This window comes from Salarias fasciatus, chromosome 8 (genome assembly GCF_902148845.1).
Source record: "Salarias fasciatus chromosome 8, fSalaFa1.1, whole genome shotgun sequence".
Taxonomy (NCBI): domain Eukaryota; kingdom Metazoa; phylum Chordata; class Actinopteri; order Blenniiformes; family Blenniidae; genus Salarias; species Salarias fasciatus.
Genome location: NC_043752.1, coordinates 19893085 through 20034751, shown reverse-complemented (window position 1 = coordinate 20034751; position 141667 = coordinate 19893085). Strand labels below are relative to the sequence as shown.

The 141667-nt window shown below is 48.9% G+C and overlaps 7 protein-coding genes and 2 pseudogenes across 9 annotated transcripts; 4 read left to right on the top strand and 5 right to left on the bottom strand.

The window, feature by feature from the left end:
- Positions 1 to 11559: 11559 nt before the first annotated feature.
- LOC115393545 (transmembrane protein 26-like) lies at positions 11560 to 13537 on the bottom strand. Its single transcript, XM_030098582.1, is given in 7 exon segments — positions 11560 to 11789; positions 11792 to 11866; positions 12130 to 12209; positions 12382 to 12581; positions 13014 to 13091; positions 13164 to 13260; positions 13350 to 13537. Coding segments are annotated over 7 exon segments (891 nt in total). The 3' UTR covers positions 11560 to 11616.
- A 12698-nt stretch (positions 13538 to 26235) lies between these two features.
- LOC115392900 (adhesion G protein-coupled receptor A1-like) lies at positions 26236 to 30369 on the top strand (annotated as a pseudogene).
- A 7902-nt stretch (positions 30370 to 38271) lies between these two features.
- Positions 38272 to 39329, bottom strand: LOC115393314 (zinc finger protein 518A-like). The gene is given in 2 exon segments (XM_030098242.1): positions 38272 to 39043; positions 39045 to 39329. Coding segments are annotated over 2 exon segments (693 nt in total). The 5' UTR covers positions 39186 to 39329; the 3' UTR covers positions 38272 to 38491.
- A 1464-nt stretch (positions 39330 to 40793) lies between these two features.
- Positions 40794 to 42458, bottom strand: LOC115392899 (zinc finger protein 518A-like; annotated as a pseudogene).
- A 48621-nt stretch (positions 42459 to 91079) lies between these two features.
- Positions 91080 to 93048, bottom strand: LOC115392898 (calcium-binding mitochondrial carrier protein SCaMC-1-like). Its single transcript, XM_030097567.1, has 6 exons — positions 92929 to 93048; positions 92566 to 92718; positions 92289 to 92396; positions 91821 to 91988; positions 91575 to 91725; positions 91080 to 91267 (listed from the first exon to the last, which is right to left on the bottom strand). The coding sequence occupies exons 1-6, from the start codon at positions 93046 to 93048 to the stop codon at positions 91080 to 91082; spliced, it is 888 nt and encodes a 295-aa protein (XP_029953427.1).
- Positions 93049 to 97823: 4775 nt separating this feature from the next.
- On the top strand, positions 97824 to 112204 carry LOC115393422 (transmembrane protein 94-like). The gene is made up of 32 exons (XM_030098406.1): positions 97824 to 97937; positions 98956 to 99142; positions 102229 to 102348; positions 103571 to 103698; positions 103790 to 103926; positions 104058 to 104263; positions 104380 to 104531; positions 104622 to 104724; positions 104814 to 104900; positions 104986 to 105102; positions 105194 to 105250; positions 105342 to 105446; positions 105546 to 105719; positions 105805 to 106026; positions 106152 to 106464; positions 106554 to 106727; positions 106807 to 106909; positions 106989 to 107197; positions 107278 to 107459; positions 107548 to 107680; positions 107750 to 107865; positions 107946 to 108045; positions 108134 to 108242; positions 108359 to 108575; positions 108656 to 108733; positions 108827 to 108912; positions 108996 to 109077; positions 109193 to 109356; positions 109456 to 109550; positions 109685 to 109778; positions 109860 to 110030; positions 110106 to 112204. The coding sequence occupies exons 2-32, from the start codon at positions 99119 to 99121 to the stop codon at positions 110176 to 110178; spliced, it is 4131 nt and encodes a 1376-aa protein (XP_029954266.1). The 5' UTR covers positions 97824 to 97937; positions 98956 to 99118; the 3' UTR covers positions 110179 to 112204.
- Positions 112205 to 113521: 1317 nt separating this feature from the next.
- LOC115393200 (tudor and KH domain-containing protein-like) lies at positions 113522 to 118864 on the top strand. Of its 2 annotated transcripts, XM_030098061.1 has the most exons (15): positions 113564 to 113599; positions 114469 to 114615; positions 115367 to 115524; positions 115599 to 115690; positions 115764 to 115965; positions 116048 to 116187; positions 116280 to 116607; positions 116777 to 116943; positions 117027 to 117202; positions 117386 to 117450; positions 117534 to 117685; positions 117766 to 117876; positions 117970 to 118024; positions 118287 to 118356; positions 118424 to 118864. In XM_030098061.1, the coding sequence occupies exons 2-14, from the start codon at positions 114551 to 114553 to the stop codon at positions 118340 to 118342; spliced, it is 1767 nt and encodes a 588-aa protein (XP_029953921.1). In that variant the 5' UTR covers positions 113564 to 113599; positions 114469 to 114550; the 3' UTR covers positions 118343 to 118356; positions 118424 to 118864. The 2 variants fall into 2 exon arrangements, with proteins under 2 accessions (XP_029953922.1, XP_029953921.1); XM_030098062.1 differs by lacking the exon at positions 114469 to 114615 and having other exon boundaries at positions 113522 to 113599.
- A 427-nt stretch (positions 118865 to 119291) lies between these two features.
- Positions 119292 to 127313, top strand: LOC115393480 (MBT domain-containing protein 1-like). 2 transcript variants are annotated; one of them, XM_030098483.1, is made up of 15 exons: positions 119292 to 119502; positions 121082 to 121286; positions 121397 to 121530; positions 121604 to 121718; positions 121795 to 121877; positions 121954 to 122071; positions 122179 to 122313; positions 122420 to 122508; positions 122593 to 122827; positions 122904 to 122959; positions 123033 to 123137; positions 123221 to 123368; positions 123466 to 123783; positions 123866 to 123933; positions 124052 to 127313. In XM_030098483.1, the coding sequence occupies exons 1-15, from the start codon at positions 119482 to 119484 to the stop codon at positions 124061 to 124063; spliced, it is 1842 nt and encodes a 613-aa protein (XP_029954343.1). In that variant the 5' UTR covers positions 119292 to 119481; the 3' UTR covers positions 124064 to 127313. The 2 variants fall into 2 exon arrangements, with proteins under 2 accessions (XP_029954343.1, XP_029954342.1); XM_030098482.1 differs by having other exon boundaries at positions 119293 to 119502; positions 123862 to 123933.
- A 999-nt stretch (positions 127314 to 128312) lies between these two features.
- LOC115393699 (nucleoside diphosphate kinase A2-like) lies at positions 128313 to 131464 on the bottom strand. The gene is made up of 5 exons (XM_030098808.1): positions 131342 to 131464; positions 129325 to 129457; positions 128811 to 128912; positions 128615 to 128727; positions 128313 to 128543 (listed from the first exon to the last, which is right to left on the bottom strand). The coding sequence occupies exons 2-5, from the start codon at positions 129451 to 129453 to the stop codon at positions 128429 to 128431; spliced, it is 459 nt and encodes a 152-aa protein (XP_029954668.1). The 5' UTR covers positions 129454 to 129457; positions 131342 to 131464; the 3' UTR covers positions 128313 to 128428.
- Between the last annotated feature and the right edge of the window lie 10203 nt (positions 131465 to 141667).

The window sequence follows — 141667 nt, the reverse complement described above, 5'->3', positions numbered from 1 at the left end:
CAAACGCGACACGATTAGCTGAACATGGCGGGAAAAAATGTCACTTTCAGACTTCCATTCAGAGCTGGGCTCAGATCAAACTTCAGCCATCTTTAATACTAAACGGACCCATTTTACACCAAATTAAATTCATCTGGAGCCAAAACCTCAGTTCAGTCCTTGACCTGAAGAAAAGTCAGCTGATCCTCAGAGAAACGAGCCAATCAGAAGATTTCATCACTGTTTTAGCCTTGTTAGCAATTTTAGCTTAACCGCTCTCTCTGTTATAGCTGTCTAGTTTATTCCATCCATCTTTGACAGACTGTTTATTTTTGTAGCTTTTTTTATGTTGATAATTTTGTTGTTGTTGCTGTTTTTGATGTTTTGGCTTTTTAGATTTTTTTGTGATTTCACTAACTTTCTTTGTAACTTTCTTCCACGACATGTAGCGCTCATCTCCAGCTGGTTTACTGGTGTTTTCACCATCGGCCCCAAACAGATGTTAACAATAAGCAATGAAGAAAAAAAAATTAAGAAAGTAGAAGAGTAAAAGTACAAAAGAGACAAAAATTAGAACCAAACCCAATAATGTAGAAGGTCAGTTAAACTCCGGTCATGTTGTCCTGCTGTCAGTCACTCAGGAATCTCCTGGAATCGACTTCTTGAACATATTTTGAGAAGCAGGGCTGAATTCAGTGAGACTCTTTCTAATTGTCTGTCACTTGATTGGTTTCAGGCTGTCTTTGCCAGAAGTGGAGTTTCAGATTAACGGTTTCAGCAGAAGAGTTAGAAAAGCTGTGAAGGTTTACTGAGAGGAGGAACGAGTCGGACAGCACCGCCAGAACAGAAACCAGCCTGAGAAGAGGCTGAAACTGAAGACTGGACTGCCAAGAGGTGGATGGAAGCAGGAACGAAAGCGGTCCATGCTGCTCTTCCTCCCCAGCGTCTGCTGCCGGTTTGCAGGGATGAGAAGTGATCCAGGAAGTATAGAGTCACTCTCTGCTTCAGTCACATCTGAAGAGTTTGTGTGTGTGTGTGTGGTGTGTGTGTGTGTGTGTGTGTGGTGTGTGTGTGTGTGTGTGTGTGTGTGTGTGTGTACCTGGGTCATGGTGCTCAGCAGGTCTTCAGCATGGCTCGTGGGCTGGATCCTGGTCTCAGGTCTCAGGTCTGGGTGAAGATGCTCCAGGTTTCACTGGTGTGTTCCTCACACACACACACACACGCACACGCATCCACACACACACACACACACACACACCCCCACGCTGACAGCTCCCTGTCTCTTTGTGTAATCCCCCCGTTGTTTTGCTCTCCGTTCAGCTGACAGCAGAGGAGCCGCGCTGCTGTTATTCCTCCTCACTCCGGTGCTGGTTGTAATCTGGGCTCACACAGCTCACGCCTCCTCCTTCCTGCTCCCCCCGCGGCTCCCCCCCGCTCCTCCCCCGCTCCTCCTCCTGCTCCTCCCTCACTGTACGGCATTAGTGGGGGAGGCAGGGGATCAGAGGATGCACCATGTGACCTGGAGCTGTAGTCGGATTCCCCGGATTCAGCTGTCAGACTCATTCCTGCACAGGGAGCGGGACAGCTCCATTCACACAGTCACACATTCATCATATGTTCACACTCACATTCACACAGTCACACATCCATAGTTCACACATTCATCCATTCACACAGTCACACATTCATCCTTCAGTAGTCATGAATCCATCCAACCGTCACACATGCACACATTCATACAATTTCCATCCATTCACACATTCATCCATCTTTTCAAACATTCATCTACTGATACAGTCATTCATGCATTCATCCACCGGTTCACACATTCATCCTTTCAAACATTCATCCATTTAAACTTTCATCCATTCATCTTAACATGGATCCATAGAAACATTCATCCATCCAAATGTTCACATGCTCATACATTCATCTGTCCTTGTCCATTTAAAATTGTTCATATGTTGATACTTTCATACGTTTATCCATTCATCTCTTATTGTTGTCATTGTGGATGATAGTCATGAACCGGAGCAGAGGTCAGAGGTCATTCAGGGTTTCATGATCTGAGTTACTTTGTTCAGATCTCAGTAGTTTCACTCAGAGCTTCACCCCGTTAGGCCTGTGAGCCACAACAAGAGAAAGACAGCATCAATGGAGGCCCGAGTCCATGAGTCACCATGGCAACGGGGAAGCAGAGGGAGGGGCTTTCACCCCACTGGAGTCTAACGCTCTCAAACACCTGAAAGTCTGATCACCATCTGATAAGTGTTGACTTCTCTGCTCCGTAACGCCGGACCTTCATCCAGGGATCGTTACAGAAACGATCCATTCACATGTTAGAGAAAAAAGTCTCCGCCTCTCTCTGTTGAACAGGTTAGTTAGTCCTTCTCTAGGTTTCCTTAGGTTGGTTAGGTGTTATGGTGTGTTTCCACCACACGCGACGCAGATTTTTCGTGCGATGAGATTACATACAAAGTCAATGTAATGACGCGATTGTCACTCAATCTTGAGCGGCGGACGGCGAGCAGTGACGCGGCGGGCGGCCGGCAGCGAGCGTTTCCAGTGAAAACTCCACGCGCCCGTCGACTTGCACTGCCAGTCGGCCCCGCCTGCCGCTCGCCACCCGAAGCCAATGCCAAGGCGAGCGGCGAGCGGCTTGGGGAGAGCGGCGTGCGCGATCTCATTTGTCCACTGCTTCTGATGGAAACACAGCGTCAGCCTGAAGCAGCGCTGGAGCCGGTGTCGTCCAGGCGCAGCTCCTGCAGTGCTGTGACGTTCAGTGAACGAACGGCTCTGTTAAGTGAACGTCGAGACCCGGTTCTCAGCTGTCTGAGAGCCGTTCCTTGTGCAAATTGTCCACACTTCCTTCACGTGTCTCCTGAGTGTCTCCTGAGTGTCCTGAGTCCAGCTGTCTCCGCTGCCTTCATGTGAACCACCGAGTTTCAGTTTTCTGCAGCAGCTCCAGTCACCTGAATGCAGCAGCTCGCTAGAGGAGGAGTGTCCAGAACCCGGAGAGGAGCCGGTGTTTGGAAGAACTGGTTTCCTTATTAATTGGCGACTGGGTTTCTTTCACGTCCCTTATTGCTGATAGATGCTAAAAACCAAACAAAAAGCCGTTCAGACCTTTAATGAGTCTGATTTCAACATCTGCTGCTACTAGCAGCAGCAGCAGGAAGTGCTACAGGAAGTCAGTCACCAGGTAACAAGGACACCAGTTCATTTGAAACACCGTATTGACGGCTTTATCAGAGGTTTAAGCAATGGAACACACACACACACACACACACACACACACACACACACACACACACACACACACACACACACACACACACACACACAGACGGACAGACAGGTGCACACAGGACTGTGGGACAAACCGAAGAGTCCTGTCCTCTGCTGCTGAGCAGGAGACGGTGATGAGGAGGCTGTGATGTTTCTGCAGGATGTTCTGTGTTGCATATTTGTACCAGCGTGACGCGTCGCACAAATGAATTCACACACCAGCAATAAAACTCTTGCGTCTAGCGCTGCGCGGTGTCATTTGTCGCGCGAATGCAGTCGTGTTAATCGCGTCCTGTGGAAACACACCGTTAGGCTCCTGGGGCTCTGGGCCCGGCTCTGGGCATCCGGTGCCCAGTGAAGTCGGCACCTACCGTTCTTATCTCGGTGCCCTGTGACCCTCCAGCATCTTGATCTACTGGAAAATCTATTTTAATTCCTCGTTTTCGTTCTGACGAACATAAATAATGTGAGTTTCTGAGATCTGATCGTCGCGTCTTTCAGGGACTGTTGATCTTCCAACTTCTACTGACTGACTTTTCACTTTCATGAGTCAAAATAAAAATGCATTTCATTTACATCCGTATTTCACAACACCCAAGGTCACCTCACAATAAATTAAAAAGTCAAACACACACACACACACACACACGTCCACAAAGTCATTCTATCCTGAGGAATGAGGAAAAGGACATCCTGTGGTGTTTCCCCTCAACTGTATAGCTGGAAACTCCCACCCCGCAAACAACAGGAACCACACACACCACACACACACACACACCACACACACACACACACACACACACCACACACACACACACACAGGTTTGTATTTCTATTCTTGTGAGGACACTCATTGACATAATGCATTTACTAGCCCCTAACCCTGACCCTTACCCTGACCCTGACCCAGACCACCACACAGCCGAACCCTAAAGAAATGTTTTTGACCTTTTACTGTTTTCAGTAACAACAACATGGTCAAAAAAACACGGTTTCCCTCATTAGGACCAGGAAAGGTCCCCACGAGGCACATCCTGCAGGTTTTCCTATCCTTGTGGGGACATTTGGTCCACACAAGGATAGAAAAACATGCGCACACACACACACACACACACACACACACACACACACACACACGTCAGGGTTTGTTTAAAGCTCTCTGCCGCCTCCTGGTGCTTAACTCTGGTAGAGCTCATCAGTAGGTTCCTTCTTGATGACGTCATTTAGAACTTCACTGCAGAGTTGCAACAATGTATCAGTTTTATGATGTCATCGCCTAATTTGACCTAGATATGCAAATGAGCACCTATGCAAATTAGATGATGATGTCATTTAGAACTTTCCTGACTGAGGAGCAACAATGTATCAGTTTTAATGCAACATTGTTTTTTTTTTTACAAAACAGAATAAAGTGCATTATATTCATATAATTATTAAGAATTTAATGTAAATATCAGCATGATTTAACATTAAACGCTTTCATTTAAATCACTGTGACTTGTTAATATGTATAACACAACTCAGCTTTCAGTTCAACTCAGTTTTATTACCTCCGCCAAGGAGGTTATGTAATCACGTCAGTTTGTTGGTTGGTTGGTTTGTTAGCAACATCACGGAAAAAGTAATGGACGGATTGCAATGAAACTTTGTGGAAAGGGGGGTCTTGGGCTAACTTAGAATCCATTAAATTTTGGTAATGATCCGGATCACTGTCTGGATCCAGGAATTTTTTAAAGGATTCTTTATCATTGAGAGTTAGGGCAGTCTTTGACAAGTTGGGCATAACTCAACAATAAATGACAAGGGGGCTAAGCAAAAAATTACAGTGTAAGTTCTTCAGTGACTCTAAGAGATATCAGCGGCTGATCCAGATCAGGAAGTATTCCGGATACCAGATCCAGAACAGACAAAAACAGGGGGATTCCGGAGTGTCGGTCACTGTGAGGAAACACACTGAGATATGAACATGAGGCACACAGCTTTCTCCCAGACATTGTTTGCGTTGGGGAGAAATACAATGTTTTTTTATTATATATGGTGTTCTTATTGTTGTTGGGGACTGATTTGAGCTGTGGTGGAGGTCTGCGCTCTCTGAGTGCCACATTCTAGTTTAATATAGTGTCAAATAAAACTGTCATTTCCAGAGATTTTTACAGAGAAAACCCATTTTGAACAAGGAAAAGAGACTAAGGGAAGGAAAGAGGAAACTCCGTCTTTAAAAAGGAAGGATCCTTCCTGGACAGGTTAGATGAGTCCTGGAGTCAGACCAGATGAGCTTCTGTTCCATTCTGTTCTCTCTGGTTCCACTGAGGAGTTTCTTCACCTCAGTAGTTCTTCTTGGTCAGTCTGCTGCCTGCCTGCAGGGGCAGCAGAGCTGTGCAGGAAACGTTTCATCTTCCTTCCTGAAGCTGAGCTCTCAGGAACCCAGACTGAGTCAGGAGGGTTCAGACTCACTGCTCAGCCTCAGGAGGGCTGCCGCGAGCCCATGAGCAGCGAGACGTGTTGGTTCAGGAGCGCTGAGTCAGCGTTCCTTCTCAAAGCACTCACAGATACAGGAGAGGTGGAACCCAGGAGCGAAACGCTAAATTTGGACTCCTTTCATCTCCTGATCTTCCGGCGGCTGAGGCTCTTTGAATCCTGCAGAACCGCTGAAGTGTCTGAATGTTCTGCTTGGTGACAGATTCAAACAACAATCAAACTAAAGCTTTCAAAAAAAATTAACATGAATATCTTTAAACAGCCTGAGTTGATAACAGAGCTGTTAAATCACCCTTAATCCTCTTGAGGAACGAATTACTGAGTTATTTCCTCAAAAGGTTGTGGTATTGATTTGTTACTACTTGTGATAGTTACTGGACTTCTTCAGTGAAGTTTGCTGTTATTGTAGTGTTAGCGTTAGCGTTAGCATTAGCTGAGCTGTTAGCGCTGCATGTGTCAGCGTAAATGTGGCCTTGCTTTAGTTACCAGGAAGCAAGAACAAATGGAGAGGAAGAAAGGAAACTAGCAGGTCAGGACTCACACTTCTGAAGATGCCTTGCTCATTAACTGTCCTCTGAGGACATGTTCTCTGCAGTTCTGGGGCCCTCATGTGGTCCAGGATGAGTCACATGTCCTCTCTGCACCCTGGGAGCCTCGCACTCCTCCAAACCTGAGTCGTCACTGTAAAAGCCCCGTGAATAAACCATGAGATGATTGTTATTAGTGCAGATCCAGAAGGAGAGGCGGAGGATAGAAAACTCCCCTCAGAGCGGGACGGGCTGCAAACAGGCCTGAAAGCACCGCAGGCGTCCAGCCCAGTTCTTTATTTATGCTACGGTTCACTCTGGACCGTCACTTATTCCATCTGAGCGGCACACTGGAAGCCACTGCTGTCAGCCTGCCGCCATCTTCCACAGGAGACAAACCAGCGTCTGTCCATGTTCAGCACCGTTTTAGAGTGCAAACATATAGAAGCCTGCATTATTCATCCCAATACAAATCCCATCCGAAGCTGCTTCTTCCCACCTTCCATTATTCATCTCTTCTGACTGTGAGGACGCTGCGTGGCTGAGGCAATGTCCATCGCATTGGAACTCCATCTTACCCAAATTAAAGGTCCCACATTACGTAAAAATGGATTTCTGATGGTTTTCTAACAGTAATCTGTGTCTCTAGAGCCTGAATGAGTCTCCAGGAGGGAAGAAAGTCTCTCATCTCCTTCACTTTTTAGCCAATGTGAGCTCAAACAGGAGATTCAGAGAGGCAGCTGCAGCCTGTGGCCTGGAAATCAAGGTAAAAAAAAAAAGACTCCAGAATTACTCTCATTGTGTGCATGTACTGCTTGTTTATTAATTGTTTAATGTGTGTGAGCTCCTGTGTGTGTGTGCAGGCGCCTTGAGAGTCTATCTGTCTTCACTTCCTGTCTTGTGGTGGTGAGTTTTGCAGTTTAGACCCATCTGACTGTTTTTTCATGTTCAGCACCAAGGACAGCGGTTAAAGTGATGATTATTTAATGCTGTGAAAGTGGTTTTATTTTGGTCTGATCTGGTCATGTGGTCAATTACTGTCGGACTCCTGATGAGGAAAAATAAAATTTGAATTTGTTAGAATCTCGTAATGTTTTATCGGAGTGGAGCTTATGGCAGCCAATCAGCAGTCTAATGAGAGGTGATGAGATGCACAGCAGGAAAGAAATGGCATCGGTGTTTCACATTTAGTGGTCTCCCTGTGAAAAAGTGACCGATTTCCTGATCAAGGATCAAAGATATTTATTATTAGGGCTTGAGCACTAAAAGTGCCAGGACCCTTCTGTATGAGAGGGAGTCATGAGGGTCCGAGCACCAAGGGTGTGTAAAGACTGGAGTGGAATTGCTCAGAACTTTGCACAGTTTGCCTGACGTTGCATCAGAGACCAGCGGTGGTGGACAAAGTGCTCAGCTCCATTACTGGAGTGAAAGTACTGATACTCGTTTCCCAATATCACTCCAATACTAGTCAAAGTTGTTGGGTCAATGTTTTACTTAAAGCTCAGGTTGGCGATTTGAATGAGATACTTTTTTTAAATACTGGTTAAAATGATCTTTATGACCCGATGGGAAGCAATTCATAGCGTGTTTTTAAAGTAGTTTGGAAAATATCCGCTATCTACAGCAGGAGTAAAAGGGAAAAAACAGCAACCAATCGTCTTGACGGGACACCTTTCTTTAAACCAATCAAATCCCTTCGCCGTTGGACCTGCCCCCTGCGCGTACATGTACGCGTGCACTGACCCTGGTTCAGTGCGCGCGTAGAAGGACGGAGCATCGTTGCAGAATGGCGGAGACGAATGTTTGGGGGTTCACTCACTGTTCAGTGCGCCATACCTTGGCGTTGTGCAAATAAAGAAAAACGAAGAAAGGAAGCGCTGAGGACAGGTTACGCCAGGAACGGACTGGACGCGGAAGTGCCGCACGCGCCGCGAACATCTCCGCGTCTCCGCTCCCAACGGGAGCTCCTCCAATAGGGTGGGAGCTGGGCGGAGCTAGCTAGGCGGAGTCTTTTCCAACATCGCCAACCTTAGCTTTAAAGGAATACTCCGAAGATTTTGGACCCACATCCTGTCCCGATCATTTACAAAGTGAGATAAGCTCATAAATACCTTTTTGTGTCCGTCCGTCTAGCTGCTGGATCCCAGCTGTTAGCATCGTAGTTAGCTTAGCTCAACTGCTGGAGGTGAAGAGGAGACAGAGCCGGACTGATGACAGTGGACAAAATCCTCCTTCCAGTGGTCCAGGGGACGGCGTATTAGCACGTGAAGTCAATCCGAATGGTTATGAAACATTTTAAAAGACGTGTTTTCTTTTCAATCCATTAAAATAACGCTTTGATACACAGACCTGAGCATGCGCAGTGCTCTGGAAGGATATACCGGAGCACAGCCGAAATATCCTTCCGCGGAGCACTATGCTTGTGCAAAAGGTATTTATGAGCTTATCTCACTTTGTAAATGATAGGGAAAGGGCGTGGGTGCAAAATCTTCGGAGTATTCTTTTAAGCTAAATTACTGGAGTAGCTGCTTTTGGAAACACTTCAGTAATAAAAGTAAATTTCACAGCTTCTGCTGTCAATGGCAGCAGTTTGTACCACTATCAGGCATGAGGCCGATCAGTCACTGAGCGGAAGAAAAGGAACTTATTTAATCACTCAGTATTTTCGCTACTTGGAAAGCTTCTCTCTTACTTGTCAAGCACTGTAATTAACTTGGTGTGTTTGTTGTCTAAGGTTAACATTAGACACACAGGAGTGGCTCCAGTACAGCAAAGCAGAATAAAAAATATAATTTCACTGACTTTAGCGCAGTAAACAAAGCAAACATTTGAAATGATACAAATCATTATAAATTTCAAAGAACTCAAACATGGCCTTGGGATATGGTCATGGGTGAATCATGGGTGATGTTGTCTTCAATCAGTCTCTGTGTCTGCTGTTGGCATTCTTACTGCTCCCAGCTCTCTCAGGTCTGCTCTGCCTACCTGGCACAGGTACGGCAACTCCACAGGGACAAATCACACAGGGTCACATTTCAGAAGAGAAAATATTTAGTATGAATCTACAGATCCTTGAAATATAATAATAATAATAATGATGATAATGATACATTTTATTTCAAAGCGCCTTTCAAGGAACTCAAGGACACTTTACAAGATTAAAACAACAAAGATAAGAACAATAATAACAATAAATAAAGTAAAATCATAAGTAGCAGCACAGCAGAAGATGACGGTAGGAGATGTGAATAATAGGTAAGAGTGGAAATATGTACTTAAGTAAATGTACTTTGTCACTGCCCACCCCTGGAGACCAGGCATGCTAACACCGGGCCAGGGGTCTGCAGAACTTGTCCATGCTCGGATCGGCTCTAACTTTCCCACGGCGTCAGTGACGTGTTCGGGTGGCTGACAGTCTCAGCCGGAGTCCTGTCAGCAGCCAGGACCTGTTCAAGGCCGCCTGCAGCTTTCGTTTCTTATTGATTTTATATTTATAAAAGTCAAGTGCAACAGTTATTGGACGGGCTGCACAACGTCGCCTCTGAACGTTCTATTTTCTACCCCCTTTCTACCCGGTCGGTCACGGCGGCGGCGCCGTCTGAGCGTATCGCCACGCCGAAGGAGCGTTTCTCCCGTGCTAGCTCGAAAGCCTCTGGCCAGAGAGAATCAGTTCCTCACCAGCAGTGAACGGTTTCTTTGCCTCAGCAGTGCGGTTCGCCACCAGGCGTGGCGCTCTCAGCATGACGTGGGGACCTTCAGAAGACCTTCTGTCTGAATGCTCCACAGCGTTGTCTTTTAATGCAGCGAGCTGGTTCTTCTTCGTCCCCTCACTGGAGAGCCGTCTGGGTGAGCGAGAATCCCCGGATGAATCCATATTTCAAACTGGACTCTTGTGTCGTCTGTTATAAACAGATTTCTTTTTCTTAGGACTAGTAGAGTCTCCTCACTGGGCCTTTCTCCTTTCTTCGGAAACTTTCCAAATTTTTCACTCATTTTTCAAGCTTTATGGTTTAATTTAAACATGAATGAATGACGAGACCCAGGAAACCGTTCTGATTGAGGGACTCAAAGGCTGATGTACCACAGATAATCTGTCATTTATCAAAACGAACCAGAGTTCAGACTGAGAATGATTAAAACAGGAAGTTATTGGTTCTTTCTGTGACCCCGGGGCCAGCGCCAGACCGGGGCCCGGGGGGCTCAGGCTACAGCTCACCACACATCTGCTCCTGTGAACGTCACAGGAAAACAAGTGTCAGTCTGGACGGACAGTCGGAGCAACAGGACAGAAACGGTCGCCGCGGAGCGTCAACATGAACTCACCTCGGCTGGAAGCGACGCTGTCTGTCCGGCCGCCGGGTCCCGGGCTGACAGCCGGGAGTGAAGGGGGCAGAGGGGAGGAGGCTCCAGACACGTCGTGCAGACTCATCCTGACGGACTGGAGGGGGTCAGGCAGGAGGTCCAGCTGGGGGGGGGGTCAGGCCGGGGTTGTGCAGTTTGGTGTCCGAGCTGTTCAGAAGAGCTGGAGAGGAAGAGCAGCCTGGCAGAGGGGCGGGGTTTCTCCTGACGCTGCAGGGTGGTTCAGAGCGCTGCTGACGGCGTCCTCAGCTGACCCCACGGCGCCTGTGAGGCGTTTGACGGTCACCGGATGGAGTCCTGAGAAAGGTCTTGGAAGATCGACGTGGGCTTGCCCTGACCTTCCACCCGTCTTTCTCGCCTCCCGGGGTTTGGGCTTCAGGACCCGCAGCAGAACGTGACGTACCATGGCGTCACAGGCTGCTTCTGTAGGCGCCCTTGATTTCACCTCTCGTTCTCCTTCACCAGCAAGAACTCAGGTTCTAAAACGATTCATGTCTTTCATGTGTCTTACTGTGGCTCTGTCCTCCGGACATCCTGTCGTCCAGCAGCCTCCAGATCCACGACCTTCTCCTGTGGTCGGTTTCTGCTGCACGGCCATCTTCTTGATTCGCTCCACTGCATTTGTTCATTTCTCAGAACGTTTTCATCTTTTTGTCCTTTTATTCTTTTCCAGTAGGAAACTATTGATACGTTTCCCTGGTAGCCATGGAAACGGGAGGCCCAGCTGGTATGCTGGTTGGTGCTTTTGGCAATATGTTCAGGCAAAGTAAACACAAAGGTGAAAATAGTCCTGTCCCCTAGGGGGCGATGTGACAGGAAGTAGATCAGAACCATGAGGTTAAAGTTAGGCTGTAAAAACCAGCTGAATCCCGCTGAAGTGAACTGATGTTTATTCAGAAACGCTGTTCTTCATACAAACGTTCACAAGCAAGCTGAAGTTCGCACAAAGCAAACTCTAAACGTGATTCACCGTCGCAACAGAACCTCAGGATTTCTTTTCACAGCAGACGACGAGCAGCCGGTAGACGTTCAGGATCACGACCAGGAAGTTCTTAATGGCGAAGAAGATGAGCATCTGGTGAACCACGTCGAAGTAGATCATGACGATGAGGCGGACCGCCAGGAAGGGCCCGTCCTGGATGAAGAGCGCCCCGTCGTGCTCCAGATGTCCGTCCTGAGGTGGGAGAGGAGGGAGGGGGCGGCGTCCGAGACGTCCTCAGAGGATGAACCCATCACTGGAGACAGAGGAGACACCGACCGGCCCAGTGGGGACAGACCGTCAGTGTGTGTCTCATTAGCCTGATGTGTCTGTGCATTAAACCCTCTCCGTCCGTGTGCAGTTGCCAGATTGTCTTCAGCTGTGTTTTTCTCTTTCCGTCTGGATTTCTGGACTTTGCGTTTGTTTGACCTCGCCTCTCACCCTCCCTCTCGGACACCTTTGTCGAGTCAATGACTTTCTGTCTGCTGCAGTTCTGTGGTTGTAGAAACAGTTTCGTACCTGAGATGTGCAGCGGAAACTGCAGCATGCTCCACGTCCAGACAGCCAGAATAATGTAGACCATGGCTGGACTGCTGTCCCTGTCTCACACACACACACACACACACACCACACACACACACACACACACACACACACACACACACACACACACACACACACACACACACACGTGTGTTTGATCGTATGTCCAACGTGTTCAGAGTGACGCGTCCCTGATTGGTGTCCTCCTGCCGCTCCCGTCTCGCTCACTTGATGTCAGCCAGCGTTTCGGAGGTGAACTCCAGGATGTCGGCCGCCGTCCCCACGAAGACGAGCAGCAGCTGTGACAGCTGGTTCCTGGTCAGCTCGCCGGCGGCCGGCAGCAGCCACTTCCCCAGGACGAGCAGGATGAGCAGGATCTGGTGGAGGGCCAGGATCCAGTCGTCTGCACACAGCGTGGTCAGAGGAACCTGAAGGAACCACAGGACGCAGTTTGGCCTGCGCAGGAACAGCCTGAACGTAAACTGACTCACATGTTGAACATTTAGGTAATAAACTGTAAACCTGATGAGGTACTTCACTCAGACTGTCGAGAGCACTAACCCTCACCCAGAGCGTGTGACGGAGTGAGCCCATGCGGCTGTAATTTCTCCTCCATGCGGAAAGCGTGGAGCGGAGGCCACTTCCGGAGCAGGTTTTATGGTGTAAATCAGACACTTTGTGTTTGCGCTGTTTTTCCTGAGGGCGGCGGTTTCATTAAAAGCGGCCGCTGTGTGAAGGAGTAGTAGGGTAATAGCGGGGAAAACACCCACGGGCCTCACAACGGCCTCTTTGAGGCCGGCTCAGCGGCGGAGACGCTCTGTCTAGACGTGTGAGGACATGGAAAAGACACGGAGACCCACCTTGAACCCTTCGCTGCCGCTGGAGTTGTTCCACAGCCTGAACAGAGCCCGGATCTTGGTAGAGTCCAGTTTATCGCACTGGAGAGACGAGGACAGAGCAGAGTGAGACGGGAGGGACGGCCTCGGCGGCGGAGCAGAACCCTGCCGTACCCTGGAGTCCACGGACTGATGTCCCCGGTGGTGGAGCTCCAGGATCCAGATGGACGGGATGATGCTGATGAGGAAGAGGAAGATGGCCGGAGAGAACCTGAGGAGAAAGAGGAGTTAGTCCAAAAGCCGTCTCCTTCTTCTTCTTCTGTGGTGGCTGCAGTGTCCCAGGACGTGGTCGGGTCGTACCATTTGTAGTCGTTCCCCCTCCTCCTCCTCAGGGTGAGGATCATCTCCGCCACCAGCGGCAGGTAGAGGCCGGTCAGCAGCCAGTAGAGCCCGTCCTGCTTCACCCACACCACCCGCCACACCGCCGCCAGGGACGCCAGGACGAAGAGCGAGCGGGTCGCCACGGCACACACAAACCTCAGGAACATGCCGGAGGACAGCCGGAGGACAGCCGGAGGACAGCCGGGCGCCGGGACAGGCTGGAGGACTGCGCTGTGCAGAGGGTGGAGACAGCAGCTGGAACACACCTCCAACCAGCCAACCGCCCGTCCCATGAACACAGCTCCCCTCAGGACAGTCCTGCACAAAAACACAGCATGGACAGGAGTTACTGCAATTAGAGGAGGAGGGAGGGGGGGGGGGGGGGAGGAGGGGGGGAGGAGGGGGGGGGGGGGGGGGGGGGGGGGGGAGGGGGGCTGGTTCAAAGAGTGTCCCTCATTCATAAAGAGTATTTCTGTTCTACTCTAAAAGCAGGAAGATTACTGTTGGTTAAAGCACATGTTCATTTCACAGAAGACTGTACTGCATCAGTTTTAGAAACTCTTCATCCTGAAATAGTTCACATCTTTCAGATTCAGAAAAAAAAACCTTTGCAGAACTGAATGTTTACACAACACAGTAAACAATACACACCACAAACAGAAAAGCAGACATATAGATGTCTGGAAAACTCTTCCTCATAATGACAATAAAAGTAAATCTAATCTTTTCTTATCAAAGTAGAAATAAGCATTTCTGTTCTGATACATAGGTATAAATGAGTAGAGTCAGACATAAACTAAGTAGACTCCCTGGTTTCTATCTTGGCCGCCATCTTGGATGAGGATCAGCTTCAGTACCTTCAGTCTGGTAAAGAAGAAGGTCTCACTGGATGCACATGAAGACTTTCTGACTTGCCAGCACGTGTTCCTGCGGTTTGGGTTGTGGCAGTACCGACGCCCCTGCAGGACAACACCGGGAGCTTCATTCATGATTTAAATCATTTCTACTTTTGAACTGTTTCTTTAATTTTCATCAGCTGTCTGATGACCGACTGTCCTCAGGCGGCTCTTCTGATTGATCGTGTTTAGGGAGCGCTGAAGCGGACCTCTGGCTTCAGGAGCCTTCAGACCCTCATGGAGACGGCCGTCCTGCTGGAGGCTTCCACCGGCTTCCACCATCAACATCCTGCTGGGGTCTTCAGAGAGCTGGACTGGAATGGGGCTGAGAGCAGCAGAGGAGCAAAGCGTTTATCAGAAAAGACCGTGGGAGTGTTTGTTTGTCTGTCTCAGAGAGACAGAATCTCCTGGGCTGGAGTGTTGAGTCACCGGCCGGGACAGTGTGAGCATGAATAATATACTGGAGCCACCAAATCTCTTCACTCGTCCGACTTTCACAAAGCCTTTATCAGATCGGCCAAATGCAAAGCGTCGCTCAGGGAGGAGAGAGAGAGAGAGAGAGAGAGAGAGGGAGAGAGAGAGGACGTCTGAACAGGTCTGCTCAGATGTCAGAGCCGCTGCTGTTCCAACACAGAGCCCTGTGGAACGCCACTGCAGCCTCAGACTCTCGAGGATCGGACCTCCCACTGCACCAGAGCCCGTCAGTCGGCTTCATGTCCGGGTCCAAGATAAGAGTTATTAACGTAACTGAACTGAACGTCACACTCAGCGTGTTTTCAGTCCGGCTCTTTTGAACTTGCCGGGTTTTTGTTGAGCACTGTGATTTCCTGTTTCATTCTGTTTCTCTGATGTTTTCCTGACTGGACTGAAGCCTGACTTGATACAGCTAAAATAAAGAGGATGCTCAGCAGAGAACACGGTCCTGTCCAAACTCTGACCTGTGCTGCTGTCACCATGTTGGAACTGTGACCGACCCTCAGCTGCAGCCCAGGAGGCCCTGGAGCTCATGGGTTCAGTCAGAACGGAGGTTTGGGAGGGTTTCCGTCACCGTCTCCGATGTTTAATGTGTTCTGAGAAGCCGTGAAGCTTGAACTGCAGACCTGCAGCGGGTCTCTGCCAGCATGTCCATGTGGGCTCAGCATGGTGCAGGGATCCGCTGGCAGCAGACCTTCGCCTGAGATCAGGCCTGGAAAGACAAGAACACACAGGCAGGACGGATGCACGAGCGCCTCCTGTCGCCTGAGACGAGACTACAGCCAGCTAAAAATAGGAATACGCACATAACAGAAGTGGCGGCTGGCCAACAGGGGGCACTGTTGTATCAGTGAACAGCTTCATGTGGACAAGAAACTTCACGTTTCTTCTTTTCTTCTCCATCATATCTGTTTTTCCTCGGGGCTCCGCAGAAACTAACAATACATCACGTTTTAAAGTATTTACTTACAACCTTCATTTAATGAGCATGTGTGAATTATTCACCCGCTTATTTTCAATAATGTAAAAAAAAACACACATTACTGCTGAAATGTAGAGATCCAGTGTAGTGAAGGAGAAACATGCCTCGTGTCTTTTACTGGAGATGACATGCTGAGTGATGAGTGTCAGCATTTCACTGAGCGCAAGAAACTCCTGTGAAACAATGTGGCCATCCATCACATCATCCATCATCCATCCATCCATCCATCATCCATCCATCCATCATCCATCATCCATCCATCATCCATCATCCATCCATCCATCCATCCATCCATTATCATCCATCCATCATCCATCATCCATCCATCATCCATCCATCCATCCATCATCCATCCATTATCCATCCATCATCCATCATTCCTCCATCCATCCATCCATCCATCCATCCATCCATCCATCCATCATCCATCCATCCACCAATCCATCATCCATCATCCATCATCCATCCATCATCCATCATCCATCCATCCATCATCCATCCATTAACCATCCATCATCCATCCATCTATCCATCCATCCATCATCCATCCATCATCCATCCATCATCCATCCATCTGTTATCCATCCATCTAGCCATTAATTCATCCATCCATCCATCCATCCATCCATCCATTAACCATCAATCCATCCATGAACCATCATCAATCCATCCATCCATCCATCCATCCATTAACCATCCATCAATCCATCCATCCATCCATCATTAATCTGTTATCCATCCATCCATTAGCCATCCATCCATCCATTAACCATACATCAATCCTTCCATCCATCCATCCATCAATCATCTGTTATCCATCCACCATCCCATCCATCATCCATCCATAACCATCCATCATCCATCCATCACCATCATCCATCATCCATCAACCCATCCATCATCCATCCACCCATCAATCCATCCATCCATCCATCCATCCATCAATCATCTGTTATCATCCATCCATCCATCCATCCATCATCCATCCATCCATCCATCATCCATCCATTAACCATCCATCATCCATCCATCCATCCATCATCCATCCATCCATTCATCCATCATCCATCCATCATCCATCCATCCATCCATCATCCATCCATCCATTCATCCATACATTATCCATCCATCATCCATTATCCATCCATCATCCATCCATCATCCATCCATCATCCATCCATCCATCCATCATCCATCCATCATCCATTATCCCATCCATCCATCCATCCATCCATCCATCCATCATCCATCCATCCACCCATCCATCATCCATCCATTGTCCATCCATCCATCCATCATCCATCATCATCCATCCATCATCCATCCATTAACCATCCATCATCCATCATCCATCCATCCATCATCCATCCATCATCCATCCATCTGTTATCATCCATCATCCATCCATCTGTTATCCATCCATCTAGCCATTAATTCATCCATCCATCCATTAACCATCCATCCATCCATTAACCATCCATCCATCCATCCATCCATCCATTAACCATCAATCCATCCATGAACCATCCATCAATCCATCCATCCATCATCCATCCATTAACCATCCATCAATCCATCATCCATCCATCCATCATTAATCTGTTATCCATCCATCCATTAGCCATCCATCCATCCATTAACCATACATCAATCCTTCCATCCATCCATCCATCCATCAATCATCTGTTATCCATCCATCCATCCATCCATCCATCCATCATCCATCCATTAACCATCCACATCCATCCATCATCCATCCATCCCCATCATCCATCATCCATCCATCCATCATCCACCCATCAATCCATCCATCCATCCATCCATCCATCAATCATCTGTTATCCATCCATCCATCCATCCATCATCCATCCATTAACCATCCATCATCATCCATCCATCATCATCCATCCATCATCCATCATCCATCCATCCATCATCCACCCATCAATCCATCCATCCATCCATCCATCCATCAATCATCTGTTATCCATCCATCCATCCATCCATCCATCCATCCATCAATCATCTGTTATCATCCATCCATCCATCCATCCATCCTTCCATCCATCATCCATCCATTAACCATCCATCATCCATCCATCCATCATCCATCCATCCATCATCCATTCATCCATCATCCATCCATCATCCATCCATCATCACCCATCCATCCATCATCCATCCATCATCCATCCATCCATCCAGCACCCTCTCCTAGTGAGGTTCTCTCAGTATTTCAAAGGTTGAATCAAACTTCCATGTTTGATTTAATTCCTGTCAAAATAAATTTTCAAGTTTTTTTTCACTTAGGAAAAATGTCTGAGTTTCTTCTTCTCCTGTCATTGTAACGGTTGCCATGGTTACCACAACCCGCAGCTGTTTGATTACCAGCTGACGCCCCCTCCCCCCTCCCCCGGGCCCCGCCCCCTCAGCTGACGTCACGCCGCGCGGCTCGTCTCCCCGTGCGGACGGACTGAGCGGAGTAGTGAGCGCGCGGAGCCGGACCGAGGAGCAGCGGAGCCCGCAGAGAGCAGCCAGGTACCTCCCCCGCGTCCCGCTGCATGCTGCCCGCCCCCCAGTCCCGCTGCCCCCCGCCGACATGTTTACCTCACTTGCCTCCTGACAGACACGTTTCCAGCACGTTGACGCTTGTTTTCAGCGGAACAGCGTTTGTTGTCAAGCTGCCGTTCATCATTAAATCTACATGTTAGACCTCCAGGCTCCGCCCACACGCACGTGTCAATCACAAGTGGGAAACTGTAAATGCCAGATGAGTGTTCAGCGTGTGATTTCTCCTCTGCTCCTCCATCCTTCCTCCTCCTCCTCCTCCTCCTCCTCTCAGCCATGCAGATGGATCAGGCAGCAGGAGTCGACGGCTGCTCAGCGCTGCTCGGAGGTGGTCTGAGTTGGAGGACCAGAGTCAGCTTCCGGGTGGATGACCTGCTGTGATCGCTCCACCTCCCTGCTCTGCACCTGGAGACCTCAAGACCAGAACATCTGGAGACCCGGTCACCTGAAAACCAGGGGATCTGAAGACCAGGAGACCCAGGGACCTGAGGACCTGAAGATCGAGACACGTTGAGATCTGGAGACCAGGAGACCTGAAGGCCTTGGGATCTGGAGATCTGTAGAGCTGATCTGAGACCGCAGAAGCGATCATCTCTGTACATGGACCCCAAGGGTTCAGGGTAGCAGTGGGGCAGCAGGGCCTCCAGGAGACGCCAGAGGACACCAGAGCAGCGCACTCAGGATCACACACTGAAGCTCATGGTAAGGTTCTGCTGGTTCTGCTGGTTCTGCTGGTTCTGCTGGTTCTCTGCTCAGTTCTGGGAGGATGGAGATCAGGGCTCCAAACCAAAACCAAGGATTTTCACAGTCCGGACAGATTTCAGAATTCTAGAGAAAAAAACAAGTGTCCAAAATTCACAGATTTAAGTGGTTATTTTAAGAAAAGAGATGATCCTGAGATTAAGGGTTCCAGATTATAAGACAGAGGCGTCGCCTGTCCAGCCTCGGTCCTGAACTGCTCCGGACTGGAACATGGTTCCATTCAGGGGTCACGTCAGTGCGCCTTACTCTGACGGTCCTGCTGGTATTTCCTCATCTGGCAGCAGGCGTTCTCCTCCTTTCCTGGTGTTTTTGATGCATCGTGGCAGGACTTCTGAGCCATCTGGGGGTCTTTATGTACCTTTAAACTGAAATGATGACGATGGGGAAGCCGGTGGATCTTAGTGCAGGTCTGTATGATGTGTTCCTTCCCACAAGTAAAACGTCTACAGTTTATTGAGGCTCAGCTGGTTTTATTGAGGTTCAGCTGGTTTTTTTTTAGGTTCAGCTGGTCTCATGTTGTGTTCAAGCTGAAAACGGTGACTCAGATCAGTCGACCCTGGAGGCAGCAGCCTCCTGGTTCCAGGTTCTGATGGTTACAGTGGATTTATTACTGTGGCTCAAACAAACTCTGTCGTTCAACCAGTGTGAACCCGAATGTGACCCAACTCTGGATTTAAATACACTTTTCTCAGTGTGCTGTGCAGTTTTATTTCCAACAGCTGTAACTGGTGAAGAGTTCCATCAGTGCTGCTGCTCTAAGTTTAGACCAACATCGCTGTTTAAAGGATGAACAGCAGTGAGACTACTAACCTTTAGCTGCTTGCACGTACCGAGTATCACTGATCACAGGACTGATTAAATGCCAAAATGTTTAATTCATGATCCATACGAACACAAAAGAGGTGTGAGCTCGACACACCCTCCAGTCTGCAGTGTGCAGAACGACCTACACACTAGATGGGGCGGCGCTCGCTGCTGATGAGCGAATCAGCCACACCGTAATCATGTGTAGCATGTAGCGTCAGTGGAGGGTGAGCCTGACACGCTTTAGCATGTAGCATGTAGCACGTAGCATGTAGCATGTAGCACGTAGCACGTAGCATGTAGCACGTAGCATGTAGCATGTAGCATGCAGCACAGCTCTGAGTTACATGCTGCTGTTGATCTGCTGCTGGTTAAACTGCTGGTTACAGTACTGGTTAAGGTGCTAGTTAAGTTGCTGGTTAAGCTGCTGGTTACAGTACTGGTTAAGGTGGTAGTTAAGTTGCTGGTTAAGCTGCTGGTTACAGTACTGGTTAAGGTGCTAGTTAAGTCGCTGGTTAAGGTGCTAGTTAGATTTATGGTTAAATTTGTGGTTAAGCTGCTGCTTTAGGTGCTAGTTAAGGTTCTGATTGAGGTGCTAGTTAAGTTTCTGGTTAAGGTGCTTTTTAGTTTGTGGTTAAGTTGCTGGTTAAGTTTCTGGTTAAAGTGCTGGTTAAGTTTTGGTTAAGTTCCTGGTCTTGTACCAACTCTCTTTCTCCTCCTGATATTCTTCAGAGTTGACAGTCTGTCAGACTTGAGTGATTCTCATGAATTTACAGACTCTCCAGCTCCTGGACGTCGCTCTGTGGACCGCGTGGCTGACAGACGGCGCCGTGTAATACTCACCTGGTTGTGTCGGCCATCTTTTCCCAGGTTGCAGTGCTCTGTGCAGTGCTGGACTGGAGCCTGGTCCTGGTTTGGGTTGGTCCCTGGTATTGACCAGTCTAAATGTTGGTTCTCAGTCCTCCATGGAGATCCCGTCAGTTCAGTCTCCCTGATCGGGGAGACATCTCTAAGCACATGCTGAGATCAAAATGGAGCTTTGTTTGAATGAAACACGACTCTTTGAAATCTGCACCGCTCCCAGAGGATCTTCCTGGCAGTGGAGTCATGGATTATTGAAGTTTTTCCAGACTTGGAGACAGAAGCTGAAGAAGGCTCTCAGTCAGGAGCTGTTGCTCATGTCGCTCTGGCCTGGTCGACACCTCACCTCAACTCTGACTCTGAGCCGATGGATTTTCAGATTATTGGGCGAATTGCAGATAAACAGCTCTGGATTTATTAAGGACACTTTCAGGAATTTCTGTCCAGGATTATATTAATCAGAGCAAAACACTGATGGAGGCTTCTTTCTCCAACGTCCAGCTTCCTGATCAGAACTTCCCTTTAAAGCCATTCAGCACCCAGACAGGAAGTGACGGCCAGAAGAACCCATGCTGAACGCGCTGAAGTCTTCTGTCTTCTCTTTAAAATGTCCTTTTCCTTCATTAAAGAGTGTCAAACAGCAGCGTAGCAATCCGGGTACAGTTGACACTGTCGGGCTCGGAGGAAACAGATTTCAGATCAGGACTCAGTCTGTCTTCGTCCTGATCACTGACAGCCCTGACTTTCCTCCAGGACCCTGACAGCCTTCAGACGCCGCAGAGATCAGGGAGTCTGATCCTGAGGAGGTCTCTCTGAGGGGACGTCTCTCTGAGGGGACGTCTCTCTGATCTTGAGCGTGTCAAGCACAGATTCTTTCCACTGTTCTCAGATCAGAGACTTCCTTAAAAAAGACACATCACTGCTATTCCAACCTGCTTGTCTTGTCCACTGAAAAGAGCGAAAGAAGGTACGATATGAAAACGTTAGAAACACACACTTCCTGGTTACAGATGCTAAACGTGGTTGCCCGAGCAACCAGCACTTCCTCCCCCCAACACTTCCGATGAGATGAAAACACGAATGACCACAGTTCTACTTTAACAGCAGCTGGTTTTCAGCTGTTCTTTCATTTCATTCATTCAAAAACTGAAGCATAGTTTTTAAACTACAGATGGATGACGCCCCTGCTGGTGATAGCAGAGCTAATGTCTGCAGAGAAGGTTGTTCCCCCCATTCGGTCCTGGACTGGCCGGACCCAGAAACGTCCTGGTCTCAGTAGAACTCACTGGAGGGACTTCAGACCGGCTGGCATTCAGGACTCAGGCTGATCTGAGGAAACAGTCTGTGAACCCAGCGTTGTTGGACAGATGACTCATCTGCGAACCGTCGAAAGACGGAATAATCCGGAGCTTTAGCTGATGCACGCGATCAAACGGTGTGTTTGGTGAAGCGGCGCGGCCGGCCGTCGGGGACCGGAGTGTGATCTGCGACTCGCCTCTGTTGTTTTTTTGTTTTGTTTTTGTTTTTTCATTTCGTGGGATCTGCAAAGGATTTAATCAGTCATGCTCTGTCTAATAGATGGGCTGTTCAGCCGAGCGCGAGGAGAGCATGCTGTCCCGGAAGAGAGAGACGAGAGGAGGAAGACATGACAATGTCTCTAAAATACACAGCCGTGGAACACAAAGGGGAAGCGAGCTGACGCTGTCGTGGAGAAGGAGCCAAGTTAGCTCTTGATTTTTGCCTCCACAGGAATCTTCAGCTTGAATTATGCACATGCGAGGAGGAGGAGGAGGAGGAGGAGGAAGGCCTCGCTGCGATGTGAAGGCACGTTTTGCCTCTTCACACAGAGGGAGCGCCGGACCTGTCCGGGACGGGCTCGTCACTTCCCCAACATGAGTCACGTTCTGCCAGCCTCCTCCTCGGCTCGGCCCCCACGGCTCACTCATCCTCGCCCTCGTCCCTGCCGGCACGCTCACGCCTGTTTACCGACGCTTCCCCGTCCAAGCCGATCACCACGACGGCCACGTCTTCTATCTGGCTTCCAACGCCAGGCTTTCATTTATTCCCACGCCTCTGGTCATCGCGGCTCGGCGGCTCGCTGCCCGCCGCCGCGCTCACGAGAAATTAAAGGTCAAATGGAGCCGCCAGCAGCGCTAATAAGGATGGAGGTAAACAGTGAGCGCGGTGCCGCGAGGGCGAGCTGCATCTTCCCCCCGAGGACAGACCCAGACTCAGAACCAGCCTGTTCTCAGCAGAACCCACTGCAGGGACCGTTAGACCGATGCTTGGGGGAAATACTCTTTGAATCCAAAGCTGTTGGCAGGATGACGCCTCTATGAAACTGCTGAAGCTCTGTATATGATGGGACCTTTATTCTCAGCATTCTGCCTGAAAACCCATGGATTGACTATTTAGTCTTTTCTTTTCTCATTGAAATTGACCAAATGTGTGACGTTATTGGCCATTATTACGTTATAGGTTGAAACAACCACACATTTTGCTGATAATGTAATAAGTCCTGAAGGTGCGGTCTGCTGTGGTAAGAAGCTCCGCCTCTTCAGCAGCAGACCCGTCAGGTTCAGTAACCTGATCAGTGCTGTTGAGTGAATTTCCATCCAAAGAGGAGAAACGCTTCAAACGATCGAGGCTGTTGATCATTTTTTAAAAAACATCCATCGTCTTGTCATGCCGATCTGAAACACTGCGAGAGCAGAGGGCGAACCCCGACGCCGGCCTGACGTCAGCGGCTGTGTGCGAATCTGGCCGAGCGGGTAGTGAACACTGTGGCTCAGAGAGCAGAGGCATTCTGGGATGGATTCTCAGGCGGTGGTGCCAGGCGCTGTCAGGGCGGAGTCGGTGTCCCTCCTCCAGGCGCCGGTGTAGAAACACCGATCGGCTCACATGTGGCCGTGGAACGCAAAGTCTTGTGCTTAATGCTTATGCTGTGGAAGAATAATAAATAAGAAGAATAATAAAGAAGAAAAGCCACAAATACATTACGGTCCAAACCCAGAGGGGCTCAGTCCCTAAAACAACCTCAGAAGCCTGAAGATGTCCAAACCAGCGGCCTGCCGTCACCTGCTGCGTCAAAGGAACTTTAAGGACTCTTCTTTGAGCGAAGCTCAGTTTAAACATCCTGAGAGGAGAAGTTCTTTCAAGTTAGCACATTAAGACGTGACAATCCTCATCCCGTCATCCTCATCCTCATCCCCAGTCTGCTCTTCCCTGATCTGAGACAGTGCAACACGCAGCTCCATCTTCTTCCTCCGACTGACTCATGTTGAGTCAGCAGCAGACTGTAAAGACGCTGCTTCGTCGTCGGAGCTCCGGCTGATTTAAATGCAGAGTTCTCTGCTGAAATCCTGGAGTTCTGAAGGCCGAAGATCCAAATCTACATGTAGCATGTGGAGGTGACGGGAGGTGGAGCAGGTGGAGCTGGGCGGTGGTTGCAGCTGTTCCAGAGATATGAGGAGTGTGACGAGACGGGACAGGGCTCGGATCAGCAAAGTCCGGCTGAGGCCACGTTTACACACAGCTGGGTGTTTAAAACACGTTTCTTTTACACGAAGCGGCATTAAACCTGGTTCAGCTGCTCTGAGCAGCCTGGCCTGTAGGGGGAGAATCCTCTGTCAGCTGCTCCTGCAGTGTGTGTTGTTCTCCACCAGGGGGAGCGCTGTAGCAGACGCCTCGCTGTAGAGAGGAAGTGCGCTCAGGACAGACTAAAGCGAGCTCCAGAGTCACACTGCGTGTGTTTACATCAGACTTTTAAATTCAAATGAAGGTTAATTCTGCTCTAAAATGGCCATACAAACACCTGAAAGCTTTATTTAGAATTAAGTTTTATTTTGAATAATCTGGCGCTAGTTTATTGTCCTTTGGGAGTGAAACCATATGTAAATTAGGCAACTTAATTCCGGTCGTTCTGTGATGCAGTATGCCAAGATGGCGGCTGGCGGCAAGAGTTTGACTCATCAGGAGACGATTTATTTAATGGGAGCCTCAGAAGAAATGGATATAATGAAAAGAGCATAACAGTGCAAAGCTGTAGCATCAAAGCTAACCGAGAAAGAAAGAGAGAAAATCGCTGTCAAACGGAACTCTTCAACCCCCAGAGTTAAAGAGGATTTAATCCTTCATTTTTCACGTGTAAACACCAAGATCATGACTATACTTCTGAATGATTTAATTCAGAATAAATTAATTCTGAGTTAAGAACACCATGTGACCGTGGCTAGTGGACGTAGAGTTTTGAGGTCGCTGTTGTTGTTACGCCTCGGGAGAGGCTTGACCGGAGAGGTCCAGATGAAGCTCTGAGCTGGGAGAAAGCCGCCGGTCGAACTTGTGCTGGGAGAGAGTCCTGCTGTGGCCCGGCGTTTGGTTTGACTTCATATTTCAGGAGCTGCTGGTTCCATGTTGTACATGTTTAATGAAACGCAGCCGGTTATTTTAGGAGCTGATGTCACGGAGCACTCAGGAAATCCAGCCAGGAGGAAGACAATGAGCTCCTCTGCTTCAGGAGCTGCTGTTCACTCTTCACCACGGTGGTCACATGTAGAACACATGAGAAAGTCCAGCGTTCTGCCAAAACTCACTCTTCAGTCTGGACATTTGTTTTGCTAAAGATACAGTAGATGAAACTGTTGAGTGGATCTAAATGGATGTGAAGGAAGCCATGATGGGGACGATGGACGAGATCTCCGTTCTCCTCCAGCGGCTCATTCGGTCATCCTTCAGCTCTGCGTTGCTGTGAGACTCTGTTACAGTTCATTAACGCTCTCCGGATGAACATCGACGCAGGCTGGAGTCACTGCAGGGCTTTGGAAAGACGCAGCGCAGATCGCCTCAGTTAGCTGTACGTAGCTCCAGGACCTCCCGATAGCTCCAGATAGCTCCAGATAGTTCCTATAGCACGTAGCTTCAGTTAGCTCTACATCTTCATCCCCAAGTATCCTCCTGATCCCATAGCTTCGGTTTAATTCTAGTGATGGCTCAGCAGTTCATGAGGACGGGAATATAGTCGTAACACACCGTCAAAAACAGTTCTCTACACGTCAGGACAAGCTGAGCATCGAACCGCAGACTCTGGGATTGGACAATGATCCGCTGTACCAACTGAACAACCGGACCGGATCCCAGGTAGCCAACTGCTTTGTGCTAAAGTTTCAGTGTCAGAGCCATACGTCAACCCCGGATCTGTAAATGACCTTTGGCTAAGCCCCCCCCCCAGTTACTGAGCTGCAGTAGAGTTCAGAGCAGTTTGTAGTTTACGACGGCGAGCTGCTGCTTCGTCGTCCTGATGGGCTGTGAGGGCCGCGATGGCAGTGCTCACTGCTTAGAATTCTCTTTTCATATACGTGGCTGAGTTTCCCTGCTCGGCTCCAACCGCCGGAGGACCATCTGGGCCGTTTTGTAACATCTACTGGCAGCAGTCAGGCAGCGTCCGAGCCAGCATTGTGCTGGTCCAGTGACGGTGTAGGTGTAGCTGTGGGTGGCGGGCTCAGAACGGTGACGGCGTGGTTCTCTGTTCCAGGATCTGAAGCGAGTGCTGTCCTTCCCTCCATACCCCGGGGATTACCTGCACCCAGTGGTGTACGCCTGCACCGCCGTCATGCTGCTCTGCCTGCTCGTCTCCATCGGGACGTACATCGTCCACCACAGGTGAGACACACGTGACTCAGAATCTTTCTGAGTTGTATTCCAGGTCATTTCAAAGTCATGACGGACAGGTAACCCTCACCTCTCCTCACTGTCGGCAGCGTGATCCGCATCAGCAGGAATGGCTGGCACACACTGCTCAACTTCCTGTTTCACACCGGACTGACATTTGGAGTCTTCGCCGGAGGCATCAATCAGATCAGCCTGCCTTTTGTGGTCAGATTGTAAGTGTGGCTTCTCTTGCTTTCCTGCCGTTCGGCGGCGCGCTCGGTGATGCCGTCGTCTACGATGGGATCGCAAATGTTGTTTTGACGATGTGCAGTTTCACATGATGAAGTCTAGAAAAGAAAACAAAGGGCCGCAACACATTATTTCAGAGGGTATTAACGTGATTCCTCCCTCGTCAGCTGGTACGAGGATGAGCATCTTCCTCATTCTGAAGCAGCGTTTTCACCTCTTTTCATCGTCCCGGAAGAAGATCACAAACTAGCTCACCAGATCAGCCGTTAGCTTGGTAGCTTAGCCACTGGTATCAGCCCTGTGTTTACATGGGACTTTTTATTCCTCTATAAATCTGAATAAAGCCTAATTCTGCTCTAAAATGACCATCTAAACACCTGAAAACTTTAATCAGAATTAAGTTTTAATCCAAACAGACCGGCGCGTTTATTCTCCTTTGGAAGCAGAATTATCTGCTAATTAGGCAACTTCATCCTGGTTGTTCTGCTCCGTCGTGATGACGCAATTTTCCAAGATGGCGGCCCGCAGTCCGCGTTTTGACTCATATGGAGACAATTTATTTAACGGCAGGATTAGGAGAATTGGATTTAATGAAACTAGCGGATTGACGGGCGCTTAACAACGCGGACATTTTCAAAGCTGTAGCGTCAAAAGTTAATAGAGAAAAAAGAAGAGAAAAGAACGCTGTTTACTTCCGGTAGACGTCAGTACACCACGGCCGCCCCGTCCAATCAGAACGCTCCACAGACCCCGGCGAGAGAGGAGTTCATCCTTCATTTTTCCCATGTAAAGACCAAGCTCAGGAATATAATTCAGAATTACTTAATTCAGAATAAACCAATTCTGAATTAAAAACACCCTGGAACCATACTCGATCAGCTGTTAGCTTCTTAGCTTAGCTACTGACAGAAACACTGATCACAGTTTTCATATTACATGCATGTGTTGGTGGAGATCCTCTGAAAACAATGTGTGACACTGTTGTTTATAAGACTTCCAGTTTCAGAGGAAAAACATCATCGGTGTAAAATATGAATTTCTCTCTGGATTTGAGATCAGCAGATTGGAGATGAAACTAGCTAGTTTTTTTTTTTCCTGCTCATGTGCTAGCATGCGGCACTCTGGAAAATGAAGTTTATTTTAGATCATCTCACTTCTTCCTTCAAGGATCCGTATCTGCCCTGTTCTGCTGCATTCCAACCGAAGTGCATCATAAATTAAATATAGCTACAACATGGGTGTAGTTGGGTGCAGCAGTGCAAAAGGAATCGGATGCAGCGCAGCAGCGCTGTTTCTCCTGGTTCACTGGACATATTTCAATGCATTTCTCACTCTGGACCTGCTCGGTGTGCAGGCCTCAGACGCCGTGCGCGCCCTGCACGCCGTGCACGCACATCAGGATGCAGTTTGTGCTTTGGGATGATTGACCACCAATAAACTCCAACACATGCTAATGGAGCGCTGCAGGATGTGGCGTTTAGCATCTTGATTAAAGGAGGTCTGTGGTTAGAATGTTAGATTTACAGGTTTCATTTTCCAACGATAGCAGATGGCTAGCTTGCTGCTAGCTAACATGCTGCTAGCTCATGGAGTCAGAGGCAGAGATCTACTGAATACATTCAGTAGAAGAAGAAAAGTCCTCTCTAGATTTTTGGTATTTTCCATAGAAGATTATTTGAAAGCTTTTGAGTGATTCAGCAGGACTGATGGTTCCAGAATGAGTTCCCCGTTCCGTCTCAGCTCCTCAGTGGGTTCCAATGCCACGTTCTCCCCTCAGGTCGGCATCGTGCTCCACTACGCCTCTCTGTCCACCATGCTGTGGTTAACATTCACCGCTAGAAACATCTGTAAAGACGTGTCCAAAGACCCGCTGAGGACTCAGGACAAGACCGGAGCGGGCCACACCCGGCCCAAACCCACAGTCCTCAGGTGAGCTTTCACTCTTTGGGCTGCATTTCATCATCTGAAAAGTGTTTTTGAAAATGAAAACGTGTCAAATTTGCTAAAAAAAAAACTGTCCACTGTCAAAATGACTAAAGCTGCTGGAGCAGATTAAACGTCAGGCAGCATTCTCTGAAGACCCGGCAGAACCGATCCAACATGGCCGACCTCCCGTGTGCCTGGTGCTGACGCTGAATTCCGCCCTATGCAGGTTTTATCTGGTCAGCGACGGAATCCCTCTGCTCATCGTGGGGATCACAGCCGCCTTCGGCCTGGAGAACTACGGCAGCAGGGACCGCTCTGTAGTAAGGACTGCTTCGTCCTCCCGGTGAGGGTCTTGGTGGACCGGTCAGTAACGGGAGCGTTGTCTTCTTGCAGCTGCTGGATGGCCTGGGAGCCCAGCCTGGGGGGTTCTACGCCCCCGTCAGCCTGCTGGTCCTGGTCATGTCGGTCTACTTCCTGTGGACGTTCGTCCAGCTGAAGCGCCACCCGAGAGGAAGTACGAGCTGCGGCTGCTGACGGAGGAGCAGCAGCAGCTGTCCTCCGTCGAGTCCTGCAACCCGGACGGGGGGACGGCCCCGGGGCCCGCCGGGGACTGCCCCCCCTTCGCCGCGGGGGTGTCGGTGCTGGCCAACGAGCACTCCTTCAAGTCTCAGCTGCGGGCCACGGCCTTCACGCTGTTCCTGGTCCTGTCCACGTGGGCGCTGGGCGCGCTGGCGGTCTCCATGGGACACTTCCTGGACATGGTCTTCAGCTGCCTGTACGGCGCCTTCTGCGTGACGCTGGGCCTCTTCCTGCTCATCCAGCACTGCGCCAAGCGGGACGACGTCTGGCACCGCTGGTGGGCCTGCTGTCCGTCCAAGACCAAGACGGAGGACGGGGGCGGGGACGGGCGGCCCGGACGTCCATCAGCCGCACTGCCACATGAGCTCCCCGGGCTCGGGCAAGCAGCCGCTGCTGTCCCCGCCCCTCATGCACGCCTCCTTCCACAAGATGACTCCTCCCCCCCAGAGCCCGACGCCCAACCACACGGGGCCGTGCTGCGTCGCCGTCATGAGCCCCGTGAACTCCGCCCCCGTCTCGTCTCTGGCGGAGCCGGCGTCCTCGCCGCGGCCGCAGTCGCTGCCCGACGAGCTGCCCCCCCCCCCCCCCCCCTGCAGAGCTGCCTGAGCGACCGGGCCAAGTCCCGCTCCTTCAGCCGGCCCCGCCCCTGCCTCCAGGACTACCGCGCTCACATGGCCTCGGCCAGCATGGACGGCAGCGTGCACGGCTCGCACCTGGACAGCCCCCTCGCCGCGCACCGCCCGGACGCCTCGCCGCTCCCGGACCTCCAGCTGCCATGCCCCAGCCCCCACCTGGACAAGCAGCTGGCGTCCTGCCAGGCGCTGCAGCGCCAGACGTCCTGCCAGAGCGTGCAGGACTCCATCGCCTCCTGCCACGCCCTCAACATGCACGACAGCATCACGTCCTGCCACAGCCTGCTGCTGCCGTCCCAGGGCGCCGCCGCCTGCCAGTGGCACCTGTATGGCTCGGCCGACCCCCGCCCGGCGCCGCCGAGCCCTTCGCCGCGCCGTACCAGCAGATCCCCGACAGCTACGGCTGCCCGCCGCGGGCCGCCGACAGGGACAGGGATCTCCTGTCGGTGGAGGCGGAGCAGAGAGGCTTCCCCAGGAACACGCTGCCGCGGCAACACGCCACCATGAGCCGGCGGGCGGCCATCGGCCGGAACAGGAGCCTGCAGGAGGACGGCCTGTTCGGGTCGGACGCCACCGGGAACATCCGGACTGGACCCTGGAAGAACGAGACCACGGTATAGCGCCGGACTCCCAGGCGTCCGGCGTCTGCCTCCCCTGAACCGCAGGGGGCTCCGTGTCCTGATATCTAACGTCCCTTTACGACAGAGTTTAAGTGTGTTGCTGAAACATTTTTATATCTGGGAAAGATCCATGAGATTCAACGGTGCAGTCGGTGTCGCAGGAGAACGAGCGGAACGGAAACATGACGGTGATGCTGCAGACAGAACACTCAAACTGATGAACCCCAGCAGGAAGTAGAATGAAGCAGCTGGACTCTTCACTCTGAACGGCCGGGAGCCACCGAGGAGGTCCGGGTTCCGGGCAGAGCAACCCAGAACCCGAACACTGGACATTAAGGCTGTCAAACAGCAGAATTCACATAGTTAATCACCAATAATCACAGATTCACTATATTTAATCAAGATTAATCACAGAATTCCACAGTTAATCATGATTTATCACACTTAGAATTGCATGTTTTTGTCTTTCCAGGCAGTTTTATGCCCATAGCTTAAAGCATTCAGTCCAAACAGGAAATTCAATTCTGTCATTTGAACAGTGAATTGAAATTCAACCGGTCTCCCTGAATTTAACCCGGTAATTCGGTCCGATCAGCAGAACTTGGCAAAACCCAACAACTTCTTTAAGTTCAGATCAGTGACCTTTGACCTGTGGGCTCTTTTCTTTCACTGGCAATTTGCTGCTTCTCGTCGTCTTCGATCAGCTGATTCATCTTCCTGCTGCGGTTCATCTGTTGAGAATCCTGAGCTAAAGAGTCGCTACTGCCATGTTCCAGTGTTTTCATTAATTCAGTTCATGTATATAAATAAACCCCTCATAAATTATATAAATCATTAAATCTATATTTTATGAAAATGCATTTAAACTAAATCATCTATATTCATGTACACACCTACATCATGCACATGTATCTGATTCAGCATGTCGCTCATGAATTTCTGGAGCCAGCTGGACTTCCTGGAGGAAACATGCAGACTCCAGTCCGAACGGCTTACAGACCCGGTTCCTGTGAGGTGCCAGGCCCAACCGGAGCAGTGGGATAACATGCAGTTTCACAGATCGCGGACTGCCTCTTTGAATTCCTGGATCTGGCCCTTTTTTAGAGACCTTATTTGTTAATGGTCCGTTTCTAATGGCGTTTTCACTCCAGCATTTAAAACGTGAGCGGTGGCACATGTGGGAACACCTGAGTCCGTGTGAGCATGTGTGTGTTGTGTGTGCTACAGTGCATGAGTAGGAACTCCCAGACGTGGCGTGTTTGTGCTTTCTGTACTTCTTACCCTGGACCGATCCTCCGAGTGTTTTACGTGGATTAATGGAGTTTCTGGAGCTTTTCTATGGAGACACTTGATGTTTTCTGCCAGACGGACTCTCTGGCTTCACGCTTCGCACCGGTGTGACCTGCAGTGACCCTCGCCCTGGGAGGAGAGGGCCATGTTTGTGCCGTGCCAGTTTTCACTGTGAAGAGAAGAGAAACACTGGGTTCTCAGTGAGTTTGTAGCTTTGATACAAACTGAACTCAGGTTTTTAGATCATCAGCATCAGTTCAGACATTCCTCTGATCCGCCGCTCCCCGGCCGATGGGTCGTCTCTGAGACCTCCGAACCCTCAGCCAGAGTCAGGTCCTCCTCTTGCCGACTTCATGAAGAAGCAGAGTGGCCTCCACAGTCAGACCCGTCAGTCCAGCCGGGATCCTGAAGCCTACTTCATGCTTCATCCTGTCCCACCGGGACGGGGCTGCGGGTTCCAAACCTCCGGTGAATCTTCACTCTGTGTTGCTGCTTTATTATATTTCATGACTTCCCTCTCCAGTTGGACGGACTGAGTTCAGGACACTCCATGAATTTGGTTTTTAATTGAAAGAGTAGCACCTTCCACCTCTATTTCACCTCCAGAATACCAGCTTCCCCCCGGTAACCCCGACGGCCCGAGTCCACCGTCTTTCATCGGGGCGCTGCTCCACCGGCAGACGTGACGGTGTCGCCACGCTAACTGTCAGCCGGCGCCGACCACAGAGGTCATGTGACGTGTCCACGGCTTGACGTGTGTCTCTGAACCTGCTAGCTTCCTGCTGGACGCCGTCCACGCCTCCCCCGGTGACCCCCGACCCTGTGAGACCGCAGGAGGACCGTGTGAGCACTGTGTGTCGTCTGCACTTGAAATAAAGTTTTACTGTGATAAACCGTCCAAGTCCCGAGTCCGTTTATTGACAGGAAGCGCTGCAGAGCACAGTTTGCTCCTCATATCTTATCGTTTCTCTCAGAACCTGCACTTTGAGCGTCGCTCATGTCGCTTGTTGGTCTGAAGTTCAGTGTTTGATGTTGAATTATTTTTGTCTCAGGTACAGTGAGTGTCAGACCAGCTTCACTGGTAAAATCCAGGAGTCGTTTCAACAGTTCAGCGATGCTACATGCTAAAGAGTCTGACGTTCACACACCAGCGATGCTGCAAGCTAAACATGATTAAAGTTCATTAACAGCGAGCTCGAGCGTCACGTGGCGGCGTCTCCGTTTCACCCTGAAGGCAGAGCGTGCTGCTAGCATGCTAACGGCATGCTAATGGCATGCTCACGCTGGTTGAGCCAATTAAAAGAACAAGAACCGAATCAGCAGCACAGCAGCCATGGGTTTGTGTTTAGTGTTGCAGAAAACACCTACCTGTGTGTCGGTCCGGTTTGTGTCCCTGGAGAAAAACCGTTAGTCTGCTTGTGAAGCGTTTCTTCTCTAAAACATTGGGGTTAGCATCTCAGAGCATTTTAATAAAGCTGTCATTGTGATCATTAATGCTTTCAGTAGGATAAAAGTAAATAAAATCCTCTAATTTTTATTCAACATTAATAATTGGTTTATTTTTTATACTTTCCTCAGAAAAGGTTAATTTCATACACAAACTGAAATATTCCCAGACTTCAGTATTTATATCATCGTTACATTTCATCATTAAGCCTTGAACAAATTTATTTAAACATTTACTGATTTACTTTTAAACTAGTTTGATATTTTGATATTTTATTGTGTTGATTTCGACTCAGTTTGGAGTAAAGCTGTAGAGTTCTGGGTTAGATAAAGTCTTCCTGTTGTATAATCCACCATGCCATTTGAATGATGTGATAATTCTGCTTTCCCATCGGATTGACGGTCTCAGCTGGACCAGTCGATGTTATCGTGTTGATAATCGTGGCTGTGCCGTTTCAACAGGTCAGAATCGGCCTCGGTCCGCACGCTGACGGCTGTATCGATCTATAAATGTGGCTTTATCGGTTCCACGTCTGTCATGTCGATGGATTGAAAGGAAAAGCCATTGTGGTGATTTCCTCTGTCTCTGGCGATGTTAAAGCTCCATGTTAGAGGTCTCCTCCACCCATCGCTCCCATCCCCCACATGGCGCTCTCCTCCGTAGCCACGGGCCACTGGCCTGAACCACTTCAGCAGCAGAGAAGTCAGAAAAATTATGCAGACGTCCCTGATGTGAGCGTGACCTATTTCGAAGCCCTACAGAAGCCTGCAGACCTGGCCGTCTTCCTGCTGCGCTGACCCATCGCCTGCACCTGCCCGCGCCACGCGCCGCCGTCCGGCTGCCGCTGAAGACCGCCGCGCCGCCCCGATTTCGGCAAAACGTGCCGCAGCGGCGCGTCCTGTTCTGGGCGCCGCTTCACGATGCGTGCCTGGATCCGCGGCCCCGATCTGTGTCATCTCACTGAAACGTCATCGTCCTGTTCTGTGGCGGCGCCGTGAGAAGAGAACATTTCAGGGACGTCTGCAGAGTATTGGGTTTTTCTGAGTCTGATCAGTCAGATGCAGTTTGTGATCAGGTCCAGGAGTAACAGGGCTTCATCCTGACCCAGAACGAGGGCAGAGAGCGTGACACCGATCAGCCCGGAGCCATGGGAGTACATGTCAGGTTATTACCCAGAATGCAGCGGGGCAGAGGAGCATGTTATGGTCATGTATAATTCAGACACTGATCTGCATTGTGTTCCACCGCCATGGCTGATCACATGCAGTTCTCTCACGGACGCGTCCGTCTCATCCCGGCTGTGGCCTGGAAATGGAAACGTCTGTGCTGACCCTGGACCAGCTGGAGGTCCACGTCCTGTGGACTGCTTCTGGAGTCCAGATGAGGAGACACGAGCTGCAGACGGTGGACAGCTCCGACCGGACCCGTCCCCGGAGGTCAAAAGGTCCCACAGCCTGTTGGGTTTGTTCCACTCACGAAACAATATGAAGCTGTTGTCTCAACATCAACCAATCATCGACCGTCACACTGACCCACAGTCAGGACATGAAGGACGGACCTGACACAGGAAGATGTGGCTGATCGCTATAATCCCACCAGGAACTACGCTTTCCCTTCTGTTTCTCTTCCTCTTATTGGAAATCTAATTTGCATTACCTGCCTGGTTATGATTCAAAATTCCAATTACAGTGATAATAATAAATATTTCATGATCTCAATTCCCGCAGTCCACAATTTGTTTATTTATAAGGAAGTTGATTATAGAAAAAGAAGGAACCTTAACCTGTACAGCAGAAAGTCTGTTTCTGCTCATTTCCTCCTGTTGAAGAGACTCGTCCTCTCCAGAAGAGAGGGGGATGATCAGGAGGCGCTGTGTTGTGCTGCCCTCATGTGGCTCTTCTCAGGTCCACCTCTTTTTATTTTGGAACACAGTTAAGTCCTAATAAACTAAGTCTCTTCTCTTTGCTGCTGTTTTCCTTGAAAATGACTCATTTGTCTCTGGTAAAGACGGATTATGGTATTTTCTACTTATACATGATAATAAATGATAATGAAGTGAAAATGTCTTCTGTCATGGACACACCGTCTCCGTCCTGAGCCTGTTCTTCATGTTCTTTCTCGGCTGCTGCAAAGAGAATCTGTGACATCTGGACTACACGACAGGTTTGTGGATGTTGCTGCCAGCAGTCAATACTGAGAATCTGCATCTCTTCATTCAATTTACAACACTTCAGGTCAAAGAATCGATCTCCATGAGGAGTTTGACTAACTCAAAGTTCCAACATAACCTGGACAATAAAACGCAGAATGTTGACCTGACTCTGGAAAACCTCCGTCCTTATTCACTCATCCAGAGCAGAAAAACCATCGACTTCACCAGCCAACAGGAGGTTCTCCCTGCTGTGGAGGTGTTCGGAGAACATGAAGGTTTTCAAAAACTCACAGTTTCAGGTACGGAGGTCAAATCACAAGAAATTACATTTCAAGTTGAATTTGTTCGACTGGACCTGGTTCCTCCTCCAGACAGACTTCATCTGTCCAAACAAATACCCAGTATTCATGATCAGAGTGTACTGCTCTCCCTGTGTGTGGTTTCATCACAAAACTAACCACAGCACCCCCCCCGTGGCCTGGCATGCTCACTACACCGTGCAGAGCATGTGCCATCGATTAACGAACGCCAAACTTTTCTGAAACAAAGACACAAAAATGACGCGTTCTCATTTGAAAGGCGTGGAAGTACTTTCCAAAACCAGCTGACCTGACAAACAAGGACGGTTTTACCAATAAAAACTCAGCTGGTGTGGTGAGAAGAGGACCCTGCCGAGGTCCTGCCTTCAGCAAGTGGAGGCTGTTTATTTCAAACCTTTTGAACATATGAAACATTGGCATGGCTTGCATTGTTCTCTCTCTTGCATATTGAAAAAAACAAAATAAAACATTCATTTCCACCGTCCGGTCATTTAATACAATCAATACAACCCATGAACACAATGCTAAGTCCGTGTTGCTGCCGCTCCAAAAGCAAAGTATGTCACAAGAACGATGAAAAATAAATGTATGTACAGTCTAATGACAGTGAGCGGGTTACAGTACGACTGCGAGGAAAGGAAAATGGCGCCGAGTCCCGACACTGGATGACATACAAACCACAACGGTCCCGACACGAGTCCGCTGCCAAAGAACTGAAGACAACAGAAAGACAAGACGGAAAACAGTCCGTCCCGACATGAAGACTTCTCAAACAAAAACTAAATCATACTGGGAAAAAGAGTATGAGCAGGTTTTGGGTCTGACTCTCTGGGTGATCAGGTCTGTCAAAGTGTTGGCCCGTCGGGGTTTGTACTGCTCCTCAGACCTGGGGGTTGATCCAGCCACCCCCCCCCATCGCCAGCATCACGGGTTCAGACAGTCATTTGGTTTGGTTTCCCAGAGAGGTGTGAAACTTGGTCCAGGGTCGGATGTGTTGAGTGAAGAGTTGAAGTGAGACATGCAACGGAAGATGAATCATGAAATGGACCGAGGGAGCGAGAACACCGCTAACCAATAATCAACCGATTACTGAGGAGGCTGCTTCAAAATGTTGTGACCAGACGGCTGAACGACTTGGACATGTGGAAACGTTTCTGCTCCGTTTCCCTTCAGGAAACATGAAGCGTCTTAAAGTCCAAGGAGGACCTTTAACCTCCGACCTGTAGAACACCAGGTGACGGAGGATAAGTCTGCTTTGAGTAGAACCACTACCACTCACCAACATCCAGACATTAATGAAACCTGAAGGTTTAATCTGCAGTTCAGCTCCTCCAGGATGGACGGATTCTTTCTGCTGGTCTGTGGGAGAACTGGTGGATCATGAAGTTCCTCAGACCACCTTGTCCACCATGGGCTTTCTATTCCGGACCAGTGTTGAACACTCAGGGTCACTGTGAGGGAAGCCCTGGCGAGATGACCTATGACCTGACCTGCCACTGGGGGTCGTTCACAGCCGGCCAATCAAACAAAAGAAATTTGAGGCCATTTATTACAGAAAATCAAATTAAAGACGAGACCTAGATGTCTTCAAAGTGCTTGTGACACCAGCTTTCATGTGATTGTTGCTGTTTTCCTTGTTAGACGTTAGTTTCCTTGGAAGAACAGCAGAGCGGAGGACCAGAGGAACCAAGCACCGGGACACTGGAGGACCAGAAAACCAGAAAATGGAGAACAGAGAGCCAGAGTCTTTTGTTCTGTCCACTCAAATATGTAAAAGAGTATTATTTATTTTTCATTAAAAGTAATTAAGTAAATTCTGAAAAATTTGTGATTTTACCCATTTATCATCAACCAACTTATACGACATAAAGGTGACTAAATATTGAGGATCTGATTTAACTATAAAGTCAGTCAACCCCAGCGGTTCACAGCCGACATGGCAGCGGATACGAAACCCCGCCTTCACTTCACTGGTTTCTCTCAGCTTGTTACCAGAAGATGACAGAAACCTTTCATCATGTTACTTCAATCTGTCGTTTTGGTGTCATGGGCACTTCAAATTGTAGTCGTTAAAAAATGAGGGATTGATGACATAAAGACACTGGCCTGAGCTGCCGACCACAGAAATAATTCAGCATTTAAACCAGAGCGTATATGAAATGAGGTGAAACATTTTCCCCACGAACCGACAGCAGCCCCGGAAATCCCGTCTCTCATACATTCTTCCTCTTTACCCCCAAAACAGTTTGATTGTGCACCAATTGGCAGACGAGAGACGTCAGGGTGAAAAACTGCAGGTTTAATAAAGACAAGTTAATGCTACACCTGGGAAAACCCCACAGTGGAAAATGTAAACTAATCCTGAAAACAGACGAAAGAACAAAAAAAAAACAAAACACACACATTACAACAAAGAGGAATCGGTTGGACCAGAATATTTTCCACCAAAAGGAACCAAGAGAGGCGCTTTCAAGAGAGAGTCCAGGATACAAATACCACTGTGCAGAATAGCAAAATATATAAAGTCCCTTAAACTAGATCTATGCTTTTTCAAATTCGGGAGCAAAAATGACAAACCAGGTGTGTAAGAAATTACCTGAGGAATTTAAGCCATCTCAGCATCCAACCCCCACCCATACTGTCCTCGTTCTGTCGCCAGTGCTCTAACCGACACGCCTTCTTTCAGTGTACCATGTTCACAGTTCAGGGTGACGTGTGCGTGCGTGACACACCGTCACGCTCGCAGAAAATAATTTACCAGAATATGCAAATATTAAAATATTAACTAGGATTCAACTGAGAATAACTATTTACAGGGACAGAAACTACAGTGGGGGTTGTTCAAAATATACAACCTTAACCTTTTCCATTTCATGGACCAAAACAAAACAAAAGAAAATAGTTGTTGAGCTTTCAGAAGAGTTGGTTCCAGTCCCTGGTGGCCTCCATGAGGTGCCTCTGGCCATGACCGATCCAGTCCTCTTGACTGTGGAAGAGTCGGCCACAGAACCAGCAGCTGAAGACGTGCTGCTGGTCACAAACCGATAGACCTTTCACCACCTCGTACTTTTTCCTGCTTCTTTTCCTAAGTTTCATTTTAAGGAGGAACCGCTCCCGAACGGAACTGCAAACTGCTCGGGGTGTTGGACGGTCGGTCTGAGACGACGTGCCTTTGGTCGAGGACCCCTCCTCTTGAGGGCGGAGCTCTGAGAGGAGCTGGATTGTTTTGTGAGAGAGAGCCACCTTCGTGACAGCACCTTTATACCTGCTGACTATTTTCATGATATTGGCCACTTCAGGAATGTCAGCGTCGGGGTGGTTCAGCACCACGACCGGCTGGTGTCTACGAGGGCATTTGATCTGCTGGTCCGACCTGAACGGGGCAAGTCTTAGTGTCCTTTCCACTTCTTTGGCTACAGGGTTCCACAACGCAGTAGTCTCCGTCGGTGCTTTACTTGAGAGTCTATCTTATACGCCGCTGCTGGAAGCTCGTCAAACACGCTTTCCTCCGCCTTTTCCTTTGGCTTGGAGGCCGAATTGGCCTTGGAGCTAGGATAGGTTTTTCTACTTCGCATGGCTGCACCTTCACATTCATTCGAGAGTTCATAATGCAAGATTCATTGACATCTTTCTTTGAAGTACTTTGCAGGTGGATTAATTTCTTTACTGCATCGGACGTGTTTGCATTGGCTTTATTTGATGACACCAGGAAACACTGAGTTGAGGTCGAGTTGCCAAAAACAACGGTTGATTGCTGAGGTTTGAGCACCACTTGTAAGAAGGCTCCCAGACGGAGAGACTATTTTGAAAATGACTTTGCCTGCAGAGCTCTCACTAGTTTGGTTACACTGAGTCCCAGTCTTTGCTTCTTGGTTGTTCAGGAGCAGGCCCGATTTAGGTGGAGAAATATATCTCAGCAAGAAGGCTTGGCGCCCACTTGGTAATGCATTTGTTTTGTCGGTGGAGTTAACGGGCATTGCCAGAACTGGCCGGAGTTTAGTGACAACGGCGCGTTGGTCAGTTTGAGGTGCGAAGTGCTGGGATTCTGAGCAAACTGGACGGACCTCTGCACTAGGTAGCAGGTGGGCTGTGTTTTTGCTGCTTTGTCTGAGGGTGTGTTATGCGATGTACTTGAGAGGACACAGGACCCTTAGTCCTGGCCTGTTGATAAGATAGCGGTTGGTGGAGGTGCCAACTCCAGGTGGAACAGCTGAAAAAAGACTTTTGCCTTTCTCAGCCGAGGCTGGCTTTCCTGCTGGCAGCCCTACTTGTCTAGCTGCTTGGAGTGAGCGTCACACCAGAGCTGCTGCTGGACTTTTCCTGGCCTGGCTTCATGTAAGACCATTGATCTGAGGATTTGCACAACTTGTAATAAGTTTGAACCCTGGAGAGGCCTTGACCTGCACTGGCATGGCAAATCGATTATCAGCAGCCCTCAGGAGTACGGGCGGCTTTCCGTCTGGTAACTGGAGTAGTCGCAAAGTTGTTTTGTGGGTTTTACACAGTCGCTGTTTGTGCCTGATGGTGCTACTCGTTCCTTGTTTATCTGCTGGGAAATTATTACATCTGAATGTTCTTTCACAAAAGTCTCTAAGGAAGCTGAACCACTATTAGTTTCCTCCTGTTTTTTTGGATATTGGAATACTTTCTTCCTCAATTTTGATGATATTGAAGTCCTGGAGCACCGAATCAGGATTCTCCTCGTCCAGAGGATCGTCGACACTCGCTACACACTCATCAACCTCGACGTTCTCGTCTGCCATCTCTGGATGGTTCTGGAGAGTCGGGTAAAGCTATGTCCAGCTGAGACGATTCACACACACTTTCTTTGTCGGCCAAACGGTCAGACCTGTTGTCACGGTTTTGTGGTGGGCTTGGGGAGGAGCTGAACGTCTCCTTTGAATAATTGTGAAACGTAAATACCTCTTGATTTGGTGAACTCTGTGCACATTTTTCTGAGCCTGTTGTCCTTTCGTGATACAGGCAGAAGTGGTCAGCTGTGAAAGAGGCGCCGGGCTATTGTGATGTTTCTCTTCAGTTCTACCTTATTACTTCTTTTTGTAGCACTTTCAGAAGAGGGGTTTCTGTTTTTTGTAGTGTCATGAGTAGCTTCCCTTTGTTTCTGCTGGTAAGTTCCTATTCCCGTTCATAACTGCCAATTCAGCTGCAGCTCCACAGTTTTCCACCGTTTCGTTAGTAACTTTGGCGGGCGAGACTAATCTAGAGCCCTCACTATCACACAGTGTTGTAGTGTGACTGACTTGAGGACATTAAGGCTTGTAACATCAGAGATGCGTATTGCAGTAACCGAGTCTTTTTCCAACAAACTTTCTTCAACTGGACGACTCTGGTCGCCGTCGTCCTCCGATTCATTTCTGGTGGGATGTAAAGTGTCCGAAGGAGTCGTGCCTCCATTAACCAAGGGGCTTGCTGGCGCCTCCATGTTGTCTCTTTGTGGAGTGGCGTTGGAGTTGCAGATGGAGGTTTCCTCTTCCTCGACCTTCACTTTGACAGCCATAATATCGCTTTGATCTATCTGGGTGCGAGACGCACTTGTGGGTGAAACGGCTAAACAGTGTGGCGCTGAGGAGATGCCGTCAGAGCACTGTCCGTTCTCAAGGGCGTCTTTCGCCGCTGTGGAGGACACGCCTTCAGCTATGGAATGGTTGGAAGTGGATAGCTCCTGATTGGCTGTCGGTACCACTTTGAGAACCAAGTGTTTTTTGCCGTCGACCACCTTAAAGCCCATGACTTTGGTTGTGCAGTTTGCTGGTAGGGAGATTTTGTTCTTCACCATGAGAACAGTCACTCCGTTAGCGTTGGTGTGACTTCCAGCCTCTGAGCTTGAAGAGTTCTCGCGTTCCTGTAACGTGACCGGTGTGGAGAGTTCTGTGGACTGAGGAACTTTGCTTTTGTTGTCCTTTTTGCTACAGTCCCGTCTGTCAAGTGGTCCTCCAAGGAATCTCTGGTTTGAGGACTCTCCCGTTTTGGTTTGATAAACTCCCAGAGAAACTGTTCAGTAACCTCTGACCCTCCGGTGAGTCCCCACTCCTTTTCAGTAACACTTTCAGGCTGGATGCATTTGCTGGTGCGCTGCCGTCCTCAGCAGACCTCCAGGCATCCTTCCGGTCAGCGTCCTCTTTGTGAACACTCGCCGTGTGGTTTTTGAGGAACTCGCTCTTTGCCGCCCCGTATCCACAGATGGAGCAGGTGAAGGGGAATGTGCCCGAGTGACCTTTCACGTGCTTCTGGTGATCCTCCTCGTTCAAACTGATGTGTCTGCATTTCGAACACTTCCAGTGCCTCTCGTTGTGATGGTGGATGTGCTGAACGAAGGTCCCGGCGTCCATGGTGGTGAAGTCGCACCAGTCACAGGTGAACTGGCCGTTCACGCTGTGACACACAATGTAGTGTCTGGTCAGCAGGAGCAGGGAGTACTGGATGTCATCGTTGCAGAGCTCACAAGTCACCAGAGTGTTCCGGTGAGCGATTCGATGACGCTGGAGAACTGGAAACTCGTTTGTGACAAACTCACACAATTCACAGGGGTATGTTGGAAGGGTTCCTTTGTGGACCGCCCGGAAGTGTTTGAGCAGATCATTGGGGCTGAATGTGCAATTGTCTTTACACACCGAGCAGCCAAAGCTCAGGATTTTTCCAGAAAACACGGCCCCCTGCTGCCCCCTACAGTGGGCTTTAGTCAGGGGCTCTTTGTCCTCTTCGTGGGAGTCCCACTGTCCTTACTGGAAGATTCTTCAGCATTGTTGACATCAACTTTGTCTTTAAAACTCTTCGACACGGTGTCTCTTGCCCTTTCATCTTCTGGTACAGATAAGCAGTTTTTGGCAGAATCATGAGGTACTGTCAACTCTTCTTCCATCGTTGCAAGTCAGCCAATACCTGTAAAAAAAAACCAGACAGATTTTTAAATTAATCTTCTTTAGCAGAGGGGTCCAGTATAAGCTACTGTTGTGAAGCAGCTGTAGAATGGGTGTGGGGCCACCAGACATTATTCTGATCGTCACTACGTTGTGTCTTTGATCTAATTTGGTTTGGGTTTCCCCGTCTGCTTACATGAGGAAAACACTAGCAGTAAAGTTACTTCTTTATAAAAGCCTTTAGCAGTCCGAGAATTATGAAACACAAACAAAACTGGGTGCACTCTAACACAAAGTACCCAATGGCTTTTCTTAATGACTACATAATGTCTGACACGTCCCACACAGATATTCAAGCCCCTACAATTAAACAAACAAGTGTCTCTGGATTCTGGGAGGAAGCCAAAGCAGTAAGAAAACCATCACAGGCTCAAGTAGAACATGCAAACTCAAATACATTAAATAGCTGGCCAGGAAATCATGTCTGGACCGATTCACCTCACGACCCCGAGCCAAGAAGAGACGATACCAATGAAGGCATTAAGTAGGAGTTAACTTACAAAAGAGCAGAGGACTTTCCAGAACACCTTTTGTGGATCTGACAGACCTCAGGAGGTGAGGAATTTTCATTATTAAGATGACTCGACAAAACACAGATGAAAAGAGTTGGTGTGTAATTGTGTCATGGTCAAAAAAGACGAGTGCAGATAAAGAGAAGAACACCACCCCTAGAGCCATAAAAAGTTCTTCACGTCTGACACCATTGCTATGGAAACTGTACATGAGCAGTGATTCATCATGTAATGGATTCGATCTGGACGCAACAGCTGGGAAGAAATCAGGAGGGTACGCTCCTGTCAGGACTTGCCTGCAAGCACCAAAACACAGTATTTACTCAATAACACACCTGTCATCTCATTTTGATGCAGAAACAGAACTCAGGTCAGACTCTGCCTCACTGGAGTGTCACGGTTCAGTCAGCCCTGTCATATTCACAATCAGAGTGTTGATAATATAATCATTCTCTGAAAAGAACTCAACTACTCTACCCAACTACCTATACTGAACTCAACATCCTGTACCGAACCTGTATTGAATCCAGCATCCTTTATTGAACCCAACGTCCCGTATCAGACTTAATGTCTTGTAGTGAAATGGATCAATCCAAATGCATGCATCTGTTACACACCCACTAAGCGCTGTCCCGTTTCGGTCCGGTTTTCTACACTGACAGATACCATGTACACAATTATGGCTTGTCCGAGCATAGCAGTAAGGAGGGCATGGCCTTCACCAGAGATGAACGCTATAAAGCTGTGCTCACCTGTACTCCTTCAGGAACTCTTCAACCATTGAAGAAATGGAGGTGCCACTGAAGCACAGCGCCTGAAAGACACAAGGACACAATTCTACTTTACTGTTTTGTTGCACGTTTCAGTCACTTTGGCTCAATGTCTTGAACCAGTATACACTTCACTCACTGTGAAGACAGGATTGAACCAGCAACCTTGGTGACCATACATACTTCAGACCCAGGCACACAATGGAACAAACAAAAGCCTTTCAACAACACAGAGACATGTTTGAACATTTGAGCAAAGTAACTATATTTCCCACATTTGAGCTAAGTGTCTTTTGTTTCCATTTTGCTCACTTTGAGCTGATGCTCTTCAGTTCACTACAGTTTAGAATAACGCACTCCATTAAAGTACCGATGTCAGATTTTGTGTAGCCTACTTTATGGAAAACTTCTCACACACACACACACACACACACCACACACACACACCACACACACACACGTCTCTGCGGTACCAGCGCGTTTGTGTGAGAGCATACGCCACATTTTCAAGGAAGAAAGCAACTTCTTGGTGCTTATTTACAAGACACGGCTTCCAGAGAGCAACTTTAGAACCGCTTCCACTCTCCATTAAACAAGGAAAGGCTGAGAACTGCACAACAACTACCTCTACCAAGTTTTAAATTACAATTTTACAAGTATTTTCAGATTACAATGAACTTTATTGATTACCAAGTCATCTATGAATTAGACAGACAGGAAATAGATTCATGGATCAGTTTAAATTCAAAATATGTATCTTTTTATATGCACGTGTACCCTTTATCATAAGATTCATATTGAAACTTTAAAGTTTGTTGATAACACAGCAGGAGTCACTTGTTGAAATGAAAATCAAGTGTGAACTCATTTAACTGAGCCACATGCAGCATCAGCAGAGTTATTTACATTCAGCTCAGCTCGTCTACTTCATTTACAAACTGAAATAGCTGAGGAAGTACTTTAAGAGGAAAAGATGTGATTTAGATGAAGTTGAATTAGTCGAAACTACCAACAGACTGTAGTGAAACAGCAGGGGAAGCTGCAGCGTCCATGTGACGCAGAAAAGCAGGAACATCGACTCATCTGTTCAACCAGGAGCGTTTACACGACAACGGAAACGAGTGAAAACACACAGCTGTTCCAGACATCCGTTTACACGACAATGGCGGCGTTGCCACTGAAAACAGCACTTTTTAAAAACAGCTTCCAAGGTGGAACTTTCCGGAAACACTGGCTCTCTGCCTTGAGAGACGGCGGGAGTGATGCTACCGCACACGCACAACCGGGGACAACAACCGGCATGGCAGCCTCACAGCGGCGCTGCAGCGACCGTCTACACTGGTAGTTCAATAGCAAACAAACACACACCATAGAGTGTACTGTACTCTGTGTGTGTGGTTTCAGTATTAAAACATCCCACAGCACCACCCTGTGGCCTGGCATGCCAACTACAACCGCCCTCAATGTTTCTGAAGTGTTGTGGAAACGGAGCCCACCCCCCCCTCTTTCTCAGAGTAACTACTGGATAAATGCAGGTAGTCTTAACTCAAACATATTGGAGGTGTTTAAATCACGTTTCTGGTGAAAAACTCCTTTTAACCTCATTGTCAGTGAATCTTAAGCTGCAGCAGGGCGTACAGTCAGACTGCAGCGTCAACGTGACAAAGGAAGGAGGCGGACATTCAGAATTAATTAAGCAAAAACACATCAAGCACAGTTCCTTCCACTGATGGTGATGCAGAGTAGTAAAAGTAGTTCCAGATTGTGACTCTGATCATCAGACAGAAAATATTGGTGGCCATTCCACATGAAGCAGCACTGCAGGACAGAGTGACAGAATATCAAACTGACTTTTCCACCTTTAAACGGCGACATTATCAGTTTATGAAACTCTTAAAGAAATCTGGACACGGCAGACATCTTTGATTTCTCACTGCCACACTGTAAACACACGCACACATGGGGAGAACAGCAACTCCACACAGAATGGCAGACAAGTTACCTCACAGTCCAGGACCCCATTTGAACCAGACGGTTTGGTAGTCCCTGTTTGCTGAACCACAACAAGGTTAGAATCGTTAATGAAAACTAACGAAGAACCAGAAACTGAAACGCTAAAACATTTTATAAAATGAATAAAAAGTAAAACTAAGCTTCATGGGAGATCTCTTTAGTTTTCATCGTTATGAACCGACAGCAGATTACAGCGTTCACACGAGGTGTCATATCTCCGTACGTAACCACGGCAACACTATAAACAAATGCATTTTACAATAAGGAGCTTTCATTACATGGTGCTTTTAGATATTGGTTTTTCAAATATCTCTGAAATTACAAAAAATAACTAAGGACTATGCAAAAAAAGAAAAATAATACGAGCAAACAAAACTAGAACTAAACTAAATGAGACAAGAAGTCATAGTGAAATAAAAATGAAAACCAAAGGTAAATTCTCAAGCATCATAACCTTGGTCCACACAGTTTCCATAACACCACGGCGTCTATTTTTACTGCAGCGCAGGATGAAGGTCTACACTCCACCAAGCGATAACGCCTTTCATGACGACAACGCTTCTTCAATGAACACCGGTCCGTCAGACGCCAGGTCCTTCCCTTCACCTCCTCACACTCCTCAGCAGCTCCATATTAGATGAGAACAGGTGTTTCAACACAGCGTCAACACAGAGAACAGGAAGAGAGACCGTCTCTTCAGAAAAATATAACACCCATTTAAGTCTCGTATTTTCACCAAGATGTTTCACATCTCAATAATAAAGTCAAATTGTGAGATTTAACAAACAACGTTTCAAAACCGACCAAACAGGTCAGATTAGGAGTGAACTCCATGAGAACTTCACCACCCGGGACAGGAAATCCCTGCAGCAGAGCCTTCTTTCACTCAGAACTTCAGATCCATCCTTTATTCTCCATTATAACACAAAAAGGTCAAAGCGAGCAGGTGGGAGCAGGCCGGGGTTCAGCCTGGGGTCAGAGTTGAACACGCAAGAGTCATCCGTCACACACACACACACACACACACACACACACACACACACACACACACACACACACACACACACACACACACACACACACACACCACACCAATGTTTTGAATTGTGGGAAGAAACTAGAAAAAAGTCGTAACACACCGGGAGCAAACGCTCAGGACTCAACCTGCAACCTTCTCAGTAGTCAGGCAGGACGATGCGAGGAAAAAGTCTGATCACATCATCATATCAGTGAATACCGGGAGAGACGATATTAAACAGTCACGACTGCTGTCGGTCCTAAATGTTCCCTGTCATTCAAGTTCACTTAATATATTTACTTTCTGTCAAAGGAGAACAGGACATGAAACTCCACAGCTAACCCGTCTCCCACCGCCTCTTTAACCGTCCGTCCTGAGCAGGGGTGCAGCGTCTCGGTCTCCGGTGGGCTGGAGCGCCACCGCAGGGCGGGCCGGGGTGTCCAGAGCTGTTAGCTTAGATCTGGGTCTGGGTTCATACTCAGGCATCGCTGGCGGGGCACGGTCTCTTTCTCTCCAGGGCGGGGGTATCAGGACATATCAGGACCCTTTTCAAACTGGCATCATGACTGAATTATGTGTCGGGATATATATCGATCAATTTGGGGGAAATTATAAGATTTTTGCCCACAGCAGCTACAGACGTACTTTGACTGCTAAAGCAGCTGCATCAGCAACATGTGGCGTGCCACAGCGTAAGACCGCCGTGGAGGACGAGACGCCGTGTTCTCAGCGGAACATGGAGGGAGGAAGCTGGAGAACCAAGGCCCGGTTCTGGAGTTGTGGGATCAGTTCACTGGTGGACTGTACTCTGAAGCAACACCTTAAACACCAACAGCCCGGAGCCGCTGGTCCACCAGGCAGCACAGAGAACAGCTGATTAAAGACACAACCTGTCGGAACATTTATGTTCATGTTTCATGTGTCTAGCTGATGAAGAGCTATATCACCACACATCGCTATCAGCTGTCAGAGACCAGGACCTCAGGAGACCAGGACCTCAGGAGACCAGGACCTCACGGCGTGAGACCAGGACCTCACGGCGTGAGACCAGGACCTCATGGCGTGAAACCAGGACGCACTGTGGACAAGCTGCCCGTCTCTCACAGGACCCTCAACACAATCAGCCTTTATGTCACTGCCTGATCTCAGGTGCTACTTGAGTTAAAGGGAGAAATCACCTCCAACCTACAGCCTCACTGTATGAAGCCAGAGAGCTAAACCACTGCTCCACCGAGCCGCCAGGGTCCTGGGATCAGGACGGTCTGAGGACAACAAACAAACGATTTCAGCACCGAGCCACAGGAAGCAGCAACAATCAGTCCTGATGTGGTGATCAGCGCCTCCACACACACACACACACTCACCACCACACACACACAAGCATACAGGTAGGCAGCTGCTCTAACACATACACACACACCTGGTGTAAGAGAGAAAAAAGTTGAACTCCAACTCCCCGAACACACACACACACACACACACACCCCAAACTCCTCCATATCCCCCACACACTCACTTTGTAAGTTGGAGTAGGGGGGCTGCATCAAGGCTGGGGACACACACACACACACACACACACACACACACACACACACACAAAGCAGTCCTATCGAACAGTGTTACTCCACCGCGTCCCGCCGGTGTGTGTGTGTGCGTGCGTGTGTGTGTGAGCGTGTGCGTGCGTGTGTCCGCGCCGGCCCGGGACACTTGTCGGTTCCGGTTCGGGGACCGTAGAGTTGGACCCGGCAGTTTATTCCACACCAAAATAGAGCAGCCCTCCTCCCTCCTCCTCCCCCTCCCTCCCCACCCACGCGAACACAGCGAAAGTTGGGAGAAATCTCTCCTACCCGGCTACTGAGTCGAGGGAAGTTCCGGCGGCGTCCCGTCCGCGGCCGACATGGCGGAGAGAAGTGTGTGCGGGGGGAAACACACGCGCAAACATTTGTCTTCCTCCGCTCTCTGTGGAGCCTCGGCGACGGCGGCCATGACACTACATCCGGGCACTGCCGCTCACTCATGGAGGAGCGGATGAATATGCATCACTTCTCCAAAGTAGTGCCGCGAGGACGCTCTCCGCCGCCTCGCGCTCCAAACGCGCCGAAAACTACTTTGTCCCACATTAAAACACAACCGGTCCGGCCACGCGCTCACGGCAAAATGTCCGTGTTTTCGCAGCGTGAGCCCTACGTCATGCTTTGGATGTGTGTGTGTGTGTGTGCGTGTGTGTGTGTGTACTGTAGGTGGAAGAAGAAGCAATGAGCAGCAATGGCGGACACACACGCCATTTCCTACTCACCCCCTTCCATGTTGGCTTTGTTGAGTTCACACAATGACTTCTTCATCTCAACAAATGAGTGTCTTCTCCTCTCTGCCTGATTGTCCGCGTGCCTGACAACACACACACACACACACACACACACACACACCACACACACACACACACACACACACACACACACACGCACAGAGTCATAATGGAGGATGTGAGCTACATACATTGTGTAACACTCTCCACCGGCTGTTTCAGGTTTCAGTGAGTCATAACATGTAAAGAAACGGGATTATTCTGCCTGTTTTTCTCTATTTGTGTCGATATTTGCACTGACATCCTGTCAGGGAGGAAGGACGGCATCAGAGGGTTAAAGAGTGTAACACACATTTCAGTTCAGGAGCAACACACACCCCAGCCTGATGGCTTACAACATGAGGTTGATATCCCTTAGATATAATCACTGCAGATGTTGGAGGCTTTTTTGTTACAAACACGCACACACACACACACACACACACACACACACACACACACACACACACACACACACACATACACACGCACACACGTATTAAAAAACATCCACAGTTAATTAAAAATTTTAGTGGGATGCATTTTTTTCAAGTCTAAATATGGTGTGTGTGTGTGTGTGTGTGTGTGTGTGTGTGTGTGTGTGTTCATAAAATGAATTCACAGTAGCTCTGTCCTACATCTGTTCTGTCCAACCCTGGTCCAGGACCGTCCCTGTCATGTACTTTAATGTTCAATCATGTTCTTAGGCACAGAGTTTCATATCCATCCATCCATCCATTCATCCATCCATCCATCCATCATCCTCCAGTCACTCATCCATCAGTCCATCCATCCATCCATCCATCCGTTCATTCATTCATTCATTCATCCATCATCCACGCATCCATCCATCCATCCATGCTGAACTGAACAAGTTGTCAGTCCGCCGCAGGGAAAACACAGAGACAAACAACCACACACACACACACACACACACACACACACACACACACACACAGAGTTAAAATAATTCCATTCAGGTGTTTTTGGACGGTTGAAACAAACCTCAGTATCCAGGGAAAACCGATCCTCTCTCATGGAGGACATGCAAAACAAGCACCAAGTGAATTTAGAGTTTATCCTCATGATACACAAACAGTATTTGTGTGTATACAATTTTAATTTCATTTCATTTCATTTCATTTCCTGAATGCATTGTAATAAAAAAAATTCAGGAACATTTCACTCAAAATAAACAAAAATGGACCATGCTTGGTCCCACCCTGGTCTGTGTTTCATCCGATCATTCCAGTATTCCATTCAACCTGGTAAACAAAAAACAAACTAATGACTCAATATTTTGTTTTCCTGTTTTTTGTATAACCAAAAATTGAGGGATTGGTGTTTGATTTCTGTTGTCCAACCCAAAACAGAACAAATAAACAGGAAAACAAAAAGGAAATAATAACTCTATTTTAGATATTATTGGTATCCATTTCCCAATGTGCTTTGCTCTCACAACCGGAAGTAGCCTGGTGCTAGGCTAGCTATGTTTACGAGGCGCCAAAGTGGAAACCTCAGCACCTTATTAGAGCGATATCTTGATTTATAATGGTCTCACTCGAGGCATTCTTCTCCATCATTCGTGATGTTTATGAATGCAGAAACATCTGGGCAGATTTCAGAGAACCTGCGAGAAATGGGTGTCCAGCGGGGAATATCAGACATCAGTGTCCGGAGACTACTTGCCACACACAACATGCGAAGAAAAGGACAAACGTCTGACTCAGACCTTGAAATTGCCGTCAGTCGTGCCATAACTCAGGTGGGCCTGCTGCACAATTACAAAATATTTGCAAATGTATCATTTGCCATAGAGCTAGTCCTTGACCAAAAAAAAAAAAAAAACAGCGTACTCCCATCTGGGTGGAAAAATGGTATAGTTGTGATATTTATATGTGATATGATAGCCCTCTGAGGTTGTGGCTTTCCAGTGGGAGCTGCACTGACTTGGCTACAACAGGAAAGTCCTGGCATGTTGTAGTGGTGTCGAATCCGGGTCCTCAGGGACCACTATCCTGCATGTTTCAGATGTCAGCCTGCTCCAACACACCTGATTCAGACGATCAGCTCATCATGAAGCCACCGCAGAAGACTGATAACGAGCTGAACATCTGAATCAGGTGTGTGGGAGCAGGCTGAAGGCCCCCACATCCTCCACAAGAACAAGAACAAAGTTCAGCAGGATGACGTCATCAAGCTGCCGAAGAAAGTTCGGCTGCCGGATGACATTTCATCCTCCAGCCGAAGCGAGAACTCCGAGGCCACGCCCCTCCGAAGCCGCACCCCCCACCCCCACGCGGCCTTGTGCGCAGCTCAGTGTCACAATGGCGTCCGTGGTGAATGTATTGGTGGAATGGGATGACGACATGGAAGAACACATGTATCAAGCCGAGGAGGAGGATTTGTTATTGATGCTCGCCGTACACCATCAAAAGAAGAAAAGGCGACGAAGGCGGAACGTGCGACCGCTCAACACCACCAGAGCTGAGCAGGGCGAATACAGCCTCCTGGTGAAGCAGATGCGCGATATGGACGAGGAGAGACACTTCTCCTACTTCAGGATGTCGGCAGCTCGATTCGACGATCTCGTTCAACGGATCACGCCGTTCATCCAGCACGCGCAGACACACCGCAGCCCCATCTCCATCCAGGACAGGCTGGCCGTCACACTTCGCATATTAGCTTCTGGTAGCTCCCAGAACAGTGTGGCAGCGAGCTGTAAAATGGGACTCTCCACTGTCTGCTCCATCGTCTCTGAAGTGACTGATGCTATCTGGGCAGCTCTGAAGGATGAGTTCGTCTCCTCCCCATCACCGGCACAGATGGTGGACATCGCCCGGGTTTTCTGGAGACTGTGGAACTTCCCCAACTGCGTCGGTGCCATCGATGGCAAGCACGCCACAATCAGAGCACCGCCGAGAGCTGGAAGGGACTTCTCCAGTTATAAAGGCCAGCACTCCATTGTCCTGATGGCTGTGTGTGATGCCAGGTGCTGCTTCCCCATGGTGGCCGTCGGGGCCTACGGCAGGCAGAGTGATGGAGGAGTGTTTGAGCAGAGCTCTTTTGGTTCGGCTCTGAAGAACGGCCGGCTGGCTTTGCCTCCTCCAGCTCCACTCCCTGGCACCTCCACCCATCATGTGTTCGTGGGAGACGCAGCTTTCCCCCTTCACACAAACCTCATACGCCCTTATTCAGGTATGTTATCGATTAATGTCTATTAAAATATTAATCTATATATGAAGTACAGACAAATAAGCAAAGGGACGTTGGGGTTCCCCATTTTTACTCTGCGACATCTGTAAATGACTTATTTATTTTTTTATGGCTACAAGCAAGGCCGGTTGGTAAATACGTCAGACAGGTGCAGAACTGATCTTACTCGAAATTACTTTATCGAATCTTGATTGTATATTCACGTATTTAATATTGTCATGTCAAACCGACCATCATTCACTATTGTCCACATTATTTTTGTAGACAGAAGGCGCCAAGCTGACAAATACTGTCCCTCCAAATTAGCATGCAGCATTATAAAGCATGTCGGTCCATTATTACCTCACATCCTACATTATTTTTGCCATATTTGTTGAATCATGTCTCTACAATTTGTGTAAATATTATATAAATAAAATAATTGATGTAGACATACGTACAGCACTTCAGTTTGATTTAGAATATAATGAATTATGTCTGTCTCAAATTTATAATTAAACTATATTTAAATTATGTTGTTTAGTTTGTAACTGTTATTTAAAAATATCCTACATTTATAGTTAATGTTCCTATGTATGGATGGGTCTAGTAAATTCCCACATTTTGCATTTATTTTGTATTCATATTTCTTTTTGAGCTGCTTTATCTCGCAATTTCCGTATGTGGGACAAATAAAGGACTTTCAATTAACCCACACATTGTGCTTTATTCCTGTCTAGATCAGAATCTTTTGGTGAAGGAGCGGGTCTTCAGCTACCGCCACTCTCGTTTCAGCAGCAAGGTGGAGGATCCTTGGCAGGCCGATGGAGTGTTTGCTGGACAAGGTCGGAGACACGGTGAAGGCCTGCGTTGCGCTCCATAAATACCTCGCCTGTACGGACGCTGCAAACGCACCGGCCTCCAGATACATCCCGCCAAACTTCCCCGACTCCACAGCTGCTTCTGGCGAGTTGCAGCCTGGAGAGTGGAGGAGACAGGTGGAGGGACACAGCAACCTCCAGGACCCAGGGACACTGTCAACAGTCCCCATCTCAGGCGGCCCGGGCCACGAGAAATGACTTTATGGAGTTTTTCCAGACAGGCTGCATTGTACCGTGGCAGGAGGGAATTGTGAGGAGGAGTTGTCTTGATTAAATAATGAAGAATCAAGTAAATATGGTTTTTAACGTAAATACTTTGTCTTGCTCTGTAATGTCACTTCAGAATGTTCTTGTAGTTTAATCTTGGTCTCTTAATTTTCTGAGGATTAAGAAAGTCGTGTTTTTTTCTTAGTTTTTTCAGTTTTTTTGGTACGTTGCCAATATAAAAGTCACATCTTTAAGAGCAACCTTATCAACGTCAGTACATCCGTCCTTGCAGAAACTCTGCTTTCCATTCTATTGTGCAACATCACATCGCAAGCACGAACACAGTCTGGAATTAAATGTATGGATAGCCAGAAGTGACCATTCTTGTGTGAACAGCAACAAAATTTAATCGGACAATAGCAGGTGGGAGTTATTGATAGAAATTAAATATTGACAAACGAGAACTACAACTACTATTTACAAATGTACACAAGCTGCTGCCTTTGTGGTTGGTACTGTGAAAATTCGGCAGCTTTCTGTTCCATTTCGTAGAGTGCAGTGCTGATTTTTAATTTGCACTCCGGCAGCAGGTGAGGTGGGAGAGACCGCATGGCATCGGCCACATGCAGGACGTCTCTCCCGAGCCTCTCGCTCGGCCCGTCGTTTGTCCAGGGCAGCGAGGGCAGCTTCGAAATGGAAATCAGAAGAAGAGCCCCGCTTCCTCTTCCTGGACCTGGGAGTGGGTGGTGCAGGCGGTGGAGTGGTTGAAGTTTCTCCTTCAGCAGGAGATGGAGGTGGCCCTGATGGCGATGGAGACCCGAGACTGCTGCCAAGGCTTCCAGGCATACAGTGGGAAACTGGCTGGTGGCTGATGGAGCCTGGCTGACGGACGGACCTTCACCGGGATCATCAATGACCTCCAAAATACAGAAATACTCACATGGGACGTATGTTTGCACTTGCTAAACCCACAAACTCATAAAATGTTTTGACGTTATGTTATATAAAATTAAAATAAAATTATAACCCTAATTATGAGTATTGTAATTTTGCTCATGATAATAATACATTTTATTTATAATGCACTTTACATTTGACTCTAAATCTCAAAGTGCTACAGATAAAATAAGATAAAATACAGTACATCAGTAAAAAATATGAAGATAAAAATTATAGCTTAACAATAAAAGACTTTCTGATAAGATGAGTTTTCAGTCCTTTCATAAAGGCTTCCACCGTCCGTGGGGCCCTTAGGTGGTCTGGAGGAGCGTTCCACCGACGGGGAGCAGCGGCCTCGAACTGATCATGTCGACATAATTATTGCGACATTCGTTTGGAGATTCTGTGCTTACCTCATCCTGCAGAATGGTCATATTTGTGGCTGGCGGCCGTTGTTTTATGTATTTTTCCAGCCACCGCAGACTGGTGAATGGGGCTGGTTGTACTTTTGTACCGCCGGCCGCTCCACTTTTCTTGTGGATGACGCGGCGTTTAGCCTTGGCGAATTTATCGCGGAGACTCCTCCACCTCCTCCAACACTTGTTCTCATCCATCTTCATTTTTTGGGCAATTTCTGCCCACAAATTGTTGCACATTCTTGTGTCTTTATGGCCAGCAGATGTGGGGTTATAAAGGTGCTCGTAGCAGCGCACCAGCTGCTCTTCGATAGCGTCCATTTTAACAGATCATACATGCTGCTAATTGATCACTTCCTGCCAGAATGCGGACACTGCCCATAAAAATCTGACCAATCACAGAAGATTTCTCAATCACCCAGCCGAACAAAGTTCTTACACGAGGACGGCGCGAGGTTGCCGAAATTTATTCGGCAAGGAGGCGGCGCGAGAATAAAATGACGTCGTTTTGTTCTCGTGCCGCCTCCCTTGCTGAACTTTGTTCTTGTTCTTGTGGAGGATGAACAGGCCTTAAAACATGCAGGGCAGTGGCCCACGAGGACCAGGATTTGACACGCTGGGATGGAGAGAAACGTCATTTCAATTTCCTTGAATGACCAGTGCATATAAACAAAATGACAATAAAAGCTGACTTGACCCCTGTAGTTGGTAGAGGTGGCTGCTCTGGCCCATGGGTTACTGTAGCTTCTAAACGTGTGTGTGTGTGTGTGTGTGTGTGTGTGTGTGTGGGTGTGTGTGTATGTGTGCGTGTGTGTTTAACAGACGGGAGCTACTTACGGTCGCAAAATGACAGGCTGCCTGTCCTCAGTCGGGGTACATGCAGGGGAAGGCCGAGTTGGAAAAGTTCTGAGAGCAGCCCATGTCCCTTACCATGAAAGACGGCATCAAGTAAGATGTTATTTAGCTGCTCGAAGTTGTTATATTTTTTATGTGAGTTGTTGTTGTGCATGACACACATTTATGACTAACAACATCTAAGTACAGCCTAACATTACTGTTTTCTTTTATGCATAGGGTGTCCGTGACTTGAACCCAATCCCATATGATGCGGAATATATGGGACACAAATTACACATGGACCAAAATGAAAAACTGGCCATGTTTGGAGTGACCTTTGTCATTGCTGTGGATGGCTATAGTAAGAAAATTGTTGCAAATGCACGATGCCTGTAAAAAACAGTCTTACCATCTTCGACCGTACAGGTCAGTGTTGTAGGCCTATGTTCTTTTTCAAATTAAGTATTTGATTAAAATGGAATATTACTGTTGGAGCCATATTTAAGTACAAACAAGTTACAAATCAATAATTTAATGTTTCATATAAAGACCAGCAGTAACACGTTATGGAATGTGGGATCAACTGCGAGTGGATCATGGCAGAGTTTTACCTCTGCCTGTACATGCAAGAGAGGCTGTCGGAATATAGACACAACCAGCGACGAGAGCCATACCTCCAAACTCAGTCAACAAGGGTAATGTTACCCATCTGCAAATTATCAGCCTTCATTACAACATGAGACGAAGCATCAAGCCAAGTATTACCCGTGAGTAGACACTTGAGGTAGCTATCAGCTACTTACTTTCTTTCTTTCCTTCTTTTTTTTTTTTTTTTTTTTTTTTTACAGACTCATACAGTGGAAAGACAGTGGCCAGAAATCAATAATCGAGTGACCTACCCACTTAAGGAGGCCCTGGTATAAGATCAGGAAGCAATGGACATGTATGACAGCCTGACAAAGTTTGTTATATCCAATCTGACAAGCCAGATGTCCGAGTGGCCTAAACAGATTTGTGGATTCGTGGAATGCTCACAGGATCCCAGGTGTGTACATATCCTATACAAGTTCTTCACTTTAACAGATTCTAGAATGGTTTTGAATATCACAACAATCATCTGTGTTCTTAAAGGCAAAGGGATACCAAATCATCTGGCTGGGACAGGAACGCCGAGAAAGACTGCAGCAGATCTTATGCCAGATACCACTGCAGCAGCTGAAATGTACGACAGGGACATGGGACCTTCCCTCACCAGAATAATTTCATTTGGAAGTGACCCCTTCATGTCGGAGGCAGACGAAGTGAGAGCAGAGCAGCTCTTCACACAGTATTACCCAGACCTTTCAGTTCTTTATTACCCCTTTCACACTGCAACTAGCGGGTCGACCCGTGTTTTCAACCCGCTAATCGTCTTTTGTGTCCTTTCACACTGCATGCAGACCCGGGTCTCACCGCCTGCTGGCGAGCCGCGTCGCTGCCTCTTCCTGCGCTGATAGTGTCCCGCGTTGATGACATCATCAGTGCGGCGGAGCAAAGCGAAAGTAAACAATGCAGCGGAACACAGTCCCCGTTACCTGTAGACGAATCTCCTCTTCCCCACGGATCCAGAGCAGCTCTCTGGTCTCGCTGTCTTGCTAATACTGGGTCATGTTGACGAAGGAAATCTCACGCTGCGTCCAGAAACAACAACTAGCGCGCTAACGTAGCCGCGCTGCGTCAACGTCTTCACGTAAGTTACCGCGTCGGCTCGCGTCTGCCTTTCACACTCCCCTTCGCCCCTCCCACTAAAAAGCCGATAGCAGCGACCCGCTAAAAACCCGGGTCTAATGCTGAGTGAACACTTTCACACTGCCACGAGGACCCGGGTATTTAACGGGTTTAAACGGGTTTTTTGGCCAGTGTGAAAGGGGTATTTGATAATGCTGTCAGTTACAACTACACTCCGTTCAAAGATGCGCTGACGTACCTCATTGATGTAACAAAGAGATGTTCTTAATTTCATTTGAGACTCTAATGAAGACGTGGCAAAGAAAGTTGTTCCACCTCTGAGTTGAACCTGCTGTTCTTAATTTCATGCCATCTATTAAAGTAAACTGCTCAAAAAAATTAAAGGAACACTTTTTATTTTAAGTATTGCATCAAATCAGTGAAACGTGTGATACTAATCTGGTCAAGTAAATAACTGAGGGGCTTTTTAGTCCGTTTCAGCTGTTTTGTGTTCATAAAATGAACAACAGATGCACGAGAGGGGTAACAATGAGACAACCCCCAAAACAGCAATGAGTTTACAGCTGAAGGCCACTGACAGTTTTCCTTCTTAATATTGTCTGAGTGTTTTTCACTAGTTTTGCATTTGGCTAGGGTAAGTGTCACTTCTGCTAGCATGAGGCGATACCTGGACCCTACAGAGGTTCCACAGACAGGCCAACTCCTCCAGGATGACTCACCAGTGCGTGCTATTGCCAGAAGGTTTGCTGCGTCTCCCAGCACATTCTCAAGCACATGGAGGAGATTCCAGGAGATTTCATCGACCAAACAACTAATTGATTGATTTAGAAAACAATCAACATTATCAACAACAAAAATAACCATTAGTTGCAGCCCTAATTTTAATCTTTGAAACAAGTGAAACTGTCAACATTGAATGAAACCATTCAAATACATGGCAAAAAAAGAGAGAAAACAATACAGGAACAAAGATGATTACCTCCGTCAATACCAAATGATTATTGCCATTTCCTTTAACAGAACATTGTGTGTGTGTGTGTGTGTGTGTGTGTGTGTGTGTGTGTGTGTGTGTGTGTGTGCGCTCCTGGTACCTCTCCCCATACGTCAGTGTGAGAGGGCTACTGACTACAGTCTCCAGTTTTACTTTTCGTTTCCATGTTCAGTCCGACAACTTCCATTTGGAGCTTTGAAAAGAAGCTCAAATTCTCCACAGATTTTCAAAGTTGTTCAGTCAATACAGGAACTTCAGCAGTCTTGGAGAAATGCGTTGCTGCTTCTTTACCTTTTTCTCAGCTTTGGATCCTCGTTCAGGATTTATTCCCAGGAGAACTCTTAAGAAAATGTAAAAATGTATTTTAGCTACATCAGTAATGAAATGAATCACTAAGTAAAATGCAGACCATATTCAGATGGAAAAATACTCATATACTCCAAGACTTTTAGAGTATATTTTAGTATTTTCCATTACAGTATTGAATTTACTCAAGATTTGAACGGTCTTTCCACCAACTTGACAACCAGCAAGGAATTTTAATTGTGTGTGTTGCAAAATAGGCAGGTACTGGAAACTTCTTCCCAAAGTAAGTTGTTCAAATTCACAATTATGTAAACAATTGCATATGCCTATTCATATCAATTTGTAATGAACAACTCTAGCCTGAAACTGCTACAAAAGAGTGTGTATCATTATTCAACTAGAATGGCCCTCAGAGAGGCAGACCTCCGCCACAGCTCAGATCAGTCACCAAAAAGCATAGAACACCAGAGCAGAGCGCTGCGGCGTACGGTGCCTCTGTCTGTCGCCCTGTCGCCCTCTCTCCCTGTGTGTGTGTGTGTGTGTGTGTGTGTGTGTGTGTGTGTGTGTGTGAAAAGGAAAACCGAAAAGCAACAATTTATGTTATTTTACTTGTTTTGAATTTGAAAATGGACCAGATTCTGTCGTATTTTCCATTCCCGACTGCCTGTGAGGTGCGATCTGCTCTGTCCAGCTTTACAGCTGGCGGTCCACGGCGCGGCTCGCGGAGAAAATAGAGAGGAGCGGAGCGCCGCGGTCCACGGCGCGAGCCGCGACGGACGCCGCGGTCCCCCGCACCTCCGTCAGAGAGGTTAACAGGGGCACCGATGTGAAAGTCGGTGCGCAGCGCTTTCACCTTTGCGTCTGAAGCGGTGCGTCCTGTGAACCAGGCGTTTGTCCCCCCTGTCGGCGGGCCTGCCCAACTATGTGAAAGACTCCCTATCTCTCAATGACAAAGAATCCTTAAAAAGATTCCTGGATCCAGACAGTGATCCGGATCATCACCAAAATTTAATCAATTCTAAGTTAGCCCAAGACCCACCTTTCCACAAAGTTTCATTGCAATCCGTCCATTACTTTTTCCAGGATCTTGCTAACAGACCAACCAACAAACCAACCAACAAACCGACATGATTACAAAACCTCCTGGCGGAGGTAATAAAATGGTAGAGGTAAAACGGTGAAAATATTCTAAATATAGTGTATCGTCCGCTCGTTTGGTCATTCACGTGATTTTTGGCAAAATTCAATTGGATGATTGAAGCTATTCACAACATGAAGCCAAAGCATTTTCTGCCTTCAGTTATTGAAATGAATGAGGTGAGAGTTGTTTTTTTTTTTTTTTGTCATTGTTGTGACTGCAGCTTTACTCTGGTAAGTGTTCCAGACATGAGGCAGGAAGTGTGAAACACAAGCACCCCCAAATCAAACACATAACAAATATTTTTCATCTCGCTGTATGGTAACTTCTGTAGTGCGAGAGACGTCTGCCTTCTCCCCAGTATTACAAAATAAATGGTAATCAGCTTGTGGTGCTCAGAGGATCAAACAAGTACATTTGAGAATCTCAAAAGTCTCTTCACAGAAATCATGACAGTGTTATTCAAGTTATTCCACAGACCTTGTTGTGCGTGTCCCATTATATTTAAGAAATAATTTCAAACATTGTGTGTTGCTGACCTTTGTATGAATTCCAGGGTAAGTGACATCTCCTTTGGGTATTTTATGTTTAAGACATAAAACCAGGAGAAAGTGTAGCTCAGGGCCACAACAGGACAGTTGATGTGGTCATTAACAACTTCCTGATCGACAGCCATCTTGAATCGCCCATCACCTTAAACATATAAGATATTACAAAAAGAAAAATATTGCATGTCAACTTCAGAAGAAGACTCCAAGTATAGTCGTTCTTCCATACGCAAACTCAAACAATTTGGTTCCCCACTGGTCACACAGTTTTTGGTAATAAAACCTGCATGTGGTCAGTAGAGTGTAAAATGCCCTGAACAGGTATTTTGCAACAAACTATTTTTTCCCTTGATATTTTGCTTTCTCTGACTCAAAAATTGACATATATTTAAATATTTTGTCTCCACCAAACGACACAGAGTGTCATTTCAAATCAAACTAGACATTTTCAGCAATGCTCTAAAATTTGGCTCCCACATTGTTGTTGTCTTTGCAGCATAAAAAAAAAACAAAAACAAGTGAACAACTATCACAAGTTGGCTGGGGCCAGAAAGCATGTTAATGTGAAACAAAAAACTACAAACCCATGATAAGGATGCAGCCCACATATAAAGAGCATTAAAAAATATTTTACTGAATGTAAAATACTCAATTTTGACTTACCTCATTTTGTAGAAAAGGTGACCAGGATTTTCCTTGAAGAATTTCGAGATGCCAGAGACCAGCTGCACTGGATCGTCACCTGGTTTTAACATTATTCCTTTGGTGTCCAGGAAATCTTTTATGCTCTCTCCTGTTCCTGAAAATTCGTCTGCCGTCTTTGTGTGAACCGGAAAGCCAAGGAGGGTACAAGTGTGATCAAACAGGTGAACAGGTTCAAAAAGGAAGGGCCAGTCCTCGAGCACTGTGTTTACAGCGCTTCCTTTGTTGATAGTTGCACGTTGAATACAGTACATTTCAGCTACTCCTGAAGATGATTGGTGTTGAAGGCACTTTTCAGTTCATCTTGTTTAGATTGTAGTTCTGCTTCACCCTCAACAGGAGGCTGCCACTCAACACATCCATAACGATCTGAATGTGTGGACTTCTCCTTGTTGTATCTTCCTCTTCTAGAGGTGTGCGATACTCCGAGTTTTGGTATCGATCCGATACCAAGTAAATACTGGGCCAGTATCGCTGATACCAATACCCATACCGATACTTTTTTTTACTAGGTTTTTAAAAAAAATTTTTTTAAGTATTTATTTTTATTTTACATACATGACAGGTAGCAGTTTCGCTGTCTGACGCTCTGAAGTAGCTCCTAACAGTCCTGCTCCTGCTCCTCATCTTAAATCTGCCATTAATGAACCAGTCAGTGTGTCTGATCAGCAGCAGGAGGAGGAGAGCTGCACAGTGAGCCTGAGCGAGCTGAGAGAGAGAGAGGAGCGATCTGTAATCACCTCACCTGGAAAATAAAACACGGGACCAAGATTTTAACCAAAGAAAAGAACTGTTTTTATCAAACAACACAAGATTACTACAACAATGTCAACATTTCAATAAAAATAATTCCTTTTGCCTTTTTCACACACAGAAAATGTCAATACTGAAAATATAATTAAAAAAAATGTAACAGTATCAGCAGTACAACAAAAAGTACCATTACCCACAGGTATTTATGAAAAAAATCATTAGCGCAAATAAGGTGCAAAATACTACTGGCTCTTTGCTCTTTTGTCAATGAGCTTCTACCCTGAGGTTTCTTTTTGCCCCTGGATATCATGAGCAGTTATACTACAGTAAATAAAGACATTTAAAAAGCAGAGACCTCTGTCTGTGTCGGCTCTGCTCCGTTTACGCTGCTTTTCAAAGTGTGTGCAGATTGGTGGAGTTACCGCAGCAGCCAATCACCTTCCTGCACACAGGATGCAGGGTCTTTGTCTGAAGCTGTGAAATAAGTCCACACACCGCATCTTTATCTGTCCACCATTGCTTTTCCTCTCTCTCTCTCTCTCTCTCTCTCTCTCTCTCTCTCTCTCTCTCTCTCTCTCTCTCTCTCTAGCTGCTCTGACAGGGCAGTGAAGGCAGAGGGAGGAGGGAGCGGCGCAGAGCGAGGAGGGAGCGGCGCTGAGCGCGTTAACCAGCGTCTGAGCACTGAAGGGAGCTGAGGTCCGACAGAGAGGCTGCGCTGACTCTGCCAGACCAGAAAAACAATATCGATCTCAACGTGCTGGTATCGATCGATGCCGATACTAACTTTGGTATCGATACTATCGATATTTGGATCGATCCGCCCACCACTATCCTCTTCTGCTGGTCTCTTTGCTGAGCTGATGGTTAATGGCCACAGAACATTTTCATCTCTGTTTCTAGCTGTATAAGGAGAGCATGATATCCTGTTCCAGTGACTTTAGTTCCATTGAGCTCTCTGTCTTGGAAAGAGCAGGGATATTGCTCTACAATCTGCTTGGCAATCTCCCGCAGCTTTGCTCTTCCAGGCCTTACATGTTCTTTACTGAGCAAATCATCGATGACTACACGAATCAGCTCTCTTCTTTCTTTTGGCTTTGGTCTTTTCTTTTCACTCAAGGCAAGCATGAGGTTTGGGGGCGTTTTGCGCCACGGTACAGCATATGCCTCACAGGACGGGGAATACTCCAGGGGACCAAGTGTCAGAGATTGTGTTTGGGGTAGATGGATGTTCTGTGTCAGAGGTGTCGGAGTAGGGCCATGCACACCTTGTGACTCTGTGGATGACATACACAACCAAAATTTAGCAACATAACCAATCTTACTTTTAAAAGGCAAAATCCAGTTTTAAAGTGGGGGTGCATGGTACCTCTACAGTCAGTGTATTACCTACAGTAGATGGCGGTTGATGGCCTCCAGGTTGGAGACGCAGCAGGAGTACCGGTGTAGGAAACTAAGCAATGTACTGCTGTGGACAGGGTCAGCAGCAAAACAAATTACAGCCACCATGACCCATCAATTACAATTTAATTGTGCAATATATTTAGAGTATTTTCCCTGTTTACCCTGTCGTCAGACAGCCCTTTCAGACAGGAAACCAGCATCATATAAGTCGAATATTGCTTTCTCCAAAACAACCAGAATCCTTTGAAAAAAACAGTAATTTTACATCACAAAACACAGGAGTTGCTGGTTTACGACTGCCTCGATCTGTTAGTTTGTTTGTGCTATTGTGTGACTTCAGTGAATCTAAACTAACAATTTAAAACAAGTCACACAATAACGAAAACAAACTAACAGATCGAGGCAGTGATATTTGATGTATTTGAATGGAGGGTTCCTGTCGGAAAAGTCTGTGTGATAGCATAGTAATGGTTAGCTTCCTACACTGGTACTCCTGCTGCTTCTCCAAACTGTCCAATCATACTTCTATTAGTCAGAACTGTCCCTTTTAAATTATAACAATCCAACCATGATATGTGTAAATGCACATCACAGCTTGCTATGACAGAATTTACATATATCAACACTTGAGCCAGGTGTATTTTTTTTATAATAAAAGAAATATTACTAAAAAAATTAAAATAAAATACCCCGTAACCAAGTACTGACTGTGTCAAATTTGGAGCAGGCTATTAACTATTAGACACATATAACCATGGTAATCCATTATTATACGAGGGAGAACCGGAAAATAACCGGACACTGGTTATAACTTTTGATTTGTTTTATTTTAACAATTATTCAAAGCTGCCGCCTTCACAGTAATCCCCGCTGGTTTGAATACACCGTTGCATCCGTGTTTTCCAGCTTCCAAAGGCGTTTGAAAACTGGTGCGTAATGATGCCGTGCAGTGCATCTTTCGATTTTTGTTTAACCTCCTCGACGTCCTCAAATCTCCGCCCCTTCAGCTCTTTCTTCATTCTTGGGAAGAGTAAAAAGTCACACGGTGCTAGGTCCGGTGAATAGGGCGGATGAGGCAGCAGGGTCATCCCGTTTTTCGCCATGAGCTGCATTACGCGCAGGGCCCAGTGCTCCGGCGCGTTATCGTGGTGCAGCCACCACTCGCCATCCCGCCAAAGCTCCGGACGCTTCTGCCTCCCTGCTTCTCGGAGCCCCTCAGGACCTGGATGTAGTGGTCCTGGTTAACAGACTGCCAGGCGGCACAGACTCGCTGTGGACGACCCCTTTCCCATCGAAACAGCAGATCAGCATGGCTTTTACCGCCGACCCGGACTGGCGCACTGTTTTCGGCCGAGGGGAGTCCGGGTGTCGCCGCTGGCTCGACTGCTGCTTCGTCTCGGGATCGTAGGCGTGACGCCAGGTCTCATCCGCCGTGACGACTCTGCCCAGCGGCCCAGGATCCTCTTCAGTGTGCTGGAGGATTTCCCGGCACACATCCACGCCGGCCGCCTCCTGCTCCGGAGCGAGGACGCGCTGCGACCCGCCGCGAGCCCGAATCCTGGGACAGGATCTCCTGACAGGAACTCCACGGAACCCCCGTCAAGGTGGACACCTCCCCGATCGTCCTTCGCCCGTCAGCCAGGACCACGGCTTCCACCTCGCGGATCTTCTCCTGCGTGCCTGAGGATGCGGGTCGTCCGGAGTGGGGCTGGTCTTCAGTGGACATTTCTCCCCTTTCAAAGCGCCATCCCATTCAGAAACCTGCGTTCTCCCAGGGCACCATCTTTATACACCTCCTGGACCATGCTGAGTGTTTCTGACACAGTTTATTCCAGCAGAGAACAAAATCTGATGCTTGCGCGCTGATCGCGTTTCGTGATGTGTTCTGCCATTTTTTGCTTTTCCGAAGAAGGGGTTCCTGCTGTGTTGACGTCGGCGCTGTGTGTGCTTTCCCTGTGTAACTTTGTGAGACGATACTTTGCAGAGATCTGCACAAGAACATGCTGTAGTGAGATTTAACAACCAAAACTCTGAAATCATTCTTGTTTTAATTTTATAAACACAGTCCGGTTTTTTTCCGGTACCCCCTCGTAAGATACACAGTACAGTGCTGAATGATTAGGATTATAAATTTCAAAATTTACCAGCACTGAAAGCTTGAATTAATCTCCTACGTTGGATGGGTGGCAGAATTCCATCGATGTCCTCCATCTTGATAAAGTTAAGGTCATCTATATTGTTAACTCCAATCACCTCCAGTCTATCCATGAGTGAGTCCATCAGATCATTACTGAGCGATGGCACAGCGTTCTGCACTAATTCTTTCACAAGCTCCATAGTGGCATATGCTTCAGTGGGATGAGTAACCTTGCACTTCTGTGGTAAAAAGAAAGTGGAACATAATCATTGAGCTCATCAAGAGTTTTGCAAATGAGATGATCAGAACTTTTTTTTTTTGGATTTCATAGACTCCAAGCTCAGGCTCCCAGCTGGCAGGTTTTTCCCGCAGCAATAGTAGGACAGTTGTTTCACTTTTGATCACAATGCTTGTTATTTGCTCTAACTGTAGCTGTCTTTTGGTATAGCTCAGTGAGACAAGCATACCATTTGCGTATGATGTGCCTCTGACTCGCACTTTGTCTGTGACAACTGAGTTACGAGAAATAAGGCCAAAGTCCAGTACTGCTGCCCTTATGCCACCATCCCAGAGCTCTGGATAAAAGCTGGTGGAGTCTGACACCTGAACCTGTGGGCTAAACCAACTGCCGTGACTCGGATAGGCCTGGAACAACTGATGTCTCTCAGCAAGCGACTTTGTAACATTTCTGAAGTTTTTACTCGACCTGATGCATCTTTTGAGATAGCTATGCTTACTCTCAAAGCGCATGGTCGAAGTATGTATGAGTGGACCAAACTGCAAACTCAAGTCAGCATAGTGAAGCAGACAGTGGTGTTTTGGTCTGAGATTTACATGTGGGAATAACTCTTTCCTCATTTCCACATACTCTTCAATCAGTACCTTCATGTAAGCAACCTGTGACTCTGAAAGGCTAGGTGCACAGACAAATTCAGCTAACTCTCTCAGAAGAAGTACCAGCTGCCATACAGCATCGTCAGCATCTTTAATTCTGTCATGCACTAAAATAGGCAGGAACCTCAACAGCCACCTGTTTTGGGCTGCATGGCCTCCAAGCTGCTGGGAATAGCATTTGGCTTGTTGGTGCTTTCACCAGGAAATGAGGTGAGTCTGTCATTCAGGAACTCATAACTGAACCACTTTTTCTTTTTAATTAAAAACTGAAAACACATCGCTAAGTCAGAGTCAACAACACCCTCAAAGATGTCAAGAGCTAAACAGGGTGGCAGTCCATCCTGACACACATGGAAATGGGACAGTTTGTTGAAAGCACTGTTGCATTTAATGCCCTGGTGCATGGTCACTTCAGGGTGACTCTCCAAAAACTGCACAGACTCATTATAGCCTGCAGGATCTCTTTGAGTCACAACTGTGAGTGAATCCGACTGAAATGCATCTTTGGAGACAAGACAGTATCTACAGAAATGCTCAGCAAAGCTCAAATTTTCTGTGAACCCTCCAATTGTGTGGGAGCCCAGGTTGTCTCCCATGATGCAGGCAACGGTACCTGTCCACGGTGCCTTCAAAAGATTTGCCCTTCACCTCCAGCTCACACAAGTCTGACACAAGCTTACTGAAAACCTTATCGACTCCAAAATATTTACAGTCTTTCTCTAAACAGACCAAGACCAACTGAATCTGATCAACAGCTGATCTGTGGTGTGGACAGAAATCTCCCAGTGTGAAGTAGACAGCTAAAACTTTGTGCTTTTGCTTGGCAGATCCAAGAGGATTAACCACCTCAAAAGCATCTTGGAAAAGCATCACCTTTAAAGAATCTGGGTCTGAGGCAAACATGGCATCAGAGCCAATGACATGCCCACCAGTGAAATCACGGAGTGTGCCATCTTCAACAAGAGGGGGGTTAAAACTCTGCTGAGCTGCACTTCCCTCTTTTAGCATCGATTTGAGGCTTTCCAGCACTGGAATGTAACGATAATGCCTTATCTGACCTCTCTCAGTGTACCCACGTGTTATTTCAACAGGCTGAATGTAGTTAAAGTGATTTCTGTAATACTGCAGCCTTCGATGGTGGGTAGTTAAAGGACCATTTGCATGTAAGGCACTGTGCATAGGACTCTGCTCATATGCACTCTTTCCAACACGTGTTAATGTTTCTGTTGGAACGCCATACTGTGCAAGTTATCGAGATAACACATCAATTGTATTCTCCTGTTGAATATCCTGAATTGTTTTCATTTCATTTGCTATTTCTGTAACTGTAGAGGCTGGGACTAAATACTTTGCCTGCAAACCCAAGTAAAACAAAGCTCAATTCTCTGTGTAGGAATGTTGCACTTCATCGCTCTCAACATCATTACCTTGGTCTGCACCAATCCCATAATCTACTTCAGGTGCATCCTCACTTTGGCCTGCATCAATGACATCATTTCCTGGAGGTACATTCTCTGTAACATGTGCTTCCTCATCTGTCAAAGACTGTTCTTCCACTTCACACAGATGAACAGGTGCTATCTGGTGACACTCCACCCTCTGTGATATCTGGAAATATGAGGTGAAAAGGATGTTTTTCTGTTAAATGTCTTAACACATCTATCAAAGGGACAAGTTATAGTCAGACCCTCTTGCATATGGTCACTCATGAGATACAAGCTCTTTAATATCCTTCTCCTTCTGTCCCCTCACCCCACATCAATGCACACAAACACACACGTACAACACAGTGTGGCGTTCCAAAAACAGCAACATGACACGTAAGGTAAGAACAACCTTAAAACACTGTCTTGCCATATTATCTTTTAACATTATTCTTTAACAGTACTGGGTAGAAGAACAATCATGTGCGCTCTGAAATCCCAGTTGCCTAATGGCAGTGACAATCTCAGAAAGGTGAATGTTGGCTGAAAAATGTTCGGCTCTACATTTAAAGCAGTGTGACGAATCCTGTGGTGCAGGATCGGCATGCAAGCAGGCGTCCACAGCACGCGGCGAAAACTGGATCGTCCATGCATCCTGCCAGTGTAAAAAAATAATATTAGCCTACAGGTCTGAAGGGGTAGCACAAAGCACAACAACTTCTAGCAACAGTGGATGGTAGTGTCTTCCTATGTCTTCAAATGCCCCAAGCACACCCTCCAATGGCGAAGCAGCACAAGGGCCTACACACATTTAAACTTCATAATGACCACCGTCACAGAAATTTCATCAAAAGATCATAATTACATTTTCCACTGTATGTCAGCATGTAAATAATTGTTTTTAAGTGAATTACAAAAAAGTCTGCAAACTTCACTACTTTAAATATCTATATATTTCTAAAACAAACGGACCTCTGCAAACTGCACAGGTGAACGTAGCGCTGAGATTTCTCCACTGCTCGTCAGTCAGTACCGGCGTTGTTTTGGTGTTTCTGTGGACGAGGTCAGAGAGACCCTGAGAGGCCAGGACAACCTCCTCAATCTTTTCAAAAACCCCATCCAGTCCGTCATCATCTGTGCGTCTGTGAAACAGAAAAAATGCATATACATGTATATATCAAGTCACTTATAAGCCATACAAAGTTGTAGCTATACTATTTTTCTTTTGCAGAATGGTGAACTTATTAGTTAATTTGGTTATTTTTATTCTTATTTTTCTTACATTAATTATTATTATACATTAATTGCCCATGGTTCCAGCAGAAGTGTTCATTTGATTTGCCTTAATTTAAGTTTGATTTGATTTATTTCACAAACGGTCACTACATACAACCTGTTCATGATCTCATAATTATCATCATCTCAATGTAACATTGATAATAAATAATGATAATAATGAGGTGGCATTTACTTTGTCACTTTCAACATATTGTGTCAGACTAACATTGCTTTTTATTATTAGAGGACATGCTTTGCATTTTACAGTGCTTCAAGTCAGGGGAATAATACATGTGTGGAGTAATAATTCACTGAGACTCCAACTTACGAGTCTCTCTGTTTCTTCTGCTGCACAGCTTGGAAGACGACTCGGGAAGAGCCACAATCTTCCTGGAATTCTGTTTCCAGTAAAAGGAGCCTGAATGAGTGCAAAAAATATAATGCATGAATCAGAACTCATTGTTAAAACAATGAATACAAATGAATTTAATTTGATCTAAAAGGAAAGTGAAGTTGCTCAAATGAAGCACCTCTTGTTGCTTCGCAGTCCATAATCTCCACAGTATTATGGTCCGTCAGGACCAGGGGTTCCTTCCCAAGGCCTCTTTGATTTTTTCGAGCATAGACGGGACACTAGCCTCCAGCTCGGTGAACCGGATCACCACCACTCTGCTGTGCACAAGGCGTCCACCCTGGAGCTCACCCACACTGACGCTGGAATCCAGGAGACTTACACTCAAGATCATTCAGAATAGAACAGAACAGATGCCTTTATTATCGTTACGCAGTGTATAATGGAGTTTAAATCTGCTCCGTGTGTGTGTGTGTGTGTGTGTGTGTGTAATCACTGTTAATGTCTTATCTTAGTTTATTTGCACAATTAGAGACTGGTGAAACAAAACTTCCTTACATTTTCTGTTTAAGCTCCAAAAGCGAGCAATTAGAGTAATCAACAAGGCTGGATATTACGATCACTCGAATAACTTATTTTTGCAATCAAATCTATTAAAACTTTCTGATTTAGTTGATTTGTATTCAGTACAACTATTATACAAAAGCTAGTAGATCATTGTTACCAGCTAAGTTACAAAAACTATTTACAATAAGGGAAGCAGCGTATGATCTGCGAGGACATCTCGAATGTAAAGTTCCGTTGGTGTATTCAACTAGAAAATGTATGTGTGTGTCGGTGAAAGGGGTCCGGCTCTGGAATGGGTTGGAGAAAGATTATAAGCAATGCACTACTCTGCACAGTTAAGAAAAAAGTATAAAGTAAGAATATTACTGCAATATAGTGTTGAGGAGGGGCTTTAAATGTTGTTTAGTTATATATTAACAGATCTGGTTGTTACCAATTGTCACTCTTGTCATTGTTAATCTAGTTATTAACGGCTTTGTGTTGCACTGGATGCAAGGGACCAGCTGGGTGGGGGCCTGGTGAGTGGGGGCGAGTACCTCTCTCAGCTGACCGCTCACCCAGGCTTTTTAATGCACTGCACTAAATAAAGGGAAGCACCTAAATTACTCACATATGTATACTTAAAGGAAAAAAACCTATTTAGATAAATACATGCTGGTTAGGGCAGCCAGGCTGAGGTTCGCTGAGTGGGGGGAGTACCTCACGCAACTGGCCTCCTATTAACTGGCTTTTTAATGCACCGCATCAAGACAGGAATACACCTATAATATCTAACAACAGTTAAGTAAGAGAAACAAGAAACATACTGTGATTATCATACATGAAACTAATTAATTATATTGTAATGACATTAGTGAAGTGGCTCGATCACAGGGGGCTAAATTGTATATGACAGAGGGACTGCTGACCTGCAGGGTGGAGCGGCAAAGCTGATCATCTTCTTGTAACACAATTCAGAAACTGGACAATACATTATGATGGGCTGCTCTGTATGTGTAATGTGTGATCAAATGTTTAGTGTGTGATCAAATATACTGTACAGACTTCAGTTGAAGTTGTATAAATCCAGTGTTGGTAAGTTTGTTGGGAAGGGTAGCCTCAGGTTTTTACATTATCAGCTCTGGTATCAGGTGATATTGTCATTTGCATAGTTCTGAATATATGAGTTATGACCAAAAGATAGATCATAGACAGGTAACCATCGGTGTGTGTCTGTCTATGGAATGTGACCATTCTAAGCTCACGTGTTGTTAAAAGAATACTCCGAAGATTTTGGACCCACGCCCTATCCCTATCATTTACAAAGTGAGATAAGCTCATAAATACCTTTTTTGTGTCCGTTCGTCCAGTGCCTGGCTAACAGCTGTTAGCATCGTAGTTAGCTTAGCTCAACTACGGCAGGTGAAGAGGAGACAGAGCCAGACTGAGAAAGTGGACATAATCCTCCTTCCAGTGGTCCAGGGGACGGCGTATTAGCACGCGAAGTAAATCCGAATGGTTATAAAACTTTTTAAAAGACATGTTTTTTTTCAATCCCTTAAAATAGCGTTTTGATACACAGAGATCTGCACAAGCATACTGCGCTGCGGAAGGATATATACCGGCGCACAGCGGCTGAGTCTATGCTTCTACTGCTGTGCTCCGGTATATCCTTCCGCGGAGCACTGCCATGCGCAGGTCTGTGTATCAAGACGTTATTTTAACGGATTGAAAAGAAAACACGTCTTTTAAAAAGTTTTATAACCATTCGGATTTACTTCACCTGCTAATACGCCGTCCCCTGGACCACTGGAAGGAGGATTTTGTCCACTTTCTCAGTCTGGCTCTGTCTCCTCTTCACCTGCCGTAGTTGAGCTAAGCTAACTACGATGCTAACAGCTGTTAGCCAGGCACTGGACGAACGGACACAAAAAAAGGTATTTATGAGCTTATCTCACTTGTAAATGATCGGGATAGGGCGTGGGTCCAAAATCTTCGGAGTATTCCTTTAAGGGAAAAGGAAGAAAGAAAAAAAAAAGAGAGAGACTCTGGACCTTGTTTTTGTTTTTTGTTGTTTTTTTATTGTTTCTTTTGTTTTTCATGTATGATTGCACTTTATAAAACACCCCACATCGTATAGGGGGAAAAGGTGGATTAATGTATGTATATTGCACCAGTACTGTTTAATGCTTTCACCTCTGGACTTCTTTGTTATTTTTTTCAAACACAGACTGGAGTGGGAGGGGCTGTGGGCACCGGTTGGTTGTATGGGGGTAGGTGTAAATAAGTTTTAGCTTCAGCCTACTCCTTTTTTTGAGCCAACATGTATTTATTTGATGTAAATTTTGAAAGTGACCAATGCAAACTGCTCAAAAAATGAAATAAATTAAACTTAAAACTAAACTAAATGTTCTGTGCTAACCCCTGTTACATAGATTTCTGACAATAAAGTATCCTTGGACTTTTGACTAAAAGTGTCAGTTAAGTATAATGTAATTTAAAAAGACAATCACTTACCTTGTACAGTACATTGGGGATTGGGCCCTGGGTGGACCTGAGGCCTCTCGTAACAACGGTATTATGCAGCCTACCTAACCAAAGTTACGTTTCGGGGAGCTAAGTTTGCACCAGTACATTGTTTTCTGCTGCTACTGTACTGTGCCATGTCTGAATGTTATGTCAAAATCACCCACTGATATCAATTTTAAATAAAACAAATTCAGACTACGTTTTTTTTCTGAGTCTTTTTTCAACGGAAATGTCTGCTTTGCAGACAGAAAGGTCATCATCAGGCCATCAGCAATGACTTAGCTGGCTGCATATCTTAGTGCAATCGTTGTTTGTTCACGTTAGCAAGGTGTAGCAAGGTTTGATCACTACATACCTGAAATATTCTTGGTATTTTTTCGACAGTCATGTCATCGCCGTTCAGTGTGACCCGCCTCGCCCCATTGAACTCAACAAACGATGCGTCCATCTCCATCGCCATAAGCTCGTCCACCAAAAACTGTCTGTTGTCCACGGCACGTTGTTGCCCACCTGCTCGTCCACATAGCTAGCCTAGCACCAGGCTACTTCCAGTTGCGCGAGCAAAGCACATTGGGAAATGGGTACCAATAATATCTAAAATAGAGTTATTATTTCGTTTTGGTTTTCCTGTTTATTATTTGTTCTGTTTTGGGATGGACAACGGAAATCAAACACCAGTCCCTCAATTTTTGGTTATACAAAAAAACAACAGGAAAACGAAATATCGAGTCATTATTTTGTGTTTGTTTACCAGGTTGAATGGAATACTGGAATGATCGGATGATACACGGACCCACTCTGAACAGAGTCAAATTTATTCTTAACACTGAATACTTGTATTGAGTACTTTCTACTCTTGTTGATTCACATCTTTTCATATCATAACTTACTGTGATTGAAATAAAATGAAAACTCCTCCATCCCAGTGTTACTCAGATAGTTTTGATTCATAGACGGAGTTCACTGTACGTTCATTGCAATTTCACAGTAATTTACTGGCTGATATATTTGTTAGTAAGTTTGTAACAGTAACATTTACAGTGATTATCTAAAATATCATGATGGCAATTTACTGATTTTGCAGAAAACGAAAATTAAGTGTCAGGTACATCTTCCAGTGATTTATTGAGTGTAACTGTAGAATTCCAGTGTCTTCTTGTGCAACAACTACAGTAAATTGCCTGTAGTTTTACATTTTCACTATAAAAGTCATGTAATTGTTTGCCAGTAATAAACTGCGAGTTTATCCATCCATCCATCCATTTTCTACCGCTTATCCGGCGCCGGGTCGCCGGGGCAGCAGTCTCAGCAGGGATGCCCAGACTTCCCTGTCCCCAGACACTTCCTCCAGCTCCTCTAGGAGGATCCTAAGGCGTTCCCAGGCGTTCTCGCTTGTATCCAGGATCTTGTCCTTTCGATCATGACCCAAAGCTCATGACCATAGATGAGGGTGGGAACGCAGACTGACTAGTAAATGGAGAGCTTCGCCTTTCGGCTCAGCTCCTTCTTCACGGACCGATACAACGACTGATCACTGCAGCTGCTGCACCGATCCGCCTGTCAATCTCACCTCCATCCGTCCCCCACTGTGAACAAGACCCCAAGATACTGAAACTCCTCCACTTGGGCCAGAGTCTCTCCACCGACCTGGAGAGGACAAGCCACCTTCCTCCGGTCGAGGACCATGGCCTCGGATCTGGAGGTGCTGATCCTCATCCCTGTCGCTTCACGCTAGGCTACAAACTGCCCCAGTGCATGATGGTCCAGCTTCAATAAAGCTAACAGGACTACATCATCTGCAAAAAGCAGAGATGAAATCCTGCGGTCCCTGAACCGGACCCCCTCCGGCCCCTGGTCCCCAAACCGGACCCCCTCTGGCTCCTGCTCCCTGAAGCGGACCCCCTCCGGCTCCTGGCTGCCACTAGAAATTCTGTCCATAAAGATTATAAACAGAACCGGTGACAAAGTTCAGCCCTGCCAGAGTCCAACATGCACCAGGAACAGGTCCGACTTACTGCCGGCAATGCGGACCAGACTCCTACTCCGGTCCTACAGAGACCGGACGGCCCTGAACAAGGGGCCGGACTCTGTATTCCCGAAGCACCCCCCACAAGACACCAGGAGGGATGCGGTCGAACGCCTTCTCCAAGTCCACAAAACACATGTGGACTGGTTGGGTGAACTCTTAGGAACCCTCTAGCACCCTATGGAGGTTCTAGAGCTGGTCCACTGTTCCACGACCAGGACGAAAACCGCATTGTTCCTCCTGAATCAGAGGTTCGGCTATCGGTCGAATCCTCCTCTCCAGTACCCTGGAATAGACTTTCCCACGGAGGCTGAGGAGTGTGATCCCCCTGTAGTTGGAGCACATCCTCTGGTCCCCCTTTTTAAACAGGGGGACCACCACCCCGGTCTGCCAATCCAGAGGCACCGTCCCCGACTGCCACGCGATGTTACAGAGATGTGTCAACCAAGACAGTCCCTGCACATCCAGAGACTTAAAGTACTCAGGGTGAATCTCGTCCACCCCCGGTGCCTTGCCACTGAGGAGCTTACCAACCACCTCAGTGACTTCAGCTTGGGTGATGGACGAGTCCACCTCTGAGACCTCAGTCTACCTCTGAGACCTCAGTCCACCTCTGAGACCTCAGACTCTGCTTCCTCCACAGAAGTCATGGCGACGGGATTGAGGAGGTCCTGGAAGTATTCCTTCCACCATCCTCTAATATCCCCAGTTGAGGTCAGCAGCTCCTCCTCCACTGTAAACAGTGTTGGTGGAGACCTGCTTTCCCCTCCTGAGGCGCCGGACGGTTTGCCAGAATTTCTTCAAGGCCGACCGACAGTCCTCCTCCATGTCCTCCTGAACTCCTCCCAGACCCCAGTTTTTCCTCCACAACCACTCGGGCTGCAGTTTGCTTGGCCTGCCGGTACCTGTCAGCTGCTTCTGGAGTCCCACGAGCCAACAAGGCTCGATAGGACTCCTTCTTCAGCTGGACGGCAGCCCTTACTTCCTGTCTCCACCACCGGGTTCGGGGGTTTACCATTTTGCAAATTACTGTAGATTACAATAATTAAATGTTCGTTGTGATTTTCACCATCTGGTGAACAAAACAAAAAAACAAACAAAAAACAACAAAAAAAAAAAAAAACAGGAAAAAAACAAGGAAAACCATGCTCAGTCAGTCGTTCTGATTAGAACTTAGTTATCGATCAATAGATGAAATAGACCAGGAGGAGAAATGGCATCACCAAAGGAGAAAAATAAAAAAAGACAAAAGATGAAACCCTGTTTTATTAAAACTCTGCCGCAATCCGTTGTGCAGGTACTGCTCAAAAATAAGATAATCATGAAAAGAAAAAAAAATCCCTCCAATTCCAGGATTCTAGATCCATTATAATCCAGTTTTCCAGTAATCCAGACTTTTTTATTTTTTTGGGGGGAAGGGGGGGGGGGGGGGGGGGGGGGGGGGGGGGGGTTCATATCAGTTGCTCAGAGTAGAACAGCAGAACCAGATACTCTGATGAAAATATCCTGGTGCTCTCCTTGAAGAAATGAGGCAATATTTTGCATAATTTATTTGATAGAGTTTTTTTGTGTAAAGTTCATGAAAACAAATCAGTGCTTAGTATTTTGATGATAGATGTGTTTGTGTGAAGATTCTAACTTGACATCATTTTTATGGGTGATGTTAGAATCACTATCAGAAACACAAACAGGCAAAGTACAGTCGCCTATATGAGGAATTTGTTTTGGTGGAGGTGACAAAAGAAGGAACAGATTTTAAAAGGCACAAGTGCAAAATATAAAAAGAGGGAATTAAGAGAGAATACAATAGCACAATAAGAATAAATATGACAAGGATTAACAGAATCAACATCATTTACAATAATTACAAAGATTACACAGGTAGGAGAGCAGTGCTGAAGGATCCCTGGCACGTCGTTACACCAGCCATTGTTGGTGTAAAAACAGATACCTCCACCTTTCGTCTTCCCGGAGAGTTCCGTTCACTGTTTTAATCATACATTTCCAATCGTAGCGGCTAAATGCCGACGAGCTAGCCTCTCCAGGACAAATGAAAACAGAAACACTGGCGAAGCAGAAGCAGACATTCTTAGTTAAAAACATTATTTCAACATCAGAGAATGATTTCAGACTTTAAAAGAGCAGACACAGAGCGTTCACATCTTTCGCTCGCTTGCTAGTCAAATGCATTGAAGGCTTGAAGACTCTTGAAGGCGTCGCAGTAAAAGTAAAGGATGGTTTGGAGAGAGCAGAGTCTTCCCTCTGACAGTTGGGTAGTGAAGTCCCAGCCGGTGTAAAGAAGTAGTGAGTTACTGACTCTCCAACACTTTGGCACATCATCACACATCGGAATTGAAAATCTCAGCATTGTTCAGCCCCTCACTTGTTTATAACAGCAGTTTCTCATTCTTTTGAGTTTTTGAGCAGAAAGGTGAAACAGGCGCCCTCTGACTCCTCTGCTGGAAGTTGAAGCTCTTTTCCTTGAATGAGAATTCTGGGATTTCCAGAATGGCTGCTGGGTCAAAACCAAGTAAAACAACATTTGACATGAAGAAAATTGTGATTTTGGCTGTGAACTACATTGAGTGCTTTGTATATGCACTGACACAGAAATATTGAATTACTTCCTTTATTGTCTTCAGTTCTTCACGTTTGTTTTCACTTGTCAGTCAGAGGTGTGAAGATCCAGAGGAATCAATGAACTGAAGCGAGCTGCTGAGAGCCTCCAAAGCATCAATCAGCTGACTGAACGGATCTTTCTCAGGAACGGAGGCTTTCATTTGGTTTGTAGAAGATACCTAACAAGATACAGTCTTCAGCTAGCTTCCACTCTGTGTAACTGTTGACTGTTAAAGAGAGTCTTCATCGCTGACGTTGCACCACTGACCATATTCCTCTGTGGAGCTGATGACACTTTATCGATGAGGAGTTGGTGGAGCAGAGGCGTGCTCAGAAGCGCAGGCGCCCTCGTACGCTCGTCAGCGTTCGATCCTGAACGCCATTACACCCAGAGCAAGGTTTGGAGCTGCTTCAACAAGCGAACAAATGCGGCTCATGCTGCAAGATTCACTTCCCAACATCACTCCAGGTCGTTCAGGACACTGCTGAGCTACCATTTCCAACCCTAAACATTCACAAATAGTGTTATTAGCTTAACTGTTCAGTCGTTGTAATGCTTTTACCTTGTAGGCACTGCGTCTGCTGGACAGCATTACTTGGAGTGGATGAGACAGGAACAGAGGAAATGAGTGTAAAATATACAAATAAAAACATGAAAAAAATGGAAGAGCAACAGTTTATGGAACATTTGACACGAACTTTTTGTCCAGAATCCTGCAGTATTGGAAAGAAATCTCCAGTATATTGTTCTTGTAGTTGCTGTGCTAGATTGATGTTTTAATCGAAGTTTTGTTTTACAACTGTGTTAGATATATCAAAAGATTTGACAACATCTGCTTCAACACTGATGGATTCCTGTTCAGGGCAGTGGAATGACTGTGAAAATGGTTTCCTTTCAAAGGACTGTCTACCTTTCTCATGCTAAAATCAGGAACCCAGCATCCTCTCTGGAGTCGGAGATGCTGCCAATCATCAAAAAACTCAAGACCTCAGGAAGTTCCACCTCCCCAGCAGCCAGTCAGCCTCACCGTCTCCGGTCCTGAGGGTGTCCTCAACGTCTCTGCTATCGTGGGGAGAACACACTGTTTAGCAACACCTTGGCGCCAGCAGTACAGTGTGATGAAGCAGACATGGAAAGCCATTCCTGATCAGATGGATGAACAGGATTCAGTCACACAACCTGAACGTGACGAGAAGTTCCAGAGCATGAAGTCCAGGTACTGGCAATTATGCACTCTGGTGTGAGGTATTTAGCTGGTTTTCTGGAACGCTCACCTCTGTCTTTGAACGTTTGCATTGCGTTGCAAAGATGCCTTGAAATGTGAGACCTGGTCTGTCTTTGCTTTATGTTGTTTGTATTGAAAACCTAGAAAATCTTAATCAAAATACTGTTAAAAATCAAAGTTCTCAGGCAGTATTATGACCACTTGCGTTCAAGTTCAAACTGGTATTGTGGGGGATTCGTCTGAAAGACGTCTGATCGACCCAACATGCTGCAGACATGAAGCCTGAGGCAGACTTGATTCAGACCTGAAGGGGTTTGATTTCCGTCAACGAAAACCAACGATATTTTACTCTTTTTAGTAATTTTTAACCTAATCTATTTAACCTAATCAGTATAGTATAATTTATATAAGTACAGACATAAGCATTTTTTCCTTTAGCTAACCCCAGTTCACTAATCAAACATAGTGATCTTATTGTTATATTTGTGTTACCTTATAAACTCAGGAAAACACCCATTCCAGACATGGAAGATTCTCTGGTCAACATATTAGTTTACTAACCAACAACAACCAGCTCAGAATCAACATTGTAGGACGGCAGGATTCAGTTTTTCTTGCGGTCTGAAACAACAACTGATATAGCAGAAATAAAAATTCCCAAAAATGTTGACACAGCTTTAGCGTACCAAGGAAAAATAAAACTAACCCTCTTCTCTGTAAACGCCTGAGGCTGGCATCGGATGGGAGAAAAAGCCTCTCCTTAAAGTACGTAGAAAGACTCCTCCTCCCTCCACTGACTCCTCCAGACGGTGGACAAGCTCCTTCAGTTCAGCAGCTGGTCTTCAAGTATTCATCAGTGATAGTTAACAAACAGGCTCTGAACACCATCAAAGGTATTATTCTTATTCAATGTTTAATTCCTTATTTACTATATTAGGTGCAACCCTGTTACCAACATTCAAGTACCTGAAAAACGTAGATAAATTCATTTAATTCCTTTACCATTAAGTTAAGACAGTAACATTCAAACTAAATTAACATTTGATTTCAGTTATCAATTAATTTCACATTAAATTAACAAACTTTTGAAATCTCTTTCCCAATGTTTCAGTGTTTCCGTGTTTTATTTTACTCATTTCAGCATTTATTTAAAAAATGTTTCTGTAACATATGATGATCATAACTTCTTGAACCCATTAAAGGACAGTAGGTCAACAGCTCAGCTTCTCCTCCGGCATAAGAAACACCATTATTCGAGGTGGCCTGTTGGTCTGATGCACCAAAATGGACAGATTGCTCTCCTGTGCTGTATTTGCAACCATAGTTTTCTTTGAAATCCACTCATTCATTTGCAGGGAGCGTCGTACCGGCCTGTGAGTGGATCGGCCTTGCCGCTGCATTTGTCACATCCTCCATACATACATCTGCTGCTCCATGCGACGGCTTCTGCCAGGCTCTCCAAATCGAATGCATCACTGTTGTGCATCTGGTGAAGCTTCTCTGGAATAAAGCTGAGCTTTTCATGCTGTTTTCACAAACTTGTTTCTCGATCGGCTAATGTTAGCTGCACAACCCAGTAGAGGCGAAGGGTGCATTAGAGGGAGTATGACAGGCTGGTCTGCTCCGCCAGGACCTTCAGATGGAGCTTCTTCACTCAGTCCTGTCTACATTTCCTTATTTCCTTGCGTCACTGTTTGCTTTTTTCCAGGAGTGATCCTGCTCACATTGTCAGGTACTCAGAACATCACCTGTTCTTTCAGTCTGGCACCGACTCCATTATATTCCTTTCTCTTGTCGCTGCACACATTTTCTTATCTACAGTGTATATAAATTATTGGAATAGAAATTTTACATACTATATATAAATTCAAAATTTTTCTATTTTAGCAAAATAGAAAATATCAATGAATAAGGATGGTTTTCAAAAAAAAAAAATGGAACGATGTAAAATTAGGACATGATGAAGTTGTCACTGCAACACTGTAGAACAAGCACAACAATGTCAACCACACAAGAATACTTTTGTAATACAGAGAGAAAAGAAATATAATATAATCCAGAATTTCCCAGTTTTGGATTAATAAAGTAACTCTCTTCTCTCTACTCACTGAGTGTCTATCAAAAAGATCAATAAATCTAGAGTTAAAAACGACCCAATGAAAATGTCAGTGCAAAATTGTAGAACAATTGGAAGAATGGAGTAAGTGTAAACTAAAGTACGTTAAGGAAATTCCTGAAATCATGAAGCTGTTGCATCCAGTATGGATTCTGCCTCCTCTCACTCTTTCACTTTGGCAAATTTGAATTCAGGAAAACAAGTGAGCGAACTTTTGCTGGCTGGAGGGAATTTCTTTCTCTGATAATATTCGCCCTGCCTTGGAGAAGAATCTTTCAGATACAACCGACGTTGCCACAACACAGAGCTTCCTCTCCATGAGGTCAAGCTGCTTTGCACGTCTTGCTGCCGCAGTAGTTGTTCTTTGTTGATGAGAAGCCGCTGCAACATGTGAGAGGTGGAATTCTGTCTGGTGACACAGTCCTGTGCGGCCCAAACAGGACTGTGTCACCAGAAAATGAATGTACTGCGGCTCGCAGTACATTCATGTCCATTTGGAGCTGTTTCTTTTAGTTTCTGAGCAGTCAGCTGCAATGCTCCGTAGCTTCCCTGCCAGGCTGTCTGCTGTGTGGCGCTCATTAAATTGAAAGCAGTCAAGAAGGCAAGAGGACATTTTGAAATCTTCAATGAAGTGGCAGGTTACAGACGTGGAGGAGGTGTCCACTCTGGACGTCCAGCAGTCTGCTGTGAGACACATATATCATCTTTCCACTTGGCAGACTGTACGAGGGGTTGAGAGCGTCACAGAACCTTCGCATTTCTTTTCTGTTTCTATTTCTTTTCTCTGTGCTGCTTAACATTGCAATTTCCCCCTGTGAGACAAATAAAGGAATTTCAATTCAATTCAGTTCAAGGTTTTACAATGATTGCACTTTATTTTCTCAAAACATGTTACATTATTGAAGGTTTATGTAGCCTTTATTTTTATTTACTGTTTAAATGAAAAAGTAGCCTGCAACTTGTTTGCTGTTAAATATAGTTGCTTGAGTGCTTCTGTTGCATTTGGGATGAATAAAATGTGTTTCATACAAGTTTTCTCATGAAGTACTACTAGTTTACAAATTAGTTGTTCCTAAAGTATTGCAATAATCGTCATGAACATTGGTATCGGGATATATCGAATCGTGACCCATGAATCGCGATACGAATCGTATCGCCAGATACTAGGCGATACACACCACTACTAACAAACTATCTTTGAACATCAGTAAGACCAAATCTATGATTTTCAGTTACAGAAGGAAAGACGTTGACTCAACACTGACAGTGGAAGGTATAGAGATCGAAAGAACAAATGAAATGAAGTTCTTAGGTGTATTGCTGGATGAACAACTAACATGGAAATCCCATATAGAGCACGTTAAAACTAAGATTTCTCAAACCATTGCTGTTCTGTACAAATTGAAAGAGTCACTTCACAGTAACTCTTTGTTTCTGTTGTACGGTTCAGTGATCATACCATATCTGACCTACTGCATTGAAGTCTGGGGAAATGCTTGTAAGACCTACATTGAACCACTCTTCCTTTTACAGAAACGAGCGATTCGTGTGGTGAATGGAAGTGGTTACAGAGACCACACTAATCCAATATTTATAAAATTGAAATCCTTGAAAATTAAAGAATTGGTAGAACTCAACCTTCTTAAAACAATGTATAAAGCTCACCGGAAACAATTACCACTTAATTTACAGAATAGATTTGCAAAGCGAGACAGTCAATATAGATTAAGAGGAACTAAAGTTTTCAAACGACCGGAGTCAAGAACCAAATTGAAAGAAAGATGCATCACAACAAAAGGAATCAATTTATGGAATAAACTTGACAGTGAAATGAAGAGGTCTCAGTCCATTCACATCTTCAAGAAATGTTTAAAAGCACAGTTATTGGGAGGGAACGACTCTGTTTTAAAGAATGGTCAAAATTAGAATGAATGTTTCTTTTGAAAATATTTCATTAAAGTAACACTAAGGAACTTTCAGTTTCCGTTGATTTTGGCGGCGCCAGTGGACAAAAGCGGTAGTGTTTTGCCTAAAGGAATACTACAGTTCCCATGAGGCCTAGTGCGTGACGTCGTAAAATGCTGCTCCCAGTGGCATGCTGTCAGACTGAACTCGCCTACATTTGTTTCCAGTGGCTGTGTGAAGGACGGATAGCGACGAGGTAATGAATCTAATGGTGGCTAAACAATATTATATCATAATGTGACGCATGCCGTGTGCTGGGTTCCTACCACCCTCCTCACAGTTTCTTAGTCCAAGTGAAAGCAATACTGACGCCCTCAGCCCGTGACAGAGGGGTCATTCAACCCGTTGTAAGTCGATGTATCATCACAAAAGATATTAAAATGTTTTATTAAGGTTGAAAAGTTCCTTAGTGTCGCTTTAAGGTTTTTTTTTTTGTATTTACATTTTGGGAAATGGTTGTATTTGATCTGTAATTATTTGTGAAATGGTTGTATTTGTATTTTGTATTTTTTTTTTGTGATATGTTAACAAATCTTGACAAATTGTCATTTATTTTATGTTGATAGGGGCAGACATCATAAGTCTCACTTCTTTCTGTTCCTTTTCATTTCTTTCTTTTAAAAAGAATGAAACAAATAAAATCAATCAATCAATCAATCAATCAATGTTGATATTCTTCATTGTGGACCTGACCTGATGTTTCTGGACTCGGGTGGACGCCTGGTTGGTTGGTGTTACGGGAGAGGCTGGTGCCCCGGTGGAGGAGGTGTGGCGTCGCTGCTGGTCGGTGGGGAGCTGCCCTTGTAGTCAGTCATGGCCTTAATGCCTCTCCACACACTCTCCACACACTCTCCACACACTCTCCACACACTCTCCACAAGAGTAGCCAGTTGTTTAGTATTTGCTTTGCAGTTTTGAAAGAAAACAGTGGTGTCAAGAAACTGGGCTTTATAGGTTTGTTTATTGTGTTTAGTGTTAATATTGGGGTGGTGATTATTGAGGATGTGGAGGAACTCCTCACATTTCTCGGAGGAGTCACTCCAAGCTCCAAATATGACGGTAAGGCATGTAAAGGAGGGGATACAGTCAGGTCGGCACCACTCCAAGTCGGCCCCGGCCAACTCGGCACCGCCCCGGGATACAGTCAACTCGGCATCAAGCCAAGTCGGCATCAAGCCAAGTCGGCATCTCGCCAAGTCGGCCTCACGGGCGGGGGGGCTCTCGAGTGGCCGAGTTGGTCGGTGCGGACTTGACTGTAAGCTGCTTACCAACTCGGCCAAAAGCGTCTTTCTTTTTTTTTTAATCACGATGGTGGATAATGTACCTGGGAGCTTCATGTTTGACGTCCGAGTAGCTTAGCTACAAGCGCGCAGCGCTTAGCGGCTGTCTGGTCATGTGACCGGTCCCAAGGCATTCTGGGAATCGTAGTGCAGCGATGCCGGCTGCGCCGCGACGATTTGCAGTTTTTTTCGTGCCGGCAGCGCCGCTTCTCCTCACGTAGCAGGCAGGGGACTGGAGGACAAACTGTGTGGTTATGGTGACTGACAGGTTAGAGGTGGAGAATGGACCTGGAGCTTCATGGTTGACGTCCTGTTTGAACCGAGTAGCTTAGCTACGAGCGCACAGCGCGAGCGGCTGTCTGGTCATGTGACCAGATCATGTGACCGGCATGTGATCCGCGAACGCTGCATGATCAAACCAGTCGCCTGCATTATAATTTTATTGTAATGTTCTCCACCCCTGAAGTTTGGTCAGCCAGTACAGTTAGATTTACTATTAGATCTAAAACATGTAGGATCACCGCTCCTGAGGACTGGAGTTTGACACGTGATTTAAATGTAAACATGACGACCGTCATTTCAGTGAAATGAAATGTATATAATATTTTACCGGAGGGCTACGTTTATGAGCTTATGAACGCCAAGAAACCACATGAACAGCTTAACATGTACTACTGGTAATCGTTTGATATTACAGTCCCAGTTGCTATTACTGTTGACGCACACTAGATGGCGGGCAAACAACATTTACAACAAAATACATTCTTTTGCAAATGACAATGTTTGTTAAAGAAAAGAATAATGACTGATAAACTAACAATGTTGATCAGAAATGAACAAATCAGCATAAGCATAATGCAATACAGGTATTATGTTGTGGTTGGGATGAAATACAACAAGTATGATCGAGTTCGTCATGCAGCTTCGGTCTTTCTAGGTTTCCACTGATTGGGTAAAAATAAATTAAACTCCAGTCCTCAGGAGCGGTGATCCTACATGTTTTAGATCTAATTGTAAATCTAACTGTACTGGCTGACCAAACTTCAGGGGTGGAGAACATTACAATAAAATTATAATGCAGGCGACTGGTTTGAACATGCAGCGTTCGCGGATCACATGCCGGTCACATGATCTGGTCACATGACCAGACAGCCGCTCGCGCTGTGCGCTCGTAGCTAAGCTACTCGGTTCAAACAGGACGTCAACCATGAAGCTCCAGGTCCATTCTCCACCTCTAACCTGTCAGTCACCATAACCACACAGTTTGTCCTCCAGTCCCCTGCCTGCTACGTGAGGAGAAGCGGCGCTGCCAGCACGAAAAAAACTGCAAATCGTCGCGGCGCAGCCGGCATCGCTGCACTACGATTCCCAGAATGCCTTGGGACCGGTCACATGACCAGACAGCCGCTAAACGCTGCGCGCTTGTAGCTAAGCTACTCGGACGTCAAACATGAAGCTCCCAGGTACATTATCCACCATCGTGATTAAAAAAAAAAAAGAAAGACGCTTTTGGCCGAGTTGGTAAGCAGCTTACAGTCAAGTCCGCACCGACCAACTCGGCCACTCGAGAGCCCCCCCCGCCCGTGAGGCCGACTTGGCGAGAGGCCGACTTGGCGAGATGCCGACTTGGCTTGATGCCGACTTGGCTTGATGCCGAGTTGACTGTATCCCGGGGCGGTGCCGAGTTGGCCGGGGCCGACTTGGAGTGGTGCCGACCTGACTGTAAACCGTAAAGGAGGGGGCACACCTGGCATTTCATTAAGCAGTTCCTCCCACTCCACCATAGAGTGGAGAAAACGTAATGGAGCAAAACAAAAACAGAATTGACAGATCAGAGGCGCTGATCCAACATGTCCAACAACGTATGATCATTGACCACATTGCTAAAAAGCACAAATAGTAACAAAACAAATGATAAAATAAGCAGCTCTCACCTTTAGTAGAGCCGGAGTCTCCTCTTTCTTTTAAAGGGACTTAAGGCAACTTTTCAAAATGTACCTCAGTGCTGCCGCGATAGGTGCTGTGGGGAACTGCAGCCACCAGCCAAGGCGGCACGGGAGCGCGCACAAACATTTTACAGAATGCCCGTCTTCACAGCGCTGCACCAGGGATGCTCCTGCTGTTTACTACGTCGCGGATTACTGCAGGACCACAGTGCATATTATATTATTTTTGTAAGCATCCATTTTCACTCCCAAATGCAGCTGAAGTTCCCTCCATGAATCAAACGCATATCCAATATTTATTTGGGTGCCTGCCCGGCTTCGGTCATATTTTTATTTATTTATTTATTTATTTATTTTTGACTCACGAGATAACGCTGATAATACGGCTGCGTTAAACGATTACTTTTGTAATCGATTAATCTAGGAAATAGTTCTTCGATGCATTGATTAATCTAACGATTCATTTTTAAATCCGTGGCGGAGCTCCTCTCCGCCTCCGTGTTTATGCGGCGGGTCCCTGTGCGCTTCGCGGCCGGCACGGAGCGCGTCTCCGCCCGGGAGCAGAGATCCGGAGCTCTCCCGTCAGCCTCCGTGGGGCAGCTCCACTCGGCCCGTGGAAGCCGCGGCCTGCTTCACGCGCCTCCGTGGAGCAAGCCGCGGCGTGGCAGCTCCGGATCTCCGCTCCCGGGCGGAGACGCGCTCTGTGCCGGCCGCGGAGCGCGCGGGGACCCGCCGCATAACCACGGAGGCGCGTGAAGCAGGCCGCGGCTGCTGGAGCTCTCCCATCGCCGCCGTGGAGCAGCTCCGGGCCGTTTACCCAATCGGCCCCAACTCAGCAGGGGGCGCTGCTGAGACTGGCCGCCTGTGAGTGCTTTGGGACGGGGGAGGGGCTCACGCAGCACCCACTGCTTGCTGAGGACAGCGGAGACGTCCTGTCACGTCTCCAGAGCACCAGAAAAAGTCGCTAAATTTGTCGCTAGTTACTTTTGACAAAAAAAAAAGGTCGAAAAGAGGCTTTGGAAAGTCGCCAGATTAGCGAGAAAGTCACCAAGTTGGCAACACTGCCCGCCCCTGATCCCAGCAGTGTCTGAGTCCGTGTCCACGGCGGCCATGTTCTTCCTGTTCGGCAACGCGCATACAGCGTCAATTTACGTCACATCCCCACGACTGCGCGGGAAATTCGGACCCCGAACAGCAACAAATTATTTGGCACACAGCCTGTATAAGGCAACAGACAGACACGCGGATTGGCCTGTTATTTTAGGTTTTTAATGCTTCACGGCCCATTAGCATTGAATAAAGAGGAAATGCATGTGTAGTTTTTCACAAATCTTGCCTTAAGTCCCTTTAAATTGTGAATAGCACAACACTTCATATTGGTTTGACCAAGCTAGTGGAGTTTGCTGTTGTTTTTAAGCACATAATAGACTGAAAACTTAATTTTTTTTAATGAAATGCTTATTTCAAACTTTCAAAAATATTTCAAACATGCTATTGTGCTGTTTGTCAGTTTGTGCTCGTATCTTTTCTTCCCCCAGCGGATGACTTTGTCAAGCGCTTCTGGCTGGAAGTCGCTAATTTCACTGATTAGGTTTGTCAGTGTGGAATCATAGTGTTCCGATAGGACGGATAAGTTGCTGTCCATCCATTGTAGTGTATTAATCTTCACTTTTGAAAGCACATCCAGGTTTGCTAATTTATTATTTGTCCTCATCATGCCAACAGGTAATGTGTTTGTGGTGGATGGTCTGAAGGATTTTAAACGACCGTTCGGTACGGTGTGTTTCAGGTGGAGAGGCCCTGGTTTCTGGGGCTGACCATCTTGGTCCACAGATGGCAAAGCTGCAAATCTGTGATTTGAATAAATAGACATTTAAAAGGGCGTTCCTCATAAAATAGGAAAAAAGGATCCAAAATTAGCAAGAGGAAGTGTCAGAAGGTAAGTTTAAGGGGTTGTATGAGGCTTAACAGAAGTCTGTGATTAATTCAAATCAATCCGTATAATACACCTTTCTGATTAAGAGAAGAATGCAAAAGAGACACTTACAAAATCCATAAAATCAGATCAAAATGTGCTAAAAAGTCTTAAATATATCAAACGCCTTGGGAGAGTCTGAGTGTTCCTGTGTGTGCTGGAATCCTGTGGATGCTTTGAGTTCCAGACTCACAGCTCCAGTTCTTGGTGAGGCTCCCGGCCTTGGAAGGTGTTCTTGAAGAATCCCAGATGGAAGTGAGGTCCAGGTCCCGGGGCCTGAAAACTGATCTCAATCCTCAGCTCTCAAGGCAAAACAAGCAAAAACAAATCTCTAAATTTCCAGGTAAAATGATATCTATCAAGGTTCTGCGCTCAGACCATACTTCATCGATCTAAAGCATCTCCATCAGCGAAGAAAAAGGTTAAAAAGCTTATAAATGAAGAGAGGAGGCCCGGCGTTTCACCTTGACGGCTTCTTCAGGGGCTGATGAGGCTGAAGGAGATGGGTGTGGTTCCGAAGGGAGGCGGAGCTGAAAACAAAGGCTCCTCCCAATCAACCTGCAGGATCAGAGCCAGACAGAGATGCACATAGGCGTCAGTTTAGGGGGGGGCGGGGGGGACGGGGGGGTCGTGCCCCCCCCACTTTTTGCCAGGGGTATTTTTTTTTCTCCACCACACACAAATCCTTCACGTGCAGCCATTGTAACCCCGGTTATTTTCAGTAGTTTAGAACATTCCGACGCTCCTGAACGCACCATCCGGTGGCAGCAGAGACTCATGATGATTAAAAAGAAAAGTGCCGCTGCTCTGAATGTGCGTCTGTTCCAGTGGAAGCTCCACACAGAGCAGCTCTTTCTTCTGAAACACCTGTGGGGAGTTTGAATACTTGGTTGTTCGTTTAACGCTGTGATTATCCAGGTTAGAAACGCAAGAGGCGGTAGTTTGTTTTGAAAAGTGGAAATGTCCTGAAGAACTTTACTGTCAATATGCTGACAGCAACATTTTGAGGCTGTTTGGACTCATTCTGATAGAACCTCAGCTGGTGTTCATCATCAGGAATATACTGATCGTCCCTGTAGGACCTGCTGCTTTTGATTAAAAAGAAATGCGAGTTTTATTGAAAGATTTGAATAGGGATGAATTTTATATTTTTATATTGAACTGTAATGAAGAAGAATGCATCGAAGATGCTTTAATTAATTAAGGAAACACGTTATTTTAAGATAGGTTTAAATGTGCACACTTTAGTGAAGACTTTTTTTTTTAATATTTAGAGATGACTGCCCCTTGGTTCACAGCTCGCTGGACATTTCATATAACATTGGACATTTCATAAAACAGAGCTAAACAGACTCAGACACTGTCTTTTGTCCCCAACAGAACTGCAGCTGTGAGGACTGGAGGTCCTACAGGTCCAGAGTTCTAGGCTACAAGGTAACATCATCATTTTTAAAAATGCCCAAAACCATTGTCCTGCCGTTCTGAAGCACTAATGAAGACATGACATCTGTCCTCCTTGTCCTCCTCACAGCTGGTCTCTGTGGACATGGCAGACAGCCACACTGCTGAGTCTCTCCTGGGACATCGTGGAGCAGAGCCTCGTCTTCAGACGCCGCAGAGCCTGAGGCTGCTCTCTGCTTCACAAGAGAACACTGAACCACCAGCAAGAGCCGGACCAGGGTCTGACCAGGGTCTCCACTGGGACCTCCAGCAAGAACCAGGGTCTGACCAGGGTCTCCACTGGGACCTCCAGCAAGAACCAGGGTCTGACCAGGGTCTGACCAGGGTCTCCACTGGGACCACCAGCACCAGGGTCTGACCAGGGTCTCCACTGGGACCACCAGCAAGAACCAGGGTCTGACCAGGGTCTCCACTGGGACCTCCAGCAAGAACCAGGGTCTCCTGATCAGATAAATACACACTGCACTTCCGTTGTAACTCGTAATCTGTAACCTGGGAGATAGCCTCACTAACTGTGATTTTATTCTTTCTTTGTACAGACGTCGCCTCTTCAGTCACCTGCTCTGCAGCTCTGTGTTTATTTCTGTTGATCTCTGCTCCTGGACAAATAAAATAATGGAAAACCCCCTGAGCCTGATGGTTCTCTGTGTCTGACACACCCTGGATGTTCAGTAGTGTTTGTTCTTGTGTCGATGGTTCAGTTAATATTTTTTACCAGGACGGAGACATGTCAGTGTGTGTGGAGTGTGTGTGGAGCTCTGCGCTGTCGTTCTCCTCACTGGTTTTATCGAAGAGAATTGGGACATCGACTTTATTCTCAACATTTCGACTTTATTCTCGACATTTCGACATTTTTCTCGAAGTTCATGATGACCTTTTTTTTTTACCTCTTCTAAAAAAAATTTCTCAGGGTGGCCCTGATGCTCTTCCGTAGTGCTGCGTTCAATGAGACCGAGCAATTTTTATTTCGACAAGTAAACTGAGAGTTGATTGGCTGCTGCCGATGTGGGCGGGTCCTGATTACAGACTGACAGGGAGAAGTGACAGTTCGGCGCTGCTAAAGCTAAAGCTAAAGCTAAAGCTAAAGCTAACAATCGGAAATCAAAATTAATTAAAGTCATTGAAAAGTTTATCCAAAAGAAGAACCACGGTGCGCCTTTCTTTTAAAGTGAGTCCTCAGCTTTGGTGAGTGAACGCATATATTGTCAGTCTTTTTAGATGTGCGCACGCATATGCGGATGCACGCACACACACAGGCACACAGCTCCAAAGTCGCTTTTTGCTATTCGTTGTCCCCCCCACTTTTCAAAACAAACTGACGCCCTTGGAGATGCAGGTGTAACGTCTCCCTCTCCCTCCCCCTCTGGGATTTAAGGTCAGCTCCTCAGTTTTTCAAAAAGAAGAAATCAGAGCATATACAGAAGTTATTTACATCACCTCAGTACCAATACTGAATGAATAGATATAGATTTATAGAATGTTTTATTTAGGTTTATGCTAGATTTAGGGTTAGATTCAGGTTTAGGGTAGGGGTTAAGGCCCATTCATCCTCCACGCGAAGCCGAACAAAGGTGGGCGGCTCTGAGGGTCCACAGCTCCTCCCGACAGAACCCAGCTCTCTCTCCTGGCGTTGTCGTGCTCCTGAAATATACTCAAACAATTCAGCAACAGCATTATGAAAGTGTGAATTCCGTGTCTTCCACTCAGAGCAAGCAAGCTATCGTTATATGAAGCTAATACGTCATTAAGCCAGTTTTTTGTGTTACATATTTGGATCTGCGACGCCCTGGACAGGTGGACGGTCTGTTGCGAGGCCAACACCTAGAGAAAACAACCACTCGCTCTCTCATTCGCACCCAGCAGCGATGTAGCCTTACCAGTTCACCTCACATGCATCTTTTTGGGCCGTGGGAGGAAGCCGGAGCGCCCGGAGGGAACCCACACACACACACACGGGGAGAACATGCAAACGCAACGCAGAAAGGCCGGTATTTGAATACAGGACCTTCTCGCTGTGAGGCAAGCCTGCCACCGTGCGGCCTTTTTTTTTATATTCTAAATAAACTTAACCTGACTGGACTGGACACGACTCATGGCTTGGTTGCAATACCAAGGAATTGCCGCATTTTCTCATATACCATGTAGGTGATACTGATAGCTGGAATGCTTTTCATTAAACTGGCCGTGAGGCCACGATAAAGTCCGAAGAATCCGTCGTTTTGCTTGATGTTCTTCACAGTCTTGATCATAGACACCGGCTCGGAGCCCTTCTGAGATTCTGAAAAGAAGAGAGAGAAAGCAAACAACATCAGATACAGTTCTCAGCTCATGCCTTCTGCTTCTGGCATCTTATGTTTGCACAGTGGTCCTAAAATAAAACGGGCGAAGATTTGTGCAAGCCGCCTTTTTCAAACCACAGTGTAAAATCATAAAACCCAAAACTCAGTCAGCATAACCCTTTTCACTCTAAAGACTAAGCAGAAAATTGTGAATTGTTCTCCATATATGCAAATTTGTGTGAAGTAAAATCAGTTTACATCCTTCCTTCAATACTAGACCACCCCTTTGAGGATGTGTTTGCTTACCTTGTGCTTGCATGACGGTGCTGACCAGAGACAGAGGGTAAGTGGCCAGCCGAGCAGTGGAGCTGGAGACGATCCCACAGCCTAACGGCAGCAGCATCCCTGGGTTGGCTCTGTCTTCAGCGTGGCGTGACAGCCAGCGGTTCTTCAAGCTCTGCAGAGGAGACATGGTCACAGTGAATTAACCCTGAACTCAGCCTAAACATCGGATGTGATGAAGTTATGGGAGCATGTGAATGGTCTATTTACCTCATACAATGCCAGATCTAATCCAACAGCGGGAACAACGCTCAGCATGCTGGTAAAGCAGCCTCTGTAAAACGCCTTTGCTCCTTCCTCCTTCAGGATCTTCTTGGCACAATCCATCATCCCTGAGTACTGTGCGGTTGTCCTCAGGACCATGCGGGTTTTCAGCACCTGAACAGAGAAACATCATCATGAAGGTTACTTAAGTGACGGAGTTAGCTTAAATTTTAAAAATGGATGATTAAAGTGTTTGCGGGCCATTCATTATGTCAGTGCTGCTTCTGCAAATGCCAAACACTGTCAACAGGAACTGAGACAAACACACAGCCTTACCCACACCGTGGTGACAGTTCAGCTCATGTGTTCCACTAATATCGCCATGTGTGTTTGGCTTTATGATTATGATTTCAATAAATGTGCCCCAACATCTCCCTGAACTACAGTGACGGACTCCTGTGGACTTTCACTCACCTCCATTGGGTAGACTGTTGTTAACGCCGTGACTCCAGCCAGCGATCCCGCCACGAACCTCTCATGGATCTTCACATTTTCCGGGTCTCTAGCCAGCTTGTTCTTGAGCTGAAGAAACACAGAACCAGCAGACGTTACTCACAATCAGATAGACATGACAACAAAAGGAAAAACTATTGGTTTCTCCTGTTCTGGGTAAAACTGCTTTTTCTTACTTGAAAATGTTGTGTTCAACAATACCTGTGAGGTATCGTGAAAGGCTGTGAAATGTGCTTACCTGTTCAAAAGCCATGAATCTAATAGCTGTCTCGGGGGCAACCTTCAGGACATTAACGCCATTTCCTCTCCACAGCGATGACAGGCCCCCTTCGTTTAGCATCGCCCTGAAACCACCAAACATGTTGACTCTGTTGTTCCTGCAATCATGAACCTGTAAGTAAGAAGAGGTGTGAGAAGAGGAGGTCAAATTTATGGCATAGTGGAAGTGAAGTGAAATATTTAGAACCATTGTTGTGGCCAGGCTGAATACATCATGAAAAGGATTTTTCTTGAACTTTTCTGGTTAAAATTAGACTATTCTGATACAGCCTGTTACAACACCAGCTTGAAAAATTATTTTTAGATGGAATGTAGACATTACCTGCTGGAATACTTTGATCCTGTCCAGCGGGGCGGTCACTGTCCGTGACACGACGCCAGCCACAGCCCCTGACGCCAGCTGCTTCCACCACCAACCTTGAGTGTTCTCCTTAGACTGCATTTTCCAAAAAATGCTCTAACAGTACAGTAAAAATGCTCTCACAGTACGGTAAAAACGCTCTCACAGTACGGTAAAAACGCTCTCACAGTACGGTAAAAACGCTCTCACAGAAGAGTAAAAGCACCCGAACAGTACAGTAAAAATGCTCTCACAGTACGGTAAAAAACGCCCGAACAATACAGAAAAAAGGCCCTGACAGTAATGCTAAGCTCGTAGTTCTGACGAACGCTGCTAACACACTGGAGGAAAACTCCCAATGAAATGTGAAGAGCTTTGATGTTCTATTGACCATTGCATGATGTCATCAGAACAGGATCTAAGGGCTAGTGACGGTTGCTAAGCAACAGGTATGGGCTGGTAGATATGGCCTGGGCCATGCTACAAATGTTTTGTTTTAATGTAATAACAATTAAAAAAAATAGAATACAGATATGTATAAACTTAAAATGCAATCAGTATCTTCAAACCAGAAAATTTCAGAGAAAATTTTACTTTGAGTGCCAGCTGCTGTCCAGAGTAATCTGTATTTGTGTGTGTGTGTGTGTGTGTGTGTGTGTGTGTGTGTGTGTATAAAACCTCCATATTCAGTGTGAGCTCTGAGCTCAGATCAGCCATGACAGGCTGCAGGTGTGTGTGTTGCCATGGAGAACAGCTCCACCCAGTAGCCATGACAGTGAATCAGCAGTTTTTCATGCAGTTTGTGTGGTTGAAGAAACATCATTCCTTAAAGGGCAACTCCGGTTTTTTGACACCTGGACCTTATTTATAGGTGTGTGTCATGCTCATATACTCACTCAGACAAACATCGTGCAGCTCGGAGTACTTCAGAAGTTATTTAGATCCAAACGATGTAGCCGCACTAGCGGGGGTGCCACAGCAATGGAGCGTTAGCGCGGGACATAATCTCTGCAAAGTCGCTCATTTCGGCTGTATTTTTCCTCCATCGGCACTGGGTTGCCTTTCGGTCGGAAGGGGGGGGCCTCCGGCGGTGTCCCGCGGCCTGGCTCGGAGCGCGCATCCGCCGGGCGGCGGAGATCTGGATTCTCCTGGCGAGGAGAGAGCTCCGGCCGTCGCGCGTCCCGCGGCTGGCGTGGAGCGTGTATCTGCCGGGGAGTGGAGATACGCATCCTCCCGGCGAGGAGAGACGTCCAGCGGCCCAGCGGCCGCGTGTGAGCCGTGCGTCTTCGCCGGTGTCCGGAGCCTCCGTGGAGCAGCTGAGGCCATTTTCCAACTCGGCCCCTGGAAGTCAGACGCCGGGGCGCCGTGACAGCCGAGGCCGACTCAAAGTGCCTCTCTGCTGGGGAGAGGAGCTCCGCAACGTTCCCATCCGAGCTAATTGTGGCTAAGTTAGCGAAAACTGTCAGCTCTTCAGCTGACCCACCTGAAGACGGTAGACGAGCTGACTTTATAACACTGGCGATGGATGAAGAAATACAGCCGAAATGAGCGACTTTGCAGAGATTATGTCCAGCGCTAACGCTCCATTGCTGTGGCACCCCCGCTAGTGCGGCTACATCGTTTGGATCTAAATAACTTCTGGAGGACTCCGAGCTGCACGATGTTTGTCTGAGTGAGTTTATGAGCATGACACACCTAGAAATAAGGTCCAGGTGTCAAAAAACCGGAGTTGCCCTTTAAAGCTCGTGTCCGGAGTTTCCGTTCGTTTCCAACGTATGTATCATTTTTCAACAGAGCTTAAATGTGTCAGTCTGGTTCGATACTATAATATAATATTAGCATAAAGCAATATAAAAATTTATTTATGAGCCCCGCCTTCATCTCATAGACCCCCATGTTATCCGAAAAAGCGCCGGTCAGCGTCAGCCAATAGATCAGGGAGTCCATGTCCCTGCTGGATGTCCTGGTGAGGTGGATCAGGGAGTCCATGTCCCTGCTGGATGTCCTGGTGAGGTGGATCAGGGAGTCCATGTCCCTGCTGGATGTCCTGGTGAGGTGGATCAGGGAGTCCATGTCCTGTTCAGTCTTGGTGATGGCTGAGGGGGTTCAGGCCTCTGCAGAGCAGCAGGGGGGACAGAGCGTCTCCTTGGTATATGCCACATTTGACGCTCATCTCCGCCACTGGCTTCAGGTTACCTTCCAGAGTTGCCTTCCACAGCCTCCATGGACTTGTTCAGTGATGAATTATTTTTGTGTGTGTTTCCGCCTACTCTAATCCTTTTTTACATGAGGAGAAATTCCCAGTTTTGGGGAGTTTGCTCGGAAATGGTTTACCAGAACGTTGACAAATGTCATAACGCACCGCACCGGAATTTTCCCCACGTTTTGATGTGCTTCGTGTGGTGCTGGTCCAATTCGTGTGGGACAAGTTACACACAGAAAATTTAGCATCAGAAGAACAATTTTATGAATTTTATTAATACTAAATCACCAGTTAGTATTGTAATTTTGAATGATAATATGCTCATCAAATATGAACTTAATTTTGTATAAATAATCAGCAAAAAAGAGCAGACAACAGCTTGGAGAGCTGGACAAGTTTCCCCGAGGAGGCGGGTCTTCGTACGCTGTAGATTCCACCTGTTACTGATTAGCAAGATACACGAATGACATGACCAGGGCTGGGAGGGTTACTTTAAAATCGTAATACGGTACAATTACAAGTTACTTGTCAAAAAATGTAATCAGTAACTTACTCTAATTACTTCAATTAAAAAAGTAACAAACCAGATTACTTTTAGTTACATTTAGATTACTTTACCAGCAAACTTAAAAATAAAGACATGGAGAAATACAATGTATCATCCTCGCATTTATAATATACAGCAGGTTACTGACAGGTTAGCAGGTTATGTCCGAAGGACATAGATGACAGATTGTTTCTGCCATTATTTCATTTTTGATCCTCTTAAAGCTCGGGTAGACGATGTTGAAGAGCCTGCAAGATTTGAAAGTCGCACACCTCAAGCCCTCCCCCGTAAGCTCCTCCTACTCCGATCAGTGCTTGGCCCAAGCCACACCCCCACCAACGTGACCGCGCATCTCAACTCATGTTGTCAGCGGGACCCCGCTCCAAGCCTAGGGTGACCATACGTCCTCTTTTACCCGGACATGTCCACCTTTTACGTCCTGTCCGGGGCGTCCGGGCGGGTTTTTTAAATTCAAGGAGCTGTCCGGGGTTCACTGTTTCTCATAGCACATAAACGTAAATTGACCAGCGCTTTGCACACAGTACTATTGCACGACGTAATTACCGAGAGGGCTCACACACACACACACACACACACACACACACACACAGACGGAGCGGAGCAGACGGGGCTGTTCAGACAGCGGAGCACGGCATCTGATTGGTTTCTTAAGAGCGGGCCGCGCCTTACCATTGGTCGGAGTTTTTACCGTCCTTTGGCGGCTACAGTTGTCAGATTTTTTCCGCACCTTTTTCCGTCCACATAATGTATTGACTTCTCCCAGGGGGCAGGGAGCATTTCACTCAGTATGACAAAAAGTGCTTTTGGACAACATCGTCTACCCTAGCTTTAAATTAAAGCTGAACTGGTCAAAAGTCAGCTTCAGTTTGAACATGCAAACCTCAGAGTGAAGCTGACTGAGTCCAGATCTCCAGAGTCTGGATGGGGTCAGACTCGCAGCCTGTTTCCAGACTGAAAGCCCCTCATGCTGCCTCCACCCTGCCCAGGCTGCAGCTGCCTGTCTGCTACACCGCCCTCTGCTGGTGGCAACAGGACCTTACACTGCAGGACAGCACTCCCTCGCATGGCAGACCCATCCAAGATGGCGGATGGGCATATCACTCCACATTGAGCCCTGGTGGTCAGAGTCACTGCACAGCGAGGGTTGTAATGTTGTTGTAGTTCCCACATGTGTCCACAAGAGGGCCTGAAAACCTGCAGGAGGTTTTCTGGGGAGGTGTACATTCTGAGAGAGTTTTTTCTGTGTGTTGGCCCAGTGCCAGACTGGAGAACTGTCCTGGTGGACCCATGGGATAGCTCCAGTACCCCGCCACCCTGAGAAGAACAAGCAGGTTAGAAAATGGAAGCGTGCTTTGCTAGTTCTATGAGCTGAGAATTCTATCTGCTAGTGCTATTTTAAAACAGTTGCTTTCAAAGGAAGAAATGCATATTTAAAGCAGCAGTCTCAGAGCTCTTGCATTTTGTAGTCATTCTGTGGAATTTTTGATGGAAGTATGAGTCTCATGAGGACACCAAAGGCACAGTATTTTGCAATAAAGTAACAATACACTGAGAGCAATAGAAATACAGTGCAATGAAATAAATATAGAGATTATAAAATAAAAACAACAGAAAATCAGCTAAGAAAAGGTGAATAAAAAAAGAGATTTAAAAAGATAATTAAAAGGTCTTGAGTTTCTACAAGGTTATATGGGGTTAAATAAACTGAAATTAATCCGTTTCTTTGTTGAAATTGAAAATTAATTGGTTTTTAGGTTTAGAAAATATTTCTTTGTTGAAGCCCACAACACAAGGTATAATAGCAGGAAACCGTGGTTTTTTTTAATGTGTGAAAATTTGGGGAGTTGTGATTATTGTAGTTATGTAAAGACCTGCTTGGTATAAATAAATGAACAGGGGCGCGTCGGGGACCCATCCAAGATGGCGGCCACGCAGATTCGTCCGCTCGAATCTTGACGTATTTACGTCTCTGGTTTGACGTCTTCGGACGCAACAACATCCTCATACAAACAACCCCGTAGGACCGCCCACTTTCAGATGAGCCAATCACAGCGCGGCTCCGGCTGCGCCCGTCCAATCACGGCAGTGCCTGGCTCCGCGCAGAAGGCTCCATAACATGGCTGCTGCTGGTGTACGCTGAGAGCTCGCGCTGAGACTTGCTTTTTTGGAGAGGACAGCGTTTCCGAGGGGACGCGGGCCTCGCCCGGGACTGGGCCACAGGTGAGTCTCTGCGGGGCGGCAACGGGGAAACAGGACGGCGCGGCGGAGCGAGTGTAGCTCCGGTTTTCTGCGCCGAGGCCGCGGCTGTGTTAGCATCTGTGGCTGACATGAAGGGACGGCGGGACAGGCTCGGTCTCATTCAGAGACATGTCCAGGAAGCCTCTCTCTCTGTCCTGAACCCGCCCGGTCTCCTGAAGCTCTGCTCCTCCAGACCTCCGCAGTGGCTGTTCGGAGGGAATTCCTGTCATGTTCCAGTGTTTGTTCTGTGTGAACAGGTTCTCCTGGACAGGTGAGCCAGTCTAAACAGGTTCACCTGGACAGGTGAACCAGTCTGAAGGTGAACCAGTCTAAATGAAGTCCATGTGTCTAAATATAAGAAACACTGGAAGGTGCAGCAGCAGGATTAGAGGGATGTGTTTGGATCTGGGGGCTGGACCGGGTCCAAGGTGAGCTGTTCCTGTAAACCCCAACACGCTCACCTGCTGTAACAGGTGACCTCTCTTCTCTCACACCAATGAAATAAAATGAATAAAGAGGCTTTTTTCTTCCCATTAATATCTGAAGCAGTCCCCCTACTGAAATCCAGATTATAGAGCATCTTCCTCCCACCAATTGCGGAAGACAGCTGACATTCATGAAGGTGTAGCTTCTTTAACACAGAGAACCAGAGAGTTCTGTCAGGGTTCCATGTTTGTCTCCATGGAGTACATGGCAGAACAGGCCATGTCTGTAGAGTGTTTTCCCCTGCAGTCAGACAGAGACAGTCCTCAGTCCTCCGTCCTCCTCTCTGGACTGGCTCCGCCTCCTTTCTCCTGTGTTGCTCACAGCTTTGGCAATAGGGATGCTGACAGTGGAGAACAGCTTGCCTGTCCACAGTGAGCAGATCAGTGGATTCCTGATCCTCAGCCCACAGACACACAGAACACTCAGAACCTACAGAACCCACAGTGGAGGTGACTTTAAGAAATGTCTCTGTAATGCGGTTCATACTGATCTCCTCCTTGTGCTTCACCCACAGACCTGAATGTTCTGAGGACCTGCGGGACGGTCTGGTTTTACCGCTGCAGGCGGAGGACCGAGGCTGCATCCGCCCAGTGGCACCCGCCTGCAGCTCGTTCGGGCCGACGGGCGTCCGGCCGGCTCGGGCCGTCGGCGGAGCATGTTGAGTGTTTGTGGTTGCCATGGAGACGCAGGATAAGAAGTGGGTGAGTTTGATTTGCTGGTCGCTGGAGAAGTGCCCCGGGGGCGGGCGTGTGGGTGGGGTGGGGTTGTTTACTGAACACCCGATGCCCCTGAGTCGTTCCTCCACCCCGAGGGACGGCTCGGTTCACCGTCCCTGGCTTTTTCAAAGGGGTGTAGTTATTATGCTTCAAGGAGACGTTCATGTAGAAACAGCAAAACACCAGGTCCTCAAACATGAGGTGGCTCTGGAGGTCAAAGGGGCAGCTCTTTAGGTCAGGGCGATGGCGGCTCTGGAGGTCAGGGGGACGCTGTGGTATCGGACGTGAAAAAGTGGTGCTAATGTTTAAACAACCATCTTCAAATAACAATGAGCAAAATGTGAGAAAAACACCCAACACTGAAAACCCAGTCAGTGGAGATATTATCAGAGGTTTACAGATGAATGTATTAGCATGACCTGTTTAGTCCTGTAATACCACGGTAGTCCACCAGATGGTGTGTTGAGTCAGGCAGGACAGTTAAACTCTCTTTATTTCAGCTGAGCTGCATCGATACATGAAACCAGGGCTTAGTGCGTGGGATTACTGGATCTGGACTGAACTGATCAAAGACTGACGGAGAACTGGTTCTTCGTCCAGAGTGAGTGACTCCAGGCTGACAGAGGAGGGCTGGACGTTACACCTGGACCTCCAGGAGGCTCTCCCCTGTCGTCCTGGAGCACCTCTGCTCCCGATTCGCTAATCATTAACCGGCAGCCGCTCGGTGAGGAACGTGGAGCCTCCCTCCTCCAGAACACTGAGCGTGCTGCTGACTCAGGGTTAGAGTTCACTCTCAGTCCTCTTCCTTCAGGACATGGTGAGTCTGCGCTCCTTTAACGCTTCAGATCCAGGTAGTCCTGGTTCGTCTCGCCAATAAATAGATCGATAGACTTCTATCTCCTCAGTAAATCATCTTTATTATTCTGTTTCTGTGGTGTGTTGTTCAAACTGTAGCTGTAGTCTGCTGCTCCGCTTCAGTCCATGTGGAAATTCATGTTTTGCACTGGTTTATTAAACTGAAACATTCCCGTTTCATCCTCACAGCTGTTAAAAGCTAACGTTAGCTTAGCTACTCTCCAGCCTGATGCTCTGCTCCATCGGTATTGTAGCTGAAACAAGATGCGGGAGTTGTTTTTGAAACCTAGCAAACACTTCCTGTGGCTGAAAGACGGATAAGATGGTGAAAGTTGAGGAAAAATGTGGACCAAATGTTCCTCTGTCACAAAAAGGAAACGTTGGTGGTGAAACTTGATTTAATGCAGAATGAAGAGTCCGTTCTGTCATTTCCTACGACACACTTTAGCTACTGCAGCCAGAGATTTCAGATTCCAGGTCGTCAGTTGGTGAAAGCGGCTTGTTCTCCTGTGAGGTGAGCCTGAATCTGGGAGAGCAGCAGCAGAACGCTGTGTGGAACCAGATTAACACCGTTACACATTAAGCTACGTTAGCAGGAGCCGGTCTTTACTCGCCACTCTGAAACAGACGGAGCAGCTCCACCTTATAGTTTCACTCCTCCAGCTGGGTCCAGGAAGCAAATCCAGAACAGCTCTGGTGTTTTCTCCCTTTGTGGATCTGGTGGGAACCGTCTCTTCGTTGTGTTCTTTGCTGTGGACGAAGGTTAAGAAACGCCTGAAGGCGGCTGCACTCCGTGGTCTGACTGGGCTGAAGAGGTCAGAGGTCATGATAATTATCTCTTGCACGGTGACAGAGTCAGTGATGGAGGGTTAGAGGACGTCAGTCTGACCGCCGCTACCAGCTAACGCTGCTAACAACCAGTGGAAAAACAGCCGGAAACCACACTGTCATCAGACTCGAGCTGTAAGCTACAGTTAGTCTCATAGAGGCAGGAGGCGTCGTTCTGCAGGAAAACATTTTTCACCACACAGAAATACTCAGAGTAGAATAGTAGAATGATTTTTTTTTCACAATGAAATCACAATTTTATCACCATTCTTTTTTTTTTTTTTTTTACATTGGTTTTTGAGATCAATCTGTAGGTTTCAGAACAGTGGAGCCAAACCCTTTCCTGATGTGAAGCCTCCTCAAACAAGATCATTTAGGGTGAAGAACCTTTCTGAACATTGTAGTTTAAATAGTTTATAGTAGAAATGGAATCAGGAGCATGAGAAGTCAAATAAAAACTCCAAAACAAACTAACAGCGGCTCCGCTCTGCTAGCTTCACGTGTTTCCTGAAGGCCGCGGCGTGTTGCGGTACGCCGTGCAGAGAGACGACCCGCCGCTCCAGGTTTATTAAATCTGATGCCTGGAGCTGAGGTTCTCCTCGTACGCCGACGACAGTGTGGTCAATGGTTGGAGATGTGGACTGGTTGGTTACTAACTCCAGCACCGCCCCTTCAGCGCATCAGCCTCTCACCCTCGGCCACGGCTTCCTGGAACGACTGCGTCTTAACGGAGGAAGTGAGCAGAAGCCGTGGGACCGGGAACGCAGCCTTTCCCAGACTCAGGGTCACCAAGTGTGTGTTCACATAAAAACAACAAGACAGAGATGAATATGGCGGCCTCCACACTGATCCAGGGCTGAGCGTTCGGGCTCGCCGTCCCACGCACCCGGCTATAAATATCCCCCACTTCCCAGAGAAACCAGCAGAAGCCTTCAGACGCAAAACATGAGGACCGGAGTGTGACGGCGGGTTTGGTTCTGCCGGAGTGTGACGGCGGGTTTGGTTCTGCCGGAGTGTGACGGCGGGTTCGGTTCTGCCGGAGTGTGACGGCGGGTTCGGTTCTGCCGGAGTGTGACGACGGGTTTGGTTCTGCCGGAGTGTGACGGCGGGGTCGGTTCTGCCGGAGTGTGACGGCGGGTTCGGTTCTGCCAGAGTGTGACGACGGGTTTGGTTCTGCCGGAGTGTGACGGCGGGTTCGGTTCTGCCGGAGTGTGACGGCGGGTTCGGTTCTGCCGGAGTGTGACGGCGGGTTTGGTTCTGCCGGAGTGTGACGGCGGGTTTGGTTCTGCCGGAGTGTGGCGGCGGGTTTGGTTCTGCTGGAGTGTGACGGCGGGTTCGGTTCTGCCGGAGTGTGACGGCGGGTTTGGTTTGGTTGTGTGTTGCTGCAGAAGGAGGACGTGGTTCCGCTGGGGCTCTCCACTGGCCAGGCTCTGGTCAAGCTCCGGGACCAGCTGAGCAGCCTGCTGGACCAGCACCAGAGGAAGGCCCGCAGACGGGCCTCAGTGCCGGTAAAGAGCTGAAAGCAAGCGCACACACACACACACACACACACACACACTCGAACACAAAAACAAGCACACACACAGGATGCAGACAGGCCTCAGTGACGCCACACATACAAAAACAAAGCATGCACGTCAAACCTATGCATGCAGATGGGCCTCAGTGATGGCACACACACACACACACACACACACACACACTGGCAGAAACAATAACATTAGAGCAGACTTCCATAGAGAGTTCCAGGGTTTTCATTTATCGTCAGTACACAGAGAAGATTCAGAATTCTGTCTCATGAATGACATTCAGATTGTGTTTGAATATAAAAACGTCTGTATTGATCCAACATGCAGACGTGGGTCGTCCACACATCAGTGTTTAAATCTCCACGCCTGCATGCTCCCACTCTGTCCCTGCAGCTCCTGCTGTCTCGCCCGGTCTCTGTCTCTCACTAGTCCTCTGTCTCTCTCTGTCTCTCGCCCGGTCTCTGTCTCTCGCCCGGCCTCTGTCTCTCGCCCGGCCTCTGTCTCTCGCCCGGCCTCTGTCTCTCGCCCGGCCTCTGTCTCTCGCCTGGCCTCTGTCTCTCGCCCGGTCCCTGTCTCTCGCCCGGTTTCTGTCTCTCGCCCGGCCTCTGTCCGGTCTCTGTCTCTCGCCCGGCCTCTGTCCGGTCTCTGTCTCTCGCCCGGTCTCTGTCTCTCGCCCGGTCTCTGTCTCTCGCCCGGTCTCTGTCTCTCGCCCGGCCTCTGTCTCTCGCCCGGCCTCTGTCTCTCACCCGGCCTCTGTCTCTCGCCCGGCCTCTGTCTCTCTCTGTCTCTCGCCCGGCCTCTGTCTCTCGCCCGGCCTCTGTCTCTCGCCCGGCCTCTGTCTCTCGCCCGGCCTCTGTCTCTCACCCGGTCTCTGTCTCTCACCCGGCCTCTGTCTCTCTCTGTCTCTCGCCCGGCCTCTGTCTCTCGCCCGGCCTCTGTCTCTCACCCGGTCTCTGTCTCTCACCCGGCCTCTGTCTCTCTCTGTCTCTCGCCCGGCCTCTGTCTCTCGCCCGGCCTCTGTCTCTCGCCCGGCCTCTGTCTCTCGCCCGGCCTCTGTCTCTCGCCCGGTCCCTGTCTCTCGCCCGGCCTCTGTCTCTCTGTCTCTCGCTCGGTCCCTGTCTCTCTCTGTCTCTCGCCCGGTCCCTGTCTCTCTCTGTCTCTCGCCCGGTCTCTGTCTCTCACCCGGCCTGTGTCTCTGCAGGAGCAGCTGGTCAACAGCTTCCTGTACCATGGGAACCGTCACTCCTGCCTGCACTGGCCCGGGGCGGCCCTCACCCTGCTGGTCATCCTGGGACTGGTCTGTTGCCACGGCAGCCAGCCGAAGGGCAGGTGGGTGGCGTCCTCCGCTCCGTCCGGGGGAACCCTCCGACTGGTCTCGGACGGCGTGGAAAGTGACTCGTGTCGCCTCTCGCCTCCTCAGCTCCGGCATCGAGCTGATCAACGCCGCGGCGCTGCTGCTGCTCTTCCTGCTCAACCTGCTGCTGGTCGGCCGCCAGGAGAAGCTGAAGCGGAGCGAGATGGTGCGGCGGCTGAAAGGCATCATCTCCCAGCTGAGCGGTGAGTCTCCGCCCCGCTCCGCCCGGCGTGGGAGAACCGGCCCGACTCGCTCCGCCTCCGGAGCCGCGAACAGCCTGACCCAGATACACAGTTCTAACTCGTCCTCACCGTCTCGTCCGTCCTCCTCCCAGACTACCTGTCGGGCTGTGTGGGGGACGTCCGCTGGCCCGCGTCCTCCTACCCCGACCTCTACACGCCCCCGTCCCCGTCCTGGTCCCTCCACTGGACCTACAGGGACTCCCAGCTGGTCAACCTGCCCGTCAGCCTGCTGGTGGAGGGAGACGTCATCGCCCTGAGGCCGGGCCAGGAGGCCTTCGTGTCCCTGCGGGGGATCAAGGTCCGCGCACACACACACACACACACACACACACACACACACACACACACACACACACACACACACACACACCCTCCCTGCTAAGACGGTGAATAACCTGGCCCCTCCCCCATCAGGACGACGAGCACATCGTGTTGGAGCCGGGTGACCTGTTCCCGCCCTTCTCCCCTCCCCCGTCCCCACGAGCCAATGAGAAGAGAGGACCGCAGAGCCCCCAGCAGCACCGGCTCTTCAGGGTGGTCCGGACCCCCGTCCTGGACATGGTCAGGTAGGGGACCGGGCCCCGCGGGGCCCCCCGGTCACGGCGGAGGGGGAAGCGGGTGGATGAGTGACGCTCTGCTCCGTCCGCCGCCCGCAGGAACAGCCTGGACTCGGCTCTGTCTCGGCCAATCACGGTCCTGAGCAACGAGAGGTTCACCGTGCAGTCGGTCATCACCAAGGTGGTCTGTCCCGTGGTGCTGGTGAGCCGCTCCTCCACCTCCCTCGACTCTATGTGTGTGTGTGTGTGTGTGTTCCCCCTCTTACTGATGTGTGTGTGTTCGTCTTTCAGGTGGCCTTCCTGCTCGTAAACACGGTCCGGTTCTTCTGCGACGCTCCCAACCTCACCCCCGTCTGCTACAACTTCTTCCAGCTGCAGGTCAGAATTCGCTCGTGGCCCGGGACGGTACGGGTCAGAGGTCAGGGGTCAGCAGTGGTCAGTACTGGTCGGTGTGTGTGTTCAGGTGATGGGGGTCCTGCCCGTCCTGCCGCTGCTCTTCCCGGTCATGTGGGTTCTGGTCAATGCCTTCGGAGAGGCCCGGGTCCTGGCTGAGTTGAGCCGGGCGTCACCAGCTGGCCTGGTGTGACACACACACACACACACACACACACACACACACACACACACACACACACCCTCTGAGTGTTAACCAGCCTCTTCTCTCCTCCCAGCTTGCTAAGTTCTCTGAAGACACTCTCAGCAGCTACACTGAGGTGGTTTCCTCCCAGGTAAACCTCCACCCCACCCCCGACCTCTGACCTCTTGCCATCTGTGTGTTGATCTGACAGTGTGTGTGTGTGTGTGTGTGTGTGTGAGCAGGAGATGCTGCGCTGTGTGTGGAGACACCTGCTGGGCATCCTGAGAGGAGACTCCCAGACGCTGTGCTACACCTCCAGCCTGCTGCACACGCTGGGATCGGTCACCGTGAGTCCCGGCTCCGCTCAGACCCCGAACCGGCACCGAGGGCCCAGTCCCAACAAAGCCCCTGAACTCTCAGGTGTGTGTGTGTGTGTGTGTGTCCAGGTCCTGTGCTGTGTGGACAAGCAGGGCATCCTGTCCTGGCCCAACCCCAGTCCAGAGACCGTGCTGTTCTTCAGCGGGAGGGTGGAACCGCCTCACAACAGCCAGGACGACCTGAGAGACGACCTGTCCGTCAACTCCTACTGCCGAATGGAGCCCGAGGACGAGCGGGAGGAGGTGAGGCCACCGAAAACCTGACCTGGTCCATTCAGAACCAGAGGACGCACGTCGTGGATTAAATGAGATGAAACTGGTTCCACAGGCCCAGGAAGGCGAGGCCCTGCTGTGCCTGCCCTCGGAGACCAGCATCCAGCCGGGGGAGGGGCCCGAGCCCAGCGAGACGTCCCACGACACGGCCCGGTCGTCCGACACGCTGCAGCCGCGGCGCGCCGGCCAGACGCCGCACACCCGGACCAAACACCACTCCGGTTCCAACGTGAGCTTCAGCCACGACACCGAGGGCGGCGAGGACGACCAGCTGCAGGTAGAGAAACTACCCTGAAACTACCCTGAAATTACCCTGAAACTACCCTGAAACTACCCCGAAACTACCCCGAAACTACCCTGGCACTCGCCTGGCACTACCCTGACTGTGCTGCTGCCGGACAGGACCTGGCCCTGGGCTGCCCGGACTCCGAGGCGGACGACTTCGTGTGCGACTACCACCTGGAGATGCTGAGCCTGTCTCAGGACCAGCAGAACCCGGCCAGCATCCAGTTCGACGACCTGTCCTGGCAGTGCCACCTGCCCTCCCTCAAGCCGCTGGGCCTCAACATCATGCTCAACCTGTGCAACGCCAGCGTCACCCAGCAGCTGTGCCGCTTCTCCGACCACCTGTCCAACCTGGCGCTGCAGGAGAGCCACGGCACCGTGCTGCCCGTCTACGTCCCCTGGGGGCTCTGCGAGCTCTCCAGGCTCATCGGTGAGTCCCTGGAGCTGCTGCGGCTCTGGGAGGGGGACGGGACGAGAACCACTGTCCTGAAACGGTCTCTGTGGGTCCCGGTGTCTCAGGGTTCACCCCCGGCGCCAGGGAGCTGTTCAAACAGGAGAACCACCTGGCCCTGTACCAGCTGCCGTCCGGAGAGAAGACCAAGGAGTTCTCGTCCCGCCGCCTTCACTACTTCACCAAGCGCCAGCCACCCATCTCCCACCTCATCTCCCTGTTTGTCAGGGACTCGTCCTCCAGTGAGTCCTGCTTCTGTAGCAGAGGACAGACGGTTTCGGTCCGGTCCTGATGCTGACGGACGTTCTCACGCTGTTCTAGATAACGTCCAGATGCTGTCGCACGGTTCTGCAGACCTCATCCTGGAGGCCTGCACGGACTTCTGGGACGGGACGGACATCTACCCTCTGTCGGGATCCGACAGGTACGACTCCGCCGGGGAGTCTCCGTCCGGAGACGAGGGTCCGCCGTGTCTCCATGAGGCGTCTGGTTCTCCGTTGCAGGAAGAAGGTTCTGGACTTCTACCAGCGTGCCTGCCTGTCGGGCTACTGCTCCGCCTTCGCCTACAAGCCGATGCAGGTGTCCCTGTCCAGCCAGCTGGACGGGAAGTGCGTGGAGCTGGCCCCGGGCCCCTGCCTGTTCTCCGGGGTGGAGCTGCCCTCCACCACCCCCATCAAGCACGGCTCCTGCAGGAACAGCTGGAGCTCCGACGGTCAGTACGAGTCGCTCCTCCCGTGGCGTTCTGGCGTTGAATCCCCCGCTCTGAGGCGTTTTCCCCCCCGCCGTCTGCAGAGGGCATCGGCGAGGGCGCGGAGCGGGACGACTGCGTCCACGCCCTGAGCGGGCAGATCTTCATGGGCATGGTGTCGTCCCAGTTCCAGGCGCGGCTGGACACGGTGCGCCTCATCGACGCCCTGGTCACCGCCTGCATCCGCTTCGTCTACTTCTCCATGGAGGACGAGCTCCGCAGCAAGGTGAGCGTCCGTCCCGCCCGCCGCCTCGGCGTGGAGAGCCGGGCCGAGACGCCTGACGCCGGGGGGGCGGGGGGGGTTTGATGTGCAGGTGTTTGCGGAGAAGATGGGTCTGGAGACGGGCTGGAACTGCCACATCTCTCTGACTCCGAACGGGGACAGTCCCTGCGACGGCGCCCCGTCCAGCCCCAGTCAGGGTTCCCTGCACGAAGACATCCACCCAGGTAGGGTCCGGTCTGCGCGGCGCCGTGAGGAACCGGTACCGGTAACCAGCGCTCTGCTGTGTGGCGCAGACTCCCGGGACGAGGCGGAGGGCCCGCTGCTGCCGGAGGAGGAGGCGCACTCCGACCTGGTCAGCTTCCAGCCCACCGACAGCGACGTGCCCAGCTTCCTGGAGGACTGCAACCGGGTGAGCCCCCCCCCCCCCCTTTAAACAGACCCCCCGACACCACCTGCCACCGGGTGGAGCCTGACTGTGTTTGCTCCCAGGCCAAGTTGCCTCGAGGGATCCACCAGGTGCGTCCCCACCTGAAGAACATCGACAACGTGCCTCTGCTGGTGCCGCTCTTCACCGACTGCACCCCCGACAGTCAGTCCGCCCGCCGCCGGCCACCCGGCCACCCGGCCCCCCAGCCGGTCTGATCCCGCTCAACTCAACGCTGGTCTCTCTGTTGCAGCCATGTGTGAGATGATCAAGATCATGCAGGAGAACCGAGAGGTCACCTGCTGCCTGGGGAGCTCCGCCAACTTCCGGAACAGCGGCCTGTTCCTGCAGAGCGACCTCAGGTGAACCCGCCCTACATGAATGAGTAGAACTGGACGACCGTTCGTCTTCTCGGGTTCCAGACTGGAAACTTCAAGTCTTCCTTCAGGACTTCCTGTGTTTTCTCTTGGCTCCTCAGCATCGCTCTGGACCCTCTGTACCCGTCCCAGTGCTCCTGGGAAACGTTCGGCTACGCCGGAGGAGGCGGGGGAGGCGGCGGCGGAGGGGGAGGGGGGTTCGGCGGGGAGGGGGAGGGGCTGTCGCCTCTCAGGCTGTCGGGGCAGCTCAACAGTCTGGGCTGCTCCGTCACCTTCCACCAGGGGGAGAGCGTCAGCATGGTGAAGCTCATCGAGCAGGTGGGACACACACACCCGTGTCTCTCACACACGCACCCATCAGGTTGGATAATTAGTGTGTGTGTGTGTTTGTGTTTCAGGCACGACACACAATCTACGGTATCCGCAAGTGCTTCCTGTTCCTGCTGCAGTGTCAGCTCAGTCTGGTCATCATCCAGGTGGGAGGAGCTCCACCTGCTCAGCCTGCAGCAGGAAGTGTGTGTGTGAGTGACACAGTGTGTGTGTGTGTGTGTGTGTGTGTGTGTCTGCAGTTCCTGGCCTGTCTGGCTCAGCTTCCTCCACCCATGAACACCACTGACATCCTGTGGGTGTCGTGCTTCAGCTGCCCCCTGCTCAGGTGAGCCGCCCCGCCCTCGGGGTCGGGCCGGGGCCGCCGGTCCCGAGCGCCGCCCTGGCCTGACCGTGCACTTCCTGTTTCAGCGTGTCTCTCCTGGGGAAGCCTCCGGACAGTTCGGTCATGAACGTCGCCACGGGGAAGAACCTGGACGCCATCCCGAGGAAGGTAAGGTCAGGGGGCGGAGCCTGGAGCGCAACGTCACGGTTAAATGAAGCCTTCTGTGAACAGGGGTGTGTTCTGATCTGTGTGTGTGTGTTTGTGTGTGTGTCTGTGTGTGTAGACCCAGAACTACTTCCTGGGCTGCTTCCTGCTGAAGTTCGGCCTGACCATGTGTGCCTACCTGCTGGCGTTTGGCTTCACGCTCCAGGCCGTCTGCCCCTCAGGCTCCGCCCTCCCCTTCCCCGACAACTCCTCCGTCTCCTGCGGCTGCCTCTTCACCGCCAGGTGAGGCGGAGGTGGAGGCGCAGCAGGAGGCGCCGCTCCACCCGCCCTCGTTGTGACGTGTGTATGCGTGTGCGTGTGCGTGTGTGTGTGCTCCTGCAGCTCCTCGGATCAGGCCCTCCACTGGTTCTCGGAGCTCTCCAACGGCCTGCTGCTCACCCAGAAGGTCATGTCGTGCTTCCTGGTCCTCCACACAGGTGCAGCCTCCTCCTCCTCCTCCTCCTCCTCCTCCTCCTCTTCGTCCTCCTCCCCCTCCTCCTCCTCCTCCTCCTCCTCCTCCTCCTCCTCCTCCCTCTCTGTTAACCCGCTCTCCTCCTCCGGCTCCCCCCAGTGGTCATCTCGCTGAGCTACGTTCACCGCTCGCAGCCCCTGTGGAGGAAGAGTCCGTTCAGCAACACGTGGTGGTGCCTCACCGTCCCCGTGGTGTGAGTGTCTTCACGGAGCGCCGCCGCCGCCGGCCCGTCCGGACCCGGACTAACCCGCCTGTGGACCTACTCTCTCCTCAGACTGGTCAGCCAGGTGGTTCAGGCCACCGTGGACTATCAGCTGTGGCACGACGAGCGCAGCCTGCTGACCTTCGACCTGCGCCGCATCCCGCTGGAGGCCTGGCTGCTGGCGTCGCTGTCCCCGCTGCTGGTGGTGGTGGTGAACGAGGCGGTGAAGCTGCACGAGATACGGTACGGGGTCCGCCGGGGGTCGGACCAGGTCCCGAAGCCCGGGAACCGGTCTGAGCTGTGATGTCTCCTCCGCAGGGTGCGAGTTCGATACCAGAAGAGGCAGAAGCTGCAGTTTGAGACCAAGCTGGGCATGAACTCTCCGTTCTGAGGCGAGGGGTCTCCGGTCCTGGTCCTGAGGAACTGGTCAGGACAGGTGGTGCAGAGACTTGAAGGTCGCCCTTCAGATCTGAGTCCACCTCAGGTCCAGGTGAAAGACCTCCTTTCCAGACCAGAAGGATCCGTTTCCACTGAGAAGAGCTATTTATTGCCTGGTTTTAGTTTTCGAGGCATGAAGAATGTTTGAAGGTTTTCTGTTCTCCGTCACTCTGAGAGTCCTGCATGCTCGCTCCTCCTCCTCGGGGCGGGGGTCCCAACGTCATCCAGACCCCCTGCAGTGTGGGAAACCCCAAAAAACACGTTAACGTCACGTCCCAGTCCAGGTCCTGGAGGTGCTCCGGTCCAGGTCCTGGTCCTGCAGGTTTTACCTGGTGAGGCTCTCCTGGTCAGTGATGGCCTGGTGGTCCAGCAGGACACGTGAACCCTGCAGAACCGGGTCAGAGCCTGCAGCTTTAGGACCATGAACCCTGAAGGTGCAGTCGTCACCCAGGAATTTTACCACATTTTAGAACTCCAAAAAACAGATTTTATTCAGATTTTTTTATTAGATTAGTTTTCCGACACGTCAGATTTTCTGTTTTTATTCCACATCATCGTTTCCTGTAACGGTCCGGTCGCTGCTTACCACTGAATCAGATGAATTCTCTAAATTCCCACGAGCTGCGGTGACGAAACGGAATACGTTCTTCCTGTGACCTGTGACCTCTGTAGGACCAAAACACGCTGGAACTCTGAACCAGAGTCTTCGGAAGCTGCTGCTCCACTCGGCGTTATTCCACTCCTCCCCACTAGATGGTGTCTTGAGTCCTTTTAGACCTTTATTTTAAATTTCTTCTCAGATCTTAAAGTTAGCACGCTGTTTGCTAATTCAGAGTGGGTCCAGCATCTCCTCTGGGCGGTATGTCGCACCTGAGTGGGAGTCGGATCTGTTCTTTATGTCCGAAGGGTTAGGGTGTGTTTCTAGTTCCAGGCAGGATGTTTTGATTCTAAAGAGGTCCTCCAGAGGAAGATACTCGTGGCCTCACGGTCGGCTCTGCGTTCACTGCTCATGTGCTGATTGGCAGTAAAAAAGGCGACGCCACTGTGGAAAAACAGAAAATATCGAACTCTTGGGGTTCCACACAGGGTCAGATGTAGCCTCTACCTCTCGGAGAGCCATGTGACTGGAGCTCCATCCTGAGCCGAGCCTCCGTCAGACCTGCTGGAACAAACACTGGGAGGCCCGAACGCCACGAGGCTGTCCGCCATCGTACGTTTCTGAAAACCGCCGACGGGTCCGACATTCCTGAATCTCTAAACTGCTACTACCAGTGGGAAAACATTTAGCTGTTGAAACTTAGCATTAGATCAGAGACTACACTGACAGAGAGCCATATGTGGCTGGAATGATTCCATTTTTAAAGGTGATCCCAATAAAACGGTTCAGTTTGCTTTCGCTAAAAAGGATCTTTCTCTTAAAATTAGCTCATATCTTTGCTCACGTGATGCATTTTTCTGCTTCGGTAAACAAAGAATCTTTTTGGATTAAAGTCCGTCTGTTCATCCATCCAGCCCAAAACTGATTTGACGGTTTCTAAATATCACCCGTTATAAATGCTGTGGCCACTAGAGGGCGGGCTCTGCTCCACTGGCGGGCCGTTGTTCTCTGGTTTTCAGAAAGATACGATGGCGACATGTTGGTGTGAGCTGCTCTTTTCCTACGCACACGTCTTTAAAGCTCCGCCCACAGGCTGGCTAAGGCTGGTTTTCGATGACTCGGTTCTGTCAAATCTCACACACTGTACCTTTAAACGCCGTGAAGCCGTACTGATCACCAAAGGGCCTGCGATGGTTTCCGTCTGTCCTTCATGCCGTTCCTTAGCTTTGATTTCTGCCATGACAAACATGGACGATGCTGCATGAGAACAATCCAGTGAATGTTCACGTTCTGTACAGTTCCACGGTGCTCGCACTCGGACGCAGTCAGCATGGATCCCGCGTGTTAGCGAGCTAACGCTAGCAGCTGGAGGCGGGTGGGGGATGGGTGGGGGGGTGAACTCTGCTTCAGGCGGTCTCGGGACACATAAATGTATATTTTGTATTTTTGAAGTCTTTATGTTGGAGACTTGGAGCCGATTTGTTTGTGTATTGGGTCATGTTAATAAAACTGCTCTTTTATTTATAACTTCTCTGTGTTTGTGAACAGATCGCACGTCTTCTGAACATTCCTGTTGCCCATTACATCTCAAACCCGTTATTTGTATTACTTGTTTTTTTTAAGAGCTGTAGATGTTACAACCGAGCCAAAAAGGATGAAAGCTTCTAGGAAAACCACAGTAGCTGCATTGTTTCCATACAGTCCTGGTCCACAGCAGGTTTTAACCTGTTCACGGCTTCATGTGCACGTGAACCCTGGACCCTCCACGTTTAATTCCAGCGGCTCTAATCTGAGCTGGGCAGGCCTGAAACGAACCCTCACCGTTTTAACACACTGCAGAAAATCACTTTAGGACCAAACCGTTCTGGATCCCAGCCTCACTTCATTTCAGATCTCCTCTCAAACCTTTAGAGAAGTTCATATAACGAAGGTTTTTCCAGTTTCTCACAGCTGAGCTGTTGATGTGAGGACTGAATAGAGCATCAGGTTTCTACTCTGTTAGTGTTTTAGTGTTTCTACTGAACAGCAGGTGGCCAAAGGCTTCTGGCCATACAGCAAACTTAAGATGAAGAAAACAAGTTCATTTAAGGTCGCAGAATTCACAGATTTCTATATTTCTTTGATTTCATTCATGAAATCTGCCACTCGCTGTCCTGTTATGAAGATCTTCAAATATTGATGTAAGCTGGAGCTGCTGTGAAGGCCGAATGTCCCAATGAGGGATTAATAAGATCTGATCGAATCAATGCATTGCTCGAGGTCAATGAATTAAAGTGAAATCATAGGAAAAAGTAGTCTTCCAGTTGAGCCTTCAAAATAAAATATCCTACCAGTTGAACGGCGTGTTTTGAATCAGAGCTGGTGAGTAAAGGAGTGTGCTGGAATTTTAAATCCTTTTTTTGTTTGATAGTTTTTATGGTTTTTAACCTGGCTGTCAATAGTCGTTTTTGGTTTTAAATTTTTGGAGTTATTTTGTTGAGCTCTTTTCTAGTGTTTATTCCCTTAAACCTTTTTTGTTTTTGCTAATGGTTTTTCTTTTACCTCGTTTGTGTGGGTTTTTTTTTATTTTATTTTAGTGTCCTCTTTGTATTTTCTGCGCGTTTCTCCTTTAAGTCTTTGCCGGTCTGTCTTTCTTGTATCTGTACCTGTAACCCTGGTGCGTTTTATTGTGAAGCTCCGCTCCTCTTCCGGTTTGGGACTTCCTGCTGCGGACTTGACGGCTGCTGCGGTCCGGGTCGGAGGGACGGAGCTCGGCGGACAGGACGTGTCTCTCCCGGTACGTCTCCCTCCCGCCTTGGTGTCTCGGTCCTTGTCTCTGAGCGCAGGGTCCGGGTCCGGACCCGGGTCCGGTCCCGGTTCCGTGCGTCCCGGGACGGCGTCGTGTAGCTAACCGGCGCGGAGCAGCTAGCGGCGCTAGCCGGGAGGAGAAAGTGACAGTCGGTCACGAAGCGAGCGAACCGACGGTCAGAGAGGAATGACAGCAGAGGTGAACTCCGCGGTGTTATCAGCGTCCAGAAACCGTTTAAATGCTTCAATTCCGAGACGGAAATATCCCGGTATGTGTCCCCGGGACGACCGGAGCGCGGCCGCATCCCAAACCCTTTACCTGACACCCTCCCCTCCGGAGGAAGCATCCAAAACACTCCTTCATCCGGAAGAAGGATGTAAAACACTCCTTCATCTGGAGGAAAACACTCCTTCATCCGGAGGAAAACACTCCTTCATCCGGAGGAAGGATGTAAAACACTCCTTCATCTGGAGGAAAACACTCCTTCATCCGGAGGAAAACACTCCTTCATCCGGAAGAAGGATGTAAAACACTCCTTCATCTGGAGGAAAACACTCCTTCATCTGGAGGAAAACACTCCTTCATCCGGAGGAAAACACTCCTTCATCCGGAGGAAGGATGTAAAACACTCCTTCATCTGGAGGAAGGATGTAAAACACTCCTTCATCTGGAGGAAAACACTCCTTCGTCCGGAGGAAGGATCCAGAACTCTCCTCCAGTGAATTGTCTCGTCCTGAAGACCTGACTGTTGGTTTTCTTCTCACCATGTTGTTTCCAGCGTAGACGTTCTTCTCTGTGGACCTCAGACTGACCCCCCCCCCCCCCCCTCCCCCCCCATCTCTCTCCTCCATCACTAGTCCTGGTCTTGGATGTAAAGAGAATTTAGAAACAGTCAGAGCAGGTGGGACGGGAGACGTGTCTTGTCCCCATTCCTCTGAGATGGACGTTGGAGTGTCCAAGTCCCACGTCTTTGTCAACTACAGCCCCAGAGCGCTGCTGTCCCAGTGAGACACACATCTGCATGGTGCTGCTGTCCGTCTTCCTCGTTCTTGTCCTCATCCTAGCTGTCCTCCTCCTCCTCCTCCTCCCTGTCCTCCCTAGTAGGGCTGCATGACGTCTGAACCAGCATCACTTTAAAGAAACTCTTCGGTTCATTGTTTTGAGTTGGGATTTCTTCTTCCTGGACCAGATGTTAACCAGACTTTCACCAGATGTTAGCTTGACCTTCACCTGACCTTAACCACATGTTAACCAGGTGTGTGTTGTTCTCCTGGTGTGTTGCCACATGATTTGATGAGGTGTTGGAGTTGTGCAGCCCTACAGGGAAGCGCCGTGTGTGTGTGTGTGTGTGTGTGTGTGTGTGTGTGTGTGTGTGCCCTGAACTGGGAGCTGCTCTGCTTAGTTCTCCATGACAACACGTCTCCTGCAGTGGTTCTCAATGTGTGGCCCTGGGCCCGTCCGGGTCCGTCATTACTGTGTTTGACTGCTCATCTGGTTTTGGTTCCACAGAATAGTCTGATGCTAATGCTAATGCTAATGCCTCATTCGGGTTACGACCCCCCCCCCCACGTTTGACACCCCCAGCTCCATGTTTGCTGCAGAACGGTGTCCAACATACGGCTGGAGGGCCGCCGTGGGTCGGTTCGCGGGATGTGGCTGGCTGATGCTTTGACTCTGTGTGCTGCATGAGCCGGCGGAGGTTCTGCCGCGACCTCCTGACCCCTGACCCCCGGCTGAACGAGGCGGTGTGTGCAGGTGGAGCCTCCCGGCCGGCGTTCGGCGACTCATGGACGCAGTGAAGGAGGGACGGAGCGGCCTGGGCCCGGCCAGGGCCCTGGCCGTGGCCGCGGGGCTGTCGCTGGGCGCCACGGTGGGCTACATGCTGTACCGGCACGTCAGCGGAACCAGCACCGGTCAGTCTGCATGTGTGTGTGCGTGCACGTGCGTGTGTGCGTCTCCCTCTCTGATGCCTCCCCGCCTCTCCCAGAGCCGGACCCGGACCCCACCGTGTCCACCGTGACCCTGCCGCTGGAGGCGTACCGGAGCCTGTCCAGACAGCAGGGCCAGTTCGTGGACCTGGTGAGTCCCACTCCGGCTCCTCGTCCGGGGTGTTTGCCACGCTGCGGCAGCGTCTGGACCACGTGTGTTTCAGGTGGCCCACAAGTCCGGGGCCCAGGTGAAGGTGGTGTCCTCCTGCGAGGACGCCGGGGACCAGGCGGACCTGTCCGTCCAGCTGCAGGGCACCACGGAGCAGGTCCTGCTGGCCCGCTGCGTCCTGGAGAACCTGGTCGCCGACTGTGAGCCCGTCTCCGAGGTGCTGGAGGTCCCTCAGACCTGCCTGGGCCGGATCATAGGTACGCCCGCCACGTTTAGAAGTGTGTGTGTGTGCTGATGGGGGGATTCATCAGTGTGTGTGTGTGTGTGTGTGTGAGACAGGGCGTGGTGGAGAGAGCTTGAAGACGATCACCAGGACTACAGGGACCAAGGTGTGGTGCTCCAGAAAGAGGTCCGGCGGCCCCGGGGCCATGGAGAGGGTGACCATCTCAGGGAGCAGGCGGGAGGTGCAGCAGGCCAAGGTGAGGGGGGAGGGGCTCCGGACCCCCGACCCCGGCGACCTCCGTGACCTCTGTGACCAGACCGGGACACTGACGGCCTCCTGTCCCCGCAGGAGCTGATCCTGGAGAAGGTCTCTGAGCACCAGACGGTGAGGACCATGATCTCCAAGTCCTCGGCTCAGCGCCACAGACGGGGACAGACGGTCTCCACCCCGCCCGAAGCTCCGCCCCTCTGCCTGAACAACAACGGGCCCGTCTGCAAGGAGAAGAACGGGGCCCTCTACCCCCCCGGGACCAACGGGGGGCCAGGGGGGGTCCTGAAGGAGACGGGGGAGCTGAGCCTCTGCTGCTCCGACAGCAGGGGGGAGGAGGAGGAAGAGGAGGAGGAAGAGGAGGAGAGCCCCTCCACAGAGTCGCTGCTGGAAACCTCCAAGTTTGAAAGTGAGCGCTGTTCACTCCAGAACCCGGACCGGGACCAGATGGAGCTGCTGCAGACTAAAGAGCATCTTCCTCCTCTCTGTGTGTGTGTGTGTGTGTGTGTGTGTGTGTGTGTGTGTGTGTGTGTGTGTGTGTGTGTGTGTGTGTGTGTGTGTGTGTGTGTGTGTGTCAGTCCCCAGCCCTGACCTGAGCTTCCAGCCCGACGAGCACCTGGAGGTCTACGTGTCTGCGGCGGAGAACCCGAGCCACTTCTGGATCCAGATCCTGGGGGTCCGCTCGCTGCAGCTGGACAAGCTGACTGAGGAAATGACCCGGTTCTACGGCAGCGCCAGCCCCACCGTAAGGCCCCGCGCCTCCCGGAGCGTTCCCGGCCCGGCCCGGTCTGAACAGCGCCCCCTGCTGTGTGGCTCTGGTCCCTGCAGGACCAGGCCGTGGAGTCCCTGCTGGTCGGGGACATCGTGGCGGCGCCGTACCAGGACCACGGCACCTGGAACAGGGCCCGGGTCCTGGGCGTGCTGGACTCCGGCCTGGTGGACCTCTACTACGTGGACTTCGGGGACAATGGGGAGCTGCCCAGAGACGGCCTCCGGCGCATGAGGTGAAAGGTCAACAGGCCCCGACAGAGCAGGGTCAGAAAAGAGACTTCAGCGTGTCAGATTCTGTTTCCAGCTAGAACCTGAAGGCAGGGCGGCTTTCTTTAATGGAGGGTCTCAGATAAAGACTCCCTGTGTGTGTTTGATCTGGATCTTTCCGTTCTGGTCTGTGCTGGACTTGGTTTTAGGAGCGACTTCCTCAGCTTGCCCTTCCAGGCCATCGAGTGCAGTTTGGCCGACGTGAGGCCCAAAGGTAAAGTCAGGACTGTCTCCGGGCCCCGGAGCAGCTGGCCGGTCCCTCACTGGGCCTGTCCCCGCTCTCTGGTCCTGTCCCAGGAGACACCTGGACCGAGGACGCCCTGGACCTCTTCGACCAGCTGACCCACTGCGCCCAGTGGAGACCCCTGCAGGCCAAACTGTGCAGCTACTCCCACTCCGAGGCCTCGTCCTGGCCCAGCGTCAGGCTCTACGACGACAGCCAGGGCAAGGTGGGGCCTGCTGGACCTGCTGGACCTGCTGGACCTGGTCCTGCTGTCCCTGGTCCCGCTCACTCCTCCTGTCCTTCCAGATGCTGGACATCGGCGAGGAGCTGATTCTCCGGGACCACGCCGTCCGCTTCCAGGAGACTCTGGACGGGAAGACGGAGGGCGAGAACCTGGGCTGCCTGCAGAGGATGCTGGTGGGTTCTGCTGGGTTCTGCTGGTTCTGCTGGGTTCTACTGATATGCTGCTCCCTGTTCAGTAAAGACCAGACTGTCTCCCTGTTCCTGCAGGAGGACGTGATCGGAGCATCGTCTGAGCTCAGTCTGTCCTGCATCAGTCTGTCAGGTGAGGACGCCTCCTGCCTACACCCTCTGCCTACACCCTCTGCCTACACCCTCTGCCTACCCCCTCTGCCTACCCCCTCTGACTACCCCCTCTGACTACCCCCTCTGACTACCCCCTCTGACTACACCCTCTGACTACACGCTCTGCCTACACGCTCTGCCTACACGCTCTGCCTACACCCTCTGCCTACACCCTCTGCCTACACCCTCTGCCAGCAGGGGGCAGTGAGCAGGCCTGTCTCAGTGTGTTTTTTGTCTTGCAGAAGCTGCGTCCATCTCGGGAAGCGTTGACGACGTGATCGAGGACGAGCTGCTCTGAGACCAAACCTGAAGGTAGACCAGTCTAAGACGGGACACACTCTCACGTCTCAGCATGTCTGACTCTGTCCTCTGTCCTCAGGATCACCCAGCAGGAGACACTCCGCCCTCTGGTGGTGAACCCTGACCCCCCTGACCTCCCTGACCTGCTCCTCAGCCTCTTCCTGTGCCGTCCTGCTGCCTCTTTAGTTCAGTTTGAAGACAAACCGCGGAGTCCTCTGTCCTCCTCAGGATGGCCCAGTGGGAGACAAGCTGTCCCCCATGTCCTCCTGATGGTGACCCCTGACCTCCCTGACCCGCCCGTCTCTTTGGTTCAGTTTGAAGACATGCAGAGGAACAGGGAGCACTGTGTCTGCTGCGTTTGTTTTCTCATCTTACATATTTTCACAGTTTAGACAGAGAGTGTTCTGGAATGTGGAGCTTAGTTTTGTTCAGAAGGAATACACTTTATTTTGAAAGGAATAATAGAATATATAAACATGCACACATATATAAAATAAAGGATTTATTTTATTTGACAAGTCGTGTTTGTCAGTTTTGTCTTGTCATACCGCTTCCTACCACCAGGTGGAGCTAAATACAACAACCTGATGCAGGGGAGACCAGTGAGAATATCCTGATGAGAAGAATCTGACAGTTTTAATCCTCTGCAGATGATAAACATCCTTTAACAGAGCTGCTCCATCCAGAGATAGTCCAGACCCATCCGGCATGCCCGCGGGACCAAACAGACAGAGCTAAGAAGGATTCTTCTTGGTGGTTTTAATGGTTTTAGTTATTCTGAGTGGCTGATCGGTCGGTATGAAGCGGGAAACTTATAACAGCCAGGTTTTAACTGTAGTTGCTGCCTTATTGATCATCATACGGCACTCAGGGGGAAACGGGGCTGAGGAGGATCAGGGTTCTGGAGCAGCAGCGTTCCTCTTTCCTCTCCCTCCATCCTCCATCCAATCACAGAGAAGTAGGTTACTCGGCGCATGCGCGCTGCGCGGAGTGATTTGTTGATGTCCTGCTCGCTGGGCTTCATTTAGGATCATTTTGGACTTTTGGGACGGTTTCGCGACTCGGTTCGACCCCGGTTCGGGGCTCCCCTGCTCTCTCGGCAGCTCAGTGACCCAGCGGTGTCTATATGAGGGGCTGATGGAAGACACACGGGATTTGGTGAGTGTTTTCGGGCCCGTGGCCGCGGACTGCGGAGGGTTTTTCTCTCCTTTGTTGTTATCTGTCCGGGCTAGCTGCTAATGCTAATGATACAACAAACACAAAGTCTCACAAATAAAACCTCAACATGAAGTAAATTACTATTACGTTACTCAGAATACTCATTAAGATGTGCAGCTTTGCCACGCTGGTGTGAATTATGCCCTAATTTGTTGCTAAAACCGGAGAAAAACAGGTTTCCGCTAACAGGGTATGCTAACTAGTTAGCACCGTGGCTAACTCCCAAAGGGCCGCCTCTTCTCTGGCATTAAATCCATTTTGTCATAAAAACGGAAGGTTTCTCTGTTTTTGTGCTTTTGGGGTGTGTAACAGAGTGTGTCCTTAGTGTGTGCAGTGTGTGTTACGGGCTGGATATTCTGCCTCTGCAGCCTGTTGACAGGAAGAAGAACCATTCAACATGTTTGTTTTTGTAGCTATTAAAACCTCCTGAGGGAAAATCTGAGGGATTAAAATCACCAGAGATCCTGAGAGGAGGAGGGAAATGGGCATTTATTCTAAAAAGACTATATTTCTGCTAGTATTATTTGTACACATTTGCCGTTATAAATTGGAACATTTACAGTTTTATCAGCGGAAAGCCTCCTGGGATGGAACTGACTGCAGGAAATACTATGAAAACAAGTGTTTTCATTATAATCCCTTCAGATTACAGCATCCTTCTGCTATATGATAATCTCTTTAACTATCAGGAGGTTGTAAAATGTTAAACGGTGAACTAATATTTCCTCATAAAGCAATTTTAGCTCATTTTTGTTTTTTTCAGAACACAGATATACGTTTGAATGAAACTTTGTAGGTATTTTAATTTAGGTAAACACATTTATTTTAATGACAAAAAAGATTTTTCGTGGCTAATATTCTTTTATTATTATAACATGGAACTGTATCAATATAATTTGTTAGAAATTCAGAGAAGAAATTAGTGTCTTTGGGCTTGATAGAATGTTTTATTCACTTGACGTATTGAGAAAACCCTTTTACGCATCTAGTCGTTTCTCCAAAATGTGAAAGAATCTTTTTTTAAAAGAACCTGAATTATGGATGTGTGTGAGAGGTTATGTTGAACACTGCCTGCTGGCAAACAGGCGACGACATTAAAGATTAAACTGACCTTCACAGATGCCAGATAAGAAATGGAACTGCAGCAGAATTATATGTCAGTGTTTAACACAGCAGCACATGACAGGTTCAATAAGTAGATCAATACATGGACTCTAACATGAAATGAGTCTTTTTCAATGAACCATTTCCATAACTGTTTATATGCATGTGTTAGTTCATATTTTAGTCTGTGTCATATAGAAGTAGAACATGTTGTGTGTCAGTGCGTTTAATATTAAAATAAGTTCAGGCTTTTGTCATCACAGTTCACCAACATGAAATGTGTAGAAACCACAGCAGAAGCAGAAGGTGTGTCTGTGTACTTTATTCCCTTCAGTAAGACCCGGTCCGTCTTGACGTGTCGGAGTGTTCTGCTCCGTTCGGGCTGCTGACTGTGCCTTGCTCCTCTGCCGCGCAGGCTGAACGCACGCCACGTTCAGAGCGGAAGCGGCGAGACTCGTTTGGGATGTTCGATGGCTACGACAGCTGCAGCGAGGAGTCCACCAGCAGCTCCAGCTCGGAAGACAGCGAGGACGAGGTGGTGCCCTCCATCCCCGCCAGCCTGCCCATCATCAAGAACAATGGCCAGGTGTACACCTACCCCGACGGCAAGGCCGGAATGGGTCAGTAACGCCCGAGGACGTCCACCGCGGCTCTGCTTTAAGGTGTAGAAACAGGAGGATTTCACTCGGTAGCAGTGTGACACTGGTCTTCTCTCTGCCCGGCTCTGCAGCCACCTGTGAGATGTGCGGCATGGTGGGAGTCCGCGATGCCTTCTACTCTAAAACCAAGCGTTTCTGCAGCGTGTCCTGCTCCAGGAGTTACTCCTCCAACTCCAAGAAGGCCAGCATCCTGGCCCGGCTGCAGGTGAGCGCGTCAGACGCTGTGTGTGTTTGTGTGTGTGTGTCGCCTCAATCCTGACGTTTGCTTTGGTTTCAAGGGCAAACCACCCACCAAAAAGGCGAAGGTCCTGCAGAAACAGCCTCTGGTGGCCAAGCTGGCAGCGTACGCTCAGTACCAGGCCAGCCAGCAGAACCAGGCCAAGTCCAAAGCCGGTAAGACAGCAGAACCCTTCCTGACCCACGTCTCTGTGGACGTCCAGCCTCACTCTGTGTCCCCCACCCCTGTCAGTGGTCCCAGCGGAGAGCTTCGACTGGGGGAGGTATATCTGTAGCAATAACACGGTGGGAGCGCCGGTCAGCTGCTTCAAACATGTGAGTGTGAATCGAGTGGAGTGCCCGACGGCGGCGGCAGACGTGATCCGGTTCACAGCTCCGCTCTGTCCTCCAGGCTCCCATGGGGACGTGCTGGGGGGACATCGAGGAGGGCGTGAGGATCGAAGTGCCCAACTCCGACACCAGTCTCTCCACCAAGGTCTACTGGATCGCAGAGATCATCAAGCTAGCAGGTGGGATGGGGCGTTTTGGAAGCCGACGTGGAGGGACCCGGCGGGCGGAGTGTGCTGATGGTGAGGCGGAACGGCGCTGGGTTTGAGCGTTTGTGGTTTGTCTGCAGGGTTCAAGGCTCTCCTGCGGTACGAGGGCTTCGACAACGACACCAGTAAAGACTTCTGGTGTAACCTCTGCATCCCCGAGGTGCACCAGGTGGGCTGGTGTGCGTCCAGCGGAAAACCCCTCGTACCTCCCAAAAGTGAGTGTGTGTGTGTGGTTGTGTGTGTCCACTACGGACGGACAGACGGATGGAGAGCGTCCTGTCTCCTCAGCAAACCCTGATTGCCCGCTCTGTCCTCCCCCAGGCATACAGCATAAGTACTCCAACTGGAAAGTCTTTCTGGTGAAGCGTCTCACTGGAGCTAAAACACTGCCGCCGGACTTCAACACCAAGGTGAGACGCCCGACCCAAGCGGTGTGGAGTTCTGCAGGGTTCCGCTCCGAGCCCACTAAAGGAACTGTCTGTGTCCCCCTGAAGGTGCACGAAAACATGCAGTTCCCCTTTAAGAAGCTGATGCGCGTGGAGGTGGTGGACAAGAACTACCTGTGCCGGACGCGGGTGGCCCTGGTGGAGCAGGTGATCGGGGGCCGCCTGCGGCTGGTCTACGAGGAGAGCGAGGACGGCTCCGACGACTTCTGGTGCCACATGCAGAGCCCGCTCATCCACAACATCGGCTGGTCCCGGAGCATCGGACACCGCTTCAAACGATCCGGTGGGGGTCGGAGGCGGTCGACCACGACGCAGCTGTCAGCCGGCGACGGAACCACTGACACTTCTCTGTTTTCCAGACTTCACCAAGAAATTCGAGGGTCAAATGGACGCTCCTCCTCAGCTCTTCCCAAAGGTAAAGCAAGAACCCAGCTCCGTCTGAACCACTCGGATCGGTCGGTGAACAAACCTGGTTTTGTGTGTTTGAGGTGCGAGACGTGGACCAGAGCTCGGACTGGTTCAAAGACGGGATGAAGCTGGAAGCCATCGACCCCCTCAACCTCTCCGCCATCTGTGTAGCCACAGTCCGAAAGGTCAGCCCCCCGTCCTGTCCGCGGTCCGGCCAGGTCCGCCGTGCGGCGGCGGGCCGGGCGTTGAACCGCTGTGTGTCGTGCAGGTGCTGGCGGACGGGTACCTCATGATCGGCATCGACGGCTCCGAGGCGGTGGACGGCTCCGACTGGTTCTGCTACCACGGCACCTCGCCCTCCATCTTCCCCGTGGGCTTCTGTGAAATCAACAACATCGAGCTGACGCCCCCCAGAGGTAGCTTTGTGTTGTGCTTGAGCCTGTAGACCCCGGCCCTGACCGCGGCCCTGACCGCGGCCCTGACCCCGGCCCTGACCCCGGCTCTGCCCCCCAGGGTACACCAAGCTGCCGTTCAAATGGTTCGACTACCTCAGAGAGACGGGCTCCCGGGCCGCCCCCGTCCGCCTCTTCAACAAGGAGGTCCCCAACCACGGCTTCCGGCAGGGCATGAAGCTGGAGGCCGTGGACCTGATGGAGCCGCGGCTGGTGTGCGTCGCCACGGTGACCAGGATCATCCACCGCCTGCTGAGGATCCACTTCGACGGCTGGGAGGACGAGTACGACCAGTGGGTGGACTGCGAGTCCCCGGACCTCTACCCCGTGGGCTGGTGTCAGCTGACCGGGTACCAGCTGCAGCCGCCCGCCGCGCAGAGTGAGAACCGGCCGCGGGGCGCCCGTCTCCCCGGGACGGTGGACGTCCTCCTCAGCCGTCCGTCCTCTGTCCCTCCAGGTAGCAGGGAGATGCCGCAGTCGGTGCCCAAGCAGAAGAAGAAGGCTCAGCAGTACAAAGGCCAAAAGAAGAGTGAGTGTCCTGTTTCCTCCCTGCTGATTGGTCCAATCGCCCCGTCCCCTGTCCCCCCCGTCCCCCCGTCCCCCCGTCCCCCCGTCCCCCGTCTCATGTGTCTCTGTCCCGTCTCCAGAGTCTCTCCTGAGGATGAAGGAGGAGCCGGACGAGTTCACCTTCTCCCAGGGAACGTCGGACCAGGAGAGCAACGGCTCGGGCAGCTACTACATCAAGCAGGAGCCCTGAGGGGCCGGGGGGCCCCGGGGGGCCCGGGGGGGCCCCGGGGGGCCCGGGGGGGCCGCCGCCACCGGGAGGAGAGCCAGGAGCTCAATAACACGGGGGTCAGTTCTTCTGAAGGGAGCGTCCCGCTGAACAGTGCGAGCGTGAGCCTGTGAGTGTGTGGGTGTGTATATGTGTGAGTGTGTGAGTGTGTGAGTGTGTGTGTGTGTGTGTGTGTATGCGTGAGTGTGTGTGGGGTTCACAGCTGGCTGGGGCATTATCTTCCTCTCTGGTGTTCCTCGACCAATCAGACGCCGACCGGACCGCCCCCTCCCCTCCCCCCTCCCCCCCTCAGAGACCTGTACAAACTGTGAGCCGCGTTAATGAGCCAGGTCGCCCCTCGCCCCTCCCCCACCTGTGTGTGTTGGTGTTGTCTGGCCCGGGTCAGGGGTCAGAGGTCAGGAGCACAGCTGTGTATATTCTCTCCTTCTGTTCATAGTACTTGAAGTTGTGTTTTCTTGAACTCTGGAGTTGTGTTGTTCTCTTCTTGGCGCTGATTCCACAGCTGCTCGGCGTTCCTCATCGTGTCTGTCGGGTTTGGGGGATCGGGGGGGGTCAGGGGTCAGGGGTCGGGTTCTCCAGCACCATTCAATCACTGTGGGAACAAAGTCCAGGATGACCTTTCATCCAGATTGAAGCATTAAAACCTTTACTCTCCGCTGGAACTTTCCAATCGGTCCATTGAGACGCTGACATGTCTTTGGCGGCTGCCGGTAGCGGTGCAGCGCCAAACCCAGCGCCCGCCCCTCAGCGTCCAGCAGGGAGCCTGAGACACTTCTGTCCTCACTGGCTGGACGGGGACGGACCGGCTGCTGGCGTCCAGTCCTCCGCCATCCGAGACATGGGCGTGTCTCCTGAGAGTGGGACCAGGCGCCGGGCGCGTGCCGCGGCGCCGGCGGCGTTAACCAGGATAAGCTAAACGCGTCCCTCAGGCTTTGTGCTGCAGTGTTGATGGGGAGCTGCGTGGAGGACGGCGAGGCTGGCAGGGGGCTGCTGGAGCGCCCGGCCAGCGCTCGCCTCTGTCTGGGTAATATGCAAAACGTGTGTGTGTGTGTGTGTGTGTGTGTGTGTGTGTGTGTGTGTGTGTGTGTGTGTGTGTGTCAGAGCCATATGTATGCAGGTAGTTTGTGGTTGACCTGAGCCTTTGCTTTTCATACTGAGAAACGATGCACTGCAGGTGAAAGGGGGCGGGGCCACAGCAGGTTGGGGAGGGGGCGGGGCCACAGCAGGTTGATTTGTCCCTTAACATCTGAAGATGTCAGACAGTTGAACCAGGGAACATGAGAAGGTTAGTTTAGTTCCGGTCAGAACCCTGATCATGACGGCGTGTTGCCATGGTTACACTACTTCCTCCATAGTGTAACCACAGCAGCACCGGTCAGTGTGTGTGTGTGTGTGTGCATGTGTGTGGTAGCTGAGGAGAACCTGCAGCACGCTCTAGAACGCCAGGGCGGCTCCCGGCCCCCCGGGGAGCCGCTCACCTTCTACCTCCTGATGCCGGCCGCGCTCGGCGGCGGCATATGCAAACCCGGACGAGCCGAGCCGAGACGCCAAACAACGGAAGAGTCTTTCTCAGCACACGAGCTCATTATGCAATAAGAGAGACGCCCCGGACGCCGCCGGCGCCGGCGCCGGGAGGAGCAGAGTCCAGTCAACTCTCAGGAAGCTCCGCCCACTCAAACCACCGCTAACATTCACTGGATTCAGCCTCAGCTTTTATATCTACAGGGACAAGATGGCTAGAAACAAAAGTTTAATTAAAGTCTTTAAATAATTTACTTGTGCAGATTTATTTGTTTCTAAAATAAAATATTAAAAGAACACTTTGAGTTGTAAAATACTATCACTGAAACTAAAAAAGTAATTACATTTAAATAACAAGATTCACCTCTTCCATAAAGAATGTTATTTAGAAAAATTCTAATCATTTAGGGTGAAAGTTTTCTCTGAAGAATTAATTTTTTTTTATTTACATTAAAATGACAGAACTTTTCTAATAAAATTGTAATTTCTGTTCAGAAGTTTGTAACTTTCAGGAAATAAATGTTCTTTATGAGTGAGATCTTATTGTATCGTACAGATGGAAGCGGTTCGTCTGAACCTGGAGGTGTTTTGACCCTCATTTGTTGCCGTATTCAGACCACGCCCACTTCAGACCACGCCCACTTCTGAGTCTCTCTTCCCTTCTGATTGGACATTTTCCTTTCCCTTGTCGATCCCAAGCGAAAAGCTGAGACGAGCAATAAAAGACACGGCGTCACAATCAGCCCGGGCCCTCTCAGAGGTCAAAGGTCAGAGGAAGCATCAACAACTACCAAACTGCGATATTATCTTAGTACAACCAGACTGTTATGGACTGACTGCTGCTAGCCTCTAGATTAATGCACAATCAGCGCTCTCAGTGGGAGGTGTGGCCTGGAGGCTCCGCCCACCGCCGTGGGAGGCGGAGTCAGGGTGGGGTGGGGTGGGGGGGTGCACTGATCAGCTCGTTGCATGTCAGACTTTGTGCCGGTGTCGTGCTGAGCTTTCTGTCGTTGCTGTAAAGGTCGTCGGTCGTTGAGTGGCTGTGTTCCCCTCCTCCTCCTCCGCCGCCGCCGCCCGTCAGGACCGCCGCCCGGGGAGGCGTGTCCGTCCTGCTGAGCGGCGGCGGGCGGCAGAACGTCTGTGCCAAGACGAATCAGACCCCTCGTTGGACTCGGTCCACTTTGATCCAGTCCCGGTTGAAATCAGTGAATTTGGCAGTGAGGACGTCCCGGGTCAAACTGAGCGAATGCTAATGCTAATGCTAACTGCAGTTCTGCTGGTTTTGGAGTTAAAAGCACAAAAAAAGAAAGTGGCTGAACTAACTAACCAAACCGGAAGCGTTGAATTGGTTACTTTAACTCTTCTGAACTGGTAGCTGACAGTCGGGTTTCGCCTTGGCACTGGGGGGCCGAGGAGCATGCTGGGTATTTAGTCTTTGATTTCGTTGGTTTCCCTTTGATACTAACACGGGTCTTTTGTATGTGACAGCCCCCTCCTCCCTCCCCCTCCTTCTATATCAAATCATTATATCGTGGTGCTACTATATATATATTTGATAAAATGACTTAATGTATTGGATTACTATTGTCTGAAAATGAGAGGGTTTTATTTTTGGATACAAATAAACTAAAAGAAGAATAAAGTCTATTAACTGGGACCCTCCAGGTACAGTAGATGAGAGTTTGTACATCCTTTTGATAGTGTAACTTTGTGCTGTGATCAAGCTTTGATAGACTTTGTAAATAAAGCCAGACTCTTTGGATCTTCATTCTGGGTGTAATGACGGCTTCTTTGTTTACAGAACTGGTTTGGGTTTGTTTTGTTTTTTTCCGCATGGCTGTGAAAGTTTATCTGCTCTTTTTTTTTTGTAAAATCTTTTACACTGAATAAAAAAAGGCTTATGACTACGACTGCTCGTTCCATCTTTCAAACCTTCCAGGTGTTAAATGCAGCCGTGGAGGATTGTCTAAGATGTTGGGCCATGTTGACCCCTCAGTCTCCTGGCTGCAGTTCTTCCCTGTGCCCACCAGGGGGCGCAGGGACCACAGGAGCCCATGTAGAAGGCCAACGCAGCTCAGGAAGGCTCATGTATAGTTTTGAAGCACAGATAAAAACTACATCTAAAGATGTATTTAAGATTTTAACTTTAGTTCATGATAGTGGACAATTTCACGTGTTCCCCGTCCCCGATTTTAATAGTTTTTGTTCTTTTCAAGCATATTTTTGGAGCCAATTTTCAGATTTTAGCCGTTTTAACTTTCACCTCAAAGTGGTTTTGTCTGCATTTCTTTTTTGAGAAATTGTTTTATTTTTCCCAAGCCACTATATAAATTTGTCCCCCATTTTTTGTGGTTTAGTTTTGTTGAGTACCTCTTTTTTTTTTTAAATCCCTTTTCAACCAAGAGTGACAATTCATTAGAAGTTCTCCAATGTTTATTCACACTTTATGGAGCCGCTACAGAGACTGAAGAGCCACAGGCTGAACACCCCTACTTTACTGGAGCTTGAGTACTTAACTGGTCAGGAGGCTTCCCTCCCCTGCTCTGACCCCCCGATCCCCCCCCGGCCCCCCACAGAGACAGACTGACAGCGGACCGAGGTGTTGTTGGACTTTATTCAAACCAAAGTGACGTCAGGTTGAGGAATGACAGGGTGGAATGTCTGTAGAGGAATGGGGGGGTCTACAGTATGAGGATGGTGGGGGGGGGGCTCAGTACAGCCAGCTGAAGGCACAGCTGGTGTAGCTGACCAGCTCGTCGTCCTTGAACCACAGGGAGATCTCCGTCTTGGCGCTGTCCACCGAGTCGCTGCCGTGGATGATGTTCCTGAGGGCAGAGCGGAGCGTCAGCCAGACGCCTCGGAGGGCGGGGGGGAAGGGGGGGAGGGGGGTACTCACTTGCTCACGTCGATGCAGAAGTCTCCTCGGATGGTCCCGGGGCTGGAGTCGGCCGGGTTGGTGGCACCCAGCATCACGCGGCCCGTCTTCACCACGCCTTTCCCCTCCCACACCTGAAACACAGCAGGGCAGCGGGTGAGGCCGGGCGCCGCCAGCAGGACCGCGGGTCAGGTCCCGGTCCGGTTCCGGCTCTCACCATGGCCACCACAGGACCAGAGCTCATGTAATCGATGAGCGTGGGGAAGAAGGGCCGGTCCTTCAGGTCCACGTAGTGATCGGACAGGAGGTCCCGAGACGCCTGGAGACAAGGACACCATCAGAATCAACGCTACACACCGTCACATGTCCTAACACCACATTAACCATGACTAATGACCTTTAACCCCGACTGTCCCACCCACTGCCGTCTTCCCTTCACCTCCCCGATCGGCCCGATTCCTCCTGCTGCAGCGTTTCAGCACCGAGTAAAAATACACCCTGGCTCTGATTTCCTGCTGCCCTACAAACCAAACTTCCCTCCCGGATTTAATCCACTTCCTGTCGGTAACCCAGAGCGCCGTTCCTCCCACGATGCAGCAGGAAGCTCCGTGTCGAGTGGAGGATCAGGAGAGCCCACTCCGAGCTAATCAGCCGCAGCGCGGTCAGGAATAGCGGCGTTAAGACCTCCGCTGAGCGCATTAGGCCGGCGCGGCGCGGCGGGCCAGACTCACCTGGATCATCTTCATGCCCACCAGCTTGAAGCCCTTCTGCTCGAACCTCTTGATGATGTCGCCGATCAGGCCCCTCTGCACGCCGTCCGGCTTCACGGCGATGAAGGTGCGCTCCTTCTGTTCGGCCATGGTCCTGAAACAGAGGAGACGGTCAGCCTGCAGCAGGGGGCGGGTGGAGGCGGGGGGGGGGGGTGGGGATCCCACTCACCCCGCGGGGCTGGGGCGGGGGCCACTACCGCCGCCGGCCGAGGGCGCCGAGCCCATCGCACACAGGGCGCTGAGCGAGCGGCCGGAGCCAGAGCGGATCTGAAGCTGCGACAGACTACCTGAGCTGAAGCCCCGCCCCCTCCGGGGAGAGTGATTAAAGCTGAAGCTCCGCCCCTCTAGAGGAGCGAGGACCCGAGCTCTGGGGGGCTTAAGCTGAAGCCCCGCCCACTCCAGAGTCCACCACGTCAACTCAGATCACCGTTTACTCTCAAAGTCACATCATTTCACCACAAGAGCCAAAATCAGGTCTGTAGAGCAGCGTTAGAACCGACCAATCAGCTCCGCCGTCAGGGCTCAGCACGGCCAAACAGGGTCAGAAACATTCAGACTGACCCAAACACTTCAGCGCCGGAGCTCAGAGAGCGCCACATCAGGACGAGGTGGGAAAAAGCTTGAGGACGGTCTCTGGTTTGTGTTCCATTCATGTGATCATTAATGTGTCCTCACTCACAGAAGTGATTCATTAAGATTTAAACAAACAGCTGACAGACCTGTGAAATCACATCAGGAGAACATCAGCAGAATAAAGTTTGATGTATAAAATGACACTGAATGTGTGGAGGTCCAGGGACATGTGACCATGTTACATCATCTTCAGGACATTCATGTGTTCACGCTGCGTGAACAAACACAATGAGGGCCAACGGTCCGTGAAGATAAACCCTCTCTTTACGAGCAGCAGCAGCAGCTCAGGTCACCGCAGCACATCTCAGAGCGCCAGAATAACCCGCCTGCCACTGGCAGAGCCGTCCTTATGCAAGGCACTCACAGGTCATACAAGTCACATGCACGGCGTGCACGGCGTGCACGCCACCAACCCACCGGAATCACTCCACAGTGGCTTATTTACATATTTTCTTCATGCTCATATTTGAACCTCTAGCTCAAATTCTGATGAAAACTGCATCCTGCGTGCTGATGAACACATCCAGACCGTGTATGAGATGATGATCCAATAATCTCCACCCAGTCTGCACAAAACACTCTATAAATAAACGCTTTCAGCAGCTCTGACAGTTCACGGCTCCAGATTTACACCAAGATTAGGTGAAGTCAGCAGACTAGCTACCAGCCTGCTTCCTGCACGGGGAGCAAAGCATCATGGGAAGCACCACGGTGGCGTGTGTGCCGTTCACTCCTCAATCCAGCCACTTCTCCTGCAAAACGCACATTTACTACACACTCATCCGGGCCCATGGAGAAGTAGAACGGACCAATCACAGCGCTGGGCGTCTGCGTCTCGTGCCGCAGTGCCGCGTAGCCACGCAGAGGGGCTCGCGGCCCTCTGACAGCCGCTGGTTTAATCCGCCGCTTGGCGGCTCCTCCGGCCGGCGGCCGTCAGGCTGCACGGTCCGCCCCGCCCGGCCGGCCCACCCGTTCACTAGCCGGGGGTGTGAACGGGGCGCGGCCGGGGCTCCACCGGGAGGCCCGAGGCCTTCACACCCCTCCTCCACATGGTCCTCTTTTGTTCCAGAGGCGCTCGCTTCAACGCGCCGGGTCCGCTCAGAGGGGCGGGAAAACGGCTGCTCCGCCCGGTGTTTTATCAACACTGCTGTCAGAACTCACCGGAACCGACAACAGTATCCTCAAGTTCAGCACTTTATTAACGCAAAAGCTTCACACGGAACAACAAAACAAGCGCTCCCCCTCAGGGAGCGGCCGCAGCCTGACGGAGCGTCGGAGTGAAACACCTCCCAAAGCCTCACGCGGTGCCCGGCTGCCGGGCGGCGGAGCTCCGCGGCGCCGTTACCTTCAAGATGAGCTCCGGTGCTTCGGCTGCTGGTTCTGACTCCGGTTCGAGCGGGAGAAGACCGACTGAGGCTGCGCAGCCGCCTTTTATACCGCCGAGGGGCGGGGACTCGGCGACGGAAAGCCGGCAGGGTCAAAAAGTCTCCATTGAAGAAACAGTCAAAAGGCGAAAACACGAAAACTCACCAAACAAATGATAAATTTAAAGTCATCTGAACAGCTTACATTAACCAGTAATACCAAACACACACACACACACACACACACACACACACACACACACACACACACACACACACACACACACACACACACATACAGGTTTGTATTTCTATCCTTGTGAGGACACTCACTGATATAATGCATCTACTAGCCCCTGACCCTTACCCTAACCCTAACCCAGACCACAACACAGCCGAACCCTAAAGAAATGTTTTTGACCTTTGACTTTTTTCAGTGACAACAACATGGTCAAGAGAACACTGTTTCTCCTACTTAGGACCGGAAAAAGGTCCCCACAAGGCACGTTGTTCCACGTTTTGCTATCCTTGTGGGGACATTTGGCCCCGACAAGGATAGAAATACGAGAACGCACACACACACACACACACACACACACACACACACACACACACACACACACACACACACTGGCAAGTGACGACAGGTGGTACATAGTGAGTGTTTAATGAGCAGGTTGCCTCGGTGCAGCCTGCAGCTCGTGCTGCAGTCATCAAGGACAGACAGAGAAGGTGTTAAATCAACATTCACCTCAACAGCAACCTGCCCGTATGGGCGGAAACCTTCAAATCTTAACTCAAAGCTCCTTTAGAAGATGTTCAAGATGTTATGTTGGAAATATTCAGCTAATTCACTCAAGCAGAAGAATTTGCAGAGTGAAACAACTCCACGACAAGCGAAACCAGACAGAACTGGTTGTAACCTCCATACATTAAGGCCACTGGAGACGTGCATCTCTGACTGGAACGTTAATCTCCGCCTCATCCATCCCACTCACTGCAGATTACTGAAGTGTTTCTAACAGCAGGAGAGTTGGACTGTGCCACTGCAGCTGCACGGCCGGCCTCATCCCTCCACCCTCCTCCTCCATCACTTGGAGGAGGATCTGCGGCAGATCAGGCTTCCTCTGTGAAACGCTGTGATCTCTGCAGCTGTTGAGAACAGCCAGGTCCCGCTTCCCGCCCCGCTCATCCAGCGGCGGATGCTCTTAGAAGGCGAATAGAGAGTTAATCCTGAGGCCTAATCTGCAGCGCTCCACTCTCTCTGCTATTTCTGCTGGAGCTTAAGGTCAGGATTAAAACCTCTCCCATCTTTCTCTCCCCAGCTGACTTTTACAGGGAATGAGACTATTGACGGATAAGTACTGATCGCAGCGTGCCAGCAAGCCTGTTAGACCAGGCCTGCCTGCATGCGTGTGTGTGTGTGTGTGTGTGTGTGTGTGTGTGTGTGTGTGTGTGTGTGTTAAATTGAAAGTTTTCTGTGGTTTTTAAATCCTAAGTGGGCCCTGAAGTGAGACATGACTCAATGTCAAGGGGTAAACATGACCTGCCAGACCTGCATGGCTACACCTGTAGACCTACACCTGCAGACCTACACCTGTAGACCTACACCTGTAGACCTACACCTGCAGACCTACACCACTCCACCTGTAGAAGCTCTAGTGAATAACTCCAACCACCTTGTGTGTGTGACCTTGTAGGAACACACACACGTAACCTAAATACGCTCACACACAACACGAGCAGTTAAAAATACCTGTGCTGTGTGACACCCGGCCAGGACGTCCTCAGCGTCCTCAGAGGGTCACGAAGGGCCTGAAAATGGCGGCAGGCAGAGAGCGGTGAAGCAGAGGTTGAGTTCATCGGTCAGACTCAGTCCTCAGGGCGGACCTTTAACAGATCATCTTCCAGTATCACGTTCAGTCCCTCAGACCGGAACCCTTCGACCTGGACTCTTCTGTATTCAGCAGGATTTCTTTTGAAAAGTTAAAAGTGAGGAAGTTCTGCGTTAGAGGACCGTCCAGATGTTCTGCAGCTGCTGTCGCCTACGCTGGTCCTGTTCCTGCTGCTCTCTCTGGGCTCCAATCCAGCTTCTAGTCCATTCCACTACCAATTCTACAGCGTGGGTTTTATTTCTGGAGATACTTGGATTAAAAAAGGTGCTTAGAGTTCTCTCTCTGGACTCTCTGGATGCAGTGACATCTAGTGGTGACAAAGGCTGTGTGTTGTGTAAGTCTGAAGACTCGCCAATCAAATAAATAAAGAATGGTCTATAGTCTGGAAGATAAAAGATCAGAATGAAACGACCTTATAAAACATTTTAGAGGAACAGGTGCTCTTTTTTCTGTTTCCTAAATCCAAAAACATTTTTCAGAGGAAACACAGAGTTGTGTGTGTGAACAGACTAAACCTAGTGTGACTTAAAATCCAGAAAATCCAGAAAACAACCAGAGAAGCAGCCGCCATTAAACACCAACGTAGAATTAGTGGAGAGACGACCAGAGCGCTGCAGATTAAAGCATCATTTTCATAATCCGTCTGCTGAGAAGGGAAAGAAATCCGGCTGGATTTAATCTTTATGGCTGTAAATATGTCGACACGCCGTCTGAAGCCCAGAGGATCCACGACCTCTGACCTCTTCTCCAATGGATGATGTTTGACAGGATAAATACAAATGAACAAGATGAATATCTTGTGTGTGTGTGTGTGTGTGTGTGTGTGTGTGTATTGGGTTTTATTTCCAGTGAAGTGTGTGTCGCAGTGACTTTCTACTGATTGCAGGACTTTCTTTTCTCTTTTCTGACATCCAGACGACATAGAGGAGAATTACTGGCACCAATAACCTTATTTGAAATACAAATATAAATGTTTAGAATATAAAAAGATGTAAACATGCATGTCAGAGGTGATTTTTTTTTTTTTTTTTCAGCCGGGAAACATCTCCCTTTGGATTCCATGTTAAACTGAGGTATCCTGAACCTCCTGTTGTCACAGCGCAGCGCCGAAAGTGGAGATTTATTCAATACATTCTCATTATTATTAATCAGGATGGCCTAAATTTTTCTCTCTTTTTTTCTCTTTTTTTTATTGTTTAACTGTTTAAGTTTTCATCATATTTTGGTCTGTAAGTGTCTCAATTGTCCAGATTTTTTCTGGGTCAAAGACGGCTCTGAAACTATTTCCAGATCTCTTGTGTTAGTTGATGATCTGAGCGTGTTTCAATAAAATGACTCCTATGTGAATATATGGAGAAAAACAGATCCTGGCAGCATATTTGACAGGTAGCTGTCAGCGCCCCCGTGTGGCCGCGGAGGATCCTGCTGGAGGAGAAATTGATTTTCATTTACAGAATCATTGTACGTTACATTGTAAAGAAACGCTGCTCCATGTTTTTTACGCCCTCTTGTGGACACATGTAAGAACTACAACAACTTTACAATCCTTCCCTTGCAGCGGCTGATTCTGACCACCAGGGGGCGATGAGGTCAGAGCATCAAACATGGCCCGCCGCCATCTTGGATGGGTCTCCCATGCGCCCGCAGTGCTATAATTTCTACAGAGGCAGGCGTTTGGACAACTGAGTGAATTTCCCCACATTATTGTGCTCTTTGAAAAAGACATACATATAGCATGGCATATTAATAAATATGCAGATAAAATCTTTCTTTCACGTGCTGGGCCGCTGGCCCAGGTCTTCCCTGTGCTGTCCTGTAGAGTATTGCCCTATTCCCACCAGCAGAGGGCGGTGTAGCAGCACAACTACAGCTACTAAACAGGCTGTGAGTCGGATCCCATCCAGACTGTGGAGCTCTGGACTCAGCTTCACTCTGCGGTTTGCATGTTCTACCTGGATGTGCTTAAAAGCAGAATTTTGACCAATTTTAGCTTTACAAACAAAGAGAACCAAACCTGGAGAAACTGAACATTTACTCGAAAAAGACTGAGTCAAACTGAGGGAGAAACTGCAGGACTGCAGGAGTATTTTTATGTATTGGGATATTTTGTAGTGACACATATATATGTATATATATATATATATATATATATATATATATATATATATATATATATATATATATATATATATACACATGTACATTTTAGTTTTTCAGAGATTAAACTTTTGTCTTCATGTGTTTCTTGAGTAAATGAGAACAAAATAACTTCAGAGTGAAAGTTCCAGTTCAGTGTAAACGTGTACTTCACAGGATGAGTGTTTATGAATGTTTCTAATTACGTTGTGCGTGTTGTATTATATTGTGTGTGCGTGCGTGCATGCGTGCGTGCGTGTGTGCGTTCTCGTATTTCTATCCTTGTCGGGGCCAAATGTCCCCACAAGGATAGCAAAACGTGGAGCGACGTGCCTTGTGGGGACCTTTTTCCGGTCCTAAGTAGGAGAAACAGTGTTTTCTTGACCATGTTGTTGTTACTGAAAAAAGTAAAAGTGCAAAAACATTTCTTTAGGCTTTGTTGTGGTGTGGGTTAGGGTTAGGGTAAGGGTCAGGGTTAGGGGCTAGACATGAATGGGAGTCAATGGACGGTCCCCACAAGGATAGAAATACAAGACTGGGCGTGTGTGTGTGTGTGTGTGTGTGTGTGTGTGTGTGTGTGTGTGTGTGTGTTAAACCAGCCGCTCTCTGATCAGGGGAAGCTGGGAGTCAGACGTACTGAACGCTTCATGCTGATCTCTGCAGAGTCAGTGAACACTGCTCACCGTCCGGTCAACCTCAGATCAACCTCAGATTCTCAGCTGGAGCTACCTGATGGAGCATGTAGGGGAGGGGTGGAGGAGTGGTGGAGGGGTGTGTTCGCTCTGACAGGCCTGTGTGTGTGTGTGTGTGTGTGTGTGTGTGTGTGGGGTGTGGGGGGGTGGGGGGGTGGAGGGCTAAGTGATGCAGGCCTGTCAGCTTTCAGTGCTTCATGCTTCTTAGCAACATCTTTCTAATGCTGTTGTGACACTCAGCTCATACTGTCACCTCACACACACACACACACACACACACACACACACACACACACACACACACACACACACACACACACACACACTGTCAGCAGGTATCAATGAAGCTAATGGTGTGGAGTCTTTTACAGTCAGTCCTCCATCACTGTGGGACGACCGGAGGGATGAAACGTGTGTGTGTGTGTGTGTGTGTGTGTGTGTGTGTGTGTGTGTGTGTGCGCGCAGCTGCTTTCTGTACATCCCAGCTGAATGATGCATGGCGCTGCAGCCGGCGACTGGACCGGCTGTTTGGTGTTTTTCCTCAGCAGCGTCACTCTGACATGTCAGAGTGACGCGTTCACACACACACACACACACACACACACACACACACACACACACACACACACACACACACACACACACACACACACACACCCTCACAGCGGAGCGGAGCTGCATGGATGACTTGATAAAGCTGCTTGGTCCTGTTGTCTGCTCTCGGTGTTAATGTGTGACGGTAAAACGGGGCTTTATCGCTGGTTTGATGTGTTTTATTAGCATTACCTCAGTTTGAAGGAGTCACAGAAGCTGTGGAGAGAGAGAGGAAGTGTTGGTGTTTACTGCTCCTGTCTCTGCTCCGCGGTTCGAGTCCAGAAGACGTTTCACAGTGAGGGCAATGAGCCTTGTTAACACCCCGAGACATAAAGGCTAAAGCGCCCGTGAACGTCTTTGTGAATTATACATGCAGTAAACTGTATCTGAAGCTGTGTGTGTGTGTGTGTGTGTGTGTGTGTGTGTGTGTGTGTGTGTGTGTGTGTGTGTGTTTTCCAAGGACAGTGAGGTTTCCATTAGGGGGCATTAAGCCCCTCCACACCGGGCCTCTCCTGCACACACCCTGCCTTTGTCTTCATTAGCCCCTCTGACAAGCTCCTCCTGCCCCTCCAGAGGCTCAGTGTGGCTACCCAGAATGCCGTGCGGCTCCACAACGCCTCCACCCGGCTCCACGTCGCCTCATGGACGGAGTCCCAACACCACAAACGTTTTTCTTCCACCACTCATGTCCGTAGACGCTGTAAAACACTCCCTGATATGGGAAACAACAGGTCACTACAACCGGTCCGACTGTTCTGCAGCTCCTAAACCTTTCTCTAGTTCTGATTAAAACTCTGCTGTTGTGTTTTTCTCATGATTGTATTTGTGGGAACATCAAACGTTGAATCCAGCGGTGGTGGATGTTTTTCTGTGGGACTGGAGCAGCTCTGTGTTCTCACACACTCCTGCTGAACATGATAAATGCTGATAAATTCAGGATGAGGCTTTATCTGATGGGCGCTTTTGCGTCCCTCACTCACAGTGTTGAGAACAGCGCCACCCAGTGTCTCGGAGTGTGTTCACGAGTTCTGCGTCAGTCCACTGTTATCCACCGTCTTGACTCGAGGTTTAACAGATCAAATGAATGTGTTTTGCACATAAAATGATTTTTTTTTCTAATGAATTAATGATATATTTAATGACACATTTAAGCATTTAATTCTAAATTAAATTAATTGTAGACATATATATTCTATTGCTACATTATTTGATTTTGTGATTGTCATCCTCCAACCAGGATCTGTGTGGACTCGGTCCTCTTCTCTTGCGGGCTGTTAGACTGCTCTGCTTTGTAATTTGACACCTGGATCCTCAGCTTCATTCGCTGTTCAGGTGGAGCAGCTCAGTCTCTGCTCTCTCCCTCCTCTACACTCTGCTTTTCCTTCTCTTCCTGTCTCTCTCTCCTTTCAGCAGCAGCTCAGTAGGCTGCAGCAGGCCTCCTCCTCCTCCTCCTCCTCCTCCTCCTCCTCCTCCTCTTCCTCCTCCTCCTCTCCTCCTTTCCTCCTCTCCTCTCTACTCTTCCTTCCTCCTCCTCCTCTCTTCTCTCCTCCTCCTCCTACTTTCCTCCTCCTCCTCCCTCCTCCCTCCTCCTCCTCTCTTCCTCCTTCATCCCTCCTCCTCATCCCTCATCCCTACTCATATTCCTCCTCCTCCTTCCCTCTACTCTTCCTCCTCCTCATATCCTCATCCATCCCTTCCTCCTCTCCTCCTCCTCCTCCTCCCATCCCTCTCTCCTCCTCCTCCTCTCCTCTCCTCCTACTCCTCCTACTCTTCTCTCTCCCTCCTCCTCCCTCCCCTCCTCCTCCATCTTCCTCCTCCTCCTCCTCCTCTTCCTCCTCCTCCTCTTCCTCCTCCTCTTCCTCCTCCTCCTCCTGCAGGTGGTGTTATCCACAGCTCCACCTTCACACCGTCACTCAGGGCGTGGTTGGTATTCAGCGCGGCGTGGAATCCTGGGTTTATCTGATTGGACGATCTGATGCATTATTGAGGAGGCAGGAGGAAACCGACACACACACACACACACACACACACACACACACACACACACACACACACACACACTGAAAAGAGATTTTATTTGCTGAGAGGAGGTGTGTGTCCTCTCTCTTTCTGGTGGGTTGGTAACGACCTTGAGTCAGTGAGGAACTGCTGAAGGTTTCAGGATCTGAGCTGAACGAAGACTTTAATGGTTTCATTCTGGAACATCCAAATGCTCAGCTGTTGTATTTGCCGTCACATTGATTTGGAGTGTTTCTGTTGTCAAAGTGTTTTTAACATGTGTTTTTGAACATAATGATCGGTCTTCTTGTTTCCAGTTCCTGATCGATGAATGCAGAAGGTTCAAACAGGCGTCATCAATACCACCTGGAACTTTAAAACTTCAAAAACAAAAACCTGAAGGTTACAATTCTGTTTTCTCTCCACAAACTGCGGCTGCTGTTCCACCGTTTTCACTGTTTTCATGTTTGTTTCAACAGTTTTAGACGTTTTAAGTAATAAAATACATCCAGAGTTCAGAGAGCTGATCGATGTGGCTTCAGAGAAATCTCCTGCTCCTGCTTCTGAACTGTGTCTCCATCTGATGCTGCTGGTCCTGAGCGTGCTGCTGCGGCGCCAGGTGTCCAGCAGGGGGCAGTGTGGGTCCGGGCTGGCCTCTCACCTTGCTGAAGTGAAGACAGGCCAGGTTTAAAGGCAGGGTTACTGCTGATGGCCTGTTTGATTAATCTATCAAGTCCTGTCTGGGCTGCTCTGAAAGGCTCTGGTTTGTTGGCCGTGCACAGTGCGCACGGCGCCGTGCACAGTGCGCACGGCGCCGTGTTTACCGCCGGGGATCGAGGAGCGCCTCGGCGCTGCAGGGGAAGGCCGAGCAGGTGCTGGTGAGAGCTTCACACACACCTGGAAGAGCTCTGGACAGGACGGACGCTTCACGTCACATTATGAAATGATGCTCGTCGTGCTTCCCTCCACTTCCTCCAACAGGCAGACGAGTCGGCCGCCACGCCACGGCGTTTAGTCACCTGACGCCACAGACCTGAGCACGAAGCTGCGACTGTAAGAAACAATCCGACATGCTGTTTCCAGGGATCAATTCCCAGAATGCACCTTTCAATAGGATGAACCAAACATGATCCACTGTGAACTATCTGATCAGACTGTTCATGTGGTGAAATGCAGTGATGGGCAGTAACGCGTTACTGTAATCTGATTACTCCACAGTCCACCAGGAGAACCTTTGGTAACACTTTACCTGAAGCCCCCCTGTATAACACGTTATAAGTACATTATAGCACCGTATAACTACAGTTATAAACACTCATAAATGATCACAATGCTTTATAACAGCAGGACCGAACCCTGACCCTGACCCTGACCCTAACCCTAACCCTAACCCTAACCCTGACCCTGACCCTAAAGCTAACCCTGACCCTGACCCTATGCTGTATAGTGGGTTATAAAGCATTGTGATCATTTATGAGTACTTATAAGTACTTATAACGTGTTGTACCGGGTGCCTCAAGTAAAGTGTTACCAGTTATTTTTTAAAGTTAGAAAAGGAATGGAAATTCAGTAAGTCCCCTCTAAATAACTTGAATTTCAGCAATAACTTAATGATTTACTCAAAAGTGCTGAACAGCACGCTCCCTCAGAAACGTTTCGCTGCACGTTTTGTGTGAATTTTGTGGCTGAGTAGCTAACAATAACAGCAAGAGTGAGACCACACACACAAACAGGAGGATTTAAATAGCACACACTAAAAAATGTTGGGTTACTTTGTTAATCCAGTCGCTGGGTTATGAAATCGGTAACCCAATTTGGGCTATTCTGATGCGTCTGGAGTTATTTATTGCAACTCATGTGTTGGGTTAGAGTCCATCAGACTAACATAGATTTTTAAACTCAGCACATGGGTTGTTTTGACCGCTGTTGGGTTGTCAACGGGTCCAAAGAAATTCAAAATAAATACTTTAAACGTTGTTTGCAAGTGTGTCATTGCATATTGTATTATTTGCACGACCAAGTGTAGACTGAATTTTAAAAAAGTTTGAAAATTAGCTGTTTACAAGATATCTATATTGTATAAATTTCTCTAAGACTCAGCACAGCTGCACGGTGACGCAGTGGTTAGCGCTCTTGCCTCACAGCAAGAAGGTCCTGGGTTCAAGTCCTGGCTGGGACTCAGGGCCTTTCTGTGTGGAGTTTGCATGTTCTCCATATGTGTGTGTGGGCTTCCTCCCCCGGACCAAAAACATGCATGTCAGGTTAACTGGTCACCCTAAATCACCCCTAGGTGTGAGTGTGAGTTGTTTGTATGTGTCAGACTGGTGACCTGTCCGGGGTGTACCCCATCCTCGCCTCCAGCAGCTGGAATCGGCTCCTGCAACATGCAACCCTGAAAAGGAGAAGCAGCATAGAAAATGGATGAATCAACACTTTTTGGAAGATTGTGTAGTTGAATTGACACAGAATTGTAGTTAATTTGACCCAGAATTTGGACACATTCAACCAGTGTATAAGGTAAGATTGACCCAGGGCTGAAATTAATTAGATGCAACATTTGTGTTGAATATGAGAACAATATTCAACCCAATCATATGGTAGAATCGACCCGGGGCTGAAATTTATTTGACCCAATGATTGGATTAAATCTGTGAACCCATCTGTCGAGTTAAAAAGACCAACCCACTTTGTTGGGTTAAAATAACTGCTGTTGGGCTGGTCCAATGTTGATTAACTGCTGGGTTAAAAAATAAAAGAATGTGGGTTGTTTTTTACCTTTCATTTTTTAGGGTGCATCAGGCACCATAGATATATACAATATAGACTTTGATACACACGTCCATCCGCTGTCACTGCAGGGTTTATGTATCACACATCTACGCTCGCCGTGGCCATGCTGTTATGCAGGGTCCGGGGTAATTTGAAGTTCACTTGTTTGGATAGAATTACCAGTATTCACTATATGAAGTCCTCCATAGTGCTAGAAGGGCTG

Coding starts and splice junctions, on each gene's coding strand:
- LOC115393422 (XM_030098406.1), top strand. CDS start 99,119: ATGGAGACGCAGGATAAGAAGTGG. Junction 104,725..104,813: donor TGGTCTGTCCCGTGGTGCTG/GTGAGCCGCTCC, acceptor TTCGTCTTTCAG/GTGGCCTTCCTGCTCGTAAA. Junction 106,465..106,553: donor CGAGCTCTCCAGGCTCATCG/GTGAGTCCCTGG, acceptor CCGGTGTCTCAG/GGTTCACCCCCGGCGCCAGG.
- LOC115393699 (XM_030098808.1), bottom strand. CDS start 129,453: ATGGCCGAACAGAAGGAGCGCACCTTCATCGCCGTGAAGCCGGACGGC. Junction 128,913..129,324: donor TGGGCATGAAGATGATCCAG/GTGAGTCTGGCC, acceptor CCTTGTCTCCAG/GCGTCTCGGGACCTCCTGTC. Junction 128,544..128,614: donor TTCTGCATCGACGTGAGCAA/GTGAGTACCCCC, acceptor CTCTGCCCTCAG/GAACATCATCCACGGCAGCG.
- LOC115392898 (XM_030097567.1), bottom strand. CDS start 93,048: ATGCAGTCTAAGGAGAACACTCAAGGTTGGTGGTGGAAGCAGCTGGCG. Junction 92,719..92,928: donor GGATCAAAGTATTCCAGCAG/GTAATGTCTACA, acceptor TCTTACTTACAG/GTTCATGATTGCAGGAACAA. Junction 92,397..92,565: donor GATTCATGGCTTTTGAACAG/GTAAGCACATTT, acceptor GTGTTTCTTCAG/CTCAAGAACAAGCTGGCTAG.
- LOC115393480 (XM_030098482.1), top strand. CDS start 119,482: ATGGAAGACACACGGGATTTG. Junction 119,503..121,081: donor TGGAAGACACACGGGATTTG/GTGAGTGTTTTC, acceptor TCTGCCGCGCAG/GCTGAACGCACGCCACGTTC. Junction 123,784..123,861: donor GCAGCCGCCCGCCGCGCAGA/GTGAGAACCGGC, acceptor CTGTCCCTCCAG/GTAGCAGGGAGATGCCGCAG.
- LOC115393200 (XM_030098061.1), top strand. CDS start 114,551: ATGGACGTTGGAGTGTCCAAGTCCCACGTCTTTGTCAACTACAGCCCC. Junction 116,608..116,776: donor GGAAACCTCCAAGTTTGAAA/GTGAGCGCTGTT, acceptor TGTGTGTGTCAG/TCCCCAGCCCTGACCTGAGC. Junction 117,451..117,533: donor GGCCGACGTGAGGCCCAAAG/GTAAAGTCAGGA, acceptor GTCCTGTCCCAG/GAGACACCTGGACCGAGGAC.